At 32.6% G+C, this 114,276-nt stretch overlaps 3 protein-coding genes and 1 pseudogene across 4 annotated transcripts; 2 read left to right on the top strand and 2 right to left on the bottom strand.

The window, feature by feature from the left end:
- The first annotated feature begins 17,120 nt into the window (after positions 1-17,120).
- LOC148602766 (protein Star-like) lies at positions 17,121-40,049 on the top strand. The gene is made up of 4 exons (XM_088553003.1): positions 17,121-17,306; positions 18,467-19,094; positions 37,393-37,587; positions 39,368-40,049. Exons 2-4 carry the CDS (start codon positions 18,669-18,671, stop codon positions 39,749-39,751), a joined length of 1,005 nt encoding a protein of 334 aa, XP_088409129.1. The 5' UTR covers positions 17,121-17,306; positions 18,467-18,668; the 3' UTR covers positions 39,752-40,049.
- Positions 24,410-26,045, bottom strand: LOC148602767 (uncharacterized; annotated as a pseudogene).
- A 6,501-nt stretch (positions 40,050-46,550) lies between the features above and the next one.
- LOC148602765 (elongator complex protein 2-like) lies at positions 46,551-72,363 on the top strand. The gene is made up of 20 exons (XM_088551960.1): positions 46,551-46,749; positions 50,345-50,438; positions 51,002-51,075; positions 52,096-52,258; positions 53,738-53,818; positions 54,909-54,973; positions 55,529-55,595; positions 56,207-56,371; positions 58,061-58,156; positions 59,075-59,175; positions 60,299-60,421; positions 61,400-61,555; positions 63,290-63,481; positions 64,977-65,139; positions 66,258-66,388; positions 68,173-68,362; positions 68,839-68,960; positions 69,791-69,915; positions 70,634-70,738; positions 72,204-72,363. Exons 1-20 carry the CDS (start codon positions 46,624-46,626, stop codon positions 72,337-72,339), a joined length of 2,475 nt encoding a protein of 824 aa, XP_088408086.1. The 5' UTR covers positions 46,551-46,623; the 3' UTR covers positions 72,340-72,363.
- A 6-nt stretch (positions 72,364-72,369) lies between these two features.
- On the bottom strand, positions 72,370-103,816 carry LOC148602764 (ferric reductase 1-like). Of its 2 annotated transcripts, XM_088551962.1 has the most exons (9): positions 103,278-103,816; positions 89,764-89,956; positions 87,838-87,899; positions 87,223-87,291; positions 79,406-79,442; positions 78,820-78,964; positions 76,714-76,957; positions 75,453-75,641; positions 72,370-74,645 (listed from the first exon to the last, which is right to left on the bottom strand). In XM_088551962.1, the coding sequence occupies exons 1-8, from the start codon at positions 103,540-103,542 to the stop codon at positions 75,499-75,501; spliced, it is 1,158 nt and encodes a 385-aa protein (XP_088408088.1). In that variant the 5' UTR covers positions 103,543-103,816; the 3' UTR covers positions 72,370-74,645; positions 75,453-75,498. The 2 variants fall into 2 exon arrangements, with proteins under 2 accessions (XP_088408088.1, XP_088408087.1); XM_088551961.1 differs by having other exon boundaries at positions 72,370-75,641.
- Between the last annotated feature and the right edge of the window lie 10,460 nt (positions 103,817-114,276).

Genomic DNA, 114,276 nt, shown 5'->3' with positions numbered 1-114,276 from the left:
ATCCTAATATTCTTACCATATCTTGTGAAATAGAATGCTCGTTTGTATATATAACTGTTCTTAGAAACGACTGAATTTAAACGTTATATGATTTTCGGACCCACGGATCGTTACAGTGTATGCTCTGCACCTTGCAAAGGATTTGTTCACTGTGATATAGTTTTCTTTCAATGTTCGTCTACTCCTGACAACATTTTATGAGCAATTCGTTGGGTGTTTCTGGAAAATCAGAGGGGGATTATCCTACCAGATGCCTTAAACGTCATTTAGGCGGATTGTACTTTACAAGTAAACAGCTAACAGTTACTTATATATTTCTGCAAGTAAAATCAAACAATTTTCTTTAAGTTACGCCTTTTGTATATTTCTAAACACATCTTACATATAAATGTACCCGAAAGCTAAATAACTGTATCATATAAAACATTCGTAAAACCATGAAAGTGAAGAGGGTAAAGTAGAGATCAAACGGTTTCAATCAAAAGAAGTATAAGTAGCAGTATTGGATAGTGATATCTGCGTTTATTTATTATATTCATACTTGTTAAGTGATTACAGCACAATAAATAGAAATTTGTTCGGTTTTATTGGGGGGGGGAATGGTATGAAGCGAGGCACTCCCAAATCTGGGATTACCCCTTTCTTTTTATATACTAGTCGGGTTGCATATTTGATAGAGTAATCAAGGGAACCAAGGTTATAGCGGTAATCAAAAGAATGTAATCCAGGGACAAAGACCAGACATGGAAAACAGATATACACAACAAAGAACATAAAGTAACTAAAATTATACATACAAAGTAACAAAAATAAATGAGCAACTCGGACTCCACTAAAAACTGGGAGCAAGGACCAGGTGCACCGGTAGGGTAAGCGTCCTCTGCTTTTCTAGAAACACCCGCCGAGTTGCTCATAAAAAGTCAAGTCCGGGGTAGACAAAAGAGGAAAGGAAAACCATGACCCGTTGAATAAATCAGTTTTCATGGTGCTGACGGATACACCATAACGATCCACGAGTTCATGATGACGACCATAAAACTTCTGTAGTGATGACTTCAATCTTGTAGCAACATAACCCTGTTCCAGAAGCCTATTTGTTAGAGTTCTAGCGCGATACAAAAAGTCTGCGTAGTTTGGGCAAGCTCTGGCATAATGTATGAGTTGTGATATGAACAATCCATACGCAGGATCCGAAGGGATGTTGCCACAGATGAAAGGAAAGTTGACAGTTCTGAATGAAAAGTCATCACGTTTGTCGTAAAGTTTGGTCAGTAGTTTTCCTTTACCATCGATTTCTAAGTGTAGGTCAAGATATGAGGCTGACTTCACAGTGTCTGTAGTATCCTTTATCTCAAGTTCTTTTGGGTAGATGCGATGTATCAAATCCCCAAAATTAGGATTGTTTAAAGATAATACGTCATCTATATAGCAGAAACTGAGATTGAAGGATCTAGCCAAACAATAGTCTTTCTTTCTGATCAGATCAGCTATAAAGTCAGCCTCATAAGAGTGAAGGAATAGGTCAGCAAGTAAAGGATCACAATTTGTTCCCATTGGAATGCCGACCGTTTGTTGAAAAACACGTCCACCACCCTCGACAAATATGTTGTCGATTAAAAATTCCAGCATTTTGTAAACATCTTCCTCTGTATATTTGGAAGATGATTTGGAATTATTTCTTACAAAGTATGAGGAATCTCTACCAAGAACTATATATTTGTATCTAGGTGATAGTGGTAGATAGCCCCTGTGGTGTACGATCTGTAGAATGTGATTGATGGATTGGCTGATTGATTTGTATTTAAAGCCCAAGCCCAATCTGAACGATGAACGTGTGATGTGTATAAAAATGAGCCCAATCAACCACCAGGGACACATAACTCAGTTGTTGTGTTAGAACGCGCCCTGTCCCCCCAGCCAGGGTTCTGAGCACTATTCAGTCGCTTTAACGACACGTTAAGCCCTACTGATGGCTTATTCATTTGACACCCGGACCCGCACAAGTGTACCATTGTTTTAAAACATCTGTTTATTATTAGGTATATTATATTATATTTCTAAATTAAAGGAGCTCTATGTTGAGGTTAGTCATAATTTCAGAAAAACCATTATCATGGGCTTTATAACTCAGTGATTGATTAAGTGTTTAAAATTTAACATTCAATACCTGAATTTTGACATCCAATCATTTATAATTGTACAATCTCGATATTATTGATACATGGGAGTTAAGCCGACACTATATGAAAGATGCACGTTATTGGGTCTAAGTTTTCGAAAGAGATATTACACAGAAAGTGAATGAAATCATGCATGCGATATTCTAGCGATAAACTTGTGTATAATATATTAGGGATTAAATCATCTGGTACTGTTATATGTTCATTCAAGTCATAGTGAATATGAACAAAAACTTATATTTAGGTTTGTAAAATAGAATTTTAGGAAAACTAATAGGATTCCTAGTTGAATGGGAATTTAAGGTTCTTTCCTTACTCGAAGTTCTTCCCTCTCTGTCCTGAAATTAACACACAGTTAAACCTTTATTATTCTATTCGAAGAATAAACAACTATATGCATTACTGTAATATAAATGTATAGGAATTAATCGTTTTCATTGTGTGATCATTGCTATTGAGACACATTTTCTATATACCTCACATGTTTCATTCACATACATAATTAATTAGAGCGCTGGGGGTTGAAATGTGCAGCAGAAGACTCAGAATGATGACTTTGCATTTTGCAATTCTACCAAAATCGCCTTTAAAATTCGACGGCTTTCAGAAATTGTGATAGACCGAGCACTGACCACAGTCAAACATATATCAAGTGACACTGCAATGAAGAGCAATCTCTTGGTCATATAAGACATATAAGTATTTATCATGTATAATCGCTTATTTTAACAGCAGATTGCTCTACGTATGACATGAACTCGTAGGAATAATTCAACCACACTCATCAGTTACCTGGCAGCCCGGATAATATTTTCGTTCCACAGGTTTCTCTCAAATATAACCCCGGGTCACCAGTGCCGTCTTCTGTCTTTTGATTGGCTGAGCGGATATTTTATTTTATTTTTTGATACGTTCTAATATCCAAATTTGAAAAAAAAACGTTAAATAGTTCTTTCAAATTAATTATATTATCTGTCGATATAAGTGGACAATAATTAAGTGAATTCAGATAATTGCATCTTGGTTTTTATTTTATTTCATAAGCCGCAATTTACTCATATATTGTGCATATGCATCGATGGTGACCTGAGTATTGTTAGCGGTCCTAGGTTAGCTTATGATATTGAACAGGGAACCAGATTACTCTGATCAGTTTCCGTAGTCCAAATTTCCTCTGACCCTGCAACCCTCCTCTTTTTTATTTGGATATTGATATGTCCCAACCCGACATATCAATATCTGAATTAAACAATTACTATCCTTAAAAAAAGATAGCTGACGCAGTAAAATTTTCTTCTTTTTATTTCTAAGTTTCTATATTTCTTTCAAGAAAATAACACATGCCACTCAATTTCAAATTTTCGACACATTGTTTTTTTCGAACGCTATTAAGTTATCAGTATTTGGCTAATCGGGACACAGAATTGCGATCAGGTGACCTGCGTTTCCATAGAAGAATGTCCTTAAGGTCAAAGGGTAAAAAGCGAAAATATACCGACTGAATCGGAAAAGGAGGAGGGTTGCAGGGTCAGGAAAAATTCGGACTACACTTGCCATACTCTCAAACAGTTAGAGTTGGGAAACGCTTTCGCACCCACGTAGGCGAACCGCTAATAGGACATTCTTCTGCGTAGTATATCCCTAAAGCTGGGCTCCGCCACTGACACTTGTTAGGTATCTACTAACAACCAGATATACTGACAAAATCTACGTTAGGGGCAGACGTGAGAGGCCCAAAAGGGTATCCAAGACCGCAAAAAAAAACATAATAATTGTAACTTAATCATTGTAAGCTACTCTCGAGGACTGGTAGTCACAAAGACTGGTTAACTGTGCGAAAATTTAGCACAGCGCAAAAAGAGGTACGTGAAAATAAAAGTGAAATTGTCCATTCTTCTTTTCAATTATTAGTCTTTTTAGTTTGCACTGAAAGCAACCGATAGTGTTAGCTACAGCCTATCACATGTGTACATACATGCCATGGATTTTAAATATGAATAATAATTGAGTGAACAATAGACGACTTTCACATTCGCCATTTACGTAGAATTTGATGGATACCGGTTTACGTTTTATTACTAGACATTAAAATATCTGAAATGCTTCTATAATACATGTACCATTCAAAAATTCCCAGCAGCAATCAAAACAAGTTTCTGTTTCCTTGGCTACCACTGCAATGTCAAACGATCATACGCCTTGACCCCGACATAATTGAAGAATTTTTCCGGAAAGAAAATAAAAGTGAAAGTCGTCTATAGCCACATTTAAAAGGTAAAAGAGAACTAAGAACAAGTAAAAAAGAAATTAATAAAACACAAGAAATGAGGCCGAAATTTCCGGCCTCATGCTCTTCGTCAGGGACAAAAGGTGAAAACTGTCGACCCAGACCGTAGAGACAAGTTGACATTAAAAACGATATTGATCGTTGCAAACACGCATCTAGGGTAGAATAAGAATAATAATTAAGTGAACAATTAAGTCACAATGAAAAATTAACAGGAAATAAACACAAATAAAATACAAATAAAACGCCTAAAAATATTGAAATGAGGCCAAAATTAAATATGACCACAGAATGAAGTCCCGATTTTGATTTAACATGGAAGACGCGCAGTTATGCGATCTTGAATTGTACATAGAATTGTAATACATGTGTCTACATACTTGACCCTCCTCCAGTATTTTTCTCGTAGAGCTGCTAAAAGAAATCAGCCTGGTCACTTAGCATTATATATGGAAGGAACGACAGTTCTATGATTGACTCAATTTGGTTTCGACCACCCCCTTCTTTTTCTCCAGAACCAACATTTTCGTCTGATTCGTCTTTTTTTTCCTTTCTGTTAGCTTCTGGAAACATTCATTGTAAATAATATCTCAACCATCCAATACAAAATCGACTTAATATTTCTACCCGAGTCGGAAAGATTGGGTCGAATGGTGTCTTTTTCATCTCTACCACGAATGCGACCACCAAATAAAAACGGCGCGGAACGATCTATACCAGTTGTACGCCGGAACGGAAACGATTTAATCCCCGAATATATCGTGGTACATTCGACATACACCGCTTCCAGTCCGCTTCAATTGTGTTTGAAAAAGAACAGGTGGTCGAAACCATCCGTGCCCAAAGTGGATGTGAATAGCATAGCAAAATTATCAGGGCGGCTCTCTGAGGCTTATCAGCGAATCCTCCTTTTTTCGGAATTTTCGGATTCACCAATATTTTAACAAGCATTGTCAATTCGATCTATTGGGGAATTACATCATGCTTGATTCATCAGAATGAATACGGTAATACGATGCGAATACTTGCAAAGTTTGTCCTTGTGCGGGGACAGTCTTGAAATGTATTCTACTGTAGTTCCTATGGAACTGACATTTAAATTTTTTAAAGAATATTTCTTGTGAATAGGCGAAACAGTTAAGCACTAATACAAGGCGGTGGACCCTGAATTTGAAATAAAATTATATCTTCTATCCAGGATGCTTTTACAATGGGTGGATGGGCGTCCAGGTATCGTTTGCTCATTTCAACTACTTTTACAAAGAATTACTACGATTGCTGGATTTTTCATCAGGTAGGTTTGTTTTTCTTCAGTTTAGGTTCCTTCTCCCATGTTAGAGTAAAGAAACTGTGTAAACTGTTTTAAACGGGTAAATATTTTACTATAGTTCTGCCGATTCCAAAGAACGTTTGAATGAGCGGTTTGCAATATGGCGCTCGGAAGTAAGAGGTGGGGGTATGAAAGAAAGAAATTCCAACCGCTTGCATTTTAGGAGTATCATATTTGGTAGTGTGAAATAGTTGTGTTGATGTCATACATTGTCCATGATATATACAATGAGTAAAAAATATCACCACCAATAAACTTTCGAATAATAGCGTCTATGTGCAACAGGCCAGAAATATCTTTGAGATAAGAGTTAACAAATAAAACTGAAAAAACGAGATAATACCAGGCACGGATAAAGATTTGACAGGGGTTTCCAGAAGAGTTCAAGAAGAAAGGGTATTCAAAGCAATGGTTTAGGTTTTGCATATAGTGTGAGAGAAAGTATAAATAAAAAAATTTTCAAACGAAAGGGGGATTGTTAGTGATGTTATCTTGTTATAATTTCAGATGTAATAAGCTTTCTGATTTGATAAAGAATTTTGTCGATCATCTCATAAACCAAATTTTGACGTCATCAACCTTTTACGATGATTCACTCGTTAAGTTTTGATACTAAAATTAAATTTTAAAGAATGTCTATTATATTTGTCAGTCTTTTTTTGGAATAACCTCAGTGCCCCAGGTGCACACTTGAAAATAAGCTTCAAAGTAATTCTTTAAATGACCACACGTGAAACAACCCAGTTTAATATGATAAAATATAATAAAACCTATGCACTGTATGCAAGATCATCCCTTTATAGTTTGATTCGATTTAAGTATTATTCTTCTTTACAACATCTGTTTTGTTCCACTAAAAAATAATGATTAAGTGTACACAAATGCTAGATTGAAATAAAGAACTCCGAAAAATCAAAGTTGTTAAAATTGTACTTATAATTTAAGGTGGAATTTTCCAACTGATGTATCGTAGATTGGCTAAGTATTTAGTTTTGCCTCAGAATTTACTCTTTATCAGAGTCATGCAACACAATAAGCAGAGGTTGTGTAGCAAAGAAAAGCAACAGGTATAAAAGTACGTAGTAAAACATTTTTTACTCTTTGCGCATAAACAATATTTAGTTTGTCTGCAATATTACTATTTTGAGCGCATAATGAAATTATTTTGTGCGCACAATATGCATATTTTGTCAACACGATATAATTATTTTTAGGGCACAATATAATATTTCTTTGTATACCCCTACCAGGGATCCGTAAAATCGTACACCACCTATTTTGAATTAAAAAACGAATGTCGCAAAAAAAAAACTCTAAAATATTGCATTTGTTACGGATTTTGCTTCCGTTGTCATAGTAATTACACACTTTGCTTCGTGGCTGTAACAGACTTTTTTCGCATTTTATAATAATAATCATGATAATAATCTGAACTTCTCATTCTATGTCATCGGTATTTAGTTTATAGTTTCATTAGCATCACACTATAAAGTTTTGGAATTACAGCGACCATGTAATCAGTTTATTAAGCTTTGCATTTTTAAGGCATTCATTAAATATACGTGCTGACAATTACAACTAATGCTGACGAGGCAGCTCAGACAAGTTATCGTCCTGTTTCTATGGTGCTTATGTTCTAAAAGGTGACAATCACCTTTCGAATTGACCATTAAGACTTCACCAAAATGCAGTAAATGACCATTCATACGGTCCTCTTTTAACTACATGTATTTGATTTTTAATTTTGGATTAAAAAAAAATAGACATGTGTTTTAACATGCATATGATTTAAATAGACAAAAAAGAAATTTTAACTAAACAAGTTAAATAGTTTTATTTATATAGGGGTTAGTTTATCCTATTTTTAGTACATGTTCCCTACCTCCTTTGCCGATCAATGGAGTTGGATTAATTTGAGTTATATTATATGCATTGTTGTGTGTTTTAACCATGTATTGACTGCTCGAGTCCCCCCGATCTGATATTTATGATTCTTTCCATTGTTTCCTACCACACTAGTTACGCTAATAAATCGATTACACGATTGGGTGTTTTCTGTTATTTTCCTGTTTTTCTGTCACTATTTTTGTAAAAAGAATTTCCAACTAGTAGGGAGATTTCCCTTCCTTCCAAGTTTGATTGATAAATGTGCATAACTTTTAACAGTAGGGATGGCATAACACTGTCAATTCAAGGTGCTGAATCGTGTTATTTTTTAACTTTGTTTTGGCCCCTTCAAATTCATCTATACAAATCTCAGTGTTGTATATTTCTTGGTCCTTCAAACCTCCCCTTCACGCTATTTATTTCCATTACTATTTGGTATCTTTATCAAAATTTTCACCATGAAAACTGATTTGTTCAACGTGTTATCGTTTTCCTTTCCTCTTTCGTCTACCCCGGACTTGACATTTTATGGGCAACTCGGTTGGTGTTTCTAGAAAAGCAGAGGACGTTTACACTACCGGTGCACCTGGTCCATGCTCCCAGTTTTTAGTGGAGTCCGATTTGCTCTTTTACTTTTGTTACTTTGTGTGTATTATTTTATTTACCTTGAGTTCTTTGTTGTGTTTGTCTATTTTCCATGTTTGGTCTTTGTCCCTTGATTACATCATGTTGATTTCCACTAGAACATTGATTCCCTTGTTACTCATTAATATGTGATTTTTTTTTATGTAGGGGTTTTGAAAACAAACTTGTCGTTTTTAATTTAGGATAACTATTATATAACTTTTCTTCAAATACCCTTAAGCTAAGGAAAGCAATCACAAGAACATCAAATTAAGACATCAAGATGATAGATGTATGTACAACAGTACCCAGGTACATTTACATGTTTGTTTTTACCTTGAAACAGAACACAAAGTAATTGCTTGCTTATGTAAACGTAATGGCGGCACGTTCATGCAATACTGGAAGATTGGAAGAGCGTTGACATGGTCCTGTTTTTTTCCCCTATCAGTTACTTAAACTGTAAGTATTGTTTGATTCAGCATTAAATTATTTATTTCTGCAAAATAAAACCCTTCAATCGTTGGTCCAAATGTATATTTCTTGCAAATAAATTTCAATCCGTAATGATCGGTGATTAAAGTTTGCAAGATCTAATTATTGCATAATCTGTTCATGATCGGTAAGGTGTGTCACCTGCACCATGAAAACTGATTTGTTCAACAGGTCATACTTTTCTTTTCCTCTTCAGTCAACAAGGATTTGACTTTATATTACAAACTCGGTGTGTATGTCTAGAAAATCAGAGAACGTTTACCCTACCGGTACAGAAGGTACATGCTCAAAGTTTTTAGTGGAGTCCGAGTTGCTCATTTACCGTTATTACTTTGTAAGTTTCATTTTAGTTATTTTATGTTCTTTGTTGTGTTTGTCTGTTTTCCATATCTGATCTTTTCCCCTGGATTACATTCATCTTTGTCCCTGGATTAAATTTCCGCTAGAATCTTGGTTCTCTTGATTACTCTTTCAAAGACTCTCGACTTTCCAAAGTAGTAACGGTACCCTATCACAAAGCATGTTAGTTTCACTCGTAACAACGGACTACATAAATTGATGATGTTAGTACACATGTATGTACCACAGCAATCTAAATGATACTTATATTGACAATATTAACAGTTTATACAATAGTTTTAAACTAATGGGTATATTTAAAGATTTTGCACATATACACTTTGCAAAAATATGTAATTTTGAAATTTTTAAACCACAATATGAGTGTCGCAACCACCAACGGGATACTAATATTGCCATTTTTTAAATATTTTAACATTGAGTTTGGACCATTATTGAAAACAAAACTGTTTGCATCCATAAAATTTGCAGAATAATGTTGAGAAATAAGACTGAAATATATGTGATACAACCACACATACGATGCATATTTTGACAATTTTAACAATAATATCAAATCAGTTATTTAAGTTAAATGAGTTTGCACTCATTCAGTTCACAGAAATATGTAATTTTGTGGAATAAGGACTGAGTTTATACACTTGGCATTGTGTGTTTCCCACTTTTAAATCTGAAATGTATTTAACAAGAATATCCATAAGTACGTTATTAATAATAATTTTGAAAATTAAACTCGTTTACAATTTATTCATATTTATACAGTTTTAAGAATATTTTGCATGTTTATTTCTCATGCAGCTACATGTAGGAGTGTGCAATAGTACTCAATGCAAGTATCGCGTGATTTCGGTAACTACGGAAACCGGCAGCGAGATTCTTAATCGATATTAATTGCGTAGAACATTGCGCATCCTAATGCATGATATGTGTTTGGTAAAACATTTACTTTACAATTTTTAGGATTGGGGAATGAGCATTTGACACCAGGAAATAAAGCGATGCAGTGGGGATGGGGCAATGAGACAATGGGGAATGGGGCAATTGGGGATGGGGCAAAAGGGGTGTCTGTATTAACTGAGACGATCATCATTGAAATTGATAACACTGCCCAAAGGGAAAGGTAAATATTATCACGATTATGCTGAATGCATTGAAGTAACCATAAAGTTACTTATTATTTAACAGGCTGTAATAATGTTTTGTACAAAATTTCGACAGCTGATATAAAATGCCTTGATTTGATACACACTATATTCAATATTTGTCTCTCCCTAAAAAATATAGAATGTAAAGGAACAATAAAATTCAACGAGATTTAACGTCACATAGAATATCTGTTTCCTATTTTAGTTCAATCTATGTGTTAAAGTGCGCTCCGCCAAAATGAATTACAACAGATATACTGTAGGAATCTTCAATCTTATCTTTATTCGGTGGTGCGGGTGGGGGAGGGGGTTCTAGGCTGAAGTGTAATGTCCTTTATTTTTATGAATGGTTGTTGACCTTTTTGACCTTATTTTTTCATTGAATTTGCTCCTGTATGTTGTAAGTGTCAGTGAAGAATCAGGCAGCATGTGAAACTTGGTATGAAAAAAATGGTGTAATTTGACTATTTGCACCATCAGAATCAAGGAAAATAGACATGATCATGCTGGACCATTGAGTTACAATTCCATGAAAATGCATTGAAAAAAATCTCATTTTTCCCACATTCTATTGACAAAATTCTGAGTAAAGCCAGTTATGCAGAAATCAAATAATGGCCTTTTCAAATAGAGAAAGCTGAATTGTGTTCAAATACCTTATTTTATTGGGGCATTTTCAAGTAGAAAATATCGATTGCATTTGTCGAACTCTTTAATATTTATTAAAAAAATAGCGTTTTGTACTATTATAACTCCTGACAAAAGATGTTGTTGTTCATACTTGCGCTCTATATTTTATTTTTATTTTCTACCTCGGACTTGACTTTTTATGAGCAACTCGGCAGGTGTTTCTAGAAAAGAAGAGGACGCTTACCCTACCGGTGCACCTGGTCCATGCTCCCAGTTTTAGTGGAGTCCGAGTTGCTCATTTACTTTTGTTACTTTGTATGTATGATTTTAGTTACTTTATGTTCTTTGTTGTGTATGTCTGTTTACCATGTCTGGTCTTTGTCCCTGGATTACATTCTTTTGATTACCGCTATATCCTTGGTTCCCTTGATTACTCTTATAATAAAAACACTACCCTTTACCCCTAAGTTTTGTGAAAATTATTTGAAAACTGTGTGGAAGCAGAGTTTTGTGCCTTCCTTGTGACTATATTATGACACAACAGCTTGTATTTTCTGTATATAAGTATTTATATAGTAGTTTAGGTTTGAAATGGAGAAATAGAAAATTTCGAGTAGTAAGCTGAAACTTCGGGAAAATGGAAAGCCTGAAACTAGTGTTAGTGAATTTACCCCTTTTATTCCCACGTGCTTGAAAAGTTTAAACAATCATATTAATTTTCAGGCAATAAAAATATTAAAACATTACAAAAAAGACCCTTGCAATTCACAAAATTGATTACGCATATAAAATGTCATTCTTATATACAACCAATGACATAAAAATGCATACCCCTCATTTTTTAATCTTTTTTCTGTTGAAAACATAATTGAGCTGTTCAGTAACTTCAACAAAAAATACTTATAATAAAAATATTTTAATATATGAATTAGAGACACAAAATCAAAATAGATATAAAAATAAACATAAACACAATACAATAAGAATGAAAATATTTAACTGTAAGGAAAAAAAACATTCCATCAGCAGTTTAACTACAACAGTGAATGTGTATAATTTTAAAAATGACCACAGAAATTAGGCGCCATTGTTAGTAATCCAATAGATACATCCACTTAGCAAAACTGGTATTTACCTTAGACTATTTCAGTACAAAATGCAGCTGCATATGGACATAGGGTTTTTAATAATAAATGCCACTGGTCAATATAATTTGCTCATTCAGGAATATCTGAATAAATGTTGATTTGTTTTTATTTTTAAATAAAATATAACTTAGTTCATCGGGTGAATCTCTCTGTCAGTCTTCCAATCATTTTAATTTTGACTTTTATTTTGACATTTGCCTTTGGGTTATTTCGATATTACTCATGAATTAGGAATTTTATATGATTTCAACACATATTTATCTCTCTTACCTAATATCCTTCCACTTAGTTGTATGACTTATATCCGTAAACAATTCTCATGAGGCAACAATATCCTCACTTATAAGTCTTTAAAAAGTCTTAATACAAATGACTTCGAAGTGTCTGCCATATGACGTCAAATAATTATCATTCAGTCAACCATTTCGGACAAAAAATAAAATCACAGTGATTTTGTTTGGGCTCTAAAATACATATAAGGTTTCCAGACTTATAAACGTTGAACTGTTGTGATCATCGTTTATATGGTTCAAGACGAAACCATACTTTAGTACATGTCTTTATAAAGATAAAGTTTAGATAGGAGGTAATAATGCATGTAAAAAAACTAACCAAATTCACACTGTCCCGATAATTTCACAGTTAACAAGAACGTGGTCTTAGTCAAGTAATGGAGTATCATGCATGCATGGTAGTACAAGGTCAATCACCATTTTAACTATAAATGAAATATGATCATATAAAAATTGGAACAAAGTTGCATTTGTTCACGTCCACTTTGGTCTTAAAACTAGAACACAGGTCCACAAATTAATCAACATATCAAGACAATTTTCTTTTGACTTCATGAAAACCTTTTTTGTGTCTTATTTACAACAACAATCATATATAATCACTGATTATCAAGTAATTCGTCGCTATAGGGTGTTCAGATCGATGTTTGCATATTAGTTCTTTTAGTTTACATAACAAGGAAATATCTTTGTACTTGTTATTGGGTATGCCATAACCCTTCTTTCCAATAAACGGTATCCGTTTAGATAATACCACATTTCCGTGTTATAGGCATATTTGCAAAAAAGGTATAACGTGTTTGTTTCATTTGACCTACAGTTCATTCTTAAAATTAAATATTCCTTGAAGTAGATAGTTAATTTAAATATTAAAAATTTGCCTTCAATAACATTAAACACATCAATCTAAAAAAATAACAATGTTTCGTCAGATTTTTTTTTCAATTGTCATTGTTATTATATTCATAGTAGCACACACGGTTGCTAAGCTACAAATCCGACCTCAAGACTGCATCCTGGGATTGTTATTTGTGAAAGACATAAATACAATATTGAGTCTATATCCATTATCCTATTTGAACAATTTTTATTACTTTTGAGGCCTGTTCGTTATCTTGATAGATAAACGTCAGAAAGATAGCTTATCAAATTACACAAACAGGCTTTCTATTATGCAGTAAGTTTTTCACGCTTTATTTAGAACTTTGACAACAAATTCTTACTGTAACTCAAGACATATTACATGTACTTTTCCAACATAATTTGATCAAGTTTGTCTGTTGCGTAATCAGGGGTAACGAATTTATCCAACTATGATATTTATTGTAGAAATGAGATAATACAGCTCTAACAGGCTGACACTGTAATAGGTTTTACATTCAATCAGAAAAAAAAATAATATCTTTGAATTGTGTAGCATCGTTATGCGTTTATAAGCTTTTTATTTCTGTTAACATATAACGAAATAAATTACATTACTAATGAACATTTTATTATTTTCAGTGAGACTCGAAACACTTTGTGTTGTTAATATGCATGATAATTAATAGCTTTGTTATACCTTAATGCAACAATGACTGATAACCATATGCCACAACATTCCTCATCAATTGGGCGTTTGATTGTGTGTCAAAAAATAAAAGCAATGTAATTACCTGCAACACAATACATTTCAACTTAAAATCAGTTAAATATACCTATGCAATTTATGCATCTATTCTCATAAAAAATGTAGTTACTAATAGCAAAATATTTTTATTGCCCAGCTTACTATAAAGTAAGAATTACATGCTGGATACAAACTTGTCTGAAAGCTACTAAAATAATTGTCTTCATCGTCAAAGATGCAATTATTGAATGAATGTTGCCATACTTTGCATATATTTTGTTCAAATAACCCCAAATATTTCAAACTTCAAGATAATTTGTATGTATTGAACCCTGATGTAATACAACACATCAAATCTTAGACGATTAACAGGAAAAAACAGGTAGATACATGTACTATTTGAATTTAAATCATTTCGTGCATCATGTCATTACGGGATATTTAAACATCATAGAAAACTAATCTCTCCGTAGGATCCTTTCTAAAGGTACCAAGTACCGTTAACCGCGCTCCATATATTGGAATGTTTACCTTAAAACTAATGTAGTTGCCGTGAAGGGCTATGCAAGAAAATAAATAAAACGAGAACAATTAAGAATACATTGATTCACTCCGGCCGAGTTGCTCATAAAAGTCAAGTCCGGGGTAGACGAAAGACGAAAGGAAAGCCATAACACGTTGAACAAATCCGTTTTCATAGTGCAGATGGATACAACATAAAAGTCTGCGTAGTTTCTGCATGCTCTGGCTTAACATATGAGTTGTTATATGAACAAGCCATACGCAGGTGCTGAAGGGATGTTGCCACAGATGAAAGGAAAGTTAACAATTCTGAATGAAAAGTCATCACGTTTGTCTTAAAGTTTGGTCAATAATTTTCCTTTTCCATCGATTTCTAAGTGTATGTCAAGATATGAGGCTGACTTCACAGTGTATGTAGTATCCTTTATCTCAAATTCTTTGGGGGTAGATGCGATGTATCAAATCCCCAAAATTAGGATTGTTTGAAGATAACAAGTCATCTATATAGCTGAAACTGAGATTAAAGGATCTAATCAAACGATATTTTTTCTTTCGTATCAGATCAGCTATAAAGTCAGACTCATAAGAGCGAAGGAATAGGTCAGCAAGTAAAGGAGCACAATTTGTTCCCATTGGAATGCCGACCGTTTGTTGAAAAACATTTCATACACATTTCGGCAGATGAAGATTTTTGAAACTCATGACAGTTGCTCGATGTATGTTAGTAGGTCAGTGATGAATGAACCCTGGCCAAGCCGGTCCCGCACATAGTTACGACCGTTTTTTACCAAAACAAAGAGAATTTAAAATACAACTTACCCAAACTTGGAGAATTGTTTTACTGGTAACATGTAAGACTTCAGAATTCATCGATGATTGAAGTGTAATGTTTCGGTAAATGGTGACGTCTCATTTGTTTACCACAGGTGCTCTGACGTTTTGAGCTTCTCTGTGACGTCCAAATCGGTACAAATAATGATGTCAGTTTTGTTACGTTGTGTTTCTTTATTAAGATGAGGGTTTATTCAATCCTTAATTTTAGATTAAAAGGACTGAGGACTACATGTAACACTACAAATAGGATTATGCGTTATTAACAAAGATTTTTGTTACTTCCGAAGATAATTCTGCAATCTCAAAACGTCATGCATTGTGTGCGTGATCAGACGTCAACCAGATGTACAAGAAAACTGCTTAACATACCCGCGCTGGACAAATATATTGTCGATTAAATATTCCAGCATTTTGTAAACATCTTCCTCTGTATATTTGAAAGATGAATTGGAATTATTTCTTACAAAGTATGAGGAATCTGTACCAAGAACTATATATTTGTATCTAGGTGTTCCATCTTTTTGGGGAAAACAACGATGTATAAGTTTTTAAGTCGGGCTTTTAACTGAGTATCGGGAATAGAAGTATACAGTGTTGAAAAATCATAGTTTTAATGCTATTATATTCAGATAATAGCCTTGAACTGATTGTCTCCAAAAGATTTCGAATTTTTCAGGATCCACATTGAATTAATACCACTGCGGGAGTAACAAGTGTTGTGTTAGGACTGCAGACCCTCTTTGACAGTTGTGAGTAAGTAACTAAAATAATACATACAAAGTAACAAAAGCAAATGAGCAACTCTGACTCCACCAAAAACCAGGAGCGTGGACCAGGTGCACCGGTATTCATTTTAAACACATCATACACGTAATTATTGATTGTGATTTAAGGCAGTTTTATGCCTTTATACAAGTTAAGAGAGGAGAAAAAAAACTCAAAATGTTTATCTTGCAATTACATTGATTGAGAGGAATCAAATTGGCGTTATCCAGAAATCGTATGCATCAGTTATTGTATGTAATTTAGAAAATAACGATTATGAGACAGATTTAGATATCGTGTTAAAAAATCATTTTTTCTATTTAATTGTTGAATGAATGTATCCATCGTTTCCCAAATCCGACATTGATATTCATCGACATTCAATTTGAACACTGACAAGCTGTTAGCGTCTGGATAAAACAAATACAAAGTGTAAAGGTTCAAGTTATTTTAGTTCAGTCGTTTTTGATTTTTAAACCAATAAATGTAATCAAAGTAGATTTAGTGGGTAGTGTAATGTAACGGCTCCTTCAAATTTATTGACAAATAATTGCCAAGTCAAATGACCAAGGCATTAACCTAGAAGTAATTATAATTTAAAACGGTGGTAATCGTTCTTTTTTTTTTTTTTTTTTTTTTTGTTTTGTTTTGGTTTTTTTTTCGTTTTGTTTGTTTTGTTTGTTTTGTTTTGTTTATTGTTGTTTTTTGTTTTTGTTTCTGTTTTATTTTATTTTTTCGTTTTTAAATACAAAACAGGGAATATTATCAAACAAACAAACAAAAAAAACACAAAAAGGATAGCAATAAGCATGAATGTTCTTTATATTGATGAAATGCTGTATGTTAATTGTATCTTAATTTAAAAAAAAACGAAATAAAAATTACAAGAATCGAGTAACTTCTAGAGTATGGTATTTACGCATGCACTTTCTTTGCATTATTTATTGATTTTTTTTCTGCTTTGAGTAGGTGATGGTATTTCATTAGCACTTTCACTCCGCGGAGGTTCTTAGACAAGAAAGTTGATTAACACATCAATTCAAACTGTTTTGTTTACAATTATTTTATTAACACAAAGCAAAATAAGGGGAAACTATCCATTTTTTATTGTGTTACTTTAATATCAACGGATTTTAGGACTGATCAGCGGTGAAAGTGGGGAACTATGATGTGTATACTGTCGAACAGTTCAGTGAAGTATGTTTTCATAACATTCACATTTGTTCAAATTAAGATCTCAATTTTTTTAAAGGTTGTAGCTTTCAGATCACTTCACTATATTTAATTAGAGTACCGTTTGGTTTAAGGAGGTGAACCTAGGGTAAGGGATAGAACTTTTAAAAATCATTGGAACGTTTGGATTCAGCATTTTACATCAATCTTATGTAAGTTTTAACTTGGATTAATTGTATTCTGCTTCGAACGAAAGCTTGAGAAGCTTGGTAAAATTGAATATAATACAAACATATCACTGATTTCATGAGTTATGTCCCTTACCCTAGGTCTACCTCCTTAAGTAACAAAGTATTTAACAACTTGATGTTTTTGTTCTTTCATTGAAAAGTTGGAGGGTTGTTAATTAAAAGATCAAAGTCGTAATCCATCAGGAAATGTTAGGACATTAGAGCAATATTTAAGAGGACGTCAACGCAAAAATAGGACAGTGGGTGGCACATTACAAATTTGGTTTTTTAAACAAAAATCATATATTTCTTATCGCAAATGCATCAATGTTGGCTTTTGATTAACTGCAGCGGTTAAAGAGAAATGTCTAACATTGGAAGCATTAGAATTCATCGAAAAAGAGAAATAACTCATTCATTTTGTGCAAAATTTATTTACTTTCTTATGGATCTTTAAAATCATTTTCTGAGATATCCATTGTCGATTCAAAACAAACATGAAACTTTTTAACATTTCCTGTCATAATTCTGAAGAAAACTTGAATAGTACAAAAAGTATTTTTTGAAATATTCAGTCCGGGTAGTTCTATATTATAGCCCCAACTGAGACCAGTTAAGGAGGTAGACCTAGGGTAAGGGACATAACTTATGGAATCATCGATATGTTTGTATCACATTAAATTTCACTAATGTCTTTCAAGCTTTCATTTGAAACAGAAGGAAATCAGTCCAAGTTACATTGATGCTTACATGAGATTGATGTAAAATGGTAAATGCAAACGTTCCAATGATTTTTAAGAATTGTATCCCTTTCCCTAGGTCTACCTCCTTAAAATACCTTTCATACATATACTAAGGCAATGCATATAATATTTCACCAGTTTTAAAGAATCGATACATGTCACATACGTAATTATTCTATAAACAAATACGGAGTTTTATTCAATGTTACAGTGTATTGTTAGCAGAACACGTTGGAATCTTGTATTAGATAAAAAATATCTTAGTTTAAGAGTACCAGTGCCACTGTATAAAGACGGATATACATTGACAAAAGTGTATTCGCGTGTTAAAAGAACCCAATAAAGCAACTTTCTTTTGCAAATTAATCAACGGGGATATATGAGGACTGCTTGTTGTCATTGCACATTGTGCAATGATGATTCGGATCTCCACACAATCGTTTTTTGGAGGTGGTTTCCTTCTGTTTGCTTTGGTGTTTGTTATGTTTGCTTACACAAGAAGGTTGCAGATTGATACAGTAACTAACAAGAATGTGAATGAGATATGCAGTTCAGTTTTAAAAGGATCGTTCAAAGAAATTCGTCAAACTGTGGTTACTGAAAAAAAATTTCTCCCGCAGAAAATACTTAAAAACAAGCCTGAAAGTTTTGACTATAAAGCTAAAATGAAGACCTTGATTTACGGAGGAGTGAAGGCTGATGACCCGGTTCTAATTGATCTTATACGAAATTTTTACATCCAGCAGCCATCTGATCAACCGTATCATCTAGACAATCCCAATAGATTGGAATACTCGAATGGGCAAACACCTTTCATAGACAGCCGGTTGAATTATATTGTAAGTAAAATGTAAACATAAAATAAGAAAGGTGAAACCTTAAAAGATCTCGACAAAACACCTAAATCCGTTCATAAAGTTTGTCAGCCCTGTTATTTTTAACTTCCAAAATGGTAAAATTTGTTATGATTAAAGATATGAATTCAAATACACAAATCCTTCCATAAGCCATGTTATTATCAACTTCCAAAATGGTCAAATTTGTCTTTGGGTCGAATTGTCTTATTTTTAAGCTGATTTTATCATTCTCGTGAACATTCAGGTGCCATGTTTTGATAAACCCTATCTTAGAAAAAATCTAAGATTCGATTTGTATTTAATCATCATTTCCTGGACTGGTGTTGTTCTCAGTTGCATTTACCACGTATACGAGAATGAAGTTGCCATGATACTATGTTTATACACCTGATTACAAAGCTAAACCGCATATTGATTGTTTTTGTGACCAAAAGAATACTAAACCATTAACACTCCTGTACAAAAATCGACTGTCCGTACCACAGTCAGTCTTACGCGGGTGTGTTAAGGAGAAATTTCATAAATTGTCAAATTTTCTTCGTCGAAAACGAACTACTTTTAAACTCATCGTAATACGTGAAATTTCGTCGATGTTCATATTTTTAGTATACAAGTTCATTAAATAAAACTTCCAAAACATAAAAAGATCACCAAAATGTCAAATTGTGCAATAAAAATGAGTCACGTGATCGGTTAATCAAGCCTTGGTCGGACCACATAAATGTCAAAAGTGCAGTGAGAGGATGACAAAATTGTACATCCAAATTTTAATAGTAGGTCAATGAATATGTATATTTTTTCAAAAAGTGTGCGGGACATGTGAAAAATCTACATGGATGTTAAAAAATGGCTCGTACCTTACTTGTGATGAGATAGTTTTGCGTTTTCTTGTATTTCAACGAATTCAATATGCCCTTTAAATTGAAGTATAAATCAAGTAAATCGACATAGCGCATGCCACTGCACTTTTGCATTTTCTAAACCATATAATTTTTCAGATAGCGGCGACATTGAAATAAGCGCAACGGCGACCTCAGACACGTTGACATGTGACGGATACGTGTGAATATCCGATTTAGTTGCGATAGCAGACTACGCTTTGAGTTTCTTATATTTTGAATATTGTAGTTATTTATAATATAATTTGCAGAAAAGTCGATTACCTGTGTTTAAGATGTCTCCTTTTTCTGCTGAACAAAACATGGTTACCTCCCCCCCTTGTGTATGTTATCTTAGAAAATATTCCATATCCAACAATTTCTTGGCAATATTTCCTTTTATTCAAAATTTGTTATGACTTGACATTCTCCGAAATCTACTTAAGTGAATATTAATACAGAAGGATTTTTTTTAAAGATAATTAAAGTATGTAGCGGCTGGGAATTTGGTGTAAATGTGATATGTTTAAGACGTTGCACGAGTGTACATGTACAATTTAAACTCTCTTAAGTATATGTTTTATAAGGAACAAGAGGTATCATCATAGATATTTGAAGTTGATGAACAATTTGTAAGGTAAGAAGAGACATCATTGTGGTGCTTCTGCTTCATACAAAAACGAAATAGTTATACTAATTGAAATGCAATTTGATTGTGATTTTGACATAAGCCCGCCGTCCCACTCCCCCCCCCCCCAACACACACACACACAGAGACATAAATACACTTCATCACAGGGCTAAGTGTTTATACATGTACATTCAATGATTTTCTCTTATATAATATGTCTATGGTCATACTCCAAGGTCTGTTTTAATGTTCATAGTTAACACATGTATGATTTACAGGATCACGCTTCTTCAAATTTTCCGAGTTTTCAACTTTTCTTCAGATTAAGATTGCAAAAGGAAAGGTATGATCTGATTTTATGACTGAACACATTTTGAACATGTACTGTAAACAAAATTCCCTGCAGAATATTTATGATATGAATTATGCTCTTTCTAACATTTTATTTTCAAAATAATAATGTATACACAACAATATGAAGTGTTATATGTAGCACAATTATAGAAAGTTATGTAAATCACATTGATCACTGTACCTGTTCTTATGAGACATGATTCCATTAACACCTCCATCCAGTCATTGGAATGCAGTTAAAACACAATTTGACACAAAACTTTTTTTCAAATGCATTTTCCATTGAACACATATGACTACTTGTATTTCACTTATACATCAAATTTCAATGTACATGTATAAATTGTACACATGAATTATGGCAGGTAACTGCTTCCTTCTGTTGACTTAACATACAGATCTTGAAATCAAAATTGAATCCTGCATCTAAGTTCCATGGAATATTTATTCACAAATAATAAGTCAAACTTCTTGTCAATCTCACCTGAAAACTGTTGAAGTTTGGTAATATTCTAACTTGAGATTCCATACTGTCACCAAAATGATAGAAATATCAACCATTATATAAGGTTGTCCTGCTGTCTAGTACGGGTTTGAAGCTTGGAGTTGGGAAATATCTCTGTAAAGAGAGTAAAATTCAAATTAGTATATCTGTCATGCAACTAAATTACTGGTCAGTCAACGTACGGCCATGCGGGCTTAAATGAACTAAATAATCAATTCCATATGTCACTGAATATTATTGAAAGGAAAACAATATTTGCATCGTTAAATAGATAGTCTGTTTAAAAGAAGTACTTTACAAGTTAATTAAAACTATTTAAAGGATATTATATAAACATACATTTACTAGTATCAATTTAAAAATTTGCGATCGGGTTGTAATATATTTATCATTTCATACTCATTGCGGCAGATGAAGATTTTTGAAACGCATGTCATTGACAGTTGCTCGATGTATGTTAGTAGGTCAGTGATGAATAAACCCTGGCCAAGCATGTTTCGCACATCGTTACAACCAAAACGAAGAGAATTTGAGGTACAACTTACCCAAACTTGGAGATATGTTTTACTGGTAACGTGTATGACTTCAGAATGATGATTTAAGTGTAATATCTCGGTAAATGCAAGCATGGCGTCTCATTTGTTTACTACAGGGGCTCTGACGTTTCAAGCTTCTCTGAATTCATATTGCATTCATTCGTGAACTTTTTAAACTGGTTTTTATTTCCTGTTCTATGTTTGGTTGCTTACTTAACAATACATCTTGTATCTTCTTTCTAAATTAAGATTTTCCTTAATATCATTACAATTAATCATTCAACTGTCCCTTAAACTCTCTTCCGATATCATAATATAACCTTATTTTAGAACAATATAAAACTGTATCCACGCCGGTGTGGCATATCGCCTTAAGGTGGTACAGTATAGCTAAACAGTAAAATTCTGGGAACCTCTCGCAAAATACCTGCACATGCATGTAGACCATAGTCAGATTCATGTGCAGGAAGTCCGTCAAATCCCACCCTAGAAAATAATATTGAAATTCTCTTTAAATCCCTGACCGCTCCCCTCCACCTTCCGTATTTTAGATCCACCTTTATACACACGTTAAAAGTAAACTTCGTTATAGTAGCATTAATTTAATATTGCTTTATCATACCAGTGATCCCCGTGGGATGACACTAATACTTAATACAACTCACTGTATAACTAAGGCTAGAAACCACTAATTCCACTTCACATAGGCTTCTATGCTAATTTCACAATATTCAATGGCTTCTCTGGACTTTACCTTAACTTTAACCTGCAGAGGACTATATATCAGCATGATTCTACATATGTCAGCTCAGAATGACATGTGGGGTTAGCAGACTTGCAGTGCAGTACTGGTCACCGGAAGTGAAGGGTCTATAAATAGCATGGGAAATCCCAGTGTTTTCTCAAGATAGGGGTATATTTAGAAACCATTATGGAGATTAGGCTTCACATCACAAGAAGCAAAATGCACCTATAAAATGTACAGAAATGTTTTTCCTTTCAGAAAATGTTTAAATTTTTTAAATAAGATGAGACCTTTTTTCACAGCACTATGAGGAACAGGGGTAATTTCTGCGTGGACTATTTTTGCGTACGTTCCAAATGCTCATGGGTTGAATTGGTGGTCTGTAACCTATATGCTGGCAGTAAGGACATCAAATGTACCGTAATTCGAATATCTTTTTAAAATGGCAATATATGTATATTTAAAAAATACAACAAACCAAAACCAATGTCAGTTTACATTGAACACCTCTGATCGATAAACCATGTACTACTGATGGCGTTAGTCTTTTCTGGTTTCTACAGTTTCAAATCAAACTCAGTGCAAGCTAGGTCAAATAATGAACCAGATTATATAACTTAAGATATGTACAATCTTTGATCTACATGTACCTCTCAACAAATTACATTTATTTGTTAGAAATACACATATAGCTTCAATGTTACGTATCGTCTCGTACACAATGAATCCTGTAGAACACAGTTCTATCATCACAAGTATTATTTTTAATGCATGTATATGTTTTGCTCGTTTGTTTGTTTTGTTTGTTTGGTTTTTTTTCGTTTAGGGAGAAAACCTTTTCGTGCTACGAATAACAGTCTTACTTTACATTCACGTGAGTGTGATACGAAGAAATGTTCCATTTTCATAAATTCCGCCATTCAGAAATGCACGTAAAGACAGCGGATACCAAAGGGCAGTTTCTGTTGAAACAACTTTGACATATTAGAAAAAAATAGAGCAGAATTAAGCAAAAATATAGTCTGAATCCCCCTTTTTTATTCAAAAGGTTTTGATCGGAACCACCCATTCTCACGTGAATATAGTTTGGTATCTGCCCTATGCATGAAATATCGAATCCCAACTAGAAATATTCATAATGTTCTGTATCGTTAATCTATTTTATATCGTACTATTTCTTTATTTTCTGCCTCATTAAACACGTCGACATGTGGAAATATAATACAAGTAGATGTATATCAAACTTTATGCCGATATATTTGTATAATACCACAGTGATGGATCGGTTCATTCCACCTATTCCCACTTTTTATAAAATAGGTAATAAAAAGGTAAATTTTCATGTGGGAATAGGTGGAAAATAGTGTAGATAAAGGATTATACTGTATAAACAATGTTTGATTAGGTGTTAATTGATTTTGTAATTAATGACAGGTAAATGATATATTTTGTCAGTGAATTTCCATTTTGTTGCATAAATATGATAAAAAAGAAACAAGTAAATTTTGAATATTATACTTTTTAATTTAAGGAAATATAAATAAACAGTTATATATATGAATACATAATGTATATTAATGAATCAGTAGTTTTTGATATACATAAGTCATGACACATAAGAAAGTAACAATATCAGTTTAAACACATTCATTCAACCAGTCTCTACGATATTAAGCACTAGATCATATATATTAAACATACACAATAATTTTGTTTTCACATAACAATTTAACAGTTCATCAATTTAGTCAAGGTGCAGAAGGTATGAAGCTGCATCACCAAACTGGACAGTTGTGACTTCCTGGTTACGATGTCTGGTTTTGAGTGCTGCTAACCTGTTGTTGATGTCTACATACTTTCTCTTTTGTACTCCTGCTCTTTTACCACCAGCTGCGTATTGAATCATAGTCAAGTCATGGATGGCTTCCTCATGTTTCAGTTGTTTTATGAGTCAGAATATGTTTGGGTGTGGATGTTGAACATGTTTCTTAAGTTTACTGTGCCATCCTTCTAAGTGATTCGTTGTCCTTGGACCTTCTGTTGTGTAGTGGTTCCATAAGTGTCTGTTCTGCTCTACCCAGTAAGTTGTTACATAGTCAGTGAAGGGAACGTAGTTGGCGTTTGTTTCAACATCATCTATATCAGTAAGGGCATTAAACCATACGTCTTCGACCTCAGCAGTGGGTATGAGTGGTAACACAGCTGCACGACGTACTAATTGGTGGATGTTGTTGTCTTCTTTGTAAGGCACTTGTAGACCTGTTTCCTGAGCTTTTCGCCATATGCTCTGAGTATAGTGAAAAAAACAGCCCTTTGCGGTGATGCCAGATGGAGTATGCTGCGTTGCGTATGGCGACCTCATAGTCCAGAAAGATAGTAGTAGGTTGAAGTTGCAGTTGATGTTGTTGACATAAATCTTTGAGTAGAGTAAGAAATCTGGTATATACAAGTTCGCTCTTGGCTGGTAGTAAGCTGTACACTAGCGGATACATTGCGTTGTCAACCATTGCGTGGAATGTGTACAGTTGGTAGAATTGGGTAGGGCATGTATAAAATGTGCCGTCACCATATATAGTTTCTGCAGCTGCTAAGTGTGTTAGATTCTTGTGTGTACTAAATATCAACATGCGTCCAACTGTGTTGTCATCCACTAAAAGGAAAGGGTCTCCTTTTGTGGTCTGTGTCCAAATACCATCTATGTTGATGTCATCAGCGGTCTTTGGTAAAACTGGTAAAGTTTTCTTGCGTTTGTTGTACATGGCTGATTTACAAGATGGGAAAGTAGGAATATTTTCCACTAGTTCTTGTGTGTCGTCATTCCAGTCATCAGTTCTGAGTTTTACTAATTCTTCTTCATAGATAGTGGGAACTGGAGTGAGCTCATGTATGCAACGTTTTTTCATGATCTGCAGGACTACATCTACCTTCAACTGCACGTTATCAGACTCATGGCTGTGATTTGCTGATACTTTGGTTGGTATATTGTTTGATGTATTAATTGTAGCAGGACAATTTGCAGTAGAACATTTCCAGTAAGTCCTTTCACCCCTTCTGTTTTTTGCTTGAAACTTAAAGCCATTGTGTACTAGGTTTTGGTTGCCAAGTCTGTTTGTAACGAACTTCACTTGTAGTGTTGCATTAGCCATTGTAACTATTTAATGACAAAAACTGGGAATGGACAACAATATATAGCCAAACATTGGCTTGGAGTTCATGAAGCTTGGGGTTCTCAGCTGAGTACATATCTGTCAAATCAGTACATCAGCTTGCAATGAAACATTTAATATTTCTCACCTTTGCCAGGTCATAATTATTTAATCAATTAGAAAGCTGTAATTTAATTACATCAAAATGTCTAGATTCTGGTCTAGTTTTTTTTTCAGTTTCTGATAATATTTATATTTTGTTAAATATCATATCACATATTATAATAAAATCTTAAATTTATGTTCCATTTGTTTAAATCTCAGTTTCTTTCATACTTATGTAAAAATATAAAATATGCACAAAAATTGCAAAATAAAGGTAAACACAGGTAAACAGAAGGTGTCATTTATGTAGGGCTTAATTACTATAAAAACAAATCAAAACATCAAAGAAACTTGTATGTGGGAATAGGAGGAATAATGTTTTTTTTAAAAAGTGGGAATAGGTGGAAGACACCGATGGATCCAGACTTTGGTCCGCTGGAGAAGCTGACCAAATGTCAGATTTTTTTTTAAGAACTTGTTTATATTTACAAGAATAACAAGGGGTGAATAATACAGGTTAGTTGGCCTTAATGCAAGGCGGAGCAATGCAAATTATTTATTTATTTATTTTTTTTTTTTTTTTGGGGGGGGGTTAAATATGTTGATGAAGAGCTGCGCTTTAACCGCATGATACGCCCGTTGCCCTTTTAACTTGTCCTTATGCTTTTAGTGAATTTATATGATCAACTAGAAATACTGTGAGCTCTGTCAAATACCCTCCTCCCAAAAAAAAGTAAATAAAAATTGCTAAAAAAAGTTGGCACTATCAAGGCTACCTCTAGTTTAACCAAAGTTGCTGTCTTGATTTTCACCCATAAATTTCTATCTTGTTTAAAACACACTTTTCTGACAAGGTTACCAAGTACCTTTTATATTTATTAGTCGATCATCATAACAAATGGTCCGTTCTCAACAATTTTTTCAAGGAATATATTTCCTTGGCCATTTCTGTGTTTTTTAAGTACAAAAAATCTTTACACGGGAACGAAAAATCTGAAATTTATAAAAATCCAAAGGGAGCTTACGTCAATAGAACAATTCATCAAAGTTTCATAAAAGTTAGTGAAAGTGTTTTTAAGTTATTGTCCAAAAAATTGAAAAACCCCTTTTTTTAAGTATTACTAAATATCATAACACGGAAACGAAAAAATTGATAAAAATCGAAAGGGAGCTTATTTTAATAGATATGAATAATTCACCAAAGTTTCATAAAAGTGCCTGTCGTCGACCTTTTTTTAAAACTCAAAATATCAAGTAGAACCACAAGTCTTGGGTCTCGCAAGGCAAATTTTCAACAAATTACTGAAATCAAAAGGCTTCATTTTCCAACTTACATAATGTTCTAGGCAATTGTCATGTTCTTATACTGTGTAACATTGTATCATTGAAGATAATGTTATATTACTTATGAGTAGCATTATAATTCAGTTAGTTTGCAATCATTTATTCACCTACATTTGTATTGATAATCCTTTACCTGACATTTAACTGTTGATAAGGTACATGTACTCGTATCGGAAAACGTTCTGCAGTAGTCGTAAACATTTTATGGGGGTGGGGTGACATATATTTCACAAGATATACACACACACTGGGTATTAATTGGTGTCGCTCATAGTTGTACGAGATAAGACGAATTAAGCTATATGACACTTGTAATTTAATCTAATGGTGATAATTACTATTTTTAAGATACGCAGGGTGGAAGTCCATAGCCCACCCGCCCACCACCCACCCCTATCTCCCCGGTAATTCAGCCACCGTATCATATAAGTTTTTGTTAAATAAAAATACTGGTACTGATTTCAACCCAGGGACCCATCCAGACACATTTACATAAATTAATTTTAGTGTTGTTTAAAGCATGTAATTTCACTCGTCTGTCTCGTTTTGCCATAAAGTAAAAGGAAGTGCTTAATTAAAAAAAATAAGATCGTATATTTATACAAACTTTAATACTTGATATTAAGTTGCACATTCATTTTTTTTTTAATTGAAAAACACAATATTTTTCTTAAGTTGTAACTTAAATCACAGCTATTTTCATGAGTGTCGCCTTTGAAATGAGCGTATTTACCAATTCTAACACGCAACATGTAAGACTTTTTGCTTCCTGGAATCGAAGTCTTCCTTTGGTGGTATGTTACTTTGTTGTAGTATTACATTAAGATTTACGCGTCACGATAAGTAGCCTGATTGTCTGTACATCAAATGTCTTCTTTTTACCTTTATTTTATCTAAATTTCTAATTGGGAGAAATATGTGACGATTTATAGCTAAATAGTATTTCAAAATCGAGTATTTGACATCGCATTACATGAAACTTATTTCATATATACCTCATTACCAAAATAATCTATAATATTTGGAATTTGGAATCACCTTGTCGGTTGGTTCATCCGTCTGTATGAATTTCATGACAAACATCTAGCCCTCCACTCGACAGATTAATTTATAGTTTTGTATGCAGCAATATATACATAAGGCATACGTTAAAAGCGATCTTAATTAGCGTTTAGTTTTAACATCCGGTTGAATTGGATTCCCATTTTAACTTACGGAATGATACAAACTTTTTTGTCACAAGAACCTCAGGTCCCACTTGATGGGTTAATTTAAAATCATAATATGCGGCATAATATTCGTGGGACATATGTTGTTAGCAATTTTCGCTATTGTGCGAGTGGAGGTAGTTTCTCATAGCACGACAACGTGTGCAACTTTAAATTGGAATATCTAGTCTCTTAACAGAGAAATCGAAGATTTAAACAAATATCTACTTAATAGATTATATCGCCATTAAACCTACTGGACAGAAAATAGATTTTTATCAGTGTTGTATATGCGTACTAGTAACACTCGGGTATACCTTATAAGAATAACCAACTGCGATGAGGTCTTAAGCGTAGTCCTGAAAACCCGGGAATTATATAAGAGCCACATTTTTTTCTTATACGATAGCGTCCATATGTATAGATGAAACGACAAAAAAATAAATTAAAAACTCATGTTTGTAATGAGCTATTCATTTAATACACAGCAGGGTATCATATTGAACGAACGGTAAGTTTTTCTATCTAGGTGTAGGTCGTGCAGGTAACAAATCAAGGTTACCGCCTCAGGTGTCATGATTACGAAATCGGGTTCTCCTTTGATCTTTATCTGCGCATCTGGACTCAAAAAACTACGGATTCGACCGACCGTAGACTGCCCGGGCCTTAAATTGCAAATCTTAAATACGGATTAATCGAAAATGAAATAAAGATACTAACGCCCAGGTTAGATGAAAAACACTCGTCTATTGTGCGAATCTGTGATTTCATTCGGTCATTAAAATTTGTGACTAATATGGTTTTTTTTTTGTTAATTACTGCTTGATTTAGTCTTCCAATGTACGTTCTACGTGTATTACATTGAGAAGGATCGATATCGATATTTTTAGAGGAATATGTTCTTCCCCGATGAAGACTGTATTTCCTCCATTTATATAAATGTCTAATAGTCGTGGAAATAATGTATACTTTACAGGGAAGACATTTCATCTTACCCATTTAAAAGAGCATACATGTATCGTGTACTGTACATAAAAGACTAAAATTTAGTATGGAGTAGAAGTCATATTATAATCTTATAAATTGTAAATACTGCATGCATTCACATACTCTCACTCCGGCGTCCCGTTCATTAACGGTGAAAAAATAATGATTTACCAGTTGCTTAATAATTAATTGCGGCCTGTAATCATGTAATATGAAATAATGCTATTTAAAAGAGTAATCAAGGGAACCAAGAATATAGCGATAATTAAAAGAATGTAATCCAGGGACAAAGACTAGACAGGGAAAACAGACATACACAACAAAGAACATGAAGTAACTAAAATCCTACATACAAAATAACACAAGCAAATGAGCAACTCGAACTCCACTAAAAACTGGGAGCATGGACCAGGTGCATCGGTAGGGTAAAAAAATGGAATTAGAATCTTGTTAACATATGAATTACAGTACAAATCTGTGTATGAAAGTAGACGTGCTCATACGATTTTAGTCATAACCGTCATGTATGCCTGATCGGACATGTTTCGTTTATAATTGAGTTGAACCAAGGCAATCAGAATTATTGTTACATCATGATAAAAAAATTTAACGATTGACATTTATATACAAACTGAAATATTAACTCCTCCTATTTTATAATTAAGAGAGAAAGGATACAGGGAAGAATAATAGGACTATGATTTACATAATTTTCACTTCCCCGAACTGCTTGAACCTTGATGAGTTGATTTATAAGTTTTTATAAGGGACGAAGGAGCTACCAACCCCTGTTTCGGAGATTGTTTTGAACTTCGCCTGATGTAATTGGGTGCACTGACTACTGAAGCTTAGAGTAAAAATTTTGCGGAAGTTATTTGGCGGATTTGTTGTGTATGTCTGTTTTCCATGACTGGTCTTTGTCCCTGGATTACATTCTTTTGATTACCGCTATAACCTTGTTTACCTTGATTACTCTTCCATACTTTACTTTTTAAAACATGGTTTATCTAAAACAGTTTAAAAGTGTTGCTGGTTAATAAATTTTGTCAATTCCAAATTTTTACCCTTGATTATCGTTTATTCGTGCCACTTAAGACATGTGCCAAGCAGCAGGTCTAAAGGTATATTTAGCTTCCTTAGTGTCTATCAAAAGTGTGCCAATCTGATTCAAGAAGATGATATTGAACAATAATAAAGCACCACTTGTTGATTTATGAACTATGAAATCGGTATTCCTGTTGAGTAGGAAAGAAAAACATTTTTTAAGTACAGATATGTTTAAAATATTTGATGAGCTTTTGGACTTTTTTAATAATTTTGCAGGCATAGTAATTGGATTGATAGTATTTGTGATAAATGTGAGTTTCTCGTATGAATACAACATTGATAGATTCTTCCTTAGAAATTGTTATCAAAGGAACCAAGATTCTATCGGAAATCAATAGAATGTAATCCTGGGACAGCAACCAGACATGGAAAACCGACAAACACAACAAAGAACTTAAAATAATCAAAATAATACATACAAAATAACAAAAGTAAATGAGCAACTACTCCACTAAATGAGCAATGACTTCACTAAAATCTGGGACCATGGACCAGGTGCACCGGTAGGTTAAGCGTATTCTGCTTTTCCAGAAACACCCGCCGAGTTGCTCATAAAAAGTCAAGTCCAGGGTAAACGAAAGAGAAAAGGAAAACTATGACACGTTGAGCAAATCAGTTTTCCGTGTGCAGATGGATACATCTAATGATCCACGAGTTAATGATGACAACCATAAAACGTCACCATAGTGTCCATTATACAGCACAAATATGTTGCCAATAAAAAATTCCAGCATTTTGAAAACATCTTCGGTATATTTGCATGATGATTTGGAATCACATTTTACGTAGTATGAGGAAACTCTTACAAGAACTACATATTTGTACCTAGTTTTAATGCTATTTTATTCTGATGATAATCTTGAATTGAAGGTTTCAATGAGATTTTTCGATTTGTTTTGGATCCACATTGAATTAATACCACTACGGGAGTAACAAGTGTCATGGTAGGACTGGAGACCCTATTTGACAGCTGTTATTATAGAAGTTGAAATTTTTGAAAAAGGTATGGTGGTACACTTTGCAGATCCAGCTATGTAGGGTTGTTTGTATGGATTTTTGTGGAGTTTAGGAATCCAGTACATAGACGGTAGATCACAATCATTGCCTTTGGTAGAGAGACCAAAAGAGGATAGCACAGATTGATGATTTTCTACTATCTCTTCTTTGGAAAGTGTAGTGGCAGCATATATCTTATTACTGCATTTATTTTCTACGTCTACCTCTGATAATAAATATTAGATGTAATACGTTTTACAGATAAAACAATGTTGTTTTGGGCTTTGTTTGTTAGTACTTAACATGTTTGTCATGTATAGTAGACAATGTGTTTGCTACATCGGGGTCTTTGAAAACTGACGAAACCTTGACACTCAAATTGACGTACTTAAAACTTTTATACGTTTCAAAATTAAAGACCTCACAGTATTTGACACCCACTCTGACAGAGAATCAATGTCTTCTTGTCTAAGACTTCTAGAAATTAGTATTATTGTTCTATTCTAAGAAGACATCTCTATTGCCTATTGTTTTGACTTTCAATTGTCTTTCATGACTGGTCTTTGTCCCTGGATTACATTCTTTTGATTACCCCAATAACTTTAGTTCCCCTGACTACTCTTTCACTTTATTTTGTACATATATAGTACAATTTTATTTACGTTTTAGTCATGGAATATGTCTTAAGTTAATTGTTATTGTTATGTCCATACATTTCACCCGGTAAATCGTTTACGTACGACGTATTTTCTGTTTTATTTTTTCAAATTCCACGGATTTCTCTCTGAATAAGAAGGACTAGATGTTGTTTAATTGTGATAACGAAACACAGGAAATCTCAAGTTGGACAGTATATTAATTACTAGTTGTATTACTACAACACTCTCCATTACTGCACTGGAAGATGTCCCTATTTTAAAAAGAATAGTTTGTTGTGCTAACGATACAGGAAGTATCGACTTTGACGGTCAAAAACATTTCTAAGTACCTGCTTTGTTTTGTTTTGTTTTTTTTTTATTTTGTTGTATTTTCTAAAAAAAACGTTTGTTCCCTAAAAATAATGCTACAAAACTGAACCTGCGATAAAGAACAATAAACACCAATTACATAGCTGGTGAATCGATAAAATGTTGGCAAAGCGTACCGCCATTATTTTTCTGAGACCAATAATTCAAAACTAAATTACTTTGTTTGTTTTTTGTTTGTTTAAATTAACTTTCCCGTTAATTCCGTTTTTCGTTCTGAGGTCAGAAGGTAAAGCGATGACCAATTCTTAATAGGAGTAATTCTTTATAATTCCCCGTATTGAATAAAAATAAATAGTATATTCCCTGTATCAATTTGATCCGATAGAGCAGTGTAGCGAATAGAGTCGTCACATTCTGAGACGTTTGTGTAATATTGATTTGTTGTGACATGCATCATTAATTTGATCCTCTCTCCTACATAATAACATCTAAAATGAACTGTCCCGTACTACCATACATCGTGTACTAAGTTACAGCCCTAGATTAATCCTACGAGGAGGAATGACCCGGCCATCGATAGCTATATTTTTTATATAGCCTAGCTGGCCGAGTGGTCTAGGGCGCTGGACTTTGTGCAGGCGGTGTTGCCATAGATGTCACAGCGGTACGAGTTCGAGTCCCGCGGAGGAAACGACCAAACATTTGCATCGCAAATTTGACAGTTCCAACATCATTGGGAATTTTTCAGACCTTTCTATACGTTTATGTATCTTCCCTGTATCAATTTGATCCGATGGAACAGTGTAGCGAATAGAGTCGTCACATTCTGAGACGTTTGTATATATATATATTTTAAAATGTAAATAAATTGCAGGTATATTTGATATTAAGTGGTCCGAAAAAAGGCAAAAATCAGTTAGGTTAGTAAACGACGGGTACTATGAATGTACTAATGTTCGTGGGGTATCAATTTTCGTGGTTTTCGTGGATAGGCAGAACCACGAAATTTGGGCCCCAACGAAAAGGAGATTTCCACTGATGTTATACTGAAAACCTCAAAATCACGAATTCAAGAATCCACGAACTTGTGTTTCTTCCCTAATCAACGAAAATTGGTATCAACGAATTATTAAAAGTACTTTCACAGTATATGTAACGGTATTTAGACTGAGAATTAACAAAGATAGGTGTTGATAAGAAAGGCTGGAAAATTGCAAATATAGGCAACTATAATTTAGCAATTATACTCTCATTGTGGGATATTTTAAAAAACAATAGACTAAAGTATATGCAATATTCATCGGGCTGGTAATCTATTATGTACACGCGTTGGCAAAAATAGATTGAACTCAAAAGTAAAAAAAGATTCGAGTGAATAGTGCTGCCATGGTCTATATTTTCTTTATAATGTCACGCAACATCTGGCTTCGGTAGGTAATGGTAAACCGTGCAGTCTTAAGGATTGTGATACCCAATTACTAAAGGAAAAGATATTCAATCTTGAAAAATATAATACATAAATTAATAATATTGGTGATTGTATGGTTCAATATGGCCATGATTAATTTGAAACGATTGATGGGTGTCATTTATATGCAATAATCTTATCAACGATCATATTGTTATTCCCATGACCTATGTGATATTCTCTTTATTATACATCATGTCAATTTGCTGAATTTTGATCGGTTCAATACGATAGTAATATTCTGCTTTGTCACGTGGCTCATAGGGGGATAGTTTTCTGTCTATTGCACTCTCGTGCAGATTTAAACTGGTCCCGGTAAATATTAAGTACACCAGTTCAATCTTAGGCAGTATGCATAGATCAATAAATTGAATTCAGCAGACGTAACGATGTCAGGTATAACTATGAATATCTTAATGTATTGTAAAATAAAAAAAAGGGATTGAGGTCGAATCTGGACAAAGCTTTATGTATTTCGGTCATTTTTGTTAAATTTCCATACTCTGAATTCTAGATTTGAGTGTGTGTGGCAGAATGGGTGTTGTTGTTGTTAGTTCTGCCTTGTAAATATCTACAGGTACACAAATGTACAGTCAGACTAAATAACTATGTATAAAAAAAACTTGGAAGAAAATAAAACAATATTAATTAAAATTTACGTTTCCACGAAACATGTAAAAGTCGCCTCCCGTTTCCTGATCAATCTTTTGAGAAACATATCGTCAATCGAACTGTTTATAATTAATCGAGGCAGCGTAAAGAACCTGGATATCAAATTTCATCGAAATCGAACAACTTTGAATTTTTATCGCGGTGGCGGCCATTTTGAAAATGGCGGTCGATACGTTGTTCAAATTGCCAATTGAGCCGCATATTATTAATCGGAACAGCTCAAAGAACCAAGCTATAATTTTTTTTAACGAAATCGGGCTAATTTTAATTTTCGATGGCGTTCGCAGCCATTTTGAAAATGGCGGCCGAGACGCACGCTATTGTTTTTCGGAATTTTGGTTGGACTATTGAGTTTAATATATACACCAAGTTGCGTCAAATTCTGATCAGCAGTTTTCGAGATATGTGATAAATTGCTGGTGTAAAAATGGGTACGTCCAGTCCGGTGGCCATTTTGAAAAAAAAAATGGCGGCAGCTGGAAATGTTTTTTTTTTTTTTGCAATTCTGCCTCCTTCGCAGAGTAGTTTTAACTTCTTGAAAAGTTTCACTTCAACCGGACAAGCCACTTTTGAGAAAAAGGCGGACACTTTCAACAATTTTTATGACAGGAGAATTATAATAATGATAATAATAAGAAGAAACACAGTAAAAACAATAAGTCACCGCCACAAACAAACTAAAACACAAACATGCAAACCTAGTTGTTATGGTTTAATTTGGAAAAAAAATGACAATATGGAACATTCGGTGTAGTAAAATAAATAACACATAGCTTAGAGGGTGATATAGAGTTTGTTTTCCCATTGGAAAAAAACATTGTCACCCTCGACTACGCTTCGGGGTAACAAACTGCAGCACTCCATCAGCTATATATCATTTATATAACGGTACATTCCATAATATAGAAGTGCCGTATTTTGGTGCGTGTGTGTATAATGCGCATATTTCAATATAGAAATTGTTTCAAGAGAATGGGGGTGCGTATAATTCATCAATATATAAGCTTTGGCTAAGTAATAACAGATTTTTATAAGAGAAAAGAGAATGCGTAATGTAAACAAAAAAAGCGGAATTGAAATGATACTGAAAGAAAGTTTATATAATCATCAAATACATCTTTAAGTATTGTACAATATTTCTTTCTTGTAAAACACGGTTAGAGATTGAAATGAAACAACTAAAATCCAAAAAGTAACAAAAGTACTTGTTTGTCAAACCCTCCTTATAGAGTGCTTTTGCAGCTGAAAATAATTATTTTGAAACTTACACTGATTATTTCTTACAGTTTTCTTTCTTTAAAGTATGTTTTAAAATGACAAATTACAAAATTTGAGTAACAACCAAAACCGTAAATGTCCGATTTTCCCGAATTCTGATTTTGTTTTACAAGCCATTTCATATTATCCTATGTCAATTTTATCATGCTTCGAAATTAAAATTATCCAATTTATGTAGCTACTGATCTTTACATGATGTTTAAGTGTAAATAAAAATTTGTTTCCGTCACTTTTATGTAGGAAATACTTGATCGTAAATAAATTGACCGAAAATCAGTTTTATTTCTTATTCAGAAACAATAAGTGATCAGGTAGAACCAGTCTTAGTTTTGCATTTGGTTGTTGCACTTTTGAGATAGAAATTATATAGATTGTACATGAAATTTGCACTATGCAAGAGTTATCGTTCTTGATTTGGCTTCATTTGATTGATTTTAGTGGGAGATAAATATATGATTTTCTAAAAAGTGCAAATCTTAATGCAGAAAAGGGTTGTTGTTATGTGAAAGTATAGCATATGTAGACTAAAAAAGCATCGTTTGTTTGATGGGTTTTTCTTGACCATGAATCACTTTACAATTGGCAGTGTCTGAATTTTATGTGGACTGGTACTTAAGAGGTATACATGTTTTTAAACATAAAATTGTCAGATCTAAAATAAAAAGGTTTTTTAATCACAGAATATACTTCATTTAGTGCATAGAAATGAAGTTAACCTTTTTCAGGATATGGATTGTTTGAAGGTGACAGAAATATTGGCTGTTCACAAGTGCATTAAAAATGACTATACAGGATAAGCATTTTAAGGATTTATATGCAATAAATATATAAAAAAACCGCAAGATATTCTAAAATATCCGTCAGAACAATGAATGTAATTATGACGTTATATGAGATCTTCTTTACAGTTTTGTTATTAAGAGGTAAATCACAGAAACTCCATTTAGCCCGTAGTAAAACAATGATAAAATGCAGGTTCCGTGATTTATTTCGATTCTGATAGGACTAGTTTTTTTATATTTTTAAATAGACGCACGAAATGTTGGTCAAGTGTTTATCACTTTTTTACTATGGATGTGGTTTGAAGAGCTTTGAAGCATGTCATATTAGAATATGAATGACACCGCGCACCAAGAATGCTTAGTCATAATACAAGATTTTTGCGAGACAAAATTAATCCAAAAATAAAAAATGTACTTTAAAATTATTCAAAATGGGATAGACACTAATTGTGTTACCGATAAACAGAATAATAGTTACAGGTATTGTATTGCCAATATCAAATCCGGGGATAACTTTTATTTTATATGTACTCGATGATTTTCAACACGTACACGTATGTTTCTTTTCAGGAAGGAGGATTTTACGTCGAGTGTGGCGCACTGAATGGCGAAAAAGGATCTAATTCCCTGTTCTTTGAAAAGGTCCGGAAATGGAATGGGCTCCTGATAGAAGCTGATCCATCTAATTACCAGTCCCTCAAGTCAAAGAATAGAAAAGCATTCACTATTAACGCTTGTCTCAGTCCAAAACCAGTTCCTGCCGTGGTAAGTTGAAATCATTTTAAATTTCAAGAAAAATATTTTTTTTCCAGATAGAAAAAGGAAACAAAAAAAATTAAGAATACAATGCTCTTATTTACCTACAATTAAGAATTATTCCGTAAGTAAACTTTCTGTTGAACTATAGTGCTGTGAACGTTTAAGGATTCTTAGATTTGCTTATAGCAATATAAGAAAACAATAGGAATGTATGAATGTATGAAGTGTTATACGGACTTAATGGTTTTTTTTTCTGAAGGTCAACACTCATCGATACCTGGAAAGGTCATATAAGTATAATCACACATTTGCAATATTAAAAAAAAGAGGAAAAATATATAAAAAAAAAGATTTATGTTTACAACAAGTGTTGAATTTCAATGATTCAACAAAAAGACCATAAAAATGGTTAAAAATGGTGCATTTTCAGTGAATAACAGTAATCTTGGCAACTAAGATTCCGGCAGAAATCAAACGAATATAATTCAAGGACAAAGAAGTAACACATGCAAAGAAACAAAAGCAAATGAGCAATTTGGACTCCTCCATGACCTTGGAACATTCACCAGGTGCACTTTTAGGGTAAGCGTCCTCTGCTATTCTAGAAACACCTGCCGAGTTGCTGATAAAATGGCAATGCCGGTGAAGATAAAAGAGGAAAGTAAAACTATATCACATTGAACAAATTGTTTTTCATGGTGCAGATGATTACATCTTAAAGATTAATGTGTTCATGATAACTACCAAAAAAAAAAAAAAAACACTTCAGTAGGGAAGACTTCAATCTTGTAGTAATATAACCCTGTTCCAGAAGCCTGAATGTAAGAAGCCGAGAGCATACAAAAAGTCCGCTTTCTTACGGCAAGCTCTGGCATAAGGAATAGCGGCAATCACTTCCGTGACATGTTAATAGAGCCATAAAATGGTCAGTTTTCATCAAAAAGCACGTTGTTCATTTTAAAACATATAGTATTTGCACCCCACTTACGAATTATGGTTGATATTACTTACATTGCCTATTGAAATCTATGATAAACTAATTTAACTTTCAACTTCTTTCTTAGTTAGTGCAAAAGTAAAACACTGCCATAATTAACTTTAATATTCAAATGTAAGTTTTTGTAGAATCAGGCAAAATGGTAAAATTCAGAAACAATATAATATCACTCATAGATGCGTTCTCTATTTAAAAGGACCATTATTAGATCTCTGCATCATTGGCTTTACTCAAAAAATTTTCAACAGAATGTTCGAAAAATTAGGTTTTTGATAGAGTTGTCTGCCCTTGAAATGTTCATTTCAATGCATTTCAATGATATTATAACTCAGTTTACTAAAACGATATTCCTTGATTCTGATGGTCCAAATAGTCAAATAAAACTTTCAAAATGGTGGGTTTTTGCATACCATGTTTCACACACTGCCTGATTCTTACAGAGACTGACACTTAATAAAAATGATATTCAAAAATCTGCTTAGATTTCTCTCGGCCTATATAGCGGTTAATATTCGTGGTTGACAAATTTCACCACTTGCTCTTAAAATAGGGGTACTTAATTGTTTTTTTCCAGCCTTCATCTTTCGTGTCTTCAGATTTAAAGGAATGAAAACTATATGTAAGGTATTTGACCTTAACCTTTATTTTGGCGATTTCCAACCCTTTGAAAATAGCAAACATCAAAACCTCACGAAAAATTCTGGATATGCGATTTATGATTTCGATCCATGATAATAATATGCAAAAGAAAATTTCTTCACAAAGCATTTTGTTTCTCTTTTATAACAGCTAACATTCAACAAAGCATTCAATAGAGGCCGAGCAGTACATGACCAGTCAGTGAAGCAGTGGATCAAACAACAGAATATCAAAACAAACACAGTTAAAATAGAGTGTTTCCCTTTCTATTCACTTATGTTGGCACTGAATAGGACAACCATAGATTTTTTTAGTTTAGACGTAGAGGGCGACGAATTGAATGTTTTAAAAACCATACCTTTTGATAAATTGACAATTAAAATGTTGGCGGTAGAATATGTACACCAAACTGGGGGTCAGGGACATTTGAAAAAATTCTTGGAGGACAAGGGTTATGATACCTTGCTGGAGGTGCATCGAGATGACGGTGGAGTTAATGACTTATTATTCAGAAAAAAGGGACTAAATCATTAAATTTCTGAAAATGAATAATATATAATCCTTTTGCTTGGGCCGAGTTTTGAAAGATAAGAGTAAGGGTGCTAACATTCAAACAGATTAATTTCAGGATGGCTGTTTGTTGATAAGATAAAATATTTTCAGATTTTTATAATTTATCTTTGATCTCAGGACTTACTGGAACGACATACATCCAAACTTCACGCTCACCGATTTTTTTTTAATGCTGTATTGTTCATTTTCTCACTTTATTTTCATTGTTTGTATATAAGTTTGTCTTATTCTGTTGTAAACATTGTGTATTTACCTCGTCTTCCTGTTTTCACTTTTTTCCATGTCCTCTGATTTTGATTTCGGTTTTGGTTTGATTTTTGTTTATGTTTACTTTTGTGTTTTTGTTTTTCGTTTGTTTTTTGTTTTGTTTTTGTTATTTGTCTTTTTTATTATTTTTTTTTTTGGGGGGGGGGTTGTAACATATCAAGACACACATGGTTCTCGCTTGAACTTAACCAGCAAAGTTTTTACCTGTTTTTCAATACTTTGAATAATGAAAAATACTAGAATTTCCTTGATAAGGACTAATACTCTTATTGCTGAATGTGTATTTGAGTATCAGTTATATAAAATTCAGACATTATTAAAGTGGTTCATGGTGAAAAAAAAACACCGAACAAACAATGATTTTTTCAATCATGTACATATGCTATATTTTCAAGTAACGGTTGTCCTTTCCATATTCAGATCATACATTTATCTCCCAATAAATCAGCCAAAGCAAACCGAATCAAAAACGATAAAACGATAACTCTTGCAAAGTGCTAATTTCATGTACATGTACAATCTAAAAAAATTTTATTATCTCTAAAGCGCAACACCCAAATGAAAAACTAGGACTGTTTATGTGATCTGTAACTGATTTTGAATAAGAAATAAAAGTGAAATCGGCGGGTTTTTTTTTTACATGCATGAATCACCTTCTTTTTATTAAGCATGAAGAAACTTGCCTGGCATTATGATTGGCAAATCAGTGTGTAAAAATGAATATGACCGGTAATTTTGTGGTAAACAATTTTTTTTTAAGTAATCTCCGATTGACAGTTTTATTTTGTTTACATTGATTTGTTTTGTTTTGATTTGTAATTGCATTTAATAGATCTAATGAATCAATTACAAAAAAATCAGCAATGGGAATAAATAATTCCAACGACCCAGATTAAAATACAAATGTATCTACAAATACAAGCAATATCATGACTTCCCGCACTTGAGGCGAGCGAGCAACGTTGAGACCACCGAGGCGTTCCATCAAAAAGAAAGGTGTCAATTTTAGTCGATTATTTCAGAGGTATCTTTCAAAAGTGATAATTCTTGTAAAATAAAACTCCTAGCTTGTACATATATCTAAACATTTGTCTTCTAAGTTTGAAAAAACAGCTGATTATCCAACTGAAACAAATGCTGTACTTTATTCAATTTTGTACCAATTTCTAAAAGGATATTCGTTGCTCTGTTTAAGAATAATAAGAATTTCTAAGGGTTGTGAAATCGTTTGTGCTAGAACAATGTAAGTACAAGCGGTTGATTGGTTATTGTGCTTGTTTTTGAGATATAAGCATCTAGAATTTGGCGGGAAAAGGATTTCTCTTGATTTTTCATAGGTTTCGTCTTAGTATGATTTATTTATAAAAAAAAAGACACAAAAGCAATAAGGATTTCATAAAACAACTTCTTAAATAACATTTTAGGTTTAATGAAATTATGAAAAGTAAAATGGTTGTCACTCGGCAAAAAATATCAATGCTATGAAATGAAAAAGAGGATTCTCCGAATTTGAAAATCTGATAGAAATGGTTGAAGAATTTTAACGTCACAAGATATATACAATGACTTGATTTTTGTTTAAATTAAAAAAAGAACAAAAACAACATCAACAAAACACACCTTATTGCTCTGAAAAATACCAAAGGCAGTCAGATTTTGTTTAAAGGTGAAGGGGCAATAAGCTATGAATATGGCAAAAAAATATCAACTTTGTTGTAAAAACATAGAAGTTGTTCATATAGTAGTAAAATATATAATCATAAGAAAAAATAATATCTTGTAGCATTAGTTCACAGCAATATGAATTTCCACAAGAAAAAACGGAAGTGACGTCAGGTGCTCCTGTAGGGAAAGCATGTCCTGTTCCACCAGCGGTATCTGTCATATGGCAAGTGGTTATAATCCAGTAATAGTCTAGTAAGAATAATGGAGCTCACCGACATGAGCCACAAAGAGCCTCAGAAACAATTCACACTAATATGATCAAAGCGCGGATTCATAAAGAGCGGACCCGATGTACGTACACCCCCCTCTAAAATAAAAAAAAATATGACTTTAGCATGAATTTTAAATCGAGATTTTTTGCCAGAAATATCCCATTTTTTCGCCGCTGGCTCCGCTGGGCACCTTTTTCTTAAACAAGCCCCCTCTAATAAAAAGACTTGGATCCGCCCAAGCCCTTTGGCGATATCATTCAATTCAGCAAAGTATCCTGATGCAAAAAATTAAAGCTCAGTGTCCGACATGGCTCGGGAAACCAATACATCGGTAATCACACAAACATGTAAGCAAGGCAAGCTCACTGGTTTGTCGTCCTGTGATGCCCTCGACAAAGTTTGCGGCTCAGTCATGGAAGTCTCCACTGTGAGGGCCCGACGAATGCCCATGTAATGTCACCGACAAAGTAAACGGATAAAGCTCGGGACGCATCCTGTGCGACAAAGTCAGCAGCTCGGCTCGGAAAGCCTCTTCTGCGATGAATCAAGTGTACAAGACAATTGTGTCAATGTATTACTACACTTATTGTAAGCTAGTATGACAACTTAGTGTGATAATTATCTTGTCAAGTCGACTTACAAAAGAAAATATCTCGACATCTTGAAACATTGGCATTTCACCGCATCAACATGACTTTTAAGCAAGAAAACGTGATAATTATGACGTTGCGTACGTTGTTGGTGTCATATGCGATTGAACCGGGGCTGGTTACAAAAACCGAATTATTGCCATTAGAATGTGGAGTTATCAAAGGCAATATATGTATTAAAATGTTCGAAATTGGTTGTCGTTTTAGGATTACAATCATAAATCTTTGAAAGATGCCGATAGTTGTGGAGGGAAGGCATTATTCGATCACAAGAACGTCCATTTTCATATGTGGACGGGTAACATTAAAAATGCTTGCTTCCCATTTCATCAATATATCTAAGTTGTTTCTTGTATTTTGATAAAACAAACTCTTTTTGGAAAGAGCAGTTTGTGCTGCAGACGATGTCATATTTTTCATGACGTAATGATAAGATCAAAGCATATTACAATATCACAAATATTTCCCCTTTGATGTGGACTTTACAAAAATGGAAAGAAACCGATTTGAAGACAAAATCTTGGACATTTTTTTCCAGCTATGCGGACAGTTTTTTTTTTAATCGGGACTTTCATTAACTATAGTGGCAATTTATTACATAACCCCAATGAAACTATATATTAAATGTCCAATCAGTCTTTTTGTTAAAAGCCTTTTTGTCCGTATTTCAATTATGTCTCAAATCTTAATTTTTTCGACGTTGGCCATTGGCTACTTTCTTGCTCAAGGTTGTAAAATATAACAACGAATAGTATTTTTACCAAAGTATATTCACGCTCAAAGGACTGTATAAATATTCAGAATATCATGTTTATTCTAAAAAATTATGAGTTTTATTTTCTAATAGTAGATAAATACGTTGTGATGTCACGTTGTCTTTTTCCTGACTTTTTCTACACGTTGCGTGCTACCCAGTCTTTATCAAAAGCTTTTTCTATGGAACGCGTAAACTGTCTGATGAGATACACATTTGTTTACGTGTTGTCAACTTTATATTACTTGCTGTGGTTTTATAATTACATGTGGTCATTTTGTATTTACGTTATGTAGGAACATCTTTACATCGTTTTGTCTTTACGTTCCACCATTTCGTCTTTACGTTCTGTAATTTTGTCTACGTTATGTCGTTTTATGATTACGTTATGTCAACATATATTTACGTTATGTGGATTTATCTTTACGTGCAGTGGTTTTCTTACAACGTGAGGTCGATTCATCTTTACGTTATGTCGATCTCTAAATACTTTATGTGGATTTTCTTTTCTTTACGTGCAGTGATTTCTTTGTTACGTGATGTGGTTTCTTCTTTACGTGATGTGGACAAAAATTTCATAATGACGTGTGACCCCGGAACTTTTCGATCCAGTGTAAACTTCAAATCAGTCCGTTAATAAAGGCAAAATAGACGTCACAACGCCGATTAGAAAAATGCTGAACGAAATACACTTGGGTAGTCTATCCAGTCACCCTAGAGCATTTATTCCATAGTAAAAATAGCTCATTTGTTATTTACGTTCAATATTATCATAATTGATACACCGGGGACTCTGGTGATGACTTGTGGCGATTTTCGTAGTCAGAATACATTTTTTTAATTCCAAAGACATTTTCTGGAAAATTAGTTTTGGTGGTTTATTAATATAGAAAATAAATTTAGTCACGCAATAACTTGTAGAGTCGAATTTATGCAAATTTTCGCGGGAGTCGAAATTCCCAAGTTTTTGGAATTAAAAAATATACCTCTTGACAATTATTTTAGCTATAAGATATAAACATTGCAAAAATATTTTTTTGATTTTTTTTCTTATCGGACCAAAAACAAAACAAAAAAATGATTTATTCTGGTGTGGCCTTTTTGACTCCTTATAACTCGAAAACCGTGAGAGATATCCGAAATCTGATGGGAAAATGTGGTTTATTAATGAGGAACCAATGAAGAATCCAATGAAATAAAAAAAAATCGATATCGGACCAAAAAAAAAGTAATGAAAATGTTTTTAGGCGTTGCCCAAATTGAAAACTGTCCAAAACACATAAAATCTGTTGTACAATTGTTCAGCCGTATTAAATAAAGAACATTTTAAAAATAGAATATTTAAAATCGAAAAAGAAAAAAACAACCTACATGGGTTTTAATAAAATACGTATTTTTACCTTTTTGGTCTCTTTTTCAGGAGCAAGAAAGTTCAAATTAAATAGGAATCTTCTTATTTGTTAGTAAAATCATATCAACATTTCAGAACAATTCGTCAACCACAACTAAAGTTATCGCACGGAAACGAAGTGTCCCCAGTCGACGACAAAAAACTTACAGTATAGCTCAATTCCATAAATATACAAAAAAGAAGTCAAAGAAGTCAAGAGAGGTGTTCAAGCTATCATTTGCCGAAGTTTTGCACAATACAACCAAAACTGTCCAAAGAAAAGGGGGTCCAAACCCCTTTTTACTACTAGAAGATTACAATAAATTGCCTCAAGATTCATTACAAAAAAAAAATCAAAACATGTAACCTTTTTCTAAATGAATCACTTTTTTGCATGATTCCTAGACGCACTGCATCTTATAGGTACCGGAGGGTCAGCGACGTCCTTTGTATGGATAGTACCAGAAAGTGCATTTGTATGTTCAAATGGAATTCACAGTGCCTATTGGTACAGTAAAGAAAGAGACTAGATTACTCTGAATATCCACAAAAATCTGTATTTACAGTCTGTCATAGACTAGATTACTCCGAACTAATTTTCATTGAAATCTCTATTTACAGACAGCCACTGACGAATATCCACAGAAGTCTCCATTTAGTCTGCTATTTGGCCCTGGAGTTAGACACAGACTAAATTACTCCGAATATCTACAAAAATCTCCATTTACAGTGTCAGGCACGGACGACGTTATACTCCGAATATTTTATTCACACCATAATCAGACACAAATTATAATGTTACTCCGCATATCCACACAAAGGAGATCGTCCGTTAAGGGCAAAATTTCGCCTCAATATCATTGATCCAATTTAATTAATTATAATAGTTTGAACATATACGATCATGCATGTATATGCCCTTCAAACTTAGCTGAATTTGGAAAAATCTGTTGAAAAGGTTAGAGAAAAACAAAAAAACAACAGAATTTGTGCATTTATAGTGTCCGGCACGGACTACAATATACTCCGAATATCTACACAAAGGAGTTGGTCCGGTAAGGACAAAACTTGGCTCCAAAATCAAAGTCTACCATGCGTGTGTTTTCTCATTTCTTCATATATTTTGTTTTTAATTGTCAGTTACAACTCATGTGAAAATATCTTGAGTAAACAAATGTGTGTCCACTTCCGTTCTACCAAAAAAACATCATAAAAATTCCAGAAATATTAAAAGTTTAAGGTTTTTGTACAAGTTACATAAATACATATTGTTATTTTTGGAATAACGTACACAATCTCGTCCAAAAAAGCTTGTATTCTGTATATGCGACCATTTTAGTATATTGATACTGACTACTACCTAGAAATCAGACTTAATCTTTTTAAAATACATAATTAAATCATGTGGCCAAAATTGGGGTCCTTATTGAACATTCTCCTTTCAATTTACTGTCAGGCACAAGAGCTCGGTCGAGCATACTTCGTATACCCACGAAAATCTCCATTTACAGTCAGCCACAGACTTACAATAGAATATCCGACACAGAAAAAAAGAAGGGAAATGTTTCTGAGCGTTTATTTCTTTATTTTTTTCATTTTTCTTAGTTAATAAAACTGTGTTTAAGACTAGAGACAGGAAGAAAAAAACAGTTCTTTTAAATTTACACCCTGTAGGATAAATAAGAAATTGAGTTGTTAATCTCACCGTTTTAGCCGTTATAACAATGGGACGAAACATCCAGTAAACTTTTCAACTGGGTTACCTGTACGTCTAACCAGGACCAGTAGCACTGATTACCCAAACTTTCATCACACAGCGTGACAGTTTGAAGAACATGAAGTCAGTTGAGCCGTTTTACACTAGTTCAGGATGTAACCGAACGTCTCACTGTGCCGGTTGGGGAAAGAATGGGCTAATTTGTTTTGGATCATGTCGTGCCATTGCTCTTTATCAGCCCGAGGTAAAAGAAAAAAAAGAACTGCCAGATAAAACCCTAGCTTGGGAACCGTAGCTCTTTTTGGTTCCTTTGCCATTAAAAAAACCCGTCAGATTTTACCTACCTCCGGAACCGTAGCTCTTTATGGTCCTTTTGTTATTTTTTAATCTTTTTGCTTGTGATTAACTAGAGTGTATAAAATGTCAAATGAGACAATTTGTTGACTCCTCAGATCAGAGCTAGATATCCATCAGCACTTGATATAAAGAACTTTCATTTTATTGTTCATTAAAGCTGCATTAGCTGTCAAATTGGTTCAGTTTTGATTCTACAGAATTTTGCTTATTGAATGAAATAAGTTTGTAGTAATGCAATTGAAGCATTGAATTGTACATATATACTACAGAATATTGTGAAAACAAGGTTTTTTTAATCAGAGAAGATTGAAAGCTCTGATATAATTATTTTTCGCCATTACTTCCGAAGATTGCTGAGAGGACATATGTCTAGTTTAAAAATACTTTAACCTTGGTAAAAAAATAACAATAGTGGACTCACAGGTAAGCACTTGTCTTGTTTTCATTTCATTTCATCTATATTTTGATTAGTTTTCAAATAAAAAATGACCACATTTGAGTCACATTGTATCACAATACGTTAATTTTAAAAGGATCGTTGCGTTATATTCGAACTTTTTTCTTTTATGGCTTGAGTCCATCTGTCTTCCTTGCCGTTGAATATTACCACTTTTGCTTTGCAATCATATTTGTTATTAAAGAAGCGAAACAATTTTCAGAGGAAGTTATGGTTGAATGTTGCATGGAAATAGCCAACACTAAATTTTTGAATTTTAAAAGTGGAAAGGGCTTTTTATTTGAGTCAAAAACAAGTTGTGGCTAAAAGCCTGTAGAAAATATCCTGGAAAACATTTAGAGATCCTGGAAATTTCCTGGAAAAAGCCTTGATTTCTATAATTTTATGTCAGTAAAAGAGTAGGGAACCTGTTATTTGTTGATGTGTTTTTTATTTACCGCTACGTCCAAGGAGGGGGAGATATCACGTAGAAGTATTACTTCATATTTTTATCTAGTAATTATGCAATCTTTTGTTATTCAAACAATTGTTCATATTGATTGTTGTACCAACAATTTTGATTCGAGGGACAAACTTGTAAAAAAAGTCTAGTGGTGCTTTTTATTCCTGATAGTTTTAAAAACTGAATAAAAGAAACTACTTTCATCTACCAAGCCATCTAGATAATGTGGAGATAATATCAGAGTACGGGAAATTCGTCGGTCCTGCCGGTCCTGACCGTTAAAAGATGGGGTTGTCCGATGTTTTTATCACAAGCGATGGTCCGAGGACCGCTGGTCAAAAATGGCCATCACAGTGCTTTGTTGGTTTGATTATTTGTTTGGTTATTAGATGTTGACTGGTTTGCGTTATTCCATTTCCGGTTTAAGATCGATTACCAGATTGTTGACATCGTGCTAATGTGGCCTATTCAACACTTTACGAATGCTGTTCCTGGTATATGGTCAAGCAACTGTCATATGTTCAGACTAATAATACAACGCCTACAAAAGATGATGATGATCATGGGGAAATAGCTTTGAAACATACATGTAGCTTGAACTATTTTTTGTGATTTTAACGTTAGATCACAAAAACAGAAAAAAAATCAAGAGCTATGATTTAGCAGCAAATGGGGAAATGGACAAATGTGATGAGTTTGACTTAAAGCAGACTGAAGCAGAAAACTTTTCATGGATTAAAAAATATGCTGTTGAAGAATGATAATGATAAAAAAAAAATATTGATATTCAGATAATTATATTGATACAAACTTAAGTTACTTAACTAATCACATGCAAAATGGGAAATACGTAAACCTGTATTAATAGCCATTTCTGAAAACAGATTGAGAAAAAAAACCCACAACCAAGTCAATACAAGAAAATGAAAAGCATATTGGCATACCATAAAGTCATTAAAGAGTTTTATTTCGCGAACAGTAAATGTACAGAAATGAGTGGGACTGGTTAAATATCTGTGGGACTGACTGGACAATCTAACCACTGACTGGACAATCTAACCAGCCAGTCCCATGACTGACAGGGTAAAACAAGTTTTTCACGGACTCTGGACATAAGAACTGCCAAGTAGAAGCCCTTAATTAGACTACCAACACTTTCAGTAATAAGTAACAATACGTTATCCAAATGAGGACATGATGAGGACCTTGTTAAGTCTTCTTCAGCCAGTCGTTTCCAATCGCTAAATATACTCTGAGATATTTCTTATTTAAAGTACGTTTCAAATACAACCTACATGTCATATATCTTTATTTTAATGATACATGTAAGTTTAGTTAAACGATTTCGATTTTGAATTTATACTACCCATATAAAAATAATCCCTTGACGAACCTCACACAGTTGTATTTTTTTAGAAATTTAAGTGAACACATTGTATGCAATGTCTCAATGTTCTCCCCATAATTTTTAAATAGCACAGTGCTTACTAGCATAGCACAGCCCTTACGGCCTTTCTCCAAAATTATAGCACAGTGCTAAGAAATCATGGCACTGCAAAGTATAGTGCAATAATGGTGTGGGGAGAACACTGTGTCTCCGATGTGTGCCTGGCTATGAAATGCACTGAAATGATTAATTAATTAATTAAAACTCAATACAGGACAGTTATGAAGTATTTATCAGTGATAAATTTCTTTTTTTACGACTTTCAAGTTATATTTGTCAATTGTTAATAACACGTGCAGACTGTCTCAATTGCTGTTTTATTGTGCGGACAGCTTGGATTACAGCTGGATAAATCAACTTTTGACTCTTATTACTAATGTAGATTTCGGCAATTGGATTAAGAATTTTTATAAGTCCCCTTGACTCCAATGTTGTGATTTTCAGGGGCATCCAATGAATTTATGAGGTCAGTGACCTGGGAGCTTGGTGCTTGTTGAATTTTCCACCCAGGTCAGTGATTCTCACTTCACAATTAACGAACAGAATATACAATGTTCCAGCTGGGTGGGTGTAACACTCATATTTCATAGAGGAAAAATCTGAGTGACACAGTATTTCTCTGACTAACACTGATTTAAAACTCTTACTTTAGTTTTGGAGAAACAAATGTCCCTAAGTGTACTGTACATGTATATAGCCAAGCAACATCCAGTCTATATTCACTTAGGTCTTCATTGATATACATGTATGAATGGATTTCCTAGCACAGGTTATATTATTGTATTTTTCTGATGCAGTCAGTATAGTTTTGCTTTTTACCATTTGATCTTAAAGACGCTCTTCCATAGAAACACAAGTCAACTGATCACAGTTCTGTTTCCATGGATTGGCCAAATACTGATGACTAATATCCAAAATTGAAATTGCGTGCCATGTGTTATTTCCAGAATGAAATGTCGAAAATTGTAAATATATGCTAAAAGAACAAAATTTAACTGCTTTGGCTATTTTTTTAAAGAAAATACTTGTTATCATTGAAAAGATGTGGTACATCTGTTTGTTATATTGTTTTATTGTCATGGTTGTAGGAATGTGGTACATTTGTATTTTGTATTGTTTTATTGTCGTGGTTGTAGGAATGTGGTAAACCAGCTTACATAAGGCAGACATCTGTACATCACAAAGACAGAGTGAATTGTATTTCGTGGATCCGGAAATTTCCAAGAACAGGTAAGTTGTTCATGTACTGGATGTAATTCATTGAACAACATTCATTTACATGCAATTGTGTTTGAAAATGTGTACATATGTGTACAAATTATTGGCCTTATTTATAAAAAAATGGGTTGGGGAGATTTACTATATTTGCGCAAATTTTAAACCTGAAAATGCTTCTTTATAAGTTATTGACTTTCTGACATAATGTCACATCTTGAACAGATGGTGTAAATATTGAGACTTTTGGGATAGAACTTGTGAATGAAATGCTTTGTGGAGTGCAGCTAGATACCTTTTCAGAGATCAAACCTTGAAAAGATGGGGTATTTATGGTCATTTACTCTTATTTACGTGTTTGTCTTTAATTTAGAATGAAGTACCTGTATTTCAACGTTCATCAAATAGCTACTCATAAATTATCATAAATAGATAAAAGACATACCATAAAAACTAACTAACTTGATCATGTGTTCGGAATGATGATATTTGATATTTGAAGTATGGCAGTATGTTGATAAAAGCATTATTTTTTATTGACGGTAGGTTTATTTCTATAAATTTTTTTTAATTTTCAGATGAAGCTGATGTTGGACTTGTGTCAGGGTCTGTTGACTGTACAGCTGTAGTGTGGGCTTACATAAACGAAAAGGTTGATATGTACATATAATTACATTTACTATGCATATCATTTAAATACATTATTTTCATTGCATAATTGGCTTTGTCGAACTACTAATATACATTTTGTAGGCCATGACCACAATTAAGAGGACTATTCTTTTTGATCACTGTGTATTGCTTGTTTTCTATGTGTACCTAAAATATAAAAAAAGAAAATGGGAGAAACATTCGCAGTGTAATTGTAAGAATTGAATGTTTTATTTTTTATGCTTCATGAACGTGTAAATGCATTGACTGGTCACACATTTTGGACATGAAGCGCTAGTGCTTTACATTGAACATGTGCTGTGTTCAGCACTTTTACACGCTAATGAAACATTCACTTCTTAAGTGTCAGTCTTTGTAAGAATCAAGCAGTGAAACATAGTATGGAAAAATCCACAATTTTGATCGTGTAATTTGACTGTTTGCACCATCAGAATCAAGGAAAAAAGGATAATTTTCCATATCATGCTGGCCCATTGAGTTATAATTTTATTGAAATACACTGAAAATGAAAATTTCAAGGGCAGATAACTTTATCAAAAACCTCAATTTTTCTAGCATTCTATTGAAAAATTTCTAAGCAAATCTAGTGATGCACAGAGAAAGTATCCTTGAGTGATATTGCATTGTCAGATCAGTGTGGTTTTGACAAGTATGTTTCTGGTTTTTCCCATTTTGTCTGATTCTTAGAAACACTTACACTGAAGTATTAGATACTTATACTTTAATGAGTAATCGCTTCTCACAATCTTGTTTAAAAAAAACACTAAAATTGTGTGCATCAGTGTCTCATTCTTTTATGTAAATTCTAAAGGCCAAAAATGGAAGTTTTTTTATTCATTCTTGAATTCTATATACATGTATATACCGGTATATGCAGTAAATGCTTTATTTTCATAACAAATTCCAGTTTCCATATGATGACTAAGCATGAGTTTAATAAGGAGAAAAAAGTTTCCAAGTTGAGATTCTGGCCTTTAATAATGATTATATGTATTTCTAGCTCCATCCAATAGCCACACTGAAGAACCATACTGGCCCAGTCAATGCTGTTTCAGCTGTTTGTGTAGAGACTAAAACTGCTGGTCATGTTACTATGACAACCTACATAGCAACATCATCAGCTGATTCTACTGTTAATGTATGGAAGAGAGAGGGGAATGAAGGTAATAACAGTATAACCTGCCTTAACTGGGACCTAAATAAAGCAAAAACCTACCTAAGCAAGACACATTTTGGGGTCTTTTCATATCAGTTTAAATGTATTTAAAACTGAATACTTGACAAAACTGGATATATTTAAAAGTTCAGTTTGGTATTGGCAGGTTTCACTGTACTGTAGAAACATTATTATATCCTGCTTACTAAAGTCAGGCTATGTTCCAATCCTCTGTCTGGCAATCCATCCATTTTACTGTTTTATGGAAGATTTCTCAACTTCAATTGGATAGAATGCTTAGATATTTGTTATATGACTTGAATTTGGACTGTCAGATACAACCGGTAAAAATGTGACAGGACCAGTAAAAAAAATCTGGAATGCCAGACAGGAAGTCTGGAAAATTTCTTATATTAGTCATTCTTGATTTAGATAAAAATGGACAGTATCACTTCATTCGGTCCTGAAAATAGTATGTCGTCACAGGACCGAATGTCCTGAAAAAAAAAAGAACCTTTGGAAACACTGGACTTGTAATGTGTCCTTCTTTTCTTGGTTTAACAGAAATGGTTGAATGAGGGTATTCTAAGTAGGATGTAAAATGCAAACCATTATGTTTATGTCTAGCCATTGACAGGAATCCATTCCTGTACCACCACAAAAGAATTTGCTAAGGGATAAAGGTCTGGGACTTTCATTGTCTGTATTGTTGCTTGTGTCATTGTTTTCTATAAACCTTGGTTTGTTTCCTATGAATATTAAGACAGGCCTTTTAGTATGCCGACAAAAAAAAATATGAACTGACCATAGGGTGTGTAAGTCTCGTCATCTAACCTCGTGATTTCACGAGAATGGGTTCTAGTCTACCATTCAAAAGCATAGAGATTTTTCATTTAGAGTGCGTTGAGTTCAGTGTTAAGGGCAAAAAACTTTCTGTGTAAAAAATACCAATAAAAATGACAAATAACTATTTCTACATGATAAATGAAGTAAGAAAATACATAAACTAGAAAATTTTGCATTGTTATACAGCGTTTTGGGTACCCGGAAGTAAACAATAAAATACAGATTGGTCTCCGGTTTTCAATACGTTCTACATTGGAAATTCCGGAAAATGAATTTAGAACGAGACTTACATACCCTATTAGCATATTCAGTGATCCTCTGAATATAGAATTTTTTTTACTGAAATTTTTGCATTTTTTTGCTGTAAATCTGCTTTCGCGCAATTATAAATTTGTGATTGTTCATCACTTTGTACTGTCATGGTCTTTGAAGAAAAAAATTGCGACAATTTAATTTTCGCATTTCGGATTCTGACATGAAAATAGCATAACTGCCACAAAAATTTCACTGTTAACAGTTATTGTTTTATTCCATTGATGCAAGTTTCTTTTCGATTAACCTCTGGGGGCACATTCAGCTGCATATTTAAAAGCATTATTTTTTCAGTTGTACATCTTTGCTTTTGTTTTATAACTTCTAGATTTTGTACTGATACAGACCCAGAAGTTTGGTACAGGATTTGTTCTGGACCTATGTTTTACTGTGATACCCAATACTCAAGGTATTATATTGTTATTATACTGCTAAACAGATACATGTACTGTGGTTAAATTTATTTTGTATCAATTTTCATGGTCAGTTGAAAAAAAGATCTTTTGTTGGATACTTAAATTGGTGGTTTGTCGTTATAAAAAACAATAAATTTGTCTGCGATTCTGGAAAATGTATCACCAGTGCAACTTTACTTTACCTCATGATTCAAAAGGAAAATTTTGTAATCATTTAGTTATTGCTTGCATGGGTACATGTTTCACAACAGACATTTAACGGGCATTCCCATTCCATCATAGATTGATAATTCTTATTTGGAATAGAAGTTACATATGTGATACATCCGTTCAAGAATCAAGACTCATGTTTTCATTTCCCTGATTATGAGTAAAAGTTCCGATAAGTCAAAAGTTCTGTGAATGTCAAATCTGTTGCCATTTATTCCTCCATGGTAAATAGAAAGTGGTAAAACCCAAGTTTACCAATTGTCACTTTTGCTGTTTATTTTTTTTAACACTGACATTAGCCCCAAGGCTATTCAGTGCTAATAAGCTACTTATTTGCTGTTTGATTCAACCACTATGGAATGACAGGATGATGACCTAGCGATATAGTTTTTATCTTCATGTCACTTGGACAATACCAAATTTTAAAATATCAATTGATCTGAATAAACAATCATCCATTGAATTTATTTTTTTGTGTGTTTTCATTGTTGCACATTACCCACTAAAGCCATGAACATTGGTACTCCAATGAATGAAAATGAAACTGCAGTACATGTTAACAGCTGTGAAGATACATGCACACGTGATGCTACCAATGGGAAAATATTATACCCACACAACAAAGTTACAGAGAGTGCATCACTATGGATTTTGAAATATAGCTTGGGTTAGAATCCATTGTATTTCACATTCAGTGTATAAGGCTTTTTATCACCAAGTCAATTTTTATCTAAAAGGGAGTTGCATGTATTTTACCAATGTATTTATATCAATTTTTAGGTGAAGTTTGCATAATGTTAAAGTTCAGATGTTTTTTTTTAATAAATGATTAATTTGGTATGAAACATATTGATTTGAATTGTTTTTTTTCAGTTCCAATCCTTGCTTGTGGTTGTGATGATCAGAAAGTACATGTATTTGTTGAACAAGCGGGGAAAGTGAGTTATTTCCTGTTGTTTTTACAGGGTCAAGGACACTTCATGACTTTGATTTATAAAAACATAGTGAATCTACATATGTATCTAAACCAATACCCTTTGGACTTAAAAGTTTTTTGTTGTTTTCTGTGTTGAAAGTAAGGGCTTTTTGCTTAAATTTGAATAGGTAACTAGTTCACACATGTACATCATAAATGCAGTCTCTTCCATTGCTCTTCACTAGTCTGTCCAGCCTTAGGGGACCAGTTAATTTAATGGTCAATATCTCTGTCCAACAATACACTTTTTAAAAATAAATCAATTCTTTATTAGCAGGCTAGAACAAAGTGTAATATTTTCCCAGGGCAGGTTAAAAATAGAAATAACAACGTAAGAATTAATGATATGTAAATATAAATAATAGAAAAAGGAACAGATATGGTGAAATGCAACAAATGCACCATTTGTATAACCTGTATAAAAATAGTAGAAACTTACAGAAATCATTAAAAATGTCTTCTTTAAATGAAAACCAACCTAGTAATGTAAGTAATAAATATTTGCTTTCTGTTTCAGTTTATAAGAGTTATCTCCCTTCAGGGGCATGAAGACTGGATTAGGGCTGTTGATTTTGCCATCGATGGTTTGTATTTATTTATTGTTTATATTTGAGCTTATAGTGAAAATTTACCAATAATTGTAGAGGAATACAAGTATAGATGTTTGTGAAAATGGTGAAGAAAATAATCTTAACTAATTTAATAAACTTTTCTATATATGGTTAAATATATGGTATAAAAATCTGCATAATGAAAAAAATCAATATTAATCTAGTACTATTATTTATACTCTGTGAAAGGACATTTATTGAACTACATTTTTTAACAAGTTAATAATTTATGTGTTAGTAGCCTCAATAAAAGTATTATTTACATTGTGTGAATCTTTTTTTATACATGTTCCAATACTGGCATGTATCAATTTGTGTTGTTTAAACTTTGGTTTGCAGTCAGAAAAAAAATGAGCACAATGAAACATAAAGAAAATATTGTAATTTTCAGTAATTGGTTAATGAAGGTTTTCGTACAAATCCTGTATTAGGTTTTAGTTATCGTTTTGGGCCTCAGTCAGCTGCATAGGCCCTCGGCATTGCCTTGTGGCTAACCTCGACCCAATATAACAACCTTGAACCTAGTACAGGCTTTATATGAAAATATCCAATTGATAACAGTATAATAAATATTCTTTTTCTAGATTCAGGTGACCTTTTATTGGCTAGTGCTGCCCAGGACTATTTTATTAGGATTTGGAGAATTTCATCACGAACTGCTGAGGACAATGTAATGAAATCAGTGAAGGAACTCTCACTTGATGAGGAAATAAAAATGAAAGAGAATACATTCCAGTTTAAAGTAGGAGGTATTGCTTTTTACATGAATATATAATAAATTGCCCAAGTGGTCTTAAGGTAGTATGCCTGCCTCCAGTACTGGAAGTCGTGGCTTTGATCCCTGGCCGAGTCATACCACAGACTTTACAAATTGGTAGTTATAGGGGGTTAGAGTGATTACTTGTTGTCTAGGAGTCAGAATAATGTGTCAGAGTGGGGTGACATGCCTACCTGATGGCTGCTGCTCCTCTAACATGTCCAAGCTAGCGAAATAAAAATCCAGCTCAGTGCATTGGATCTTAAACAAAGCAGGGTCAAATCGATTCGTCAGTTGTTCATAAAATATTTGCCATCACAGGATGTCAAACCACAACCAATTAATCAATCATTGTTTCATTAAAGTGTTCATTTATATACCAGTCATTCTAGATAGGATTTGATTTTTTTTTTAGGTTATTATAACTTTTGGCCGTATTTAACATGGATGCCAGGCATACAGGCAAATTAATTTCATAACTTTTTTCTCAGCAACTACAAATCACAGCCTTTTGATATTTGGTATCCAGCATCAGGGACTGGTTCCATATCCTTGGATCTGATTTCAGCCCTGTCAATCTCTATTTCCTCTTTAATGAAATTCAGCCATTTCTGTCTTTGACCCATTTTTGTTTTCAATGTGACTGATAGGATAGTATGGTGTTGTTGTTGAAACTTCAATCATTTATGACTGTAGATTTTCATATGTTGGTCCAAATCGGGATTTAAATTCAACTTTCTTTGATTTCTATATTACTTGAATTCTTATTGTTTTTTTAATATGATATAACAACCTATAAGATTTGTACTTTTTTTTTTTACCATTTATTTTTTAGTTCTATTACCACACTCATTTTTAATCAAGTCATATACTTGTATCTAAATTATATTTATGTGGTTCTTGTACAGTTAATGGTACAGAGTTTTATTGCAACAAATTGCAGGTTTTTTAATGCCCGTTAAGATGGGACATACTATGGTATACGGTTGTCCATCCTTTGTCAACACTTTGGACAATTACTCAAAAACACTATCACCGATTTTTATGAAACTTTGGTGAATTGGTGAATTTCAGATTTATCATTTCTGTGTTATGAATTTTTTCACTTAAAAAAGAGGGGATTTTCAAGTTTTCGCACAATAACTCAAAAACACTTCAACTGACTTTTATGAAACTTTGGTGAATTATTCATATCTATTGAAGTAAGCTCCCGTCCGATTTGTATAAATGTCAAATTTTACGTTTCCGTGTTATGAAGTTTTACTCTTTGAAAAAAGGCGGAAACAGCCAATAAAATTTATCTGTTGAAAAATCGTTGAAATGGCCCATTTGTTATGATAGTGCCAAATTTTTTATGCCTTTTTTATTTACATTTTTTTTAGGGGGAGGCAGGGTAGGGTGTGGGGGGAGGGTATTTGACAGGGCTCACAGTATTTCGAGTTGATCGTATAAATTCATGAAAAGCATATGGACAAGTTAAAAGGGCAACGGTGTATCACACACTTAAAGCGCAGCTCTTTATTCCCTTAGAAGCACACTTTTTGCATGTTCAAAGTTTTTTCTTTACAACTGTATGCAGCATTATTAAGTTTATACCTGTTTATAGCTGTTTTTGGCTAGTTCCTGCAAAAATTAGGGAAAACCCTGAAAATGTGAAATTTATCAGCTGTTTGTCTTTTAGAGGAAACAGCAGTGTATGCAGTAACCTTGGAATCTGTCTTGAGTGGACATGAAAATTGGATTTACAGTGTCAAATGGCAGCCACCTGTCAAAACAGGTCAGTAGACAATAAAATCAAAAGAAACCACTGAGGTAATATAGAAATTAGTTGATCAAATGCCGAAGGTCTATACCATAACCCAAAAAGCATGATTGTTGCTAATACATCAGAGACAGAGGTATAATACATTTATATAAAGGTTTACCCGGCTTCCATTAAATAGAGACAATAAAAGTATACGAGGATTCCACCTTCCCATCACTCAAGGAAAACACAATTTTGGTGTTAGAAAGTTGCATAGTACAGGTGGTAAAAAACATCGATTTCTGAAAGAATTTGAAAATTTTGGAAAGCAGACTTTAATTGTGGGAAAGTTAATCTTCATTTTGAGTTTTCCAGTTGAACCCTAAAATTAAAGAAAAAAATCTTAGTGCACTGCATGCTGTACATCCTGCAGTAGATTAGAAAAATACATTAATTATACTTCATTAATTACACTTCCTTGGACTTATTAACATTTCTGTATGATTTATTCATACTTCCAAGATGGGGATTGGAGCTATTAATATTTTGTATGAATAATTGTACTTCTTAGATCGGGATTGGAGCTACTAATATTTCTGTATGATTAATGATGCTTCCTACATTGGGATAAGAACTATTATTATTTCTGTATAAATTAATTTGAGATAAATACTTTAATCTGATTGGTTGAAATAAAATGCCCCTATTCAGTTAAATTCAGAGCTACTTTTCTCATGTTTAAAGATAAAAAAATGGTTTTAAAATTAATTTATAAGAATTGGCTATGAAAAAAATTTTGTCTATTGAAAAATAACATAAATTTTCCATGTGCATATTTTGTTTGTTGCACTTAGCGCAATAAACAATATGCACATGGAAAATTTACGTTATTTTTTGATAGACAAAATTTTTGTTATTGCCAATTCTTAAATGATTAATTATACTTTTTAGATGGTGGATGGCATCAACCAATGCACCTTTTATCAGCCTCAATGGACAAAACAATGATATTATGGAAACCAGACAAAGATTCCGGAGTTTGGGTGGAGGAGGTTTGTAAAATGGTTCATTATATCATTGCATGGATTTAAGTTCTGTATGATTAACAGATGCCTGTAATATTATAACCCTTGCTATATTGCAATCACCCTAAACATTCATTATTATATCTATCCCTCCATTACACTTTTCTGTAACATTTTTTCTTGGCTTCCATTGAGGGAATACTTAGTTACACTCCTTGAAACGTTCACTTTCCCCATTTTAGCGTTTGTGCATTGTTTATTGTGCATTTACCCATTGTTTTGCATTCGTTTAAACACACGATAAATGCACAAAAGAATTAATTGTTTCAACGTACACTAAGGTTTTTTTTAATGCACGATAGAAGCATTCGTTTAAACGCATGATGGGGCGTATTTTCAGTATGACTTGGCATGCAACATCTTGTTTTTGTTTTCTGCCTGTGAAGAAATTGCTTGCTTGGTATAAACTAATTAATCTGGTAGCAAGTTTTTTTTCAAGTGTTGACCATGGAAATTTAGGTTATTTCTAATAGACAGAAAAAATGTTACATCCATTCCTTATTCTTCAATAAAGGAATTAGAATTCTACATATAAATCATAAAAATGGATGATACATGTAACATCACTGTTATATACAAAATGCAAAATTACAAGAATGAGATGATAAATGAAATTTGTTATCTAGTCAGAAAATGTTTCAGTTTTTTTAAATCGAATTATTGATGTATAAAATTTGAAAAGATTCCCTAATGAGTACATTGTTGTACTCCTCTGAATTGCAATATTTATGCCAAATTCCATTTTTGGAGGACTCTCATTTGTTTGAGCTGATATTGTGTATACAGTACACCCAAAGAATTTAGATTCTTAAACTCCCATGGGAGTGGCTCCAGGAAATTCTCCAAAATGACATAAAAATGCTGGAGTGATATTGACATACTTCCTCCAAGCAGAAAGGAAGTATGCCAAACTTTTTTTTGTTTTTCTTAAATGCTCCAAGTAGGGTAGAAGCAAATTTTTAAACATATACTACAGCATATACATTATGTATAACAAATTTCCTTCCTTCTTTGAATTTTACACGTTTCTTGTACTCTTAATATTCTCCCCTGTTCATGTATATATGATTGATTTTTGTATTTATTCTAGGTGAGAGTAGGAGAAGTTGGGGGAAACACCCTTGGTTTTTATGGTGCTATTTTTAGCCCTGATGGTATGTCAATATTGGCACATGGCTATCAAGGTGCTTTCCACCATTGGTCTTATTCAAAGGTAAGTCTAGTAATGAAGTGTTACCAATTTTATTCTTGAATTTGTTTCTTAAATTTGGTACATATTATATAAACATTGACAGTTATCAACAAACAATGTCAGAAATAATATGCACTTTTGAACCTGTCAAAACACAACCCTGAATAATCTGAAAACCTGTCTAAACCAAGCCCTGAATAATTGCAAAACCTGTCTAAACCGAGCCCTGAATAATCCCAAAACCTGTCTAAACCAGACCATGAATAATCACAAACCAGTCTAAACCAAACCATGAATAATCACAAAACCTGTCTAAACCAGACATGAATAATCACATAACCATCTAAACCAGACCATGAATAATCACAAAACCTGTCTAAACCAGACCCTGAATAATCCGAAACCTGTTTAAATTAAATTCTGCATAATACCAAAAACGGTTTAAACCAGCCACTTGTTTAATTATGGTTATATCAGTTTAAAAATATTCTCAGTGAACTGAAAATCTGTCCAATCCAAACCAATTGTATAGTGTTAGCTCTGAAAGAGGTTTGGTTTTGACAGGTTTTATCTTATTGTATTTTATTAAATGAGTGTTCATCACAGGTTTTTCATGTACTACATGTGTATCTGGCTGCTAAACCCTCCAACCTTAATTTTTGTATATGAATTTCCTCCCGACCCGAACACGATTAATTCTGGAGCAGCCCTCAGTGTGAAATGGAATGAAAATATAGATATTTAAGCTAACAACCAGCCTCATATTTTGAGACTTTAAAATAGTGATGTTTCAGAGTATAGGACACTTTAGGTATTTACTCATAACAATTAAATTCAGAATCATCAGAATGATAGGATAAAATATTGGTTCCCTGTCATTGTTTAAATGTTTATTTTTCCCAAAATATAAATTTTAATCAACAAATTATAACTTGTGTATCAATTTTTGTAGTGCATTAAAGAATCAATGTATTACTTAAAATTAATGTGAACTTTCAGGAAAAAGGTACCTGGGAACCACAAGTGTCTGCTGGGGGTCACTTTGATGCTGTCTGTGATATTGAGTGGGACAAAGGTGGTGGGCAATATCTTGTTAGTCTGAGTACCGACCAAACGACAAGACTACATGCTCCGTGGAAGAGACCAAATGGTCAGGTAGGTATCTGATTAATTTTGCAAAAAAGTCATAGGTCAAGAATCAATTATCATTGTTTTTTTGTATTAAGTGTAGCAGTCACAATTCAATTTTTCGTTATGGCGGAATAATTCGATGAATTTTCTGATTGGGCTTATTGCGAATCAAAACTGCTGAGGACTTTTTGGTAGGTTTCTTTTGAGGCGAGACTGAGGGTAATATAAAGTTGTCCTGTGCTCTGATCTAATTGCATGACATCATGCTCCTTGGAAAAGCACAAATTATCATTGTATAATATTGTGTAACAGAATGATTAATTTGAATTAGGAAATAACCAAAATATGATCACTAGTGACGAAAAGAGCCCTGATTTAAAGAGTGTGTTCTAAGCACTACTGACTAGTTAAATCTTCAAGTGTTCTTTGAATAAGTATTTATATTTGGTTATTCATGATATTCTATTATCCTATATTATCTATAGATTTTCTTCATAATTTACTGCTATTTTCAATATTAATTTTGAATTTTGTGATTAGCGTGTTGATATTCGTGTTGTGCATTTTGGCGGGAGAAAGTCCAAGATTTGAACATGTATTTATTTCTCAATGTGAATTATCACAGAATTCAGAAATTTCCCTGATGTTTTTATTAATAGGAAAAGTGTGAACGGCCAGTGATCCTGTTAATTAAAACTTCCATTTAAACTTTTTCCTCATGTGTTTTATGATATACCATCCTTCAACAACAGGTGTTACAAATTGGTTTGGTTATACAACAGTCTCCTGTCATTTATTTGTCTGCTAGTTATGGGAGTAGTGGAGCCAGGATAATGAGAATACTGTTTTCATACATCTTCTGATTTTTGTGCTTAGGTTGTATGTTATGCTACATCTGTAGGTATGCATTACTTTGCAAATGACATAGTATCAGTTTTCTCAAACTTAGAACAAAAACTGATTTAAAAGAAATGACACTTAAAATTTGTAAGACTGTTAATTTTTTTTTTTCTACTATCTAAGCTGAGCTTCCCTAACACTCAATTATGCAAAGGATTTGCATTACCTGACAGTGTTCTTTAGTTTCAAGATCCTGATCAGCAGTATTAATTGTCATTAGCAGTTCGTATCTGTTTCCCCATTTAAGGTGAAGGTTATCATTGACTCAAGATGCCTATTATGTATTAAAAAGACAGGAAATTGACATGAATTGTTTACTCTTTTAAAGGAATCCTGTTAAAATGAACTTTTTTTATCATGTAAGTAGAGAGTTGTGAAAATAAAACCATATTTCTTTCTTGGTTAATACTGGAATCACGAAAATGAATGTTCATGAAATGCACATGAAAATTTCCAAATTTACAGTATACAGGTAACATTTGATGAATTACTATACAAATGTGTAATGATTTTAGTTTACCAATACCTTAAGGAGGTATATCTAGGGTAAGGGACATAACTCTTGAAATCAGTGATATTTTGTATCATATCCAATTTTACCATAGCCTATTAAGCTTTTATTGGAAACAGAATGAAATCAGTCCAAATTACTTTGATGCTTACATGAGATTGATGTAAAATGGTGAATACAAATGTTCCAATGATGTGTAAGAGTTGTGTTCCGTTATCCTAGGTCTACCTCCTTAACCTAGACTTGGTTGTAGACCAGTGGGCCAGTTCATAATTGTGGCATATTCATAATATTTGACTGTGATAAATCAAATGAAAATGTTTTGAGAAGAATTTTTTCATTTTAAGGTTAATTGGTATGAGATAGCACGCCCACAGATCCATGGATATGACCTCCAGTGTTTAGCATTAATTAACAGATATAAACTGGCTTCCGGGGCTGACGAAAAGGTTATACGATCATTTGAAGCACCAGTAAACTTCATTGAAAACTTTTGTAGTATTTGCGGTCTGAGTCTAGAAACAGAATTCAAAAAAGAGGTTTGTATTTATCCTTCTTTCTATTTATAGAAGTATAAGCTTTTGTAAGAATCAGGAAAAATTGGCAAAATCAGAAACCGTCATGTTAAAAATCCACTGATGATCCGACAGTATAATTTCACTTAAGGATGCTTTCTCTGTTTGAAAAGACCCCATTATTCTCTCTGCGTTGCTGGATTTTTTCAGAAATTTTTTCAACAGAATTATCTGCCCTTGAAAAGTTTATGTTCAATTCATTTCAATTATTAAAAGTATAACTCAATTTACCATATTGATATGGAAAATCTTGTCTTTTTTCCTTGATTCTGATGGTGCAAATTGTAAAATTACGCTTTAAAAATGGTGGGTTATTTTTATACAATGTTTCGACCACTGCCTGATTCTTACAGAGACTGACACTTAATTTGTGATTTTCTTGATTGAAAATATAACAGTGGTGTTACTGATATATATAAAAAATAAGCGAATGTTATATTATAGGATTAAACAAGATTTTTTTATGTGTAAAATTTGACCATTGGCTCAAGAACAGATAAAAGTTTAAAGAAGAAGAGCCTTTCTTTTATTTTAGGTTCTGTCTGTCTGTAGTTCTCTTTTTCTGTCCATTTGATAGTCATCAGGGATGTCATTAAGAAACTGTCAACCAGTAAAATTGGACGACTTTTTTCTCATCTTTTGATGGCTTCTCTATTTTCAAAAATGGATGAACTCTCCCAAAATTTTCTTTAGTTCATCTGCTACTTTTTTCCCTGCTACTTAAAATACTACTGACATTCCTGGTCATGTGGTTCATTTAGATTTTTTTCAGAGTTGTTGTCCTTCCTTGAATATTTTTATCAAATTTTTAGTGTTGCAGACTTTTTTCAACATCCTTTGATGTATTGACTTGATATTTGGTATGTAGCTACACCTTGATGAGTTACAGTATATGTCTAAATATTGTCTGAAATTAATTGATGCATTTATGCACTTGGTTTATAGACACGACTTTTGAACCTGCATATTTTGATTAAATTTCCAGTAATATTGACCTTATTGAGATGTCCTTTAAGATATTGGCATGATATTTGGTATATAGTTATCTATAAATGAGCTACAGTCTTAGTTTAAATTTGGCTCCATTTTATTGATTTATTTCTTGTATAGTTGTGGCCTTGAACTTGTTCAGTGAGTGGGTGGTACATATATGATGGATGGATTGATATCAAATTTTATTTTGGGCATACATTGTGAGACATTTTTGTTACTGTCCAATATCAAATTCCTGTGAAAGTAGGGGTATCCTTCGCACAACAACTTCATGTTTTGATTTTTTTTCTTTTTTTCCTATTTTTTTTTTTTGGGGGGGGAGCAGTAAGAAACATTGAAATTTTGCAGCATTCTTTGAAGTTTATCTTTGAAAAAAATTGAAATGTGTAGATACTGATTATACTTCCTTTGGATTTATTGGGTTCACCTTGCCTGCATATCTAGCATAGCTAGATTTATTTTCCAGGAAGCACAGAACAGACCAGCAGGAGCCAGTGTACCTGCCTTAGGTCTATCCAACAAAGCTATTTACTCAGGAGAGGTGGAGAAGTTACAGCAGGATAGAGAGATAGAAGCTCATCCTAATGACCAATACCCTGAGGTCTACTTCAAACCAGTGGAACTGCAAAGTTAGTTATTCTTTGTCAAAATATTTAATTTAAGTATAATGATTTATTTTAACTAAAATGTATACCTAGGAATTAGTTGAAAAAAAAGTAATTTCATAATCTATGGCCAATATGTCTTTGACCTATTTCTTTAAAATGTTACTTGTGATCCCCAACACTGCATTTAGTCCACTTTTTTTGTTATCTCTCCCTGTATTAAGCCAAGGTTTGGCTAACTCTTTAAAACACAGACTTTAGTGAATTCTGAGCTGCTCATTTGCTTTTGTTACTTTGTATGTATGATTTTAGTTACTTTATGTTCTTTGTTTTGTATGTCTGTTTTCCATGTCTGGTCTTTGTCCCTGGATTACATTCTTTTAATTACCACTATAACCTTGGTTCCCTTGATTACTCTTTAAAAACTCTTATTCAGTGAATGTAAATATGAGTAAAATACACTTAAAAATAAACTTCTCTCTAATTTATTAAGGAATTGAAGTGACATTGTTCTGTTTGATAAAAAAAAAATGCTTTTGCATTTCTGTTGTGTTATTTTATGTTGTTTGCTGTTACATTCCCCTTTCTTCTTTATCTAATTCCTGTTTTGTATACCACTTTAACCGTAGGAAATCCTTCATTTCATCTTAATGCTAAATATTATTAATAAGTACATTCTCATCCCCTCCTTCTCCTACTTCATGTAAATTCACAAAAAAAAAGCAAAAACAAAAACAAAAAAAACAAAAAATGGGAAGGGAATTTCAAAATCAGAATTTTTTTCAAATTAGTTTCTAGTATTTTGATATTTTGAGATACAACACACAAATTTTTAATTTGTTGGTGATCAAAACGATTTTTTCTTCCCTTGAACTGATGTTGCTATGGATTTAGAACATATCTATACTTCAAATAGATGATGTGAGGCTGGCAAATATCTAGTAAGAAATGAAAAATGAAAATAAAACCCTCCCACCCTCCTAATATTTTTTTCTTATGAAGATTTGATGAGAATCTACCATTTAAGTTACATGGCCTGACTATTGTTAAATAGAATCTTATCATATACAAAGTTGATAGGATTTCCTTTAGAGATTATTAAGTATATGTTGGGTGTTAAGGTCATATTCTTATTTTTACAGAACCCCCTACAGAGGAACATCTACTTCAGAATACATTATGGCCTGAGACACAGAAGTTGTATGGCCATGGGTATGAGATCTTCGCTTTGACCTGTGACCCCAGTGGAAAAGTATTGGCATCATCATGTAAGGTAATGACTTGGTAAGAAGGTGTACAGTACCTGAACCGATCCGTGCAACAAAAGTCAGTCACCGACCAGTTTCCGGTCAGTCACCAATCCATCAAACAGATCCATTTTACTGGTGATCGCATCACATGACCACAGAGTGGTCAATGTATTTTACAGTTTTTGTTGTTTTCTTTATCAATTTTACACATACAGTGAAACTTCTCCAAACCAGCCACCACTGGGACAAGAAAAAATGGCGGGTTTATAGGGGTGGCCGGTTTTGTGAAAAATAGCAATGCATTCTAAGAGCTGTTCTATTAGTATGTTCTATAACCGTACACCTTGTCAGTTTTTTGGTCGACACGTTTAATGCCGATTCAAAACTTTTTGCCTTTTATTACATTTCAAAGCTTGTATCATTTGTAAATGATAAGATTTTACAAACGGTACTCTGAACAAAATAATGTTCACGGTTTTGAAAGAATGTGTATTAAAGATCAAAGGGCTATTGATGGTAATTAATTATTTGTATTGTTTTCATAAATTACGTATCAACAAAGTCTAATAATTTCACCTCTATGTTGTTTTGGCTTGGGTTCAGGTCACATTAATTGACAGTTAAAAGATTGTAAAGATTATTAAATGACCCCGGTTGCCTGATTTGTGTACACAACAATCAACACCAATCAGTGACAAAATGTAATGACTGGATTAAATTTGTTGTTTTAACTACTGTCCCCTTCAATTATCATCTGTCCACTGATGAAATGCAAACCGGTCAGTGAATAAATTATTAATTACATAATTTTATATAGTCATTTACAGTTTTGTTGACACATTTATTACAGGTGAACAAAAACCAGAATTGTGAGGTTGTTTTTATTTGAAATATGTAACTAAAACTGTGAAAAACTGGCCGATGTACGGTTTAAGGGGATGGCCGGTCTATTGAAAATAAAACACACAGGTTTTTAGGTATATCGACCGGGACTTTTGAAAACCGCCAGTTTGAAGGGAAGAACGGTTTTCTGAGGTTCCAGTTTGGAGAAGTTTCACTGTATTTACTCAATGTAATAGATTTAAACATCAATTTATACGTTTATTTTACATTTCTTTATTTAAAACAGATCTTACGTCATTTTACATAACAAAACTGCGATTATATTGGTCACTGGTCATCAATCTGTCAGCAATCAATCAGTCAATGTCGTCGATCTGTCAAATCGTTGCGAGGATCGGTTCTAGGACTGTAGCTATCTTCTGGTTGGCTTGTCAAACTTGTGATCCCAGTTCAAATGTATGGGCATCTTCAGGTAATTTATGGACATGTGATTTGCTTATGGTATAAAAACGATACTATGAAATAATTAATCAACATGTCTAGCATTTGAAATGTTTTTGTACCAAAGAAAACCAGTTTGATGGAATATGTCCTCAAGAGTTTTCTGACCTACTTAGTAGTCTGTATACAGATTTAAAGCTGAATGCTTTCTTCTTTAAATTTAATCCTTTGGATCATGCAGATATGCTTTTTTTTGTTTGTTTTAAAGCACTTTTGCATGTACATATAGGTTTTACTCCTACGACTCTTGTTTTTATTTTAGCTTATTTCAGTTTTTTTTTGTCATCTGAATAAAATCATATCTGAAAATATCATGAATTCCACTTTTGCATTTTGGTTTTACTCTTGCGGTTCTTTGTTTTTATTTTTACTTGTTTCTGTTTTCTTTGTCATCTGAGTAAAATCATATCTGAAATTATCATAAATAAATAAAACTTGCACACATTTTTATTATTCATTCTAGGCTTCTAAAGTAGACTTTGCAGGTGTGATACTGTGGGACACAACTACATGGAGTCAGATCTGTACACTAGAGGGTCACACATTGACAGTGACACAGATGGCATTCTCACACAATGGACAGTATCTCTTGACTGTATCTAGAGATAGGACATGGATGTTGTACAGAAGACATAAAGAAGAAAGCAATAATGGTATGTATTAAAGAGTAATCTGTGAAGGGAACCAAAATTTTAGCAGAACTCAAAAGAATGTAATCAAGAGACAAAAACCAGATAGGGAAAACAGATATACCCAACAAAAAACATAAAATAACCAAATAACATATATTTTGTGTACAACTTTTACACAAATAGACCAAGCATATGTCATATAGGGGATTGAGTTGTGCCTGGTTGACTGGATAAAATAATGTGTCAGAGTGGAGTGACACACCTACCTGTTGATTGATGCTTCTGTGAGCTATTGCAATAAAGATTCAGCTCAACATTTTGGACAAAGCAGGGTATGTTAGATTAATTTGGATTATTTTTTTTACCTGAAAAGCAAGAATTATCTGCCATAGGATGTAGAGCCACGATCGCTCAATCTTAGGTACATGTAGATCGAACTAATACATGACTTTGTATGAAAAAGGGTGTCTAATTTTTTTTTTGTTTATCTATTTTAGAATTACTATTTTCAAGAATTGCTGGTACCAACAAATCAAACACAGCTCATAGTCGAATAATCTGGTCATGTGCTTGGTCACATGATGATCAGTATTTCTTCACAGCTTCTAGGGATAAAAAGGTGAGTTACCTCCTAAAATTCTCCCAAAGCCCAAAATGGCATATTTAATCCATTTGTAGTTTACTCCAGTAATGGGTGTATGAAACATTAATTTGAACTCAGTTAAGTATTCTAGCTATAAAGTTGATGTCTAGAAAATTATGTAGGCTGCTGCCAAACGTATGTTCAGAGAGCATCCAGGTGAGCGATACATGTAGAAATCTCTAGTTACCATAGATATTAATCTGAATTTTACCATGAATTTAATGATGTTCAGTAAGTTTGGTATTGACAACAGCTCTAAGCGGAAGTAACTAATAGGTGCATACAAGGAATATGATTTTTGTTGCATCTCTGCTTGATTGGTTGAAAGTTGATGGTAGTCATCATATTTCTGTTTTATCGGCCACACATTTTGTTTCCTGATGATAGAAACAACTCAAAACAATTTTTTAACAGAAGCACAATGCTGTGGGCCGTAAAATACAGTTAAAAATTGTTGGTGTACACATTGTGTACACAGCATTGCAATTACAACTTAAGTTATTGTCCATTTTTCCACCTAAAATATATTATATATTAGTTTTCTTCTTGGGAAGGCATATTTGTATATTTCAATACATTTGAAAAAAAAATCTTAAAAATGTATTCTGGTTTGTAATGAAATTAAATGGTAAGAATTAAATTAATTATATAAATAAACCAGAAACTTTAAAATAAAGGGAAATAACTCATTGATCTTTTCGCAGTACTTACTTGTTTGAGAACTTTGATCATATGGTCCAAATAATCTGAAACTTACATTTGTTAATGTAACCTGCTGGATAAATGTGTCAATATCTCAATTTAAGGTTATGGTATGGAAGAGACCAGATTTATGTCCAGGAGATGCACCAGTAAAACCAGTATCTGTACATGACGTTGGTGACTCGGCTACAGCTATACACGTAACACCAATGGTTGTATATCCTGACAGGTATATATACAGGCATTTAATACTTATATACAGGTAAGGCTGAGAACTTAGGGAAAATATGAGGCTGTGCCAGGCATTTCAACAGGTTTGAGCCAAAATGGTCCATGTAGATTTTTTGTCATGTCATTGCTCTGTTACTGTTTTACTCTGATTCAAATTCATTTAGAAAAATCACTTTTTAAGCAAGAAAAACATTTTATTCAAAGTAGGCACTTCCCGAACAACTTCAGAACATTGTAATGATTGTGACATGAACGCTATATTTAGCCATTTACTGTATATATGTGCAGTGCATTTTGACTTCCCAAATAAAACCATTGCAGTATTGTTGACAAGTAGGCCACTGATCAGTCCTGTTTACTGTACAGGTAGACCTAGGGTAAGGTACATAACTGTTGAATTCAGTGATATGTTTCAAACATTTCAATGATTTGTAAGAATTGTTTCCCTTTTTCAGTGGTAATATACAAAATTAATGTCACAGTTTTCTTGGCTTCTATTAACCAAAGGTTCTTGACATATTGTACTAAGCTTCTACAGGGATGTTGTATTTTGGGATATGTTTTTGTACTCTTATTACATCTACTCTCTATTTGCCAAAAAAAAAAAAACAACATTAATTTTCCTTATAAATGTGATGGAAGGTGGGGGTATAACTAATTAGCTGTCGCTTATGGATTTACAGTGAAACTACATTTATTTGTATTTTTTTTCACAGATATCTAGTTTCTGTAGGCTTAGAGAGTGGTAAGATTTTAATCTACACATGGAAGTCAGATGAGAAGGAGGGAACTTGGGTACAAATAGCTGGTCTTGATGAACAGTATCCTTTAATAGCTTCACTACTAGTAGGATATATTTTTTTGTACACTTTCCTGAAATGTTCAAGTTAGGCAAATATGGTGTGGGTGAGAGGATTTTATGTATTATTCCTTACCAGATATTTGCTTGCCTAATTTTAGCTATATGACGAATAAATATGTCCTGTATTTCATATCAGTTTCAGAGAAGAAAAATTTTAGTCACCAAAAAATGATAGATTTGTGTGTTATAGTACCTCAATGCTAGCTACAGAATCCTGATTTTGAAATTCCCACCCCTTTTTAGCTCACCTTGCCAAAGGCCATGTGAGCTATTGCCATCACTTGGTGTCTGTCCTTGTCGTCGGTTGTCGTTGTCTGTTGTCGTTAATAAGTGTACAAAACTCTTCTTCTCTGAAACTACTTGACTAATTGGAACTAAACTTGGTTTGTATGTTTCTTGGTGTATCTTGCATAGAATTAAAGTGGGGATTTTTGATCAGTCAAAAAACATGGCTGCTGTTACTGAAAATTGAACATAGGGGTCAGACAGTAGTTTTTCCCATATATCTCCAGAACCGTTAGGTTCAGCCAATTCTTTCAATAGCTAAAATGATCCTTATTATTAGGACTACAAAAGTCTTCAGGAGTAAAAGTTGTCAGAGGACTCCTTGAGTTATTACCCTTGAAAGGGGAAAGATGACTTTTTTTACAGTTTTCAGTCAATATTGTGAAAACTATTATAAATTAAAAGAAATATCAATTGTTGATATGGTCCTTATGATAAGTCCTACCAAAGACTTCTTGAGTCAAAATTGTTGGACAACTCCTTGTTAAATTTATTGCCTTTGAAAGGCAAAATCAACCAGGTGAGCGATTCAGGCTTCTGGGAGCCTCTTGTTTTTTTATTTTTTATTTTTGTCAATTAATTTTATTTGGCCTAATTGTGTGTTCTGTTAATCATTTATGTGCTTATGTTTAATGATTTGGTTGGTATTTCTAATCTCACCTTGAACAAAAGTACAGTGTGAGCTATCCTTTGAAGCTACGGACTACAAAATTAGCTCACTAGTAGTCTTGGTTTATGATATAAAAGCAATTAAGTCCATTACACTGATTAAGTGTAAAATATGGCCTCTATTTCTTCTTTTAGAACTTAGAGGTTTAGTTTCCAACTTAAAACATATAACCCGACCAGGCTGACATGTTCATCTAGGTGGGGTTGTTGTCTCTTTGACATTTTTGTCCTGGTGGAGTTGTTGTCTTTTCAACATATTCACCATACATATTCTCCTTATATTTATTTGTATCTTTTTAATTGTAAGCACATGTATGTACAGAAACAAAGTACCTTTTACATTGACTCTAATTTCTTTTACAATGGTGTGTTTTTGTGGTAATACTTCAGGTATTATTTTTCTCAAGATAATTTACCTTTTTTTTTTGTGTAAAATGTTTCTCAATGTTTCTTCCTTAACTCTATAATAGACTGGCCCATCATATGACGGTGAAGAAGCTTAGATTTAGACCAGTTCTAGAACAGGACAATAAAACTCTACAATTAGCCAGCTGTAGTCTGGATCACAGTGTTAAAATATACAATATAAACATCACTGACAGCTGATAGTGAATAAAAGACTAAACTCTTCTTACGAGCGTTTATTTTACTTTTAAAACATTAATTAATGAACTAGACAGTTGCCATCAATGCAGTGAAGCAAAACAATATCCAAATAATGCAATTATTTTTGCCTTTGAAATGCAAAAAATAATTGTTTGTTGCAGACTGTAGCTTAAATGAGATACATGTATTTAAATTTATAAAAAACAAATGTTACTTTCTACCTATGATATGATTATTATAATTAGACCTATCAGGTATGTCTTAGATGAAGAACGACTCCCTATTTGAGTTATTGCCCATGGATATGTGTATGTCTCATCCCTGATCCTTTGCATTAATGAGAATGGGTCCTGATTTCCCATGGAAAATCATGCTGAACTGTTGTCTATAGAATGACCACAAACAAAAACCACATATACAAAAATATGATGTTTTAGATATGATGCTTAACTATTTCTACACTATGATACCATTGATAACACAAACTTGAAAAATCTGATATCTTTGAGTCACATTATTGTATTTAAGTACCAGTCCATATGAAATTCAGACACTGCCATAGGGAAGGTGATTCATGGTGTAGAAAAACCAACAGAACAAAATGTTTTTTTCAGTCTACACATGCTGTATATTTACACAATGAATAATCATTTCTGCATTCAAATCTGCACTTTTGAGAAAATCATACATTCATTAGGCACTAAAATTAACCAATTTGAACCAAATCAAGAACGATCACTCTTGCAAAGTGCCGATATCGTACAATCTGTACAATTTTTTATCTCGAATGGTTATGTGATCAACAACTCTTTCTGAACAAGAAATGGAACTGAATTTAATGGGTACTTGACATGCATGAATCACCTTCTGTCTGATTTTTAGAAAGACTGATACTTAATGGTATGAACTGTAAAAATATATGGTTGAAAATAAATTCAGAACAAATCTTACTAGCCCTATGACATTTTTATCTTGCCAGAAGCTCTGATGTATGTATTATATGTGCTATTTACATTTCATTAATATAAAAATGTGAATTGTGAAAAATATCAAATTTACCCACATAAAGGCATGCAAATAACAAAACAATGAAAACGCGATGCAAATCATCGTGAAATATGCAAACACAAATTGTGTTGGATAATTGTATGTCATTGTTGATGACATCTGTTTCGTTTGATAACATTAACATTAGTTTGTTGATCTTGGTTAAATTTTACAATATAGTTTTGAACCACAATAGGAAGGTATTCATTTTAATACCCTGCCATACAAAGTATCGAGGTATCATAGGATGCCTTCCGAAAAGTTGCATATCTGTCTGCTTGTGTACCCGTTTCCACATGATAACATGAGAAGAGATAAATGATCTTTTTTTTTTTAAATTTGTACAGTTGTTATGTACCACAAAATACTGATGAAGTTAAATATTTTGCAAAATCCATATTGTAGTTTTCGAGTTAAGCCATTTTGAACATATTACCATTACTTTTTCACCGTTACCTAATAAGGAATCCATTACTGTTTAATTTAATGAAACTTCCAAAATACATCATACTATTCTAGGAATAAAATGAATTGGTTTATTATAACGGCACTTATATATGTTGGTACCTATTTTTGCAGTTGGTGTTTGTTTTTTTAATATTTTCATGGGTATTAAAATTAGCCTTTTGTTGAAGAAAAAACATGCTAAATACTTTATTTGCACATTTGCATGTAATTGTCTGTGAATATTTATTGATTGTAAACTTTGTGGAATATATTTTTCTGCTAAAAATACGTACATGTATAATTACAGTATACAAAATGAACACGAAATAAGGTGTCACACGTTGTTATATATAAGCACCACACAACACAATTTATTCAGTTTTTGACTTGAAGCATGATACATCGCAATTACTAAGTATATAAGAAACAAAATTACTGCACAGCTTAAACATAATTATCATATGAACACAAAAATATAAAATCGAATAGCATGTACAGGCTTCTTAGTCCTAGTATGTGTCGTGACCTGATACAGGCTACGTATACACCAACAGTCGTATAGCCGTGTAGTACTCTACTTTTCTCTCCATTCGTCTGTTCGTCACAAAATTGCGTCGGCTCTATAACTTTAATGCGTATTAACTATTATAATTCAGTGCATACAAGAGGGAAAACCACAAGATAAATGATAGCCGAAAAATTTGGACACCGCTTGGTCCAAGTGACATCTATACGTTTACTAAAGTGAAGTTGCCAATGTGATCTGCTTTATTTGTCCTCAGAAGTACCAATTATAAATCAAGGACTAAGACCTATGTCAAATAAGAAAAAAAAATGTTTATTTTGTCATTCAAATAACCAATTTGATACTTTTAGCAATCTTTGATGGTGAGATCATATTTTTTAGTTTTAATAGTTTCTCAGTTAATATTGCATTCTGTTTAACTCACTGATATGCATTGTATTTATATACAGACATATTTACAATTTTTAGGTGAAATATAGAGTGCGTCATAGTTGTTTTATATATTTTTCTCCGACATCAACAGAAGACCATTCTCTTGTCGTGATGAAAAATGTCAAGTTTGGGTTGTTAATTGAGATTATATCATGTACAGAATGTCAAGTTCACAAGTTAAAAACTGATAAATTAAGCGGTGGTGGATCTAGAAAATATCGGGATGGTCCCAAATGAACGTCAGTTGTCACAAAAACGGTTGGAATCTACCCTTGACTGTAAAAATAGCTTAAAGTTTGGACAATAAAACGCAAGGCTATTGATTCACACAAAATAAACTAAAGACCCCGTATGAGATTTAACAATAAAGTATTACAGTGAAACCCGTGTAACCCGAACCCCTTTTGGACTAATTATTAGTTCGATTTAGACAGGTGTTCAGTTGACAAAGGTTCAAAGTACGTTGAAATTGATATAAAGGGACTTTTCAAACGTGTCTGGTTTAGACGGGTTTTTGGTTTATCCAGGGTTTGGTATAAACAGGTTTTACTGTAGTTAATTTGAATTTTTCTTCAGATTGTTCGTATTTCATTTTAGAATTTGCAGGCAAAAGGTAGTCACTATTTGAGCAAATATGTTGGGTATACAAATCAAAACGTACAAAATTACAGCAGCAAAGTTGAATTGTTCAAGTTTCCATAAACTTCCTACACGGTCACCAGTAAAAGCATTATAACCATGGTAGTTGGTGACAGAATGGAAGCAGAACTGATTATGTTCATGTGTTCAACAATACTGATGTGTCTGGCTGACATCATTGGTGTCGTCTCGTGTTTCTCCATTATCTGACCTGTAAAGGAAATGATCACATTCTGATTAAAGCTCCACATGGCGACAGACGTTTGTATTCTTTCTTTTTAATTATAACCGTTGCAGACTTGTTTTTCTACATTTTCGACTTCTTCAAATCAAATTTCGTTTGGCAGTTTGATTACGTCGTACAAAATCCCTTTGCAAGAGTTTTGCATTTTATGAGAGTGCTGTCTGCAGAGTCTAAAATGAACTATGTAAGGAGCTTAGTCGGATGAACTGTTTCTAATGTATCGCAGATTTGTAATTATATCGTGCACCTAACAATTTAATTTCACAAACAATATTTACTAAAACTTTGTTTTAGAAGACAATGTCTGTTTTTGTTTGATGCTGCTTCTAAATAATCATGCAATTAGAGGACTAATGACAAGTTCAATGCAACACATGTAACGAATAAAAAATGTTTTGATTTATATCTTGCCATGACGGCGTGATTTCTAGTATATATGAACACATTCTGGAAACTATTTAGTATAAAAAGTAGGTGTGTTTGACGCATTCAGATATCTTTATACACTGAATATAAAATTTGGAGATTAAGTTTGCGTTGTACATTCCGACATGTCAATTTACAAAGTATCATATATTCTTTCGATAAAGACAACATACAAAATGTGTAAGCAATAACCGATATCATAATACCATGGTTCTATCCAAAGGTAGTCATGTTTTATCAGTTTTAGTACATAAAAAAACCAATAAGCTATGAGGGAATTGCTACTTCAGTTCTTGATATATATATGTGACAAAAGAGAGACAATCCTGCTATATTTCATCAATAAAATATATATTAATTTTGAAAATGCTCGATACGTACGTTACGTCAGTAAACGTTAGTTTTCCGGTAAAGTTTGTTTATTTGAAGTAAAAACAAGAATTTGGACAAATCTGTCCCTAATTTCGGTGGAGGGGATTCTGCGAACTCAGTTATGTCCGCTGCCTTTGAATCTGCACCTGGACGCTACCAAAATTTTGATGAAAGCAGGAATCTATGAAGCGTAAAACTAATCTATGCTCATTTTTTATACGACTGAAATTTATTTTCTTACCTGCCATTCCACCGATTGCATAGAACTGAATCCATTCATTTGTCAAGTCTACTGTATGATCTTTCCTCTTTACAGGCACCTCGAACCGACAGAATAAGTACCCATTTTTACTGACTGAGTACTGCACCGTCAGGTATTCTATCTCTGTAGGTCTCATATGTGGATGAGGATTCTCAAATGATGCAGCTCTGATAGGTGGTGTATTTTGTCTTTTGTACATACATGCAAATATTTCATCACCGCCCTTAAAATATATAACAGGTTCAATTATGAACTAAAATGTCATTATTTACTAAGAACTATATAATCTTCAGAATTTCAAAATTTTATGATACTTTCCGATATGAAAGCAGCTCTGATAGGTAGCGTATTAATTCTTTCCTTTATACATTCATGCATAAATTTCATCACTTCCCATAAAAAACATTTTTCAATAATGATATACAATGAACCTATATTTCAAATATTTGGTAATTAGTCCATTGATCAATTAGAAGGAGTTTATACATATCAGAACATTCAAAATGCTCTACTTATCAAAAAAGGTCTAGATATTAATGGATTCATTATTTACTCATTGCATGAAAATTCGAAAAGAAGTTAGATAAAGTCAAATTTGATCATAAATATGTATCTAACAAACGATGAAGGCATTTAAGCTACCATAGGTTTTACTCCTTTGCACATTGTGTTTCTGTTTTAACCATCTTTTTCTTTTGTAGACATAACAAGGACACAGTAAAATTCTAACCGTATGTAAGGAGAAGGGACGATAAAGCGTATTTTTGGCCTCAGATACAACAGAAAATTAATCATAAAGTAGCGAAAGATTTAACTGAGAATTTGGAGACTTGAACAACAATTAAGCGAAAATGATTCTTTTATTAAAAGGACAAAAATATTGCTAAAAAGTTTATAAAAAAATCAGATATTCCTTACGTTTTGGCAACCTTCCGGTCATATGTTTTGGCAAGGAAATGTATCCACTTAGTTTATCATATCTAAAAATATTAAGTTGTTTCTTTGGTGTGTAAATATGTACAAAAAAGCAACAAAATTTACAATTGCCATTAGTTTTGTTAAATGACGTATAATCGTGACATCATTACTACGCGAATTCAATGAACTAATGCCAGTGAAAACGTTCTTTTTCCTTAAATTTAAATATGTTACTTTGTTATGAACAATTTTTATGTTACAATGATTAAAAATAAAGATGATATTTAAGGCAATATATATAGCCTAATGTTCTTATACCTTTGAATCATAGGTTACTCGTGGGTATTTCGAATATTATCTCACGCAAAATGAATTTTTAAATTGCATAAAACGCGAATGAATTGGAAAACAGTTATTTAAACTTATAAACGTCCTCCCAGTAGTATATCATATGTGAAAATACTAAGTATTTGCATGTAAATATGTCCGGGAAAAACAACAAAATTTACCATTCCCAGCAGTTTTTTGTTACGTGACGTATACTTGTGGCACCATTTTGACATCATTACAATGAGAACGCCCGTTTTCCTTATATTTATAAATTGTACTATGTTATGAACAATTGGTTTTTATCATAACAACAAAGTTGGTATTTTTAGGCAGTATTTAGAGCCTTGTGCCCTTTGAATACTCGTGAGATATTTTCGCATATTATCTCAGGCAAATTGATTTTTTTAAAGAATAAAAACATTTTGACAGTTATTTTATATTTTTCAAATAATAGACATTTTTTGTATAATAAATCTTAATTGCAAACGTCACATTAACGTAGTAGACCTAGGGTAAGGGACAAAACTCTTACAAATTATTGGCACGTTTGTATTCACCATTTTATACCAACATCATGTAAGCATCACAGTAACCTGGACTGATATCATTCTTTTTCAAATGAAAGCTTGAAAGATTTTCATGAAATTGTATACGATACCATACATAAACATATCACTGATTTGAAGTGTTATGTTCCTTACCTCAGGTCTACCTCCTTAATTGGAGAAACAAAAGTTGCACACTCTTAACCGACAACATCATCCATTGTACTTTACCTTATATTTTATGCTTTGTGTATCACTTTGAAGAGATGACATCATTTGCTAAGCTACTCACCATAGTCCGGTCTGATGAGAATCCTACGGCCACCCATCCTTTAGTTTTAGCACTGATTTCAATATCTACATTTTCATTATCTTTCATATATCGATAACTGAGGAAATAGTCACATTCAAGATGCTGGCACGATCTTTTTCCTTTCCTACAAAGCACGTTTACAAAATATTTATATATCCAAAGTAGATGTTTAAGTAACAAAACTGATATGTAGATGCCCAGTGAGACAATCATAATGTTGCAAATATAGTTATGGAAATGTACTCGACATTGTTACAATACGTCGCAAATGTATGTCTTTATTACTGAACGAATTTGTCAATCTAAGGCAAAAACGATTGTACAATATATCCTGTCTTTATAAGTGCGAATCGACTGTTTCCTCTTTTTACCTTTCGGAAGGTTGTTTGGATTTTAATATCACTGAACTGTCTTTCTGTTTTAAAGCCCCAATACTTGCTAGCATGCCTATTTTCCTATTTTATCATATCTTTTTTTATATATAAACTTTCAATATACATCGCCCAATTGTTTTATTCATATCGGTTCTGTTAAACGCAATTCATTTCTAATAACAAAAGGGTACCTGAAACAACCTCTTTTATTTCCACACTCCGATGCATCTACAAAAATAGAAGTTAAAAAAATTTATACAGCTCTTTTATGGGATAAACTTCCCACGCCCCCTATTCGCTATTGCCCCGTACCACATTGCCCAATTTACCTTGCCCTATCCCACATTGCTCCATTCATTCGTCATATCCCATCCCACAATGCCCATTCGTCATGTTCCGTCCGACATTACCCATTCGTCATATCCCATCTCAAATTGTACCAAATTTCCTTTCATTTCAAACGTCACACAATATGTAACAAAAACGATGATCATATTTGGAAATTTAAGCATCATTGATATTCATTTTATACCATATTTCACATTTCTGATTAAAGTACAAATTTTTTTGTCATAAATTTGTGTCTAACTAATCCCGATTATCCATCTTCCATAACTCCATTCCCAACTGCAATTAGAATATGGTGGAACTTCTCGGTGTTGGATTTGGTTTCTTTATTCGATTACTTCTCTTTTGGATTGAATTTTGTTCTATGCATTTTGTTCTTATAGTGATGATGGTAAGTTATTCCTTGAAAAATGTGTTCAACATACCAGAAATGAATGGCATTTTTAATGAGTATTAGAATCTTTATTAAATGTACTAACATGTCAGTTACATTATTTCTGTTTACGTAATTTAGAATTTCTCCTCTAAAACATCTCAAATTGACTAATTGAAGATGTATTCAATTTCTTATATGTGATGTTGCTTTAGACCTTTAAAAACAAAAAGCAATACATCTAGAAAATAACTGTTTAACTCTAATGACATCTAACGGTTCGATTCAGATAGACACCTTCTCAGAAGACGTCTATTTCAGGCTTCTTCTAATTCAATATCGAGATGATGGTGAAACATCTGTGGTGTTATTAGGTTAAGTAAGACTCAATGGTTTCAACACAGCACAGAATAAATTGGATTTTTGGAATTGCTTGAAAATATTCTAGCTAAAACAGTGTTGAGTGTATTAAGTGTAACTATTTTAGACATGTGAATAAGATGGGATTCCAACTTAAATTACGTTACAGTAGTTCTGATGAATATACAGACAAAAATAGTACCAATTGTACATTTCATTATCTAAACATGTAAAGAATGCGACTACAGATTTTTACAACCTTTTTTCTTAATAAAGTAATGATATAAAGCAAAATAAAATAACGACACAAAAAATGGTCCTTTGACAAAACAGGAAAACATTCAACCAAAAAAAAAAAACAAACAAATAAACAAAAACAAAAACAAAATAAAAAAAAAAAAAAAACGAAACAAAAACGTTTTGCGTTTTGTGTACATTTTTTATTCCATTTTATCACTAGTTTTCTTTGTGTACCAAGTTTCCGTTCGTCACGAGTCGAATTCCCCTTCGAATGACGCTTTGCCATTCCCATATTTTGTAATGGCCTAATAACTTCCATTTAGGAATTATAATCCATCTCAATTAAACGTTGTAGCATTTCCCTACATTTCAATTTATTGAAACAAATAGCTCTCGACTGATCGTGTAGCAGTGACCTTTCTCAAATTTTTCAGTATCAAATTCTCCATTTTACCGAAACAAATTTTAGAGGACCTATGATTTAAACTTTCATTACAATAAAATGTAATTAAAATAAGCTGTGAAATCACTTTGAATTTGTATTCTACTAGCGCATATAACATTTATTGCAAAGTTGAAGCGCGAATTTCACTTTTAAATATCGATCAATATGATATAATGGACAAAACCTTCACACATTTTATCTTGAATACATCTAGAATTTCAGTAATTGCATCCTACATTCTACCAATTAAATTCGACATAACAGATTCAATATCAGTGTTAAGATCCATCCTCTAATATATTTATGTAAAATTTAATCTGACAATCTTTTACAACGTGGATTCAGTTTATTGAGTTAGGACACAATTAGTTTACCCAAGGGAAGCAAATGAATTTCAATTAGACGAATTGTTTCGTGCTTTGTTAGCTAATATGACTTTATGCAGCCCTTGTGTTTAATGTCAGTAAATACGTCACATAGACATCCAAAAGTATGGGTTATTTCATCTGTTAGAAATTGAATCAAGACGTAACAATAACTTTTGTTTTTGAATCACTCACACGGAACCTCAACTATATCCAAATTGTATGGAGGTAAAGATTTCCGTATTTGCTACCGACCTATGCTTTTTTCTTCATTTATTTGGTGAGGAAGGGATGGGAGCGAATCTGTTCGGCTGGGAACGTCTTTAACCAGTATGATTTAATTTGTGAATTTACCGCTTTTAAAGAATAGCGGTACTGTAAAGTACTTAAATAATTCTATCAATTAACCAATTATGCGTCTATCATTCGTTTAATTAACCAACTAATAATTAATTAAACACAATTTAAATTTGAAAATAGTTGTGTGGATTTAAATTCCCAAAGTTTAAAATAAAGGGTAAAAAGAAAATTGGCAAACGGATACGAAACTTCTCGACAAAAGAAAATAAATTCATATAACAAATGCAAAATTCAAAAGAATTGTGTAATCCTTGTGTATATTGGGGCTATGTTGCTACAAGATTGAAGTCATCACTGCAGATATTTTATGATCGCCATCATGGTAACTTGTGGATCGTAACGATGTATCGATCTGCACCATGAAAACAGATTTGTTCATCGTGTCATAGTTTTACTTTCCTTTTTCGTCTACCTCGGACTGGACTTTTTATGAGCAACTCGGCGGGTGTTTCTAGACAAGCTGAGGACGCTCACTCAACCGGTGCACCTGGTCCTTGCTCCCATTGTTTAGTGGAGTCGGAGTTGCTCATTTGCTTGTGTTACTTTGTATGTATTATTTTAGTTACTTAATGTTCTTTGTAGTGTTTGTCTGTTTCCCATCTTTGGTCTTTGTCCCTGGATTGCTTTCTTTTGATTTCCGCTAGAACATTGGTTCACACGATTACACTTATATAATAAAGATAAAACAGATTGCTGCATTAGCGAATATCTCTTTCAAAATACTTAGTAAAACGAACAATGCTTTATATTTTAATCGGAATTTTCATTTCGATTTATTACCAATTCATATTTTATATTTATGACATAAATACAAAAAAAGCAAATCTATTGCATTGAAAGTGGAAACTATTTCCAAACAGTTAACACAATTTGATTTAAGAACACATTAATTGTATTTCTATCTGAGTTAACATTTACAATACATCTCTGCATTTAAATCGATTTTTATCAAAACAAATCACCACACAAATCCCTGTTGTATTACATAACGTAAAGTTCATACTGAATATAAAGGTTTATTCAGTTAGAACTCACTGATGATCCTTAGGGATCAAACGTGGATTAGAAGCAGACACTTCTTACAGGCAACATTAGTAGCTAATTCTTCTTAATGTGTTTCAATACTTTTCTGCATTTGCTATAGTTTTTTACGATAATAAGAACAAAACATTTTTGGTTGTACTGCAACTTCAAAAAACCAATCATACATATATAACAAATTTTGGTAATGTAATGGAAAGAGTAATGCGGATATGAATGGTGTATAGAAAAAGGAAAATGATAATATCAAAGGTTTTTTTGGGGAAAGTAAGATAACAATGCAATTACTCTATTTTGTCCTTAATTGGCCACGACTTCTGATTTAAATAAAACTTTAATATGTATGATATATTCAATTGTGGCTAAAGAAAAATGAATTCCTATGAGCATAATGGAACTGCCTTTGCAATCAATGATTTCTGGTAATAAAACGTTTCATTCTTCAGTTTACGATACATTCCACTTACACTTTTTTCCTTTGGGCATCTTCTTCAACTACTTTTAACGTTAAAGAAAAATGTTATTTGTTAATTGCGTTTCAGAAAGTATTGCTGAAGGCACTAGAAACAACATTGAAACGCAGCTGATAGTCGCGTCATTATATTTGTAAAATGGCACACAATCATTTTCACCACCGGTCGATCATATCTTCTATCTTCAAACAATTTGTCTTGGTCATACTTTAAACATTTGCTAAACTGAAATACTGTTTTCTAACAGTGGAACGAGCGAACTGGATATGTTTAGGGGAAATATGTCTTGGTAGTAGATTAGAAATTTGTTAAACTGAAATACTTTGTATGTGACACTGGAATGAGCAAAGGTGATATTCTTTGAAAGACATTTTGAATATAACGGGTATCGTATAATTATATTTAACAAAGTGTATATGTGATATCATATGGCAGGATTACAAACAAAAAAAGGAGCTCATAAAACGATCATTTCAATATAAAACGGTAAAGAGTAATACATTATTGATTTCTTATATTTTACATTTTAACTTTCAAACCTAAAATGGATCCTGAATAATCCGGAAGCCTGTCTAAACCAGTCAAAATTCTGGTTTATTAACTAAAGTATCAGTCCACATCAAATCAGACACCACCAGCAGTAAAATGAATCATGGTAAAGAAAAACCCACCCAGCGTACGACGATTTTTCGGTCTACATATGGTACATTTTTAAATAACAACAATCTTTCTGCATATAGATCTGCACTTTCATCTCCTACTAATATCAAATAAATTAAACAAAATCAAGAATGATAACTCTTGCAAATTTCATGCACAATATATGTAATTTTCATCTAAAAAAAAGAAACAACCAAATGAAAAACCAAGACGGTTTATATGATCAGTAACTATTTCTGAACAAGAGATAAAACTGAATTCGGTGGGTTTTTGCATCCATAAATCACCTTCTGTCTGATTTCTGACTGCTACTTAATATGGATTTTGATTCTTATTAAAACATTCACCTCTCTAAAAATAACCTCAATAACGTGGTGCACACTAAAACAAAAGGGGTTTTGTTTAGAAACATGTACACTATAGTTATAATCAATATATTTATAGTTTCAAATGATACAAATTAAAATGTGTTCTTATTAGAGATTGTTTGAAAGATGACATGTATCTACAATAATTACATTATTGTTAAAACGATCCGCAAATCACTGCAAATAGTATCATGTCAATCGTTTTTTGAAGTGAATGATCAGTCAGTAGGATTAAAAGATATTAGGCAATATTACAGTTATGGTTTTTTTTTTCATCTTCACTTCTGATAGGCCGCTGATGTGAATTTTGTAATAATAAAAGATATTTCACAATGAATTCATTTCATAAATGTTAGTTCCGAGGAAGATCCTTAATCATAAATGCTACTGAATGATCATCGAGTTAATCTAGGGCCGCACGAACAGAGTCACATACAGAACAGCAGTAAAAATAATAAAAGTAAAAAAATGACAATTAAATAATCCTCTAAAAAATAAAAAAAAAATGAATAGAATAGATGAATATCGTTTTTACGTGATAAGACATCAATGTCATGTTGGATAAATATTCCAAATTAAGCCTTTCCTAAAGTTCGTCTTCTATTCAAATGTTAACCATGGACAATTCAATGACTTGAAATTGAAGATTTGTGGAAGAACCGGTGATTTTAGGAGATTTGGTATTTTAGATTTTTTTACATGAAACCGAGACCAGAACACATGCACAAACACAAATAAAGAAAATCATTTCCTGTCTGTTGCATATGATGCAGTTATAAATCCTCAGGTGGTAATTGCCACATACGTTTCATGAAATCTACAACAATGTATATATTTAATAATACAGGACAAAGTACCACATTTGATGGTAACTCTGGAAAGCAGCCCTGAAAATGGGTTTAATATGCTCGTCATCACATTAACGAATTGATCAGAACAAAGATACTGAAACAAGTTCTGTTTATTGATAGTGCTGCACATTTGTAAATGAATTATACAGTCGAAAAAGTGTTATGCAATATATTATAAACTTATTATGGCCGTTTTTTTCTCTCTGTATAAATATGCCGCAACATGAATTCCAAAGCTTGTGATAAAAGCGTTATTGAATGCGTTTCAATATTTTAATGCGCTTCTGAACCATTTTATAGTACAGTAGTAACTCATTAGAATTAATGTGTTATTGTTTGCATGTGCATTGAAGATTAGAAAGAGTAATCAAGGGAACCAAAGTTATAGTAGTAATCAAAAGAATGTAATCCAGGGACAAAGACCAGACATGGAAAACAGACATACACAACAAAGAACATAAAGCAACTAAAATCATACATACAAAGTAACAAAAGCAAATGAGCAACTCGGGCTCCACTAAAAACTGGGAGCATGGACCAGGTGCACCGGTAGGGTAAGCGTCCTCTGTTTTTCTAGAAACACCCGCCGAGTTTCTCATAAAAAGTCAAGTCCGGGGTAGACAAACGAGGAAAGGAAAACTATGACCCGTTGAATAAATCACTTTTCATGGTGCAGATGGATATACCATAACGATACACGATTGTGATAATTGTGATAAGATATCAAAGATATTCTATTTACATTTTTAAATAAAACGGATGACTGGAACAGTAACAAATATTTAAAACATAGGTTTCAATGGGATCATTTACCAATAAAGGAGAACCACCATGGTTGACAAATTTAATTCACATTAAGATCAGAACATTCAGACGTAGCGAAAGAAACTGTTTTTTTAAAGATATTCATCAATGCTGCTTTATCTCTATTAAAAACATGACTCACAAGATTGAGTAACGCAAAGATACATTAATACGAATCGCACGCACATTCAATCTATAAATCGAAATCTAAAATGTGTGTAGTCCATGCAAGTAAGAATTCATCATAACATTTATTTAATGTCAAATGAATGATGCAAAAAAATGTTTTTTTGAATTGAACCAAGAAATATTTGGTATTAAAAGAAGTTTTAGAATTTTATCAAAAACAATAATAAAAATGGGATTGAATGAAATGAATAAAACAGATAATGTTTTATTATTCTTGAACCTTATAAAATAATGACCGTTCAATACAAAAATGAAGCACTTAAAAGTGATTTATTTATATTGCATTTCAATGCCTTCTTGTGATGACAATAGTGCATTTAATTCAAGAGTAATTAACCCCAGACGAACATAATCCGTTAATGTAGTGAATATAAATGCCTTGATGATGCTTGAGATACACGGTAATAGTAAAATAATATACTAATGGTGGTCTGAAAGCACTGAACTTGAATGGACTGTTACAATCCACTGAAACCTATAGCAATACTGTATTTCTAGATATAATAGATGAAATGCATCATACAATCTGTTGATAAAGAACTGCATGCCGTATATGAAATTAAAGCTTATTCTTCTTTATATTGAAAATAATAATAATAATAATAATAATAATAATAAATAAATAAATAAATAAATAAAATAAATAAAAAAATTTCGTTTTCACTTTTATCAAACGTCAAGTTTTTAGACTTTTATTGCATCTGTAAGACAAAACAGAAATACTTTTCATTTATACAAATGTTTACATCGAAAACTGAATATTAAGAAGGGACCATTTTATTATAAATGTGATATAGGGTATGTAAGTCTCGTCATGTGGCTCCGTGGTATCATAGTAATGGGTCCTAGCCTACCATTCAAATGCATGGAGATTCGTCATTAACATAGCATTTAGTTCAATATCGTACCTTTTTGTGTAAAATACTAATAAAACATGACAAATATCTACTTCTACAGGATAAAAATGTTACGAAAAGCATAAAATAGAAGATTTACATTGTGATGCAGCATTTGGATTTCCCGGAAGTAAACAAAAAATGCAGATCTGTCTTCGAATTTCAATAGTTCTACATAGGAAGTTCCGGAAGGGAAACTGAAACTTGAATGAGACTTAAAACCCCTATTACGTACCTGTTATTGCCGATTGTTTTGAGTAGGATGGGTGGTCAATAATCTGCCGACGTATTCTCTCAATTGTATCTACAATTAAAAGTAAAAATATTATCCAATTTATACACCTTCATTTAGTTTAAGAAGGTAGACGAATGGTAAGTGAAACAACTCATGAAATCAGTGATATGCTTGTATCATATTCAATTTCACCAATGCCTATTCAGTTTTTATGTGAAAAGTTACTTTGATACTAACATGGGTTTGATGTAAAATACTGAATTCAAACGTTTCCAAAGATTTGGAAGAGATATGTCACTTACCCTAGGCCTACTTACTTAATATTTTCATGAATAAAATTAAACTGCAGCTTTTAAGTTTCATCAAATGCCCTGTGTATTGACGAGAATGTTTCCCTGACATTCTGGAGTAAAGGAAATCGGTCTTTTAGGGTCATCGAAAATACAACTAGTGCTAGAATTAAAAGCCATTATTTAAACAACCGAATTCTTAATTTGAAATATTTTAGATCAAGTTTTATTTGATAATAGATGAGAAAGCATTTGTGAATACATATCTTACAATCAAAAATTTTTATATAAATTTTATTCAAAGGAAGACATTATTTACTCTTACCTGTATTATTTTTCAAATGGGACACCGGCTTTTTTGTCCCATATTGGACAAATGGGGAAAACCTGAAAAAAAGACTCATCAGGAGAAGATTATTTAGCGCTAAGATTTATGATAAAAGAGCCGACTTTAATTTTGATATTATAAAATCTTCTTACCTGTACAGCAATATAACTTCTTCTCCTGCATATGGGGTTTATATAATTCATAATTGATTTGCTATGCAAAAGCAAGTACTAACCACTCTGATTTACTTGAACGCCATAAATATCTACGTTACAGATTCCTAAGTCAGGGGTATGACGAAACGCATCTCAAAAAGTCTCTTACCAAATTCTTTTACGATATCAGTCCTTTGTTATTCAGTTTCTTCTTGGATATCAAGAATAATTGTTTTCTTTTTTCTAAAGTGTTCTCTGTACTGATGTGACCTCTGACTTACCAATTATGACGCAATAAAATGCAAATGCTATTTAATTACCATCGGTATATTCACGTTGCAATTGAAGTAGGAGGTTACGCGCGCTATAAAACCTATTCAGGATCATTGTGGTACCAGCGCCTCCGGTGGTGTAATACCTATATTGCCAGATTTGATTTGGACTTGTCTTGATTGTGGATCCGACTAATGTTCGATAATATTGTTGTTACCCTTATTTATATTAGTGAATTACACAGTATCAGACTTGAGGTATATAAAAATAATTATGATACAGGATGAACCAATAAATTGTACATAATCTTTTTATGATATGGGAAGGGAAAAATACAGATGTGATGATAAGTCATTTTAAGTTTTTTTTTTCTTTTCTTTTTCGACAAACCTCTGGTAGACTTCTATCTAATATTTATCCTTTATGTGTAAAGATAATTTCAGATTTTAATCGTCATTTCTGAACGGAATTTCTATTTGTTACTTAGCAACCAAAGAAAGTTGATTTATATTGCAATAGCTTTGTAAACCCGTTTCATCAGCTATACTATTAATATACAGTAAGGTAGAAGAAGCTTAACATTCATTGTGAGTTGTGGTTTTCTAATAACTTATTCCAATTAAGCTTTGTATGTTATGTTCTTCAGTCTTTATTTGTTGATGATGTTTTCAATTCTTTCTTCTTCTCGTTTTTGTCAGAAAAAAAATTGAAATATTTTGTGTAAATTAAGAACAAAAGACAATGGAACAAGTTTGTAACAAGTGTAGAAAAATAAACTGTATGTTGTCAAACAAAAGATATGTTTATGCAAAAAAATATGATTAATGTATAACGAGAATGAAAATAAAGAATGTGTCAAAAACCCATCGGGATGAAAAAATGTCAGCTCAAGCCACCCATGGGTCTTCAATAAAGAATGTCTCACACCACAGACAGGCTGCAACTAGCCCCAAAACAACACTATACACACGTCAAGCGTTGTCGATATAAACTCCAGAAATATTAAACTGAAAGTGAAATTGAAACAAGGACATACAGAGGACAGAAATTCCTTACTTGGGACAGGCGCAAAAAATGCGGCGGGGTTAAAGTACTTTATCATGATCATAACCTTCCCCCTCTAAAATCTGACCGTTGAAAATATTATACAATTAAATATATATTGTACTCCCTAATTTCAATGTGTAGGTATATAGTGTGATAGTGGCTCACGTTCTATCCGAACTTCCGTTTCACAGAGGGATATCCTCCTATTATACGTTTCCCCTACTACATAACTGAATGAAATGTATAAAATCTTTGAGAATCTTTATCAGATATGAAAGAGGTACACCTCCTATTTGCAATTTGAAATGAACTCTTTTTAGGTAAATCATGGCAAAAACAAGAACTTTGTCTTTCATGAATTGGGGAGTGGGGTACACATATTGTGAGCATTTAACTTTTTCTAGTTTTTATATGATACAGTTTTTGTATTTTTTTTAATCGCACATACTTTGCTTCTACCGTTGTCATGTCGAAGGTTCTCAGAAGAGTATAAACAGGCGAGTTAGGACGATTATGTATCACTATACTATCATGTGGCTCGCATGTTGTTGTTTTAGAAACATTAGGCTTTGTTGTCAGGACGGCTCCATTAAATATAAGTGTTCCATGTGATAGCTGTCTTGGCCAGCAGATATATACATCTGAAAAAGGCATGAAACTACTGTAAAAATTAGAAAACATATATTGTTGGAGTGTTGTTTCAAAAACGCAGTATACAATGCCTGATGAGTAAGAGTAATCAAGGGAACCAAGGTTATAGTGGTAATTAAAAGAATGAAATCCAAGGACAAAGACCATGGAAACAGACATGCACAACAAGGAGCATAAAGTAACTAAAATCATACATACAAAGTAACAAAAGAAAATGAGGAACTCGGACATCACTAAAAACTTGGATCATGGACCAGATGCACCGGAGGGTAAGGGTCCTCTGCTTTTGTAGAAACACCCACCGAGTTGCTCATAAACGGTAATTGTTTTCACCCTGCAATGATTAATTACGAAAATGCTGCCTGGAAATATCAGGAGATGTCACCGTGACAACAAGTCAAGCGAAAAGTTCAACTAATAAGTAATACCTTTGTTAATGCTTAATAAAACAAAACATATAGAGAAACAATGAAAATGTCTTTATCCTATAATGGGCAAAATGTTTTAATTGACAATGAAAGTATTTATTCAATTTCAGTTTCATATACCCAATACGAACCAAAACTGTATCAAATATTTGTAAACGATTTTGAACAAACTAGGAACGAAATTAAATATTGGGTTTCAAACCTCTAAACAGTCTTATGTAATCCTATCCTGGAAGACATAGCTAAGTATTCGGATGAGAACATCAAAGTTGACAGCCTGTTAAATTAAGAATCGTCCACTTAGATAAAATAGAGATTTATCCGTCACATAGGATCAGGGTTGTTCAAATAAATTGTAATGGAAATGTCACTAGCAATTTTGTTTATATATTGAAGCGTAATGACGTTTTTTTTTCAAACAAGATATCAGATAACTGTATGCATTTTTAAACAAGTATTTCTTTTTAAAGAAAGATAGCCGACGCAGTAATTTTTTCTTTCTTTTACTTAAAATTTTCTACCTTTCGTTCAGAAATATAACACCTGGCATGCAATTTTGGTTAGTTTTTTCGAACACCACTAAGTTCTCAATATTTAGCCGATTAGGAAACAGAATTGCGATCAGGTGACTTGCGTTTCCATGGAAGAGCGTCTTTAATGTCAAAATGTCTTTAAGACGAAAATATACGGACTGCGTCGGAAAAATGATTTGTAAACGTGTTTTAATTTAGCAGTGATATTCCAAACGTTCGCTGTGAAATACTTCGTATTTTATTTTACAATTATTCCCTTAAGATTGTCACTCCTGTTAAAATACGTTCGCAAGCCCCGAACGACTTTTAAGGTTTGAAATACAATCTAGAAGTTCCAAACAGCTTTTGATATTTAAAATGCAATAAGGACGTGGCAGATGGTCCTATCGGTAATTGCACGAGAATTCTGAAATGCTAGTCTGCAGTGGTAAGTACAAGAGGAATCGACGGTACGCATTCCCTCTGTCACATCAGAATATCTTAGTCGCACATTGCACTTGCTATTGAAGTGTAAGTTTTTGTAAGAATCAGACAAAACGGTAAAAATCTGAAACATGCATAGCAAGACCCAACCTATCCGACAAAATAATTGCAATCAAAAATGCTTTCCCTTTTATAAAAAAAAAATAATTTGATCGGCATGACTAGATTTGCTCAATAATTATTATTTTTAAAATGTTAGAAAAATGAGGTTTTTGACAAAGTGATCAGTCCGTGACATGTCCGTTGTCATTGCATTATAAGGAAATTATATCTTAATTTACCAAAATGATATGGAAAAACTTGCTACTAATGGTAAAAATAGTCAAATGAATATTCAAATGGTGTTTTTTATTGTCACGCACTGCCTGATTCTTACAGAGATTGACACTTAATATTTCCATCATCCATTGATTGTTTTTATGGAGGTAGACCTAGGGTAAGGGACACAACTCTTAAAAATCACGGTTTGTATTTAGCATTGAACATCATTCTTATATAAGCATCTAATTAAATTGAATTCATTTTATTCTGCTTAAACAAAAGCTTGAGAGGCTTTGGTGAAATTGAATATAATACAAACATATCACTGACTTCATGAGCTATGTCCCTTACCCTATGTCTACCTCCTTAAAGTCTTGTTTGTCTTGAAAATACCAATGGTCATTATGAATGTAGCTGATACAAAAATCTGCAATTATTTCTTAAGGAACCCTAGAGTAAAATATAAGCAGTGGAGATGTGCTAAGTAAAGAGAATAAAACATTTGGCACTTTTAGACTAGTCCTAATTGCTGTCAATGAAATAACCTCTTAATCTATCATGATATCTAAATAAGCCATATGATGAAGGATGCGATGGAAGTAAGCTCTTTTAAAGTGATCTCTAGTTGGCACGTTCGTATAACACTTACACTATTCATGAAAACAATCACTTATTGGAAAAGAGTCAATAAAGCGAAGACTTTGAATGGGATAATTTTTGTGATAATCCATGACAGTAAAAAAAACATAGGCAATCCAAATGATAAGTACAAGTCTATATAAAATTCAGATACTGCACATGCTTCATGGATTCATGGTGAAGAAAAACTTACCGAACTAACGATCCTTTTTCGGACAGCATAGGCTATACTTTCACATGATGATAGTCCCTCTCATATCAAGATATGCTTTGGAGTAAATCACATATTTATCCCCCACTAAAAATCAACCGATTGATACTAAATCACGAACAGTAACTTTTGCAAAGTGCGCACACTATTTGTATGATTATACCTTAAGTGCAAGAACCATATGACAAACCAAGACTAGTTACAATGTATGGGGTCTGTAACCGTTACTGAAGTAGAAATAAAAAAATGGAAGGCTTTTGGCATGTATGAATTACCTCTGGCTGACCGTTTTAAAGACTGCCACATAAGACTTTGTAGCATTAATTTCGGCAAACAATGAAAAATTATATATTTGTATAAGTGAGGTTATAATGAAAACTGTATTCATTTTCACTGTAATTTCACGAGACACAAATGTTTAGCTAAATGATTGAAGTGTTTACAAATGCAAAATTTAAACTAAAAAGCTATTTAAATAGTTTATGTTAGCGAATAATACACAGCCAATATGTTTTTTTTAAATGTCGAAAAATAAACAAATTTAATTTCACATCTGTTTTGTCCCCTAAGACTTAAATGTTAATAATTAGTAGCACGGTGCATTCTATTGATTGTATAATCGTGTGAATGCATGCTTGTGCACGTGAATACTCACACAACAAAGCACATGAAATAACCAAAAATAACATGTGCAAAGAAACAAAAATGAATGAACAACTCGGACTCCACTAAAAAATGGGAACTTAGATCAGGTGCACCATTAAGTTGACAATATGCAAAGAGAGGTCATCATGTTTGTCGTATAATTCGGTCATGAGCATTCCTTTTAACCGATCTTTAACAATGTAACATATGATGCTGACTTCATAGTGTATGTAGTGTATAATTAAATATGAATTTGCAACAATGGAATCTGCTTTGGAGTTTGCATGGCAAGTTTTTAAATTATAAAGAACCCAACACAAAATAGAACAGTGTGCCATATATTATTTTCACGAATTTTGTAAAGTTTCTCAAACCATTTGTTTTTGCAATGAATGAACCTTCAATATGAAGAAAAGTGTCTTTTGCTTAGTTTTTCATGTCATACAACTCGTTTTGGCTGATTACACATATATTCAGAAAGACATTATTAAATTAAGAGTGCAATGCTGATTTATAAAAAGAGATTAATGTTGATGTTACATCATACTAACTGTGACATCACGAGCAATTTCAAATACACACCAACCTTTTAAAAAGTCTTATTTTTTTTAATTCTTAAAAAGGAAGTTTTACCAGTATTTAAGTATGCACAGTGCGATACTTCCTGTCTCGAAGTTTAACGATTAATTATAATTTATGATTCTGATGATTAATTTAAAATCGTTTACATCTGCTGATCTGTACAAGTTATATACAAACAGCGAGTTTCATTGTATGAAAAGTTAGTTTTAAGATAGGATTATATTTAATTGAGTGAAATGGTGATGCGAAACTAAGCCAGACAAAATCGACGCATGATTAGTTCTGGAGGCAATCCGTCTTTATATTAATGGGATCTAAAGGGAGGTTAAGACATTTTACGATACATCATTATCAACTGACCGGCCACTGAAAATGGTTATATATTCTTTAATGCCCACAAATCATTGTTTTGTTGGGAAATTTAAGGCTAAACGTTTTTGATGTAAGTTTAAAATTGAAAATAACCAGACAAATAAAAAAGAAATTATAGCAAAGTAGACTATTTTTAGTTCAATTTTGGCGATTGCCCGAGAAACGTAAAAGGTGATACATCATCCTATATTTCTGATATTCAAAACACTGATTTTTCTTTTATGTCACGAACGCAATACTAGTTATTATTTTGATATCAATATATATATATATTTCATAATGGAACATTTTTATGTCCAAAGTTCTATAATTATGGCCAGACGTTAAGGTTCGAGGCAACGACGAGGACAATTACATTCTCCCTTGGGCAATATAACATAATTTGTGTATATTTTAATATGAAGAAAAATACATTAATACATTTATTAACCAGTTTAAAAATAAGGTCACCATATATTTTTATCAATAATACTTTTTTTTCTAAATACTCACTTTAAACTTAAAATGGCAAAACATCTTCTTGTTTATTTCTGTATTATGTTAACAGGGAACTATGTTTACTTATTGAAATTGACATTCCTACACTAACACCTGTTTTCTGCACCTTATGATGTTACAGGGCATATTTTTGGAAAGGCATAATAAACAGGTCTCAAAAGCCACAATTAGACAAAATGGACCGGTTAGCCATATAAAAGACTAAACAACTATTACAAATGTATTTTTGAAAATCTTATATCTAAACCAATAAAACATAATATCGACTCTATTTGATGGCATTCGTTCCTTATCATTTGTGCTAATCCCCACTCCCCCCCACCCCCGAAAAAAAAGAAAGAAAGAAAGAAAAGAAACAAAAACAAAAATAATTAAACAAAAACAAACAAAAAACAAAAAACGAAAATAAAAAAACAAAACAAAAAACAAAACAAAAAACAAAAAAACAAAAAAACAAAAAGTCATCAAATTCATCTCGTATGTAAGTATTTTTTCTGCCCGTCAATATATTTACTCGTCATTTCTGTTTTAAATTCTGAAATTTTGTTTTGCGGCAAAATAATACATTGCAGAACTAATCTTACAGCAAGCAATTTATACCAGGATCGTTAATGTAGGATCCTAAGCTGAGACGTATCAACTTTATTGTCATAAAACAATGACAACTGCTCTTTTATACTTTTCTTTGTAATTTCCTAGACAATATGGAGCCATATATTTTCCACAGACGCGACTATCTGGAATAATATAATCTTTTATCCTTTAGAATTCGCAAGTTGTTCGAGACGTATATTTGTGCGACGTTGCAGAAACTTTTGATACAATTCTGCTCTGAAAACAAAACCATGAATTTGAATGGTAGTTTAAAATATATATTCATACAAGTATTACTAATTGACATGACAATTAACATGACAAGAATGAATTAAGAACCAGTCAAAATAACTTTTAGATACTGCCAATGAAAAAGAAAAATGGTCAAAAAAAAGTTACCAAACAAACGATGTATTTTTATTCTACATATGCTTTACTTTCACATCACAAAAATCTGCATTTAGATCTGCACATTTCAGAAAACCATACATTTATCACCCGCTAAAACAATCAAACCAAGCGAAATCAAGAACAATTACTCTTGCAAAATGCAAATTTCGTGTACAATCAATTTAATAAATATCTATATAATTTTTATCTCAAACGCAAAACAACCAAATGAAAAAATAAAGACTGGTCATTCGATCAGTTACTGTTTGTGAACAAGAAATAAAACTGAATGTGGTGGGTTTTTGACATGCATGAATCACCTACTGTCTGATTTGTAATAAGACTGCTACTTAAAATTTCAATCCAGCCTTTTATTAAGTAATACTCGAACACATTTCCTGGTGACAACATTTCGGGGCAACATGATAATCTTTATTTCGGTCGCGTGATAATCATGATTTCGGTTACGTGAAACACCTACTGCATTGTTGTTATATAATTAAAACAAAATTCAATTACTTTTAATTACAATAAATGACATTAATCATTAGTTAATGTGAAAAAAAAAATTCGAATAACAAGCATCGAAAGTTCACGGTTCACGATCATGATGTGTAAATAGCCCTAGAGTTGTTTTTAACTTTGTCCAAAGATTAAAAACCATGACTTTTTAAAATGTTTGTAGCACGTACTACAGTAGCTGATACAGTAATTTACATGGTCATGTTGTTCAAAGAATGTATAGAATGAGCTTTTTATTAGTCTTAAAAAACGTTAAAATTACAGTACGGTATTTTTTGTAGTGGTGGTGTGGATGGTGGTTGAAGAACAACCTTTGAGAGCTGTATTTGAGATAGAGTGTCATTCATCATGCAGAACACCGTACACTAAGCACGTGCATATAAAACAAGTGTTCATAAGTAGTTAATGTTGTGAAGTCAGTGAAGCTTCATTAATATTTAGATTTTAAATGTCATGCAGAGCATCGGAGGAAATTGAACAAGTAATTATGAGAAGTGTCAAGATGGGAAATCAATTGAGACACTTAATTATTAAAATTTGAATTTAATGCAGAACATCTGTAGTTGAACACTTAATTATTAGAAATGTCCAGAAGTAGTCAGTTCTGGAAGTCAACGAAGCTACATTTTTCTTTTAAATTTAAATGCAAAACAGGAATGTTCTCTTCAATGTACAACAGGTGTTCTTGAGTAAGAAACAATTTCTCTTCACTGGAAAACAATCCAACAAGTAATTACTTGCCGTCGCCGGAAGATAAGTAATTACCAATGGTCGCAAAGAAACATGTAAAAATGCAATTATTTTCAGTGCCGTATTATGTGAATTATACTAAAATGAAATCTTTTCTATCGAAGATAAAGGTTTTCATAAAGTAAAGACACATGGCCATAGTGAAAAGAATTAGGACAATAAGAGTAGACAAGGGAACTGAGATTCAACTGGAAATCAAAATAGTATATTCAAAGTATAGATCCTATACAGGGTAAACTCACATACAACAAAGCATGTGAAACAAATTAATACGTACAAAGAGACTCCTCTATAAAACTGAAGAACAGACCAGGTGCACTGGTTGGATAAGCTTCCTCTGTTCTTCTAGAGACTCACCGAAGCAAACGCAACCACAGTGAAACATTTCTTAACCGAATCATGAAAAATATCAGTTTATAACATACTCTTTTGAATCTCTGTATGTTATATAAAGTATCTGTTCAATTACAATCGAGGCACTGCTTATGGTAAGGTGATTCACGGTGTAGAAAAATCCATGGATTAGTCGATGCTTTTCTGGTCTACAAAAATATGTAATCTCCTAATAAAATCAACCACTGCATACCAAATCAAGAATGAAAACTCTAGCAAAGAGCTAATGTCAAGTACAATCTATATAAATTTTATTTCAAAAGCGCAACCCCCAAATGAAAAGCTTAGCCTGGTTTAGTGACCTTTAATGGTTTCTGAACAAGAAATAAAACTAATTTGGTGGGTTTTGGTCATGCATGAAATAATACCTCATGTTTGTTTTTTTTTATAAAGACTGCTACTTAAATGTATTTAGAATCTTAGTAAACTGAATACCTGACTAAAAAAAATTCGGTTTGGACAGGTTTCACTGTACCAACCAATCATATCGAACGTTTCAGAGAGTTTGTTGATCGAAGTTTATGTAAAACACTCGTCTTATTAGTTTCGCCGTCTGAAGAACAATTGTAAAAGTGCGAAAGTTATAAAAGGAGACAGACTATAGTGTTTATCAACGAATACAAAATTACATTAAATGAATTGCATTTTGTACATATTTATAAAAAAAAATGATATGCCATTTACTATTTTGAAGGATATCACTTTTCTAGAACAAGAAGACTAATTTTATTGTCAATCATGAAATCTCATAATTGAGCTGTATTATCATAGTGAATAAAAATATATAGATATTTTGCCTAAATTATATTGACTAGCTGCATAAAAAATAGATGCATACATAATTTTTTGTATTTATTTAAATATGAAAAAAAAATACCGGTGATTATTTGAAACTTTGATTACAGTTAACCTTCTTTCTACTTGTGATTTGTGTAGTAGCAAACAAACCATGCCTATTTTTTTTATTTTATCCTGAGAGCATACACCAAATAATTCACCTTTTTTACTTTGTATTTTTTTTTGGTAATATGTTCCATCATGTGTGTGTTTGTTTTCCATGACTTGTATTTGTCTTTGGATTACATTCATTTGATTTCCGCTAGAATGTTGGTTCCCTTGGTTACTCTTTAATTAAGTTATGAATTATTTCAATTCTATTATGTTCCTGGGTTGAGTAAGTCCTACAAAGAATTAAATTGGAAGTCCTGAATATCTTCCCTTTCCTATGAATGTGCACTTCTGTGTCTATTTGTAAATACAAGTGCAAACCCATTTATCTTTTTAAAGTATCAGTATGTTTTGAAAGAGCTCGTAGTAAGGTGCTCTTTCAGACTCTTTCCCTTTCTAAAGGCAGTAATTGGAAGCGAATCGTTACCAATGGAAAGGATTGCCCAGTCAGGGAACATTTTTTGGAGGCAAACCACAGAGTTGACGACATGAAAGTCACTGACTTTTGACAGGCGAAAAACAAATAAAGCTCCTAGGAAGAGCGTATAATCAGCTTTTCGGGACTGCCCATCCCTATGGAACAAATGCCAAAACCCGCGTTATTTAGTCACCATTACCTGGGTGTCAACTGCTCTTAGTTGGAGAAATTGTTATCTTGAACTTGATGCATATTTTATATTTTGAGGATCAATTTTGAAGCGCACATTGTCTCTGTGGAAGAGAGTGACCGTTTTTCATCTCAATACTTTTTGCCCCTGACGAAGGTCGTCAGTCCATAATTTGGGCTCATATTTCAATAATATTACGTTTTATTTGTATTTTATTTGTATTTAGTTCCTTTTTTACCTTTCAAACGTGGCTATTGTTCACTTATTCATTATTCTTATTTACGTTTAATTTGAGCCACTTCACAACAAATATTATTTTTATCTTATATATAACATATAGTGATTATCAGAGAGTTTTGTCTGATGGATGGAAAAGGGCTTTTGAATACACAAAAATAATAGCAATTCAAAGAATTAAAGAAAATAACCTCCAAATATAAGTTCTTTTTATATACCTTAAACAACACTTATAAGGTTTAACATGGGTATTTGATATTCCCCCTTTTTAACTCCCATCCAGTGAATGACTGGTATATTTTTTTCAGTCTATGGGGAAATGACCTCAACCACGTGGTGCACATTAAAGAACCTGCAGGTTTTTGTAAGTGTGCACCTCGAGATTTGATATAATTTCAATAAGACTAAAAACTATCACCGGAATTTTTCATAGTTAAATTTCAATATCGAACACAACAACATAACAAGATTTGCCCTTGCGATTATAGGCAAATTGTGTATCTTATAGAAGTTCAGGTTTAACAGTATGCTCAGGTATATGCAAAAAGATTTCAAAGTAATATTTACAAAAATGCATTCAATAATGACGAAATTAACAAAAAAACATTATTCTCTCTGACGATGATTCACAAGCTCCTGAAAAAAATATCTCTTATTAATGGTGAAAACACAGCTTACTATGTAATACGTCATAGAATGATGGATATTTGTATTTGTGTTGTTAAGTTGCGTCTTTCTCAACAAAAAACTAGTTTTTGACGGCTTCCAATAACAAAATACAAGATAACCATCTATTCCAGATGTTTTCTAATTAAGATCAGTTATCAAATTACTGAAAAAAATATCACATAAACAATTAATTGTCCTTATAAATTCAGGCACAAAACTCATTTTACGGTTTTGATAAAAAATAAAATAAAATAGAAATATTAATAAAATGAAGTAAAATACAAAAATAGCAAAGAAGGAATTCTCGGTATTTTTCAATTAAAAAAATAAAGTAAATAAAAGCAATTCTCTCCCCAGGAAGATAGAACCCCTTGGGAAATCATTTTTTCTCAGTAGTTGATTGCTTTCTATAATTGTCATTAAATCAAGTGAAAAGTCAAATACCTATAAATAGATTTTGAAAAATTAGTTTATCAAGAACTTCGTTATCATTTTGTAAGGCAATTGAGTTTTATTCTCCTTATGGTATGATTTCACCGGAAGTAACTTCTTGTTATTGTATAATACTGCCAAGGTTTCTCATTCACAGTCCTTGCAGACATATCAACTGTAACTCTCTAAGTTAATTTTCAATCCTGTCAAGAATTTGATATAAAGACCATGAAAAGTTGCTCCACCGCTATATAATTTTGTTCATTATTTGACTTCATTTGCGTGATTTTCCGTCGCCAGACCATTCAATCAAAGTGAGTTTCTAGACGTTTTGGATATCTTCATTTTAAGTGTGGATCTCATATCATGGTCAGTAATATATCAGATGTACAACGCTATCTTAGAGTCAGCTACTATAAGGTTAACTTTTTGCATTTAGAAATCTCGAAATGATATCGATAATAAGACATACTATATATATATGATATATAAGACATTGATAATTACAAGAATAAATGAAATAGTGGGGAGATTCCACAGGTTATTTATATTTTATACACATAGCATTATTGTTTTTACAACGCCAAGATGCTGTTGCTTCTTGATGCTTCAGGAAAGGTGTGAGAATGAATGAAAAACAAAAGGTGTAACAGGTGTAAGAGTAATTATCGGAGTTTAAATAATATGTCCGTGTGACATGGATAACTGCGTTCTGTTGCTTCTGTGAGCTAGCACAAAACATATCCGGCTAGTACTACGCGTGTTTGTTTGATTTCTAATCAATCACGCCCTGAACGGCATGAAATATTTGCCTTAGGACATAAGATCAAAACCAATCAATTAATTTTTCAATATTCAATTAACAAACATATATCATGCGGAAATTGTATAATAATCTTCATACGTAAATCACATCATGATGTTTGCATACGTTGTAAATAGACTAAGTAGCAACGCAAGCGGATTGTATGAATAAACAATGACATTCAAGTATGTGACGTATCTATAATAGATTAATTTTGTTATAAATGAAAATTTACTAATGATAAAAGGGTAATGATTAGGAAATGGATATGAGACACAGGGCGAGGGATGATGCTAAAAGTGATAATGGGTGTCGACTTAAGGCAATAAGGAGATTGGTAGTAAAATTTATCCAAAAAAAAAAGCTATTATGATCATATCATGCAAAAATTATACTTATTGGACAAAAGTGAAATATACTACATCTATTTCAGGTAGAAAGTCTATAAAAATCCTAAAGTAAGCACAAATGATATTTGTTTGATTACGTTTTAAATTTCATTTCCTTCAATATTCGATAATTTTAAAGTGGTACCATATACATTTACAAAAGCATACTATCAAAATATGAAATATTGATAAATTTTGTCATAGAGCTTTACATTTTTCATTTGATTACCAAAAAAAAAAAAAAAAACACAAAAACAAACACATAAAACAAAAACAAAAACAAACAAAAACAAAAACAAAAACAAAAAAAGTAAACCAAATGAAGCCATGTACCTGATAAATTCTTTCAAAAACGAAAAATAAAAGAAAGACATGTGAACTTCATATGTTTTTTGTACAGACTCTTTCTTTTGTGTTCAGTTATGGTGTATATGTGGCAAAGGATATTGATTGACATTGTAGTTGTATCCAAGTGTTTATTCCTCATATCTGTCAGTCGGTATTCTGTTTTTGCCTTTTATGACTGTTTTACTGTATCAGTAAATTACGGTTATTTCAGAAATGTTGTTGAGGAAAAACATAGCTCACTGGTATACGTAAAAGTACTTGGTACTGTAAACATTAAGTATAGAATGTACACAATAATTTTTTATGTTGATTATAATCATGATTAGAAGTAATTCAGACCGTTTGGATTTAAGGTTTAAGATTCAATTTGCACAATGCCACCGAATGATAGAACATAAATTCGATTTATTATACGTAGTATCTTTATTTTGTTATTCAAGGAAGATGTATATGACACTTCTTCGGACTGCATGTTTATCCTTCATTTGATATACATTGGTTTCAGTATTTATTTTATACTACTAGATAAAATACAAAAAGAGAAGTTTAGTTTCAGACATCGTATACGATTCATACACTCCCAAACTACCAACATTGCAAAAAAACAAAACTAAAAGTTTATCGAAGTATCAAATTAACTACCAACATTTTCATAATGAAGATTTGGCATTTTGATTACAAGCTGAACCATTTGCAGTTGAAAGGAACTCCTTTGATGCATACAATTCATTCAGTTGTCAAGATTTATATTTATTTAATGACATCCGATGAAAAAAGAAATACTTTATATTTTCTACAAGTTATTTTCTTTTCATATCCAAATTAAGACATTTCTGATCTTTTTCCGGAGTTAATATAGACAACAAGAATTTAAAATAATATTTTTGGTAATAACAGACAAACCTGTCTAAGCGACCATCTGTAATCAAAGCTAACCTGTCCCAAAGTACAATAAACAAAATACCCCTATTAAGTGCACTGTATGTAAAATAAGCCTAAATATAACGACAACCTGTCTTATGTGACCATGGATTTGCTCTCCATAGGAAAGTAATTTAAGACAGGGTCAGCTATATATATTTGTATTTTTATCTCAGAATCCATTTTAAGAAATAATTTTGTAAAAAAAAGACATTGTGCAACTGGTATAGCGATAGATAACCAAAACCATGTTGTGTGTAAATCGTTCGTCATGATTTGTGACATGACATTTTAATTTTTGAAACCTTTGTCTTAAATATATATGCAATGTCCGACTTTGGTAAAAACAACACGAACACACACACAATATACATATATCCATGGGACCAAATTGATACAGGGAGGATAATGTAAGTATAGAAGGGTCTGAAAAATTCCCGACGATGTTAGAACTGTCAAATTTGCATAGCAAATTTTGATGGTTCCCTACGTTGGACTCGAACTCGTACTGCTGTGACATCTATGTCAACACCGCCTGTACAAAGTCCAGCCCCCTAGACCACATATATATATATATCATATTTTAACTGTGTATATCTGCTCTAATACGTCTTCGATGAAACATTATTTTCATTTATTATGAAAGGACTTACCTTTATAAGGATACTGACTATTTTGGAGAGGTCCAATTTCTATAACAGTCATTTGGTCAGAACCTAATGAACAAATGTCTTTATAAGGATCAACTAATGTCATATTGATAATCCTACTGTTCACAGTCTTGTATCCAGCCGCCCGATTAAAGCAGTCAGTATTATTTTTTAATTTCTTCACAAATCCTGTTGCAAGAGCACTTACACATATTAACAAGGTTGACAAAAAATGCAAATGTGCTCTGAACATTGTATTTCCTATCATATCACAAACGGAAATAATACTGCTATATATCTATCTTCTCTCTCTCTAAACAATGTTTGTTTGAACAAATCTTTATTTTACAGCATCGTTGTTTTTTTTTAAATGCTCAAAAACCTTAAGGATTTTCTGGAGATGTATGTTTGAGTCGATGGTGTCAAGAATAATTCAGAAATATTGGAATTTGACGATCAAGCACTGTGGAAAACTTTTCCTTGATTAGGAAGGTCATGTGTATCCAATACTTGTTGCTTTAATTTCCAATACAATTGTTGCGCCCGAGAAATAAGAACAGGATTGATTCGATTGATTGAAGGATTTTCCCTTAGTATTTTAAGTCTATGATTTGCGTAACAAATCATGCATTTGGTATGTGCTTAAACCTTGTAAATAGATTATTAGTCGTTAATTAAAAAAATATATATTCAAGATAAAAACACAAATTCAAATCAAATACGTATTTCATATTTCAGTATACATTCGAGTATGCTGTACTCGTTTTCATGTCTGCAACTTTAGAACAATATATTAAGGGAATTCAAGATTAAAAAAATAAAGTATATACAACAAGTACCCAAAACCAAAAATATCGACAAATAAAGCCAATTCCTATGCCGATAATCTATACTGAGTATGTAAAAGGATATACATAAAGTACTTAGGTTTAAACACTGTTTTCGAGAATAAAAACAAACAAACAAACAAAAAGCTATATTAAAACAAATGATCTAACACATTAAACGATATATATATATATATAACGTCTAAGAATGGGACGACTATATTCGCTACACATCTCAATCGGATTAAATTGATACAGAGAAGGTAATATAAGCTTATAGAAGGGTCCGAAAAAGTCCCAACGATGTTAGAAGCGTCCAATTTGCGATGCAAATTTTCAGTCGTTCCCTCCACGGGACTCGAACTCGTACCGCTGTGACATCTGTAGCAACGCCGCCTGCACAAAGTCCAGCGCTCTAGACCATTCGGCCAGCTAGGCTATATAAAAATATAGCTTTCGCTGACCGGGTCATTCCTCCGCGTAGGATTAATCTAGGCTTGTTACTTCGTACACGATGTATGGTAGTACGGGACAGCTCATCTAGGTGTTATTATATATGATAGAGGATCAGGTTAATGATGCATGTCACACCAATTTAATATTATACATCATCTAAGAATGTGACGACAATTTGCTACACTGCTCCATCAGATCAAATTGATACAGGGAAGATAATGTAAACTTATAGAAGGGGCTGAAAAATATTTCCAACGATGTTAGAACTGTTTAAATTTGCGATGCAAATTTTTAGTCGTTCCCTCCGCGGGACTCGAACTCGCACCGCTGTGACATCTATGGCAACACCGCCTACACAAAGTCAAGCGCCCTAGACCACTCGGCCAGGTAGGGTATATAAAAATATAGATTTCGCTGGCCGGGTAATTTCTCCTCCGGGATTAATCTAGGCTTGTAACTTCGTACACGATGTATGGTAGTAAGGGACAGCCCATCTATGTGTTATTATGTAGGATAGAGGATCAAATTACTACTTTATAGAGATAATAGTTTTTAACTATCTTTGCCTTCTCATAATTTCAAATTCTGGAGCAAAATTAACGAATAAAAGTATGACACAGAAAATTCACCATTAACATTACCATACATGACTTATTTGTCATATGACAAATTGTTAAGCGTAATACATTTCACATTTATTGGATATTAGCGTCCACATTGAGGTATTATTAAGAATTGTTACAATGCTTGTTACTTTATGTTTTATATTGAGTTGCTAATTACGTTTTGTAATACAAAAGGGAAGAATAGCGTTGCAATAAGAGGAGTACTTTGTAGTTTGCTAAGAATGAAATAGATAGAAAAAAATGACAGAGCCGTAATAGCATTATTCCCAGGGGATATTACTAATAATAACGTCTGGCTGTTTCATTTACATAAAGGTGAAATTGTTTTATTGACAATAAAATATAATGCAGAGCAATCTAGGAATAAGTATTTTGTCGTTCCGTTGAGATAATATAGATTTGTCAATGTCCGAAGATTAAAAGCTTAATACATTTATGAAACACGATGTGATACATTTTTTCATCCTTTATTGAAATTGCCAGATTTTTTGGGATGTAGTTGTGGGTTTCAAGAGTGTGGTCATAAACATTTAGCATTGCTCGTGTCGATGATTTCGAAATGTTGTTTGAGGAACTTGAAGAATTGTGTTTTTTCCAAAACTTTGTCTAATATTGATTAGAACTATTGGGTATAGGCCCAGTTGAATTTTTAGATTTGTTCTCTAGTTACGCTTTAATGAGCCTTTGTAAACACACTTTGTTATATAATGATTTTAAGTTCAGATGTTGACCGGGTATTGCATATCAACATTTTAGTAAATTATATAGTATCCAATTTGATACTAAAATAAAGATATTTTGCAAAATAACCAAGGTTTCCATAAAAGCCGTATATGAACCATATCTGCAACATTGTTCATTAGAATTCGTTTATACGCTGGACTATAGTACACATGTATCTAAGATGTCAAGATGATATCGGGTATAATATGTGAATATTTATTATTATTTTTTTCATTTATTTCTAAAGCTTCGACGTTAGACAGTACTTGTTAATCAAGTTAACATTGCTTTGTTGGTTCTTATTGGTATAAAATCAATATCCAACTTTTCAAAGTAGAGCGTTGCAAGAAGTAGTTACACGAAAATAAAAAAAGTGAAGCAATATACTCATAAAAAGTATATTTTTCTATAATTTCCATAGGCTAAGAAAGTCTTGTTATGTGGCTCTGTGGTTTCACGAAAATGGTTTTAAGCTACCATCCAAATACATAGAGATTTGTTATTTACAGAGCGTTGAGTTTAGTATTAAAATCAGAACATTGTTCTGTATAACTATACCGAAAACAAATTACAGTTTATGTTTCTACATGATAATTATAGAAGAATTTGCATTGCAATACAGCATTTCGAGATCACGGATGTAAATAATTAAATGAAGAACGGTTCAACTATCATGAATCAATATGCAGAGGAAGCTGTCTAAACAAACTCCTTTTGTAGTTTATATATGATAAAGTTAAGACAAGTGTAATGTTTACAAAGGTTCAAACTGAATTCGGGAAAGTATTTAGTATTTCAGGGTTTGGTTTAAGGAGGTAGACATAGGGTAAGGAACACAACTCTTACAAATCATTGGAACGTTTGTATTCAGCATTTTACATCAAGCTCATGTAAGCATCAAAGTAACTTGGACTATTTCATTTTGTTTCAAAGGAAAGCTTGAAAAGCTTAAGCGAAATTGAATAAGATACAAACATATCACTGATTTTAAGAATTGCGTCCCATACTATATGTCTACCTTCTTAAACAGGTTTCACTATAAAAATACAGATATTGAATACATATATCGATGTTTATGCACATTGCTTTTGAGTATTCATATATTTGATTATTTAAGCAGAAGACAGTTCATACATCTTACGCAATATCGGTAGACAGAACAACCAAAGAGAATAACAAAATTGATCAAAACGTAAAAATTGTCAACAATATGAATAGCTCTGATTAAATGTTCTGTTTAATTAAGTATCATTTACCAATTCGCTGCTAGTTTGATTAAGATATGCTCCTGATGATAAAATGCATGCCATGGTCAACAATTGCTATATGCTCAGCGAAGAAAATGTCAATTATACATACATATACCATATATATATAGTTTTGCGTTCTCATGCTTTAAATATGACTTTCGAGGGATGAAATTGCGTTCTCATGCTTTAAACATGACTTGCGAGGAGGAAAAAGTCATCTACTTTACAATAAATAAAGTTACTACTGAAGCTAAAATTTATGTATGGTTTTATATAACCAATAAAACAACCCTTCTAGGAATTCATCAATTTCTTGAGAAGAAACTTGTGTTTTCTTTTGAAAAGAGGACAGGAATACATTAATCATAAGCAACAGAATATAATAACACGTTCAGACAATTCTCAAAAATCGACATTAAAATGAAGCAAGACATATAAGCCCAATTTCCACATTATCAATGGTATTTTTTAACTAACTGTTTTGTTTCATTTATATAAAAATAACAAACTGATTGCCTCGATCAAGACTACGTATTCTCTACATCGGAAGTGATACATTAAGCGAGGAAGATAATAACAAAAATGTACTAATAATGGAAGACAGTGCTATGAGAGAGATATTTTGACTATTTCTATTTCAATTTACTTTGATTCTGTACAATTTGGGAGCACTATATATTGGTAATCTGTACTTTTTTTTCCTTTGATCTTGTTGACAGATATTTTTCTATCTACCGTAAACGAAAACATCGGGAGTGATTATGACGTCATTAGACCTTTTCAGAGCTTGAATGAAACTGATTGTGGTCGCATTACAAGGTGTTTTGCTTAAAGTACGTTGAAATGATCAAATGAACTATTATTCTAAATTTCCTCCGTTTTTATTGTTTTTCTATGACAGACAGATCATGACAGACATGTGCACGCGAACGTATCTGTCATAGGTAAAATAGCAAATTGAAATGTATGTTAATATATTCAAATTATTCAAAAACCTAAAAATCAATACGATAACAGTATTTTCGGGGTGACAACTGTTAAACTCACGTGCTTTATCAGCGCTCAGTAACACGACACATACGTTATGCAAATCATTCATTGACCTTCATGATAGTTCCTCATCTTTAGGTTGTAAAACGGAAGAAATACGTGCTTACACTTGTCACTCATTGAAGAAACTGGATTTCATCACTCGTGTGAGAAGTTCGTCGTTTTTTATTTGTCCTGCTTCGCTCTATTTGTCAAAAGACGGAGTTTCTCACACTTATAATTATTTCGACATATTTAATCATTAACAACCACCTAGAAAATCTCCATTCGGTTTATAAACATGCTTTCAAACAGAATTGATCCGCCCGGGAGGATTATATTGTACCAATCTAACTGTCTCAGAAAGCCGATTGATTGAAAACAAAACAAAAATAAATGATAATTTGTATTTCATTGAAATTAAATGAATGAAGTTGGCTTTGCCATAAATAAATTATCAATAAATATTTGAAAAAAAAATTGTGACAAAGAGTAGTCAAGGGAAACAAGATATGCGATACACGATAGCACTATTTTTTCGACAAGCGCTGAATACCCATAATGCAAAATGAAATTTTGAAATATAAAACTAGAATTTTTGTTGAAAACAAATTCATTTTTTTATTAATTATGCGTTCCATTTCATATCAAATAATACCTTTTCTATTAATATTACAATGTCAGTCTATCAATGGCATCTGAATCATACTATATTTTAATCATGAAAATAATCAAAATAGTTGAAACACGGCAATAGCGAATTTTGTATGGAAAAGAAGGCCCGAGGTTCAGTCATAGATAGACCTGTCATTGAATTTCAATATAAGCCTATGTTATCAGAGCAGCGAATGAGTGATTTAAAATAACATATAGTCATCCTTCTTCGTGGATGCATGAGATAACTTTTGATTAATATAAAAAAAATCAAAAGTATACAAATTTGTTTTGGCCTGAAAAATGCTAATTTTAATAGCAAACACGAGTTCTTGGCTCATTTGCTTGACAACATTATTATCTCGTAATTCAGGTGAAAATATAAGTATTTTGGCTGAATCTAATTACTCTTAATTGGTAAAAAAAATCCGAAATATATGTTTTTAGTCTGTATAATGCCAATGAACATGTCTAACAGTTTTTTTAATGAAAGGTATCAAAGCAATAACATTTCTCAAACTTTTTGTAAAAACATACCATACTTGGAAAAATGTAGTACTTGAGGTGGATGGGATAACTCTTAATATGTCTTAAAATCATTCATGTTTTTATTATTTTTGTCCAAAAAATGTCAAATGTCACAAGACACAGGATTTCGCAATGGAAAGTTTTCAAAACAGAACTATGTCTCAACATTTCTGTAAAAGACATATCATATATTGGGAAATGTGGAACTTCAGGTGGATGCGATAACTATTTAAATGTCTAATACTGAGAAAGTGCTAATATTTGAGGGTATCAATTTTCGTGATGAAGGGAAAAGCACAAGATCGTGGATTCTTAAATACGTGGTTTGGATGAACCTGTCATACAATTTAAAGTAATTAATTCTTTTCGTTAGGAATCATGTCTTGTGGTTTGCAACGAACAATAGTGCGTTTACAGTTATCCAAAATGTCTGTTTTTAGTCGGAAAAATGTCCATTTTCACTGCTCCCGGGATATTACGAACTGATTGAAAATTAGTATAATACAATTTTACAAAATGTTCGTAAAACCATATCATATTTGAAAATATGCATTACTAAAAGATGAATGGAATAAATCTTTATGTGTCTAAAAATATATTGTTTAAGTCTAAAAATGTTAATTTATTCTGCACACAGGAAATTGCGAACAGTTTTTTTTCTGGTTTGAAAGTCATCATAACAACATTTTTGTAAAAAATTATCACATTTAAAAATTTCCATATTTGGAAAAATGTAGTACTTAAGGTGGATGCGATCAATCTAAATATGTTTGAAAATCCAAAAAATATGTTTTTAGTTCGAAAAAAATATTAATTTTAACTACACACGGGATATCGCAATTGAAAGTTATCAAAGCAGAAATTCTACACTTTTTTGTAAAATAGTTATCATAATTGGGAAATTGTAGTACTTCAGGTGTATGCGGTAACTCAGTATGTCTAAAAATCCAAAATATATGTTTTAGTCTGAAAAAAAAAATGTCAATGCACACATAATATCACGAACAGTTTTTCTTTATTGCAATCGAAACAACAAAACATTTGCAAAAATATATCACATTTCGGAAAATGTAATACATCCGGTGGATGCGATAGCTCTCAATATGTCAAAAAATCCTAAATGTTTTAGTACGAAAATGTAAATTTTCACTGCACGTTAGATTTTCTCAATTGAATTATCATAACAACACAATGTTTCCAATGTTTTGTGAAAATATATCGCATTTGAAAAAAAATGAACTATTTCAGGTGGATGTCATAACTTTCGAAATATCTAAAAATTGATGATAAGTAAAACAAAATGGTAATTTATACTACATGTAGGACATTGTAAACAATATTGCTGTGTTAGAGGTCAGCAAGACAAGAAACTTTCTTAAAAGTTGGGTAAAATAAATCCATTTTTTAAAGCTATAATGTTGCATTTCGATTCATCTTGTTTTCTCTCAAACCCAATATTTCATATTAATTGTCCGAGAAGTTTCATTGTACATAATATTTGAATTCACTTACAATATTTCTTTTCAGTTTTGTGGCAGCTGCAATAAGTGGTTAAATTGGTCCAGTGGTATTAAATCAAATTCACAAGTAGCAATCACGATACACGATTTACGTTACACAATGAGCTAAACACGATGTACGATATACGAAAGAAAGGTAAGTTTACACGATCGAGTACTGTAGAAAATAATACTTCTTTAAAACAACATGCATTGTATAATGTTTCTACAAAAACGCAACAAATATGGATCGCTTTCCAATTATGCAATTAACTTCGAAAATTAACTTAAGAATAGTTGTTATTCTGACGAGGAATTCATTAATGGTTGAATCATTGCTATAACATGCAGCAAAATTTGCAATTAAATAGAAGGGAACATGCCATTAACAATGCTTAATTTAAGTTGAAATTTTTACAACCGAAGTAAAACAAAACTTTATGGTTGATATCAGATCCATGAAAGTAATTAGGTTACACTACTTAAGAAGGTAGACCTAGAGTAAGGGACACAACTCTTACAAATCATTGGAGCGTTTGTATTCAGCATTTGACAATCTCATGTAAGCATCAAAGTAATTTGGACTGATTTCATTCTGGTTCAAAAGGAAAGCTTGAAAAGCTTAAGTGAAATTTAATATGATATAAACATATCACTGATTTTTAAAAAATTACGTCCCATACCCTAGGTCTGCATCCTTAAATCATATGACCTGATTTGTAGTTTCCATTAAACAAATGGAACATTCAACATATTAAAGAAGAACGTATTTGTTTTTATTCTTACTCATTTTTTTTTTAATTTTCAGCCGTGCAGTATTGTTGTTTGTAGACGCTAGTCTAACAATTTTAATAAAAATTTGCAATTCCGTTTCTTCCAAAAATATTGGTATATCTTTATAAATCTTTCCGTCAGAGTTCTGAGAACAAGAAAAGACCTTTATTTTATTTTATTCCATAATGAGATATCTACGTTGTTTTTTTAAGTGAACTCATGTTATTCATTAGACTCACCAGGTTTTTTTTTATCATACTATACATGAGAAGCACAGATATTTCATTAGTTGTCTATTCCTCTAACAATGACATACTTAGGAACAATATAGGTTTGTATTGGCAGTGATGACTTTAGGAAATTACAAAATAATTACGTCTGGGGACTTCATCAGCATAACAGATTTTATTGTCTTCTAGACCCAGTGATAATTCAGGAAATTGTTGATAGCGTAACCAGTACTCCTGGCTAGTTTTCTTATGTTTTTTTAGACACAATTGCAAGTTTCTTATGTTATTATAGCATCTTGCAATACTGATATGGAGGAATTTTCTATCAAGCAACAATTGTTTGAGATATTTATCAGACTAACAGCCGATTCATATAATAGATACTTTACTATATTTTTAATATTATAAAACTGAAGATCGCAGAATTTTTTTTTAATTCCCTGTATAACATAGATAGAACATGTTTGCTCTGGATTAGGCTAGGCTTTCTGTTTCGGTATATTTGGTTTATCGCAATAGTCCTTTTTCAAATGTACTGAATGCAAGCCATTTTAGCAAGTTTTTCAAAGGGACATTACCCGCCAACACCCGACAACCTGGTTGGCGGTCTCATTGGGGAAATGGAAAACAGTAAGGATTTCGCATGGGAACTCGGTAAGTACCCGGATGGTTTGAAATAATTCATTTAAAAGTATTTAGGTGTTTACCGCGGCTCTTATAAATTGAATATTTGAATTTGAAGTCTACTGCTGTACATTGCACGAGTTTGACCGTAAACCAGTCTGTCGGATGACAAATATGTAGAAAGTTACTCCCCTTTGCTTAAAACGAAGCCAAAGTCGGGAATACGAAAAAGGACTATTCATGTATACACTTAATTTTGGGTTAACATTATATTGCTGCTGGTAGGTTACTCCTTCAAATACATGTACAGCATAACTGAATTTAAATACTAACATTAGTGGTATTTTGTATTTTGTTTCAATTGATTCGACACAACCAACCTAAAGAAAGAGTAATCCAGGAAACAAAGGTTATAGAGGTAATCAAAAGAATGTGACCAGACATGGAAAACAGACATACCCAACAAAGAACATAAAGTAACTAAAATCATGCATACAAAATAACAAAAGCAAACGAGCAACTCGAACTCCACTAAAAACTGGGAGTATGGACCAGGTGCACCGGTAGGGTAAGCGTCCTCTGCTTTTTTTGGAAACACCCGCCGAGTTGCTTATAAAAAGGAAAGTCCGGGGTAGACAAACGAAGAAAGGAAAACTATGACCCGTTGATGATGCAGATGGATACACCATAACGATCCACGAGTTCATGATGACGACCATAAAACTTCTGTAGTGATGACTTCAATCTTGTAGCAACATAACCCTGTTCCAAAAGCATATTTGTTAGAGTTCTAGCGCGATACAAAAAGTCTGCGTAATTTCGGCAAGCTCTGGCATAACGTATGAGTTGTGATATGAACACTCCATACGCAGACATATATCTCATTAATAGTTAATTAACTAGACATTTTATACAGTAAATGAATAGATATGAATAAACGTTGATTTTAGAAGAAAAATATTCCTACAAACAGGAGCGGATTGCATGTAACTAGTAAGTAATAATGATGACAAAGAATAAAATGTCAAAAAGTTAAAACACACTTAAAAGGGTCAGCTCAACGTATGCTATTTAAAAAGGAGTTTGTTTCATCTGATATAAAACAGGAATATCTTAAACAAAGTTATATATTATTTAAGGTGGTAGACCTAGGGTAAGGGACACAACTCTTAAAAGTCATTGGATCGTTTGTATTTACCATTTTACACCAATCGTGTGTAAGCATCTTATTTACTTGGATTCATTTTATTCTGCTTCAAACAAAAGCTAGAGAGGCTTTGGTGAAATTAAATACACTACAAACATATCACTGACTTCATGAGTTATGTCCCTTACACTAGTTCTACCTCCTTAATATTATATTTTTAGCTACGTTTAATAGTATGGGAAAAAATACAAATTAAAAAAAACAATAATATATATCTGCAAATACAATTAAAACATGTCCTCGGTGAAGTCCTCATTTGGCCATTGTTATTTAGCCGTTTCAAACCGGAAACAGCAGGACGAAAGGACGTGATATAATGCAAACAATTATTAAAACAGTGAAAGTACACAATTCATAAGAAAGATAACTATTTTGACTTGAGATGTATTTTTCTCATAGTTTCATACTAATAACAACCGGTGTTTGCAACATTTGCACTGGTCAATGTGACTATATTTACCATAGAATGGTTTTGACGTCAACTGCTACAAAATCGATGTAATTTTGTTCTCTTTTGTTCTTTTCTGTTCCCATGAAACCAATACGAAGAAAATATTCATCTATAACAATTGAAA

Source organism: Perna viridis, chromosome 11 (genome assembly GCF_037379345.1).
Source record: "Perna viridis isolate PV_CMFRI_1.1 ecotype Kerala chromosome 11, ASM3737934v1, whole genome shotgun sequence".
NCBI lineage: Eukaryota > Metazoa > Mollusca > Bivalvia > Mytilida > Mytilidae > Perna > Perna viridis.
This window is presented reverse-complemented; position numbering and strand designations above follow the sequence as displayed.

Bases quoted from the DNA above. Each gene is read 5' to 3' on its own strand.
- LOC148602766 (XM_088553003.1), top strand. From the start codon at position 18,669: ATGATGATTCGGATCTCCACACAATCGTTTTTTGGAGGTGGTTTCCTT. The intron at 19,095-37,392 runs GTAAGTAAAATG...GTTTCTTTTCAG, and splicing joins ACAGCCGGTTGAATTATATT to GAAGGAGGATTTTACGTCGA. The intron at 37,588-39,367 runs GTAAGTTGAAAT...CTTTTATAACAG, and splicing joins CAAAACCAGTTCCTGCCGTG to CTAACATTCAACAAAGCATT.
- LOC148602765 (XM_088551960.1), top strand. From the start codon at position 46,624: ATGAAGTCAGTTGAGCCGTTTTACACTAGTTCAGGATGTAACCGAACG. The intron at 51,076-52,095 runs GTTGATATGTAC...ATGTATTTCTAG, and splicing joins GGGCTTACATAAACGAAAAG to CTCCATCCAATAGCCACACT. The intron at 61,556-63,289 runs GTAGGTATCTGA...TTTCATTTTAAG, and splicing joins GGAAGAGACCAAATGGTCAG to GTTAATTGGTATGAGATAGC.
- LOC148602764 (XM_088551961.1), bottom strand. From the start codon at position 103,542: ATGATAGGAAATACAATGTTCAGAGCACATTTGCATTTTTTGTCAACC. The intron at 89,957-103,277 runs GTAAGTCCTTTC...TGCCTTTTTCAG, and splicing joins TAGTCAGTATCCTTATAAAG to ATGTATATATCTGCTGGCCA. The intron at 75,642-76,713 runs GTAAGAAAATAA...TTTCCTTTACAG, and splicing joins TGCAATCGGTGGAATGGCAG to GTCAGATAATGGAGAAACAC.